At 37.4% G+C, this 144179-nt stretch overlaps 6 protein-coding genes across 8 annotated transcripts in view; 4 read left to right on the top strand and 2 right to left on the bottom strand.

Moving 5' to 3' along the window:
* The window catches only part of LOC105439957 (snaclec CTL-Eoc124-like), a 4319-nt gene extending 4234 nt beyond the window's left edge, over nucleotides 1-85 (top strand). The window contains exon 4 of the mRNA XM_030988310.1: nucleotides 1-85. This exon is cut by the window's left edge and continues 126 nt beyond it. Within this exon, the coding sequence (XP_030844170.1) occupies nucleotides 1-85 (85 nt within the window).
* Nucleotides 86-5969: 5884 nt separating this feature from the next.
* Nucleotides 5970-20283, top strand: LOC105439971. The gene is made up of 10 exons (XM_030988300.1): nucleotides 5970-6093; nucleotides 6476-6610; nucleotides 9329-9481; nucleotides 9768-9899; nucleotides 10675-10845; nucleotides 10990-11121; nucleotides 12716-13018; nucleotides 17053-17421; nucleotides 18759-18870; nucleotides 19129-20283. Exons 1-10 carry the CDS (start codon nucleotides 5970-5972, stop codon nucleotides 19379-19381), a joined length of 1884 nt encoding a protein of 627 aa, XP_030844160.1. The 3' UTR covers nucleotides 19382-20283.
* Nucleotides 20284-29197: 8914 nt separating this feature from the next.
* On the top strand, nucleotides 29198-42647 carry LOC100890370. Its single transcript, XM_030988865.1, has 7 exons — nucleotides 29198-29395; nucleotides 33086-33132; nucleotides 35367-35423; nucleotides 36602-36681; nucleotides 38718-39032; nucleotides 39765-39966; nucleotides 41325-42647. The coding sequence occupies exons 1-7, from the start codon at nucleotides 29335-29337 to the stop codon at nucleotides 41604-41606; spliced, it is 1044 nt and encodes a 347-aa protein (XP_030844725.1). The 5' UTR covers nucleotides 29198-29334; the 3' UTR covers nucleotides 41607-42647.
* Nucleotides 42648-43561: 914 nt separating this feature from the next.
* LOC105438084 (SCO-spondin) lies at nucleotides 43562-66850 on the bottom strand. 2 transcript variants are annotated; one of them, XM_030988852.1, is made up of 10 exons: nucleotides 66790-66850; nucleotides 60804-60900; nucleotides 56907-56991; nucleotides 53973-54214; nucleotides 50027-50218; nucleotides 49085-49282; nucleotides 48422-48610; nucleotides 47683-47871; nucleotides 45020-45284; nucleotides 43562-44221 (listed from the first exon to the last, which is right to left on the bottom strand). In XM_030988852.1, the coding sequence occupies exons 2-10, from the start codon at nucleotides 60868-60870 to the stop codon at nucleotides 44137-44139; spliced, it is 1512 nt and encodes a 503-aa protein (XP_030844712.1). In that variant the 5' UTR covers nucleotides 60871-60900; nucleotides 66790-66850; the 3' UTR covers nucleotides 43562-44136. The 2 variants fall into 2 exon arrangements, with proteins under 2 accessions (XP_030844712.1, XP_030844718.1); XM_030988858.1 differs by lacking the exon at nucleotides 49085-49282.
* Nucleotides 66851-69693: 2843 nt separating this feature from the next.
* Nucleotides 69694-112699, bottom strand: LOC100892925 (trafficking protein particle complex subunit 5). Its single transcript, XM_030988843.1, has 7 exons — nucleotides 112589-112699; nucleotides 109573-109661; nucleotides 108576-108702; nucleotides 107844-107901; nucleotides 101570-101629; nucleotides 75777-75841; nucleotides 69694-71520 (listed from the first exon to the last, which is right to left on the bottom strand). The coding sequence occupies exons 1-7, from the start codon at nucleotides 112652-112654 to the stop codon at nucleotides 71422-71424; spliced, it is 564 nt and encodes a 187-aa protein (XP_030844703.1). The 5' UTR covers nucleotides 112655-112699; the 3' UTR covers nucleotides 69694-71421.
* A 6820-nt stretch (nucleotides 112700-119519) lies between these two features.
* On the top strand, nucleotides 119520-134129 carry LOC115925224 (A disintegrin and metalloproteinase with thrombospondin motifs 6-like). 2 transcript variants are annotated; one of them, XM_030988834.1, is made up of 4 exons: nucleotides 119520-119565; nucleotides 120568-121704; nucleotides 126440-126867; nucleotides 133816-134129. In XM_030988834.1, exons 2-4 carry the CDS (start codon nucleotides 121608-121610, stop codon nucleotides 134047-134049), a joined length of 759 nt encoding a protein of 252 aa, XP_030844694.1. In that variant the 5' UTR covers nucleotides 119520-119565; nucleotides 120568-121607; the 3' UTR covers nucleotides 134050-134129. The 2 variants fall into 2 exon arrangements, with proteins under 2 accessions (XP_030844694.1, XP_030844688.1); XM_030988828.1 differs by having other exon boundaries at nucleotides 119527-119744.
* Nucleotides 134130-144179: the final 10050 nt, after the last annotated feature.

Below are 144179 nucleotides of genomic sequence, written 5' to 3'. Positions count from 1 at the left end.
ATGTCAACGTCCAAAAGGCAATTATATTAATATTTATTTGGCCAATGCAACGGTAACCTCAGCGGTGATCGACATCTTCTTCTAATACATTTATCATTGATGTTGCTCGGCCATTGGAAATTGTTTTGACCACCATTCTAATGCAATTATAAGGAATGAATTAATATGAAATAAATGTCTAAATGCATAAATAAATAAATGAATAAATAAATTAATTAATTAATTAATCAATGAAATATAAAATAAACCAACAGCAAAACTAAACAAGGCAAATAATTGTAGTTGTAATATATGAAATGAGAAAATTGGACTCAACCTGTGTCATTTTTACATCGTCAGATTCCCGTTGTTCGTGGCATCGTTTCGGCCAATCGTTATATCGGTTCTACGGAGAAGGAATGTCGTATGATGATTCTAGAGCACACTGCGGGAGCAATGGTGGTGACCTGGCCATTATCAAATCAGAAGAACTTAATGTAAGAGAATATAAGCTTACACTTTCACATTTATTTAAACCTATCATTCATTTGTTTCTTTGTAATGGAACATACAGTCACGACACTGGGGCACTTTCTTTAGCCGTAGGTAATACAACTCATAATATGATAATGTTTAAGTCAAGATTTTACAAATTATTTATATTGGAACTGAGCTTTTAGCCTGGATTCAAATGATTGAAAATGAATATTGAGAAGATTTTTAGAATAGAGCATATCATTTTATGATAGCCCGGAATTGTTACTCATAATTCATATGTAAAATGTAAACGGCTTTTTCAACAAAAAATCCAGTGAAGGTAAAACTAGGTGGGAAATACTGACCATTGGTAACTTGTATAATATAATTTTCAGACGAGAGGAAAAAATAAATTGTTGAGTAAGTTTAGTTTGTTTGTGTTTGTCTATTTTACCCACCCTTTTCAAGAGTTTCCTGGTAGGATTCATATCAACGTCGAACCCGTCGGGAGCTTGCTATTGGTTAGGACTTATGAGAGACAGTGATGGCAGTTTTGTATGGGTAGATGGCACTGCGGAAAGGTGATTTCATATCATTCTCTTTGAATTTTCATTCGAATTTCTCCTTTTGTGTTTTTTGTTTTTTATACTTTTTGCGTGCTAGAGATAGAAGGAAACTTAACACTGTCCAGAATCGTGCCGTTAGATAAGTTTTTGGTCTTGGGTCTAGAACTCGCCCTTACTTATGGAACTCCACTGGTTACCTCTAAATCAAAGTGCTCTGTGTGTATGCTTTCAAAATACTCAATCATTTGTTACCTAAATATCTTAATGACACTCTCCAAATATATATACCATCTCGAAGTCTTCGCTCAAAAACCGACACATCTAAACTTATCATTCCCAAATCTCGACTTTCAGCAGCTGAAAAACGTTTTGCAGTAGCCGCATCAAAGACTTGGAACAACATTCCGCTTTCTATAGGGGAAATTACATGTCTTGCCACTTTAAAAAGATTCCCTCAAAACTTACCCTTTTCCCAAATGATCCATGTGATCTTCTGTAACACTGTAGAATGGTTTTCCTTTTTTCATTTATTTGTATTTGTAAGCGCTATAGTACTTTTGCTTTTTAGCGCTCCTAAAAATCCAATATTATTAATATAGGGTTTTGAATATGAATTATAATGCATTTCCACATAGCAATGGTCCTTTCATAGATCTTTTTTGCAATATAAACCTTATTCCCGTTCATATTACGTAGAACACCAGTGTCCCGATGTGTTTAGAATAATTCCTTGTAATACTTAACGATGATTTGTTTTTTTCTCACTTTGCAAATCAACCTTTTGGTATAACAGAAGAAACGAGTCTTCCTGGGCTTCAGGAGAACCAAACGATTCCGGTGGGTGGGAAGACTGCGCCTGCATGAACTCTTTCGTGGAAGTAACAGATGAACGTCATGGGAGATGGACTGATCTCCGGTGTTGGAATGTTCAAAGACCATACATCTGTGAGAGGCCTCAGGGTAGGTGTGCTCTGTATTGTAAGATCCATGTTTTCATTGAATAATACAGTGTAATTCGATACAAATTTTCAAAAGGAGACTTGAAAGCTTTCTTCTGAATAGTGACTAGGCTATTGCATTTCCCAATCAAATATAATTTGTAGTGTGACTTTATTCAACTTTGTTGTTTGTGTAACTTTATTTGTTTCTTTTTATGTATGTATTTATTATTGTTTTGCTTTTAAATTTTGTTTTTGTATTACTGAATCAGTTATTGTTGTTTGTTTTTCTTTTCTCAAAAAATAATAATTCATAATAATTACTTTTACAGAGGGCCTACACCCTACAAGCTCTGCTTTTTAGTCGGCACTCCTAAGTTCCTTTTCAATTGCATGTTTAAAAAAAATGTATTTGTATTGTGTAAATTGATCGATATGTATAATAATATGTGAATATGTAAAAAATGTACTATCATTTTAAATATGAAAAATTGAAAGAGGAATAATAAGTTAATTGAATTGAATAATTTGTGCAATACATGCGGAGGGATATTAAGCTCACTGAATGTTTTTTTGTTTCCTAAAAATGTATACTGGTGAATGGTTTAGATGTTAATGTTTTAATTTTTGTTTTAATTTTCATGACAAAATTAATGACCTCGATGCACCCTTAAAAAGGGACGGCTTTTAATTAATATCAATGTGCAGCGTTATATGACAACTTAATTTTTTAAATAGATAATATTATTATATCTAACACATTTAAAGGCTTCCTTCAACTTCAATGGATATAGATATCGCTTTTTTCGTTTCAGTTAAGAGTGACGTGTGGATTGATTATCCAAATGTGCAGTATTATATGCCACCCTTCTCAGCAAGTTATTTTGATGCTAAGGAACACTGCCAAAAATTTGGAGGATCACTGGCTCAACTGAAGACCTCAGAAATAGACGTGAGTGTACTAAACAATCCTTCCGTGTTTGTATTTACTGGACGGTGGTATTGTGTAAATGAATATCAATGTATGATTTTCCAATTAATAAAGAGGATAGCAGTTTTAGGACTGGTTCTAGTAAAGTAAAATACAAAAATCTGTATCTTGTCATCGTGTATTAAGGCATTTATGCACTCTAACTGTTTATAATGAGGTAACTTTCTTCAAAAACTTATCTTCTTTCACATCATCCAACTCCTTGAGCGAATATCATAATTTCTCTTTTCCATATTTGTATAGCACCTTCTTACGTTCAGGTATGCTTAATCAATCCTAATGATGTACATGAGCATCATACAAGGCAAATAGACAGTGGATGTTTACGTGTGCCTAGATTTCACACCGATTGTTATAAGTGTAGCCCAATTGTTTCTTCCATATTTGAATGGAATAAGGTAGATAATTCGTTGAGAACGGCTTCCTCTGTCAATTCATTTACGAGATTGTATAAACAAAGTTGTAATTTGTGAATGGCTCAACCGAACATACACTACGTGCATGTTCTGTAATATTAACATGACTTATTCACATAATTTTGACTTAATCAATGTTTTTCCTATTGACATTACTGTTTACTAGGTTAATGATATATGTTTATTTTGCAGATGAGTATTATTTTTTAAACTGTTTTGTATAAACGTTATAAACGATGTAATTATGTTCATGTTTATTCAGGGCCCCATGGAAGACCACTACTTGTTGGTGAATGGGCTACTCTGTAAAAAGATTAGAAATAAATAAATAAATAAATAAATAGTGTGTTTTGATGATGAAATACGATTCTCAAAAAAATAATGTATCTTTATGCTTGCTCAATGCATCCGCTCACGAAATGTGAAACGGGGCAGTTTAAATTCAGGCAACAGGCATGACCCCCCCCCCTCCCACCCCTCACCCCACCCCCTTCCTGAGTGCCTATGACCCGAATGCCCATGACAAGGCTTCACTAAAAGAGTCCTCATGCTCCGTTTTGTATCTTACAAACTAGGCTACGCCAGTTTAAACGCTTAGAACAATGCTTATTTCATTTGAGAGATTAGAGGTCACCAATTAAACTGACCATTCAACCTGTCCAGCCCTCTACATAGTTGAACATATTAAAGAATATTAAAACAAAATACGTAGGCTTTCTTTGAATTTGTATGAATGTCGGGGCGGGATGCGAAGAGTTGTAGGAATATGTAATTTGTATACATTTTCTAGTGTACTTTGTTCAAGGAAATATTATTTTCAATATCAAATTGTCCTCTTACTATTCCTTTGGTCATCATGGTCATTTGCTTCACTCGCCTTTGCAGGATTTAGGAACTATAAAGTTTACATTCAGGCAAGATATCACGTGGTATGACCAATCTTATGAAGCCATGTTTCTTTTGTCACCATAATCAGCTAAATCTCACAAACAGCTTCAACGGGATCGAGTTCTGGTTCGGGCTTGATTCACTTGGCAAGGAAGGTGTCTTCCAATGGGCGGATGGAACTTTGCTCCGAAACTCAAGGTATTTACATTAAAAATGAAATAATTTTAAATGGGACGTCCCCGTACCTAGTATTAAGTCGATTTCAATAGAAGCAGAAATATGAAAGAAGCTATGATTCCTTAAATGTGAAATCAGTCAAGAACGAATTACTAACTCTGTGACGTGTCTTGCGAGCTCCCCTTTCATTTGTGCCCAGAAGATACTTTAATCATCTATATTTTCCCCAAAGAAAATGTTCAATCATGAATTCACCCTCAATATGACTTTTCCAAATAAGAGTTTTATACAACCCATATACTAAACAAATCTTTTACGTCATAAATAACTAAGAACATGAAATTCTCCATACATGGCATATTGGTGAGGAGTTCAATTTTTGTTTCATTGATGATAACTTCAATACTTCTAAAATTTCATATTTTTAATCGCATTTTGCTCAAATACTTTTTAGCTAATTTGTTTTTTTTCAATTTGCTTTTATCAAAACCAACTTATTGTTTATTTAAAAGAGATGAAGATAAAAAAAAAAAAGAGATGAATTGTGAGAAAAAGGGGGGAGAGAGTGTGAGGGGGAAGAGAGGTAGACGGGAAAGAGAGAGAGAGAGAGAGAGAGAAATATAGAGAGAAAGAGTGTGGGTGAGAGTGAGAGAGAGAGAGAGAGAGATAATTAGAGCAAGGAGTTTTAAGAGCTGGAGAGCCAACTGGCAAAAAATTATTCCAAGCAAGCAGCTGCCGTTTTCTATGGTTGCAGAATAGAATCTACTGGTGTGCTGTTACCTTTGATGTTCGAGGTTCGAAGCCGCGAATATCATTGGAAAGCTTGAGTAGTAATATTTTTTTTTACAAAGAAATATCCTTAATAGCTTTAATTTGTGAAAAATAGTAACATTTTATAGTTCTCAAACCTGCAATATGACACTTTTCCGATTACTTCCGGCTCACGAACATAATAAATGAATTTATTCATGTACAGTTCGTTATCATGTTATAATATGTCCAGGATACAGCTTCCTGATATGTCAGATTAGTGCCCACACATGCCCAGTCGTGTAATTTTGATTAATATTTCAGGAAATTTTGCTCCATTTCCTTTCGCTTGCCTCCTGTAAAGGTTAGCACTGTACTGCTCGTATCATCAGACGAGTGGTAGCAAAAAGTAATTATCATTACAAAAGCATATTTCCCTTTGAAAGTGGCCGTTAGTATGCAGCTAGGCAGGAATCTTTTGTCTACGTGTCTGCAAGGAAGATCCAGTAAACACATGCCTGACATATTTTATCCTGGCGGCATCGAAGAGGGTACAAAGGGAATGAACTAGATATGACTTCATCTCCTAAAACCCCTTGGTTAGAGGGAAATAGAGAGAGAGATAAAGAGAGAGAGAGAGAGCGAGAGGGCCGAGGGGGGCAGTGGATTGGTAAAGATGTTTTTCTTGCTCTATAAATACATCCTAGAAAATGAAAAGAAATAAATGTACATTGACCAACTATAATTAAACACACTTGCAATTCCTTTCTTTGTTTAAAGGTTTACCATGTGGATGTCGGGTAAACCGAATAACTTAGAAGGGTACCAGTTTTGTGTAGCACGCTTAATTGACGGCTGGGATGATCAGTTTTGCAATGTACTACGTAGATTTGTCTGCGAGATATCAAAGGGTTTGTATGCTATTATAATACAAATCGCGTAAAACTTTACATTAATTAACAGGAAAAAGAACCGATTGATATATCATGAGTCAAAGGAATGTTTTGAGCAATGATTTCAAGTTAAGTTCTTTAAATTGGTGTATAGAGTCACGACAAACTTAAGCAATGTCACAATTACGGTTAAGGAAAGAGGTTTTACCCCCACAGCAGTTAGAAATACATTTTTATTTTTATTTTCTAATCGACAGAACGTTGTAAAGTTTCTGAAAATAATATTATAGCATTTGTAAAAAATTGAAAGCGTCAGGTTTGTTAAAACTCCAATGAATGAATTGAAAACTTCATCGTACAAACAAATTTTGACTTTAAAATATTTCTCTGTTTCGAAAAGGGTGCCCCCCAGGAAAATGGAATGTGCCTATCTGTGATCGTCTGTGTGATAACTGTTATAACGGAGGAGTGTGTAACCCACATACAGGAGCATGCATCTGTACTCATGGGTTTACTGGTAAAAACTGCCTTACAGGTAAGTCGTTATAATTATAGATTCACTTTGATATGTTCAGGGGCATCGGGCCATGGTTTAAAGGGGGCACCAACAAAACTAAGCTTTGTTATGATACTTGTTCAGTCTTGTTCAGCGTGCTATAGTAACGCATTATACACTGTTGGTCATAATAAATTATAAATAAATCATTGCATTTTGCCCCGACCCCTAACATTAAAAAAAAATCCTCTATATGGGCATGTCTTTAACCATAATGCATGGCCCTACAGAGGAATTTTTCCTACTGGGGACCGGGGGGAAATGCAATGATTTTTTAATAATTTTTTTATACATTTTCTTTGTATTTTTGTATTTGTGGGGGCGGCGACGTACCCTAGCCCCCAATGCGTACAGTCATGATTCAGTGGCTAAGCAGTGGCCTCGTTACTGTGAGGCCCCAGAATAAAAACCGTGTCGATTAGCTTTATTAGTGCCCTTTTGTGAGGCATTAATCATCCTCATTACTGTCAATTATGACTTAAGGATGTAGGTCCCCTGGTTGATTAGCATAGTTGCACACACATGCTTTAGCAGTCACGCAAAACAAACACTCGAAAATTATTGTTCAATCAAATCTGAGAATGTTTACTATTATCTAGAGCTATTAGTTATAAATCATTGTCAAATTCATTCTATAAATTGGGGTAAAAATAATTATTCCACCTTTATGACCAACAGTGTATCTACATCTATCCGGCATCATAAATGAATAAACCTGTGTATTATCATATTGATTGGTGTTACTATTCAGCTATTTGTTGTAGATAGGAAACCAGCGTTCTTCCCTTTAACTATCTTTCTTAGTAGCAAATCACTCCCTCCCTTTTATGTTGATATTTTAGTTAACCATATTTATGTTATTAATAACATTAATAATGCATTAAAGAGAAGGTTGGGCAAAAATAATTTCCATTTTCGGTTTAACTTAATAAAATTTGGAGTGGACTTTAATTGAGATTATTATTATGATTATTATTATTAACACAAAATTGTAAGCGTTTTCATTGTTATTATACAAGTGCGGAAGAACATCAGATAAAAAATGTTTCCTGAAAAGCATGGTTCTTCAAATGCCTTCATATTCTAAATATGACATGTAACAGCTTTAAAATGTGAGCCTCATTATTGTACCACATGTTTGTGCAGTCCCATATTCATCTTTCTGTTTACAGTGCTTGTTACATTTACCAAGACTGGGCTAAATTTCTTATCATTTTGATGATTCGAAAACCTTGCAGTACACGCCAATACTTACACTGTTGCTCATAACGGTGGAATATTTTTTTTTATCCCAATTTATGGAATTATTTTAAAAATAATTTAAAAATACTAGATCTAGATAATAGTATACAGTCTCAGATTTTATTGAATAATAATTTGCCAATATGTGTTTTGCGTGACTGCTAAAGCATGTATATTATGCTACTATGTTTATCAACTAGGGGACCTATGCCCTTAAGTCATAAATGACAGTAATGAGGATTAATGCCTCACAAAAGGGCACTAATATAGCACATCGACACGGTGTTGATCCTGAGGCCTCACAGTTACGAGGCCATTGCTTTGTCACTGAACCATGACTGTACGTAGCGGGGGCTAGGGTAGGGGGCAGTTTCCATAAATTAAAAAAATAAACAGAAAATGCAATAAATATTCAATAATTTATTGCATTTTACCCCGGTCCCCAACATTAAAAAATCCTCTGGACGGCCATGCATTATGGCTCAATGCATGGGCACACAGAAGATTTTGTTATGTTGGGGACCGGGGTAGAATGCAATAAATTATTGAAAATTTATTGCATTTTCTGTTTTTTTTTTAATTTATGGAAACTGTCCCCTACCCTAGCCCCTGCTACGTACAGTCATGGTTCAGTGACAAAGCAATGGCCTCGTAACTGTGAGGCCCCAGGATCAACACCGTGTCGATGTGCTATATTAGTGCCCTTTTGTGAGGCATTAATCCTCATTACTGTCATTTATGACTTAAGGGCATAGGTCCCCTAGTTGATAAACATAGTAGCATAATATACATGCTTTAGCAGTCACGCAAAACACATATTGGCAAATTATTATTCAATAAAATCTGAGACTGTATACTATTATCTAGATCTAGTATTTTTAAATTATTTTTAAAATAATTCCATAAATTGGGATAAAAAAAAATATTCCACCGTTATGAGCAACAGTGTATATGCTAGATGATCAACTTTTTGTGATCGATTCCACACTGTTCCGTTCACAATTAAATCGCATGACCAGAATTAAACTTTATCTTTAAGTGTGTAACTTAATTTCGTTCCAATGTTACAAAATTTGCATATTTCCTATTCAAATGTCAATAGTGTAAATAGTACCATTCATCTACCATTGGTGATTATGCAAATGAGCGTCCAAAAGATTATTATTAGGTTGAATGGTATTTCACTGGTAGATGAATGGTGCCCAATGGTACGTTGCGAGCGTAATTTAAATGGTATCCGAATGGTATTTAAATGGTGTTTGTGAATGGTATCCGTATGTTATTTTCAGTGGTACTTCTGAATGGTATACCATTGGTATACCATTGAACTTTTTTTTTGTAAGGGCTATAATGCAAAAATAGTATCAAATGTAAATCACTCCAATGTAAATGTCATATTAATGCACATGAGTTTGTATGCTTCAAAGATAATCAATTTTCAATTATCAATAACAGCATGTGGCGACCAAAGGTTTGGGTCTGAGTGTGAACTTGTATGCGGTTCTGCGATAGCTGATGATTCTTCTTGCAGCGATAACAAGTTTTGCCTTCCAGGTCCAAATGATTGCAGCTGCATAGCTGGCTACACAGGAGCATTCTGTAATGAAGGTAAGGTAGCACAGTGTATTGTTTTGAAAGTAATCCAGTATGAAAGTGAGATATATTTTATATGGGTTGTTGAATAACACTATGATAACAGTCAGTAGCATTGCTACCAGGGGGGGGGGGGGTCATGATCAATTTTAAACTTTGAACATTTTATTAAAATGATATTTTATAATGAATCAAAAATAGGCCTATGTTCTGATTCATTATATAATTTCACTTTTATATAAACATCGTGAGTTTCGAAGATTTTTTGATACCTAAAATTGACATTATTCTATATTTTTAGCATGCCGCGATGGACAGTTTGGCTCTGACTGTCTCCAGGATTGTCACTGTAAAGATGGAATGCCGTGTGATGTGTTTACTGGAAGATGTGAAGAGGGCTGTGAGTCGGGGTGGTCAGGAGAAGGCTGTCAAGGTCAAGTATCATAATGGGTGTATCCAGAGAGAGGGGAGGGTTCCAATTAAAATCAATTTAAAAAGATTTATTCCAAATATCAATCTAAAAAATAAAAAATTAACAGATGATGTAATGTTGTCTATGTAAAAAATGTAAAAATGCATTGTTAAAGATACAAAATAATTAGAGGATACACCGCTAAAGGAAAAAAAAGAAGCAAAAAAGAAAACCGTTCGTATTTATCTTGGTGGGCTGCTCTTCCCATAATTGAACCAATGCTAGGAGCCTTCAAATTGGGGATGAATAATGTATCATCCCGTTGCGTTATGCCACCTAGGCCCTCGCCATGAAATGCAAAGTCCTTAAGGAAACTTCAAAGTTCAAATATGCAAACAAAAATTGCTACGATAGTATCCCACTGCTGTCATATATATCCACATGGCTCAGACAGTTTTATTGACTTTTCATTAGCCATTACAGACACGGAACTATCTGCCCATGTCGGCCGTAAAAGAAGGAACATGGGAAGAAGAAAAAACGAAGTAAAAGAAGGAGAAGAAGAAGGAGAAAGAGTTGAAAGAAAGATAGAAAGAAAGTTTGTTTTAATTTGGATTCCCTGTCTCAATTGCAACTAAGAAACCGGATAGTTATAAACAATAAATCGAGACCAATATAAATCAAATCTTATAGTGATGAAATGAATAGGCCTATTATTTGATAAAGTAACCTTTGAAAATATTTGCATAAAGCTTTTAAATACGAAAACAAATTTATTGTTGTGCTTGTTTCACAGTGCCATCCGTTTGCCCACTGGGTTATTTTGGTGTCAACTGCACTGACCATTGCAACTGTCCAGATAATGTTGGTTGTGACAAGGTCTCTGGGTTCTGCATCACAACAGAAGGTCAATGTGAAGTAGGATTCACATCAGACTCGGTGGACATGCCCAATAGCTGCAACTCATGTAAGACTCCATTCGTTGGTTTCATGCATAATTTATCATATCATTTTTCTGTCATCCGTTCTATCTGTTAAGCATACTTACATTGATAACATTCAAGTCATTTAGAAATCATTATGTGCACAATCTTTCCCTTTTGGTTTTTAGATACTGGATGTTACAACCTGTGTTCCGGTACATGTCACTGTCGAGATGGTGAAGATGATTGCGACTCGGTGACTGGTTCTTGTAGCTCAGGTAGATGCCATCCACGATGGACAGGGGAAAGCTGCCAAATAGGTATACATCGTTACACATTTATTCGTGTTTTTCTTCTTCATTTACTTCGATAGAGTTATTAATTAGTTTACACATGCGTTGACATTGTTTTGTTAAAATTAGGTTGTTATTATCATTATTATTATCACTATCTTTATTATTATTACTATATCGTTGGTGTTGTCGTGTTGTCACCATAATCCTTATCTCTAACTATGTATCGGTCTTTTCTATGAGAGCACTTTTAGCCTTTAATATTTGCTGGGAAACTACAATGAAGACCCTTCATGCCTTACCTATTTTATTCATGTCCATATTTATATAACTGCTTAATACTTCCTTGTCAAAAATGGAAAAGAAAGAATACCGTAAATTAGCAAAGATACGTCACAATTAAAAGTGGTCTCATTCGGAATGCAACCTCTAACTTTATCACTTGTATTCAAGCCTATTTAAGTAACTATGTACTAGCTACGGTGAGTTGTGAGAAACATGATAAAGGAGCTCTTATTTGGATTCCATTGTATCATTCATATCTACTTGTCTGAAAATCATCACGACTATAAGGCCAAAAAAAATCATTTGGTTGTCCTCGACCGCCCGCTCATCATTTTTTTTTTTTTTTTTTTTTTTTTTAATTCATTGTTTTTTCTTCAATTTTTTTTTTCAATTTAATTTTTTTTTGGGGGGAGCAATCTTAAATGCCAAACATACCATTTGCAAGGATCAAAATGTATCCCGTTGCCAGGTTTGGTCTTTTCAGTAGGCAATTCTGTATATATTAAACTTGTCATTTTTATTTTTCTGTGTCAAAATGCCGTTCATTCAAATCAGGTTCTGAGCATTCTTAAACTAAATTAAAAGCCCATCTGTACTAGTTTACAGGAGGGATTAGACCACCCTGCAAGGTCACTGAACAGGTGGTTATCTCGTCAAATCAGCTCTCAGTTAACATACGATAACGAGTATCATGGGGGACCAATGGTCACCGATTAGGCATTGTTTGCTATATAGGGGGCGCAAGTAGCTATAAGTAGTACAATGGATATTTAAAAGGTGCTGTATTTCAAAGCCAAAAATACTTTCTGTGTTGGTCTTGATATTCATTGTAAATTAAACTAGTCTTTTACCCATACTAAAGTGTTTTAAAGACTCTTTTTGTTTAAATGCTTGACATCCCAATGATTTTTTTTTTTTTATGGAAAAAAATTCCCCAAAATGGGGGGGGGGGAATAAAAAGACACACACAAACAAAAAAGTTTAAAAAACAAATTATAATAATCCGCCCGCCCGCCCCTACTCCAGAAAAGCAATCGAGGACAACCAAATTATTTCTTTTGTTGGCCTAAACTGAAGCAGAAAGATCTGATGAGTTAACAGATGGAGGCGCGAAAGCTCAGTCGGTAGAGCATTGGTCTCGTAATCCGGCGACCCGAGCACTAAACCGACGTGATGCGCTAGTGTAAGGCATTAATCCTCATTACTATATCTCTCGGAGAAGACTTAAAGCCGTCGGTCCTCTGGTTGCTCAACAAACATTCATTCTTTCTTAGCAGGCAAAATAACCACTACCACCAATAGATTCTTTCTCCTTATCTGTCTCCTTTATGGTTAGATCGCTTTCAACTTGCACGTGAGAAGACGAACCCGGGTATTGCTATATTTTCCTGTGCAATCATGTTAGATTCACCAACAAACGTTGAATCTGACTTTGTGAAAGCTACAACAGGGGACTTTTCAATGGACAACTGGAAAATGACCAAAGATCCTCCACAAAACATTTTTTCAACACTAATCGATTTTATGTTCAACATCCAAGATTTTCCGGTTGACAGCCCTATTTACTGTTTCATCGGGGACCCTTTCAATAAATCGTCCGAGTTTGGCTATGTCAAGTTGGCGTCTGCTGCTTTTTATGGTGCGTATGTTTGACAATACTTTATGAATAATATACATGTAGTTGCAATGACGACCTTCGTCATTGCCTTGTTTTCGTTCACATTATTAATATTCTTGGTTCTTTGCAATGACGAACCTTCGTCATTGCCTTGTTTTCGTTCACATTCTGCCCCATTAATATTCTCCTTAGTATATTCCTTATCGTCCGGAAATCACATTCGTTTTGCACGTAGTGCTTGTTATTCCCAGTTAGGTGCCTTCATCATATCCATTTCCTTTCAAATTTCGTAGGCATCATCTCTAGCATCTCATCAAGGTCACCTACTTTTTCGATTTTCGAAATCACTCATGCATGACCGTCCAGGCGCCATTTTGTCCGTTTCTGGTCCATTTTAAGGCCTTTATATCTTCCTTCCTATCTCAAATATCCTAGATCCTACAAACTTCTAACAAATTCCTCTAGATAGTCTGAGAGATGTTCTTTCATCTGCGACGCATGACTTGACCTTCAAAATGCCATCTTCATACTCGAAATTCAAATCTAAAACCGACTCCGTCAAAAATCTCTCAAGTTCTTGAAAAATGGACCCCTAAATAATCTAAAACTGCCATAACTTTCTCATATAAATTCCGTTTTGTATTTAAATCTCACAGTATCTTTATCTCATAATTGCACATGGCCATGCCAAATTTCACGCTCCAATGGCTTTGCACAACATAAATAGCGCCCTCTAAAGTTCTGGGAATTGGCTTTCTGTCTGTGGCCGTATCTCCATAATGGCTTGGCAAACCCGTACCCTTTTTTGGATTTAGATACTTGAAGATATGCCCTTTCCAGCCATATACAAAATTATATACCCTATCACTGACCAAATTTGAGAAAATTGCCCTCCAAATTCGCCATTTTCAAGAAAATTGAGAAATAACTTCAACTTGCTCTAAAATGGCGATCGTTATACCTACATCAATGAAACTTTGCAGACATATGTATTCATATACGTGACAACTGTTTACCAAGTTTGGTAAAATTCGAATATGTCAGCGCAAAGTTATCGCCAAAAATGATGAATTTACTATGGATTACGTAATAGCGCGTTCAATGCGCGCAATACATTGCGCGCAGTTAACAATAGTGTCAAACTGACCGCAATGAAGTGCCCTTTCGGATGATACCAAGTATTATATATGTTCACACAGAAAATTGTGAGTAAATCGCATTTGAACAAAGATCACTACACGAATTCCGCCGAGTTTCCGCCCGAACCTAACACGTTTCGGCTATGACGTCATTTTTTCAGACTGCTTTTCGCCCCTTAAACGTCCATTTTTTTTCCTTGAAAATTTGCAGTGACATGCCGAGTTCCAATACGCAGGGCACCTTTTGGCCGGATTTTTAAAATTGGTCAAGGGGGCCATTTAAGACGCCATTTTGTCCTATACATCTATTTTACATCACGTGTTTCGATAGGATTATCATAGAAAAAAAGAGAGTGGTTTACAATAACAACCATGAAATTCTCTTTCTAATGATACCAAATACGGCCCATAAAGAGACGTAAAGAGAGAGAGAGAAAAAACAATTTAACTCCGGCCATAATACAGATCCTGCACGTTTTCCGCCCATTCATTACACGCATTGTCTATGGGGCATATCGGGTTCACGCTTTTGGCCCCCAGAACGAACTTGATTGCAATGTCAAACATGCACCAAATCCCATTGGTTTGTGCACGCAGTGCTTGCGAGCCCTTTCTAGGTTCTTTCCCCTATCCCAATTTCTTTCAAACTTCGTAGGCATAGTACCATCCCATCAAGGTCACTGTTGATGCCTTTCTTTCGCCCTACCTATCTCCAATATCACAGAAGCTACAGACTTCGTGCAAATTGCTCTGGATAGTCCGAGAGAAGCTCTTTCGTTTGACACGTAGAAACACGGCGTCATTGCACGCACATCGTTGTGACACGATTGCATTTCTAGTCCTCTTCTTCTTCTTGTCGTCCGGAATCCCATTCGCTTTGCACGTAATGCTTGTTATTCCTACCTAGGTCCTTTTCTCTCGCTCGATTCCTTTCAAACTTCGTAGGCGTAATCTCTGATATCCAATCTAGGTCACCTACTTTTTCGTTTTCTGAAATCACTCATGCGTAAACGTCCAGGCGCCATTTGTCCGTTTCTGGTCCATTTTAAGGCCTTTCTATCTTCCTTCCTATCTCCACTATCCTAGATCCTACAAACTTCTAACAAATTCCTCTCGATAGTCTAAGAGATGTCCTTTCATCTGCGACGTATGACCTGCCCTTCAAAATGCCATCTTTATACTCAAAATTCAAATCTGAAACCGTCTCCGTCAACAATCTCTCAAATTCTTGAAAAATTGACCCTAAATAATCTAAAACTGCCATAACTTTCTCATATAAATTCCGTTTTGTATTTAAATCACACAGTATCTTTATCTCATAATTGCACATAGCCATGCCAAATGTCACGCTCCAATGGCTTCGCAAAAAATAAATAGCGCCCTCTAAAGTTCTGGGAATTGGCTTTCTTTCTGTGGCCGTATCTCCATTATGGCTTGGCAAACCCGTACCCTTTCTTGGATTTAGATACTTGAAGATATGCCCTTTCCAGCCATATACAAATTTATATACCCTAACACTGACCGACTTTCAGAAAAATGCCCTCCAAATTCGCCATTTTCAAGAAAATTCCAAAATAAATTAAACTTGCTCTAAAATAGCGATCTTTATACCTAACTCAATGAAACTTGACACACATATGTATCCGTATACGTGACGACTGTCCGCCAAGTTTAATAAAAATCGAATGTGTCAGCGCAAAGTTATCGCCAAAAATGTTTAATATACTATGCATAACGTAATAGCGCGTTCAATGCGTGCAATACATTGCGCGAAGATAACAATGGTGTCAAACTGACGGCAATGAAGTGCCCTTTCTAATAACACCAAGTATAGTATATGTTCACACAGAAAATTGTGAATAAATCGCATATGAACAAAGGTCACTACACGAATTCCGCCGAGTTTCCGCCCGAATCTAACACGTATCGGCTATGACGTCATTTTTCGCCCCCTAAACGTCCACTTTTTTCCTTGAAAATTTGCAGTGATATGCCGAGTTCCAATACGCAGGGCACCTCATGGCCGGATTTTTAAAATTGGTCAATGGGGCCATTTAAGACGCCATTTTGTCCTATAAATCTATTTTACATCACGTGTTTCGATAGGATTATCATAGAAAAAAGAGAGTGGTTTACAATAACAATCATAAAATTCTCTTTCTAATGATACCAAATACGGCCCATAAAGAGACATAAAGAGAGAGAAAAAAACAATTTAACTCCGGTCATAATACAGATCCTGTACGTTTTCCGCTCATGCATTACACGCATTGTCTATGGGGGCATATCGGGTTCACGCTTTTGACCCCCAGAACGATCTTGATTGCAATGACACACATGCACCAAATCCCCTTGGTTTTTGCACGCAGTGCTTGTGAGCCCTTTCTACGTCCTTTCCTATATCCCAATTTCTTTCAAACTTCGTAGGCATAGTCACTACTATCCCATCAAGGTCACTGTTGAGGCCTTTCTTTCGCCCTACCTATCTCCAATATCACAGAAGCTACAGACTTCGTACAAATTGCTCTGGATAGGGCGAGAGAAGCTCTTTCGTTTGACACGTAGAAACATGGCGTCATTGCACGCACATCGTTGTGACACGATTGCATTTCTAGTTATTATTATTGACATCGCTAGGCACTGTCTGATGTGCATTTTCCATGAATATACTATGTTGAGTTAATAAAGGAAACCAGGGAAACCAAACTTATCACTACATATTAAAAATATGTATGATATATCAAGGAGGGTAGCTGAATTGTGAAATAAGCCCAAATCCACATGATATAAGATCTACACATTTATTACTAATTCAGAACAGCAAATGAAACCATCATTGTTATTGCTTTTTTATGGAAACCAGATTATTTTAAATACCGATGAAAGTTTCCCTTTTGACCCATGTTCTTCAAATAGATTTGCCAACCTTACGTTCACCACCTACGTTAGTTGCATCCAGTTATTACTGGGTCATCATCTCATGGAGATCCTGGAACTGTTCCATCGATACAGGTGATGGTCCCATTACTGGCTACGTAGTTTACGTTCATACTGAAGATGGGAACGAGACACACACCGCTACATTACTACCAGATGGATCTTTGGATACTGGGTCTTCAAGAGATAGGAGGGAAGTGACTAGTGAAGGATTAGACTTGTTGGAGTACAACATCACTGGTCTCGAAGACGGGACAAACTACGAGATTCAAATTGCGGTGATTCGGGAAGGTCCGAAAGGAGAAGGAGATCGAGGACATACTTTCAGTGTAAAGACCCAGGAGCTATGTGAGTTCTTCAGTTTTATTTACTCTTTGTATCTTACAGCTTTTCCACAGAATAATCGCTCGTTTTGTCGATCGATATAATATAATGATTTAATTTAAGTAACTGAGTGGATATGAAATGTACTTACTTTCAACAAATGGGATTTAAGTCTCAATGTCGCATTTAAAAATTTATCAAACGGGAGAGTGGTTGCTTAGGAGTATTGCTTTTTTTGTTAAGTCACAGACCTCCAAACAGGATTTACACCAAGCCTTCTCTTCAAATAAATGCGTGTCTGATAAATATAAAAATGTATTTAGATAACGATTCAGCTTTTGCATATCAAAATCGGAAAAGTAAAGGTTAGTATAAATGGCATTGGCCAACAACATTTCAAGCATTTTCCTAAATATTATCTAAAAATATTATTTTGGATCCATGAGATCTGAACAACTCACCTCTCTTGTTGCCTGTTTATGATGTTTGGATACGCCATAACAGCGTGTTAAACTTATCTTCTCGTTGCTAATCATTTTTCTTGTTTTAAAAAAAAAGTAATTTCTATAATACTCATGTTTAACGAGATCGTCTCAACTGAGAGAGTTATTTCGTTTATTTTTCTTGTACAATTAGCATGTTTTAATGTCCCCTCATTTAATCCATGATTTTCAATCTTCTTTAACTTTAAGTTTGCTAATGCGTGCTTTCACGTGCTTTTTCTATTTTTGCAGTTGGAAAAAAGTATGAAATTACAAAAGCTTGTGCTCACTTTTTCAACTCATTACACATTCAACAATAATGAGAAATCATTTAAAGGAACAGCAAACATTTGCTGAGATACCATTGTTTGATGTAGGAATTCTAAATCTTGATATTTCTTGCGCACTTTCATCTCACCACCTGGTCAACAGTTGCAGACTAGCGCATAACTTTTCGGTGGCTTGGAGCATGGGGTCAAATGACAGCGGCTTGATTCCACTCCTTCTCTATTACCTCCCTGATATCAGCTAGCGACTCACACTCACACACACCCTACATCTATACGCACGCATCTATTCTCAGTGATACTCTGTTTATGCCCTGGCCTGCTCCGGCCGGGGTTTGCTCAAACACTAATGTAAATTGCAACATTTTTTAACAAGGTTATTTTTTTTTTCAAGGATATTTGATTCGATGTACAACTTTGACTATTTTATAGTATGTACGAACGAGCTGTGGGGTGGGGTAGGGTAGTAAAAAAAAGATGTACAGGCACAAGAAATATATTCGAAGTATCTATCATTTAGCTATTAATTATATGCTGCATTGATATTTCGAACTCTTATCATTTCTTTTCACTACCATCCGACTTCACACAGCATCCTCTCCACCTTCAGGTTCCATAGCAACTGTCGCAGGAAGCGCTGTTGGTGCTGTTGTTGTGATTGTTATCGTTATAATTCTCATCATCATCTTTTACAAGCGAAGAAGGTTAGAGAGATACCTTATTATTAACTTGTTCCTCTCATCAGTCCGTTCTCATCGTACTCCTCCACGCAAGATGTGCAAACCGTATTGTCAGGAAAATACAAGCTAAATTATATTGAATATTACGTATTTTAGAAGAAACTTACCAATTTCTACATGTCGTGTTGACATTTTTCTATAAACCATTAATTGGATTTTTTTGTTTTAATTATGTAATTCATCGATGCAATTTATCTATGATTATATAACATTAACTTACAGCGATGAATCAGCCACTGCTAAGTCTAAAGGGAAGGAGTCCGATTCGTCTCCGCAGTATGAGAACCCTGTATTTGATCCGTCAAAGACAGACGTTCATACCTATCAAGACCTGAATACCGACCCTCATACCTACCAAGATATCAGTACCGATGGTAATACCCATCAGGATCTGAAGGAACCTGATCAAGAAGCTAACTACGAAGCATTGAATGACGCCATAACGAGAGATTATGTCAACGTACCAGGCGTTTAAACAGTACTATAATGAAACATTAAACAAGGTCTTAATGTGCTGATTAGAAATGGAATAAATGAGGATAAGAAAGATTCAAGTTCATCACAATGATTTTTAGTTATCAAGAAAAAAAAATCAATTTTAATTTGTTGCATATATATGTCAAAGTATCAATCATTCTGTGAAGATGCCTTTAAAACTCATCGTGAAATATTAACGTTTATCTTAATAACTGAAAGAAAAGCTATGCTGATGAACTTGGGCGTTTCCTTTCATGTACCCAATCAGAATACCATGACGAAAAGTTGTCAAAATCTATCATGGCTTTTTTTCTTCTTTGTCTTGTGCTCCTCTGTTTATGTTATCATTTACCATGTCTATTCGCATTATTCCAAAATCTTTTGATATTGGGGATCAGTTGAAATGTTTCTTTTTGAAATACCATGATTAACACATGTCTGACGAATTTGGGTAAAATAGTTGTAGACATTATTTTACACCACTACATGAAAGTCAGGGTATGGGATTAGTTTCTTTAAATGGATATATATAGTTATCTTCTTTCATTGAAGTTTGTTTCCTACTGTCGTTTTCTGAATAATGTAAATGATGTATACAAAAAAAAACATGAATCTTACATCATGGAGCACCAAAATATATTTCTATTTTTAAATTGTATTTTACGATTTTATTTTGAATGATTCAATGCAGGTGCAAATTATATGGGAAAATGTATTGAGTCATGTATATACACGTATTCCAAAAAGTACGAATGCATATTCCATTATGTAAATCGTGTTTTGAGATATCAGTAGGACAATATAATATTCGACTGTACTTTTTATCGGTATTGATTACTAGTGTTATTGCCTGTTATTGCTGGTGGAAAACATAATTAACACATTCTTGTACAAGATTTAATAGATAATTAATTGTTATTATCATAGTTATTATTATTATTGTTTTTATTATTATTACTACTACTACGACTACTAAGCAGTGGAATTCAGGTTGGTTAATATGTCGACGCGAACGTGTTAGGATGTAAACGATTAAATATGAAAATATAAGTTGTGAATATAGACATAGACTATGCATAATAAAATAAACTTGTATTGTATTGTATTTATTAAACATTATTGATGTACATCAATGATCTTTTTATAGACATATAAATCATATAAACCAGTTTACAATGCAATGTAGCAAATCAATTTTCTGTTTGTACACATATTTATATCATATACATCAATTTACAATGCAATGTAGCATTGTTTTATGTAAGGCTGTATATTTAAGTAAAGATTAAATAGTAGCATTAAAAGTTAATTAAAGTTAGATAATGCAATCCAAGTGAATATATAAACATATGAGCAGAGGATTTCGGGGCACATATTAAATATGACTACTGATAGATATACTTATAAAATGCACAATATGTAAACATCAAAGTAGTATGACAATAAAGAATACCAAAAGAAAGACACGTTTATTTTGTTTTAAACTCGCCAATCAACAAAACTTTTCCGTCAGATCATTAAAGCAGTTTGGAATTTTGCAAACTGTGCTGAAAGTCTGCCAAATACCAGCCACACTACTTTGCGGTAATAATTACTACATACAAATAATAATGCATTAATCGGGTGGAGATGTTTTTTTGTAATTAATTGACTCCCCTGAGGAAATGCCATTGTTTCTAATAGTCTTGGTATACGTCTTTTCATGCTCGATGAAAGTGTTGAAAAGTAAATATCAGGCTGATTTGCATTTAGAGATGTTTTTTGATATGTTGGATAGGAGTGGACTCAATAGTTCATAACAAACAAGGAAGACACGGGGTCGGGTAGCTCTTTTGGGGGAGTTTAAACAAAAGTTTAAGACTTCTAACCGTTAAAACACATGTTTTAAACTATTTAGTTACACATTTGGAGATGGAATTCATCTTGAAATTGAAATTGGTTTGAAAACTAGAGAATATACTTTTTACGATGACATGCCTACCTTTTCAGATTACCCATCCCTTCGAGGATTTTACTGTTCCCAACGAAATAGTTATAAAAACCTTTTATCAAAATCATTTGATATTTTCTGCTCATACAAGTATTACATTTTATAGTCCACTTATAGTCACAATGTATTTTTCACTTTTAGTTGATTACATTTGTAATATATGGTTAACCTTAAAAAGAGGGTGCACAAGTCTGGGGAGCTCCTCAAATGTCTCAGCCCACCGAAGCCACTACGGTATTCGCCGACTATACATGCGTCACAGCCTGGTCAGCATGTCCAAGCGCAAGTTTCGGAAGGCAAGGTCACGCATCAACACCATACTCAGTGAGGATTGTGATGAAGAAGAACCTCCCAGAGTCCCCCCCCCCCCCCCAATTGGTCCTAGCTGCTCCTGCCTCCGTGCGTGCGACCCAGTTCAGTACCAGCTACCTACACCCTCACGGCGTCTGAGATGTTCCAGCCAACTCCCCAAATGTGAAGATCGACACAAGACACCGGCTGCGTCAGTCTGGGTTCACATACAGACAGCTGACGATGTGCAGCAGCCACTGCAGCCACACTTCCAACAGCAGCAACCTCAGTACCAGCGGATGTTGCCGGGGAGCCTCCTCCTCCTCCTCCTCAGCATTGGGTCCATGCAGCCTAGTCCAGAATCTGGCCCATTTGATTATTGTAATCTCAACCAGTACACCAACGCTACCTCTCCCTACTTACTTGTAAACCAGCCGAAGATGGCGTGATCATTAAATTAGGACGCCCGACGAAAACATAGGCTGGTGAGCATAATTATGAGTTCGTTAATAACGCCATCTTCGGCGGCTGGAATCAAGAGTGTCTACTCTAGGGAATATAGAGAACAGGCCAGATTCTGGACTAACAGAAACCAAGCTTCGCCTCTGTATCTGCTGCTCTAGGTTCGGCTGGCCAGGTATTAAACCGGAGCCCCAGCGCCCTTGACCCTTCTCAGGATTAGCAGATACATTGGGGTTTTTTTTTTTTTGCTTTTTTGTAAACATGACCACTGTTATCGTGTGCCATTATTTTTCAGATGAGCAATGAAGAAAAGTTGCTTGAAATCTTGATGTTTGTTGATGATATTTTTCGAATTTAATTCATAAACAATAATAAATTACTCATGGTCTTATGGTTTATCTTTATTAACTTTTATTTAATAGGTGTGGCCATTATCCTTGCTCATGAATAGAAAACAAAAGAACTGTTACTTGGTACTTGGTTGGGTAATCCCTTTGGCAGCTCACTCAGGAAGCTATCCTGGGATATTAATTGTTTGTATACAAACAAAGTGGTACGTTTATTCATTTAGATAATAAGAGTGTATAAGACCAATGCTCAAACGTGTTTATTTACTACTGAGTGCTTTAATGACTAGGAATGCATCTACTTGTCTATAGAATGATATCATGGGTCTTAAGTCATAATGAAGGGACATGACGTTCTAGTATAGACCCCCAAACATGGTTTTAATACTACATTATATTTCTGTTTACAAAAATCATATCACAGTATATCACAGTATACAATGCAATTTATTTTATTCTAAGGGGTCGAATTCACAAGATCTTTGAGTAGATCTTTAATCTGTCCCCACTCAATTTATGTTATTTGTGTTGTCATCTACTGATTTTGCTACGTCCATCTTTTTATATTTGTTATACATGTATGCGTTTATTCGCAATTCTATGTGTCTGTTTTTTATATTGATTGAATAAATTATAAATTATTTATTATATATATATCTGCACTTTTACACTAAACCATGCAGACCCTTTCAAAACGAAACATGATTTTCCCTTATCCCATTTACAAGATGGCCCATCTCTTCCGTGGGTGACCCAACTCTCCCTTGGGGTAGGCTCAACTCTCCTCATCCTGGCGAGACTTGAGTCATGTGACATCTTTTCTTAAATCGAGTTTTACTTTGAAATGCATTCAACTTAAATATCAAAACCCTCACTGCATTATAACACAGGAGCTAAACTTGAATGGGTACATTTTATGGTGTTCATTTCAAGAGGAACCTTGTCGTCTTTGAGGTCTTTTATTGCCTGAACAATGCAGTAATACAAATATCATAATTATAGATCATCCTGTCTTACCACGGAACTGCACCAGCTGGGGAGTTAACCCAATGCTTGAGGAGATTCCTCTGTTTCTTTCCGTTCCTGGAGGCAATATATTTGGGTCACTAGCTGTCTGTGAAAAGTGACGTCCCTCTCGCCATGCTCTTGGAACAAAGTCCCGGTTCTCATTCCCTGCCCGGTCTAGCTGCTGGTTCTGTAGTCTTAGGTCCCTGGAATTTGAATTTGAAGTAAATTACTTATACAGCGCACCTATACAACATCTTTGACAATGAGCTTGACAGCTGAGGGGTGATGCTGCATGGTACTTAGCAGAACCTGTAGTCGGCAACCACAAGCGCCATCAGAACAATGGAGTATAATCCTTTGTAGTTGAACTATTGATACCCACTCTTTCGACGACAGTGGAAGGCCACGTGCTTCCCATCAAGCGCCCCACATGTATGGGGAAAGTTCCATCTTTGGAAGAACTTGTCAGCTATGGCATGCCAACCGATTTCAGGAGCACTTGGGCAAACCAGCACCTCATCCACGTATTCGTCAATAATGGCTTTTCAGATTTCTCTGACTACTAGGAATCTGGGTGTTGTGAGGGACCCTTCATCGAGGCATACCTGTTCCCAGTGGCGCAAAGTCAAGGCCAAAATCATACCAGGCTCAAGCGGATCCCTGTAAAAGGTGTACTGCTTGGTTATCCTTGGACCCACTCTGGCTAGCAACTCTTCCAACAACACTGGGGGTATACGCAGGAATTAAGTTGGTGAAGTGAAGGATAAATAATAATAATAATAATAATAATAATAATAATAATAATAATAATAATAATAATAATAATAATAATAATGGGCATTTCTATAGCGCCGTCTATCTAGAAATTCTATTCCGAGGCGCATTCATTATTATCCCGGCTTTAGCCTAGCTGCCATTACAGCGCTCCAGCATTTCAAGAAATTAATTCCTGCCAGGAACCCATTTACATCACCTGGGTTGAGTGTGGCAAATGTAGATCAATGTCTTGCCAAAGAACATTAGTGCTGCGGCAGGACTTGATCCGTGGTCCTCGTTACGAAGTTCCAACTGGTCATACATGCCACACAGCCATCGTCTCCAGGTCCATGGTCTCACCCAGTTCCTTCTCCTTCGTTCACCTCTCCTCCTGGCTCTATTGGCACGCAACTGCTACAGTGTCAAATCGGATGACATCTCCAATTACTTCAATGTTGGTAAGGACAAACGTTGCAATATGTCATATACATAACCAATTCCCCCTGCTACCTTAAGGATTGACGCCCCTGTTTAATATCATTGTTTGTGTCTCAATACAATATTCATAACTGTGGTTTATTGAAGTGTATTGATTCATGCCATACTATTTTACTGAGACTATTTATTTTTGAAGAATGCCATTGGAAGTCCAGAAAATGCAAATGTAATTTATGCAAAATTGGTAGAATGTTTTTATGTTTTCATATCAAACGATGTATGAGTAATACACATTGTATGATTCGATGATCAGGACTACCCTTCATCTACTACCATCCTACCTCTACTTCCCCTCGACAGCCTTATCTCTACTTTCATCCTACATACTTTCATCCTACACTACCATCTCATCTCTACTACTACCCTACATCTACTACCACCCTAACACCACTACCATCCTACTTATATCAACACCCTTTATTTGGTATTAACATGTAGATAGTTTTAAATTCTTTCATATAACATCAAACAATTAAATGGTGTTTCAAGTTTTCCTTGAAATAATTGTTTACATAATACTATTTTTCGTCAAGAGGGCTAGGTTTTTCTGGACGCCCCCTCCGATTAAAGGGTGACGGCATTAAATTGGAGAAAAACAAAAATGGACACAAAAATCATCTCTGAAAGTAGTTTATGACAAAATCTTTCGAATAAATAAAGTGTGCTTACTTTAAAGAAGTAGTGGCGACCAACTCTAAAACAGAGCATGATATTTGACTTTAGCCCTACGCTCTTAACCATGAACATTGATCAGTTGATGATTAGCTAATTCCAACGGGTTAATTCTTGTCATGGCTCTGGAGCACTCGAGGAAGAACCCCCTCTTCTTACTGTTCTTTCTGTTGGTGGGATTTTTTTTTTTTTTTTTTTTTTTTTTTAGATTTGATTTATTGGTTTCTGCATCTTTTTTCTTTTTTCATCATACATTTTCATGAACATAATATGGTTTGATACAATATTTTAAGTGTATACAATTTTATACAGATAATAAACGAATTGACGTTGAAAATCAAATAAAACAGATATTATTTTTCCTATCCTATGAAGAGAGGAGATTTTTACCCTATAGGGATATTCCATTGAGGGAGAATCATTGGGTTACTCGGAAAAGGGCATTTTATTCCGAAGGAGGGGTACCTTCATTACTCAGGCGAAACTGTGACGCATGGACACTGGCTCCATTGCTGCTGCTTTTTTTACTTCCACATCCGTGATCGCCAACAAAACAAGACCTCCTCCCTCCTCAACCCCCCCCCTGCTCTCTCTCTCTCTCTCTCTCTCTCTCTCTCTATCTCCCTCTCTATATATTTCTCTCTCTCTCTCTCTATCGCACTCTATCAATATATATATATATATATATATATATATATATATATATATATATATTTCTATGTCTCATTCTCTATCTATCTTTTCATCTCTCTATTTCACTCCTTATCTTTTCTTGTTTCTGACATTACAATATTTTTCCCTTTGTCTTTCTAAATTTGTTCCATCATGCCTGATGTCTTCAAGTAGGCTTCCAATAAATTATAATTGCATCGATTAGTGTTTCTCTGATGCGAAGGTAGTTGACAAGAATCAATAGATACATATCATTCCCTACATTATTGAACTTTAATGTTTGTTTACACTCAAGTGCAGTGGGTTTGAAGTTCAATTTGAACAGGAGACTTAGTCTCCAGGCACAGACCCTGATTTGACACTAAACCACACTTCATAAAACCTTGATCAGAGCCTAGCTTTATCAGTCTCTGGCTGCGTCAAATATGAAGTAATAATAATAATAATAAATATTTGAATTTTACCAAACTTGGTAAACAGTTGTCACGTATATGGATACATATATCTGCCAAGTTTCATTGATGTAGGTATAAAGATCGCCATTTTAAAGCAAGTTGAAGTTATTTTGGAATTTTTCTCGAAAATGGCAAATTTGGAGGGCATTTTTCTCAAATTTGGTCAGTGTAAGGGTATATAATTTTGTATAAGGCTGGAAAGGGCATATCTTCAAGTATCTAAATCCAAAAAAGGGTACGGGTTTGCCAAGCCATTATGGAGATACGGCCACAGAAAGAAAGCCAATTCCCAGAACTTTAGAGGGCGCTATTTATGTTTTGCATAGTCATTGGAGCATGAAATTTGGCATGGCTATGTGCAATTATAAGATCAGGATAATGTGAGATTTAAACACAAAACGGAATTTATATGAGAAAGTTATGGCAGTTTTAGATTTTTAGGGGTCCATTTTTCAAGAATTTGAGAGATTTTTGACGGAGTCAGTTTCAGATTTGAATTTTGAGTACGAAGATGGCATTTTGAAGGTCAGGTCATACGTCGCAGATGAAAGAACATCTATTAGACTATCTAGAGGAATTTGTTAGAAGTTTGTAGAATCTAGGATAGTGGAGATAGGAAGGAAGACAGAAAGGCCTTAAAATGGACCAAAAACGGACAAAATGGCGCCTGGACGGTTATGCATGAGTGATTTCGAAAATCAAAGAATGTAGTGACCTTGATGAGATGTTAGAGACCATGCCTATGAAATTTGAAAGGAAAAGGACATGATGAAAGCACCGAACCAGGAATAACAAACACTACGTGCAAAACGAATGCGATTTCCTGACGATAAGGATAAGGAACAGGAAAAGGAGGAAAAGGAGAATATTAATGGGGCAGAATGTGAACGAAAATAATAATGTAACTTATATCGCGCCAAATCCACTCTGTGGAGTGCTCAAGGCGCGTGTGAACAGGAAAAACGATCAAGACTTGAAAAGGAAGGGCTGCTAAAATCATGGAGTAGGCCCATGCTTAAATACAAAATTTGTGAAGTATACAATCGGCGTAGTCTCAAAGTGAAGACACATTTGTCGACTGACTGGGCAACCGCGGAAAAGAATAGGTCCGATATCATGTTAATCTTTTATTATGTCTGCCTTTAATCAGTCACCAACGACATCATGATAGCAACCATCGTGTGAAGGGCTCTCGTAAAGATAAAGAAAACAAAGTGAATAATGACTAATTCAAGAAAAGATAGAAGAGATGTTCGAGTAAAATGTTGTGCTTACAGTTCTATAATCACAGAGAAATGGAAAAACGAAACTTCAATAGAAAAGAAAAAAAGGAAAATAACGAGGAGAGGCGAAATGTGACCGCGAGATCGCAAAAATAGGATCACAATTTGCGATCCTCAGTCTCATGTGAGGAATGAAAGGAGTGGCTTGGGTACAGACATGGCGAAGGCACCGCCATCACGATGAACGGGGGGGGGGGGTAGCATCATTCTAGTGGGTGCACATGGAATTTATTAGCGAAACAACAAATTTGAAGGAAGATTCCCACCTCCTCTCCCTCACTATCTTTGTCTCTCTCTCTCTTTTCTCTCTCTCTCTCTCTCTCTCTCTCTTTCTCTCTTCCTCTCCCTCTATCTAGTCATATCTTCTCAATTCTCTTTTTTTTCTTCTTTTTCTTTTTTCTTTTTTTTTTGGGGGGGGGGCAACGTGCCCCTGGACAGCCAATCGATACGCTACATGCCCTAACTATTTCTCATGCAGCAGCATGATGCACCCACTGATAATGAACATATTTATTTTCATTTCGTTTATATTTAATCAAATTTGGTAAACAGCCCTTTGATCATCATGAACAGAGGGTGTGTACACTGGTATATATACGCCACTGAGAAAGCATTATGCTTTGCTTTTGTTATGGGGAGGACTTTGATAAGAGGCGTTAACGTTGTCTGAACACTAGTCTTCACCGAAGACTACATAAATATCCCAAAGTCGACATAGTGCCTCTTGAGAAACGTCTTGTGAAACGTTTTGAGAAACGTCACAACTCGAATGAAATTCATGCTCAATAAAAATCTTCTTTGCAAAGAAAACTAATAAAATATATAAATTTATGACCAAACGGTGGAACAAATCGTACAAGTACTAGGGTGTTCTGAATCTGAAAAAGATTAACTTTCGAAAATCTTTGCACTCATAACGCCCTATTATGTCCCCGAGTTCTGATCTTTACACAAAATTGTTGATATTTTCTATAAAATAATATATTTTAGCTCTCTGAAAAGGCTGCTTTTTTCATTGGGGATGTGCGGGGTGAGGGGTCAAGGCAATGTTATCGATGAATATTCTAATAATGACGAGTGCCTACTTTGCTACTCTAAAAATAACTTATTGGAATATTATTATCATGATCATTAATCTCTTTAGTTTATATTGATATTGATATTGATATTTGGTTATAATGACTTTGTGCCTTACCTGTCTCTAAGTTGATGTTTATTTTTAATTCAATAAATGAATTATGTTGTTTGTTTTTCTTCTAATAAAGCTCGGAGAAAATTAGGGAATATTAAATGAGAAAGAATCTTGGACGAAGACTATCTAATATTGACAGAGTTGAAGCAAAGTCTGTTTAATCAGGGAGGCGTTTTAACTCACATACCCTGGTTTAATGATCGTCAACTTCAGATAGAAAAATACCTTGGTTGAGAGCGCACCGTATAGATCAATCACCTCATCGTAATACTGCTACCGAAGGGTTTTGCTGATTTCGTAAACGATCTCGACCAGGAAAACGACGATGAAGACCTTATTATTTGCAGTCATGGTCATCTTGACCATTTCGTCCATCAATGGACAAGGTAAGTTAGTAATACTAAATTTCACAATCAATACTGTTTTGTTGAGAGTACTTTTTACTGCTATTTTGGTATTCAGTTAACCTTAATTATCATACTATATACAAAAGTCAATCGACCGCAATGCTGTGTAACATTTGTATTTTGTATTTCATTTTTAATTGTTGTTTTTTTCACGGCCTCTTTGTAAACTAGCCTGGCTGCTGAATGGGCTTCTTTTACCCCGTTTAATATCAATCAATCAATCAATCAGTATTGATTCGAATTTATACATTCATGTTATCAGACAGAAATATGCCCCCTCCCGGTCCCGTAACCTGATGCAGGGTTTAAAATTGATATCATAAATGGTGTTTAATATTCACACCTCTATCTCTATCTTTTTCATAAGATTATGTCAACCACTGACAACTTTGTAAAGAGTGTTTTTTTTGTGTGTGTACACCTCTTGATTAACAATATAACTGGTTTCCTACTGGTACAGGGGTAGAGATTTTGGCCATAAAACTTTCAAAAGAGATAGTGAAAAGCCCGTTTTCGCCACTTTTCGAATATCTTTGTTCACAATCTGTACAAAGGGATACGTATCGGAAAGGTAAAAGTTGAGCAAGAATTTGCGATGAACGATGCAATGAATTGAAGATCTAATAGAAAATATTTAACAACTATGCACTCTTAACCCTTTGCTTACGGGAACCTGTGGTTCCTGTGTTAAGCTTATTGGACCTATACAATTCAGTAGTTAAAAAATTGGATTATTCCTAAAACACCGCAAGACCGACTCCACACCGATCGATTCTTTCCTATTGTGGGTAATGTATTGTTTTGTTCGGTCTGGGGTCGGTCTTGTGTCGGGCTCGTCAATGTGACTGAGTATTATATTTGCATTGAAGAAACTACAGCCCAGGCGACCTATAGCATATAGCCGGTCTCGTGAAGCTACCAGAAAAGGTTCTTAACGATCCATGAGAAGAAATCATGGTTGGTCTCATGGGCAACCGGTCTCATAGGCTGTCGTAGTCAGTCTTGCGGGCCGTCTTACCGGTCAATACCAGGTAGAACCAAGCGTTCACGTTTAAGTGTGTATAAACAGGGCCATTTTCTTTTGTTACTAAACACCCTGAATAAACAGCTCTCAGGCTCTATTTACTTGTGTCAAAGTACAGACTTCATAAAGCACGTCCTCGATGATAAAATCATAAAAAATGGAGTGTGTGGTTTGAAGAAAAGGAAAATCCTCCCCCAACGAGTCAATATTTGATCCATCATAAAGGATACGTGACATGTTTATCAAATGCCTGGTGTACCTGGGTGAGAAGGAGGAATAAGTATGAATAGAGGAACAAGACGAGAAAGAGAAGAAGAAACGCAGACAAGGACCTATATCGCCCAAGATCACGCCATCCCTGGCTGCTGCATTAAGCAATGGACTTCGGTCCTATAATGGTCTGGAAAATAAACTGGGAAAAAAGGCTTATCTTTTCAATCATCACTGATAATTAATATTCTATTCTCCGTCATTTTTTAGATAACGGTTTTGTTTTTGTCGCTCCTTCTTTCTTTATTTTCTTATTTTCTTCATCATTCTGAGCATGCGGCAGAAAGAGACTTTGCCCGTAGTATGATCCCTCATATTGACTATAATAATGATTGCTGGGCTGGGGTTGCATTGCTCGTATGTTTTCTACTCTCTTTCTTTCTCTCTCTCTCTCTCTCTCTCTCTCTCTCTCCCTCTTTCTTTCTAGCCTTTGTCTGTCCCCTGTTTTTCCCCTTAAAAACTTATTCTGTCTTCGAATTTTGAAATTCTTTCTCTCTCTCTCTTTCTCGCCCTCTCGTCAGGTACATTATATATTCGCCTTATTCTGCTCCTTCTGTTTCTTTATCATCCTTAAAGGCTGGTCCCACGTAGTTTGCAATCACATATTCTATTTCGACTTGACCAATAAAATACCCCAGCCTCCTTTGATAATATGCCACCCAAATTATAAAAAAGTGAAAAGGACATTCACAGCAAGAGATTAATATGCCTATTGATCTGCCCTTCCCCTCGTCCTCCTCAATCCGTACATTAATCTTCCGAGAAACGTGACATCACAATTAAAGATATAGACCAGTTCTAGTCATGCGATTGCATTGTGAAAGAAACGTTGTTGAATCGATCAGAAAAGGTTGATCATCTAGCATATAAGTATTGGTGTGTACTGCAAGAATCTGGAATCAGCAAAATGATAAGAAATTTGGCCCAGTCTTGGTAAAGTTACAAGCACTGTACACAGAAAGATGTATATGGGACTACTGGATATCTATCCAGTCCGGATAGATATAATAACTTACCAAATAAATCAATTAGTTGGGGGTTTCCCGGCAAAATTTGTATCATCACGTATTAGTCAAAACATATTCTTTCACATGATTGGTAACAAGAGCTTCAATTTCATTTGTTGAGAGGGGGCGTTTCCAAAACTGGTTTATACCATTAAGGGTCCCCAAAGGCACTTTTGTAAGAAACATGTACTTGGTGAAAAGACCGATGCGTCTTTTGTATCATTAAGCATGAGGTCATGGTTCCCTTTAGAAATGGCGCACCAAGCATTGAATGCCCTTTTATAATGACAAATAATTCAATTCAGTAATGCATATTACGGTCATTGATCAGTTTACGAGCTTTATGGACTTTTCCCCCTTTTGTGTTTTATCTAATTTAGCCTATCCAGCCAACTGTCCCTGGACTATGTGGGAAATATCCCTCAGACTGCAACCCCAAGAACAAGTGCCCTACGACAAGACTAGTGACCCATAGGACTTTAACTCTCTGTTGTAACTTTAACTTTAACTTTAACTTTAAATCTCTGTGTACACAAGCTCCTCCAACAATAACATTGCTCTACGTCAATTCCCACACTAGCTGCTTTCTTAACGTCAACCCTAGGCCTAATACTATATATCTAACCTTAACCTAAACCCCGACCGGAACCCTAACCCTAATAACTCTCACCCTAAAGTACATAAAACCCGTGGCTAATGTTTGCTTACCAATACCTCCCTGCCAACATTAGGGGCGTCGGGAGATTAGTTCAGGGCAGGCACGGATCTAATTTCCTAGGGGGAGGCCCAAATTTGTAATCAATCTGAAATTTAGTGTGCTGAAATTTGAAAATCGTGCCGGTCGATATTTCACTCAGGGGGGGGGGGGGGGAGGGAGGGGGGAGGGGAGGGGGGGTAGTGAACACTAAGCTTTGTTCTTCTATATTTTGACCCCAAACATTTGAAAATTGCGCTGGCCGATAGTGAGCACTTCTTTTTGTTTTACTTAACACCCCCCTCCCCCTTCCCCTTGAGCAAAAAAGAAAATTTCTGGTCACAATTTCTCTTCTTTTTTTTGTCAAGGAGGGGGGGGGGCAAGGCCAGCTCGGCCCACCCCCCGGATCCGCGCCTGGTCCAGGGCTCCGTCCTGTAAAGAGTTACGATTAATCCAAATCAATCACTAGTCATTCTATCAATGGCAGGTTTTCCGTCTCTTTTCTTTTAATATGTATTATAGTTGCGATTGATATCAATTGCAAATAAGTTGCGATTAACAATTAACAAATAGTCTGTATAATATTTTAAATAATCCAGATATATACAATACGTTCATCTGTTTTGCCTACTATCTATTTTTTATTTTTTTCAATTTCCTTTTATCACTTTCAGATCTCGAGGGTACATGTGATCCTTCTACAGGTATCTCGGACACAGACGTGAGTTTCATTGTCTCCTCCTTCTAAGTTTCAAAACTCTGTCTATACTTTATTCAAAATGTCGATATAGTGTCCTCATGATGTCCATAGAAAAGTAACAATGTTTTTTTTTTTGTTTTTTTTGTTTGTTTTTTTATATTTATGTTGAAAAGTAACAATGTTTGTGATGCTGTTTTACTATGTTACTGTAACTTTACGGTGCTTATAATGTCTGAATAACAATGTCTTTTTTCACTATACCATAATTATTATCTTAATGATTACATAGTATTTTAACAAAAACATCAATTCTTTCAGTCATTTTACGAGTCTACAGAGTGTTCACGATTTCAAGGTATTTTCATGATTCAATAATATTTGTTATGATTTCAAGAGTATACATGTATTTCATTATTATAATAATAATAATAATAACAATGATAACAGTACATTGTTTTAGTTGAGTTCTTGATTAAGATCGCAAGTGCCTTGAAAGTACATGTTATTATTGCTTTTATGCTTATTTATGACATTTCTAGTGCCTTTTTAGGACCTAAAATTGCTATGAAGGTAATTTTAGACCCCAAAATGTGTGAAATTTAGATTAAATCCGATCATACTAATTCAGCTCCATTCTCAAAAAAATACGGTGACCGTTAATTAATAAATTAATTAATAATAACAATACCCGGGCCGCGTCTTATTTGTTCGTACCACAGCGAGCCCAGATTCCAGTATGTACTCATTTGCATACATAATAACAAGCTACGAAAGCTAGCAAAGAGGTCACAAACAATTAGACTTTGATTATGTATTGCTTTGCCTCACAATTTATAAAGGCAACAAAACTGAATAAACTGATATTCGAACACTCCAGTCAATTCCAAGGTTCTGTTAGTATTACGCTGTCTTTACCGATTGAGCTAACGATGGGTTGATGAAAGGTTGATTTGTATACTTACTATCACCCTATTAACAACCCTACCGGATTCCATGTACGCATGCGCAGGTTTCATTCGCGAGCTCAAATCTTGGCTGGCTGTGGTACGAAAAAAGAAGACGCACACGGGCCGGCTGGTTGTGCGTATTATTTTTAACCAACACGAAAAAGACCAAAAAAAATCCAACCTTGGCATTGGCTGTAATAAAACGTATAAGGCGCTATTTCATTTTTTCAACGGCTGGTTTAAAATTATCGAATATTTGTAGGGCCCCACTAATATAAAAAATGCATGGTTATATTTATGGATCTTTCCGCCGTTTCTGAATCGATTTTGGTCAAACAAAGACGAATTTGTCATTTGAATTCTATGCTCTTTCAAATTTGTCACTCAGTTTTTCATTATCTGCGCCCTCTATGTGCACTTTTTTTAATTAGTATGGTATCGCATGTCAGCAGCAAACTATAATTTGAGAACAACAGACTCTCGGAGACGGAGCATGTTATACTTAACATAGTGTATCAGGGCAAGAAAGGCGTTAAACTCAATTGAGGTGCTCGTGTGCTCTGACTGGTTTCCTTGCTTTTTTAAGGCTGTCGTGTTTAATAACGGGAATGCCTCATGACATAGGTTGCAAAAAGCATCTGAGATATTTACAGTTTTCCTGAGAAATAGATTTAAATTGAATTTGAATTCAAAAGATATTTATTGTATTAAAACACTTTCGCTACACAAGGGCTAATTCGCGGTAGAATTTATAATTAAAAAACACGTAATAAGTGCACTAATAGCACATTACAACGATCATTAATAATTCATATAAATTCATTACAGTAATTAGGTAATAGCAATGAAATAGAAGAAAATGATCGGATGGTAGATTGAGGGATACAGGAATAACTTGCTGATAGAGGGGATGAGATAGGTGAACAATGATGCAGTAGATAGTAAGGTGCGTTTCTGCTGATGCATTCAATCGGTTCGTGTCTGAGTGGTACTAAGCTCTTTTATTTTATGAATAATTAGAGGGAAGGGTATTATATGAGAACCCGCCCGCGCCGGCGCAGATAATTTTGTATAGCAATTGTGGCTACTGTTAAAGAATAGTCCTGAAGAAAATCTGTCTTAATTTGATCTTTTATAATAAATCAACCGAAACAGTTGCGTACGTTCGCAAGAAACATCATTTGCCTGATAAACACCATTATGCGATTGGGATCACGTTTCTTCATCGATACTTTTTCTTTACCTTTGTTCCCCCTTAAAAAAAAACCTTTTCCCCTTTTTTTTAAACCTTTCTTGCTCTGTCTCCAGTGCGAAGAATTCATCAATATAGGTGCCATAGCTGTGATATTTGAGGGCCAAAAGGACGTAAGTACTCTCTTTATTTATTGATACTTTAACCATCGAAGGCCGCCTAGATGAATCAAAGTAGAACATGAATTTCAGAATATTTAAAAACCTCTTGACGTATGAGCCTGCATCTCTCTCTCTCTCTCTCTCTCTCTCTCTCTCTCTCTCCCTCCTCTCTCTCTCCCTCCCCCCCCCCCCCCCTCTCTCTCTCTCTCTCTCTCTCCCTTTCTTTTTTCTCCCTCTGCCACTTCATACATTATGAATTACATTGTAATAACAAAATATCTAATGATTGTAAATTTTACTCGGGCAAGAGATTTGCCTAGGTCTGCATGGACTCGAATGTATTCAATCGGTATATCCATGGAGTTATCCATGTAAGCCTGTGTGTGAGATTAAGAAACCAGTAGATGTTCCGATGTAAAAGTTCAGTTTCTAACTCATTGATTAAATTTCCGCGACACCATCATTTCCTTGTTTTAAACCAGGGATACATTTTTTGCAGAGCGAATATTGAAGTAATTCACTTTCAAAATTCATTTCTGCAAAACTATGAGGCAAATGCCACAATTCGAAACAAACGCTCAATAGTTCATTTTTGTTTACCCTCAAGCCTCTTTCAGATATGACGCGTCAAAATAGCGGCGCTTTTTTCTTCTTAATATTAATGTTGACGTCAGGAGTAATACGCTCAATAATGTTTGTCTTACACCACAGAGCTCCGTGATTAAGCGCAGGAACTTTCTTTTTTTGCGACGGTTTACCCTCTCGTATCTAAAGCAGCCTTTAGACATTAGGCCCTATTCACAAAGAAGGTTTGTCGACAAACCTAGGTTTATGTGCGTCATATGACGCGTTTCGACGCGTTTTTTTTACAAGCAAACCTGGTTTGTAAAAACGCGTCGAAACGCGTCATATGACGCACATAAACCTAGGTTGTCGACAAACCTCCCATTTGAATTCGGGCCTTAAGTTCCACCGTCACTGCACAAGAAAGACCTCAAACAATACGTTATCACCGAAAAAAGTGGTTATAACTAAATACATTACATTGTAAATTGATTTATATGATATGTTTCCAAACATGTACAACTTTTGTACATCAATGAAGTTTAATAAATACAATACAATACAATACATCTATTGCAGATGCAAGAAACATATAAATCAACTCCCCAAAAAATCATGTTTTTCAGGTTTTAACTGACGTGGAAACAGAACACTTCCAAGAGGTGATCGCCAACATGACCAACAATTATGTTTATCTAGAAGTTTTGTAAGTATATTGCGTCAATTCTATACATTATTATAATAACATTAACGTGACGTATCCAGTAACTGATAAATAAATGGGCAGCATCTCCGGGGAGGGGGCGAAATGTACCTGGGGGTGTTTCATAAAGCTGTTCGTAAAGTTACGTATGACTTTACGAACGACTTGTATATAAAAGCCAAATGGGATGCTCAATCATTATTAACTGCATCAAATAAAGTTGAACTGTGCAGATGTAGTTTGATATTCTTATTATAACAAACATTCTTAGTGCAAAGTATATTTTTTGCCATAATTTAATTGAGGTTATTGGAAATATCAGGAAAAACTTTGGGCATTCTATCTGGCACTTCATATATATACAAGTCATCTATAAAGCCATGCGTAACTTTACGAACAGCTTTATGAAACACCCCCCCCCCTGGTCTTTTAACCCTAATAAGGCCGGGGGGCATTATGGCCACCCCCCCCCCCCCCCTCCACGATTTTTCTGATTGCTCGAGAACGCATATGGATGGCGCCCCGCCACTCGCTGACTTTTTTCTTTTGAGTCTTGCGCAATTTTTAAAAGAATTTTTTTGAAAATTGGACCTACGGTTACAAGGTCACGTGACCTTTTGTCTTTGCATGTCAGCCCGAAAATCGCTCATTTTCGTGATTTGTGTACAAAACATATGGAAAAGTCATTTTTCCTAAAAACAGATCAAACATGGGTTATTGGGTCTTGTTTAAAGTTTAGGTGGTTGTTTTGGGTGTCAAAATAGTTGAATTGTAGTAAGAAAAGAAATAAAACAACAAAAACAATGAAATACATAAGTTAAAAAAACAATGAAATACATAAGAAATTATTAAAAAAACAAGGGATAACATAAGTAATAAGCTGGCTATTCCAATTTTTTTTGTTGTATTATTATTCAGAATGGTCTAATGAATACATGTAGTGAAAAAGAATGCCTAATTATGAATAATATATGATTTATGGGTAAAAATGTGAGTTTTATGACTTTATTTGCATAAATTACCTTAAATATGCAAATGAGTGAATTTTTCAAAAAATTGAAATTATCATATTATTCTATACACTTCACTTAACATGCGTGCAAATTTTCGCGGCGATCGGCCGCTTCGCGGCCGAGATCTTAAGGGGGGCCATAATGCCCCCCCGGCCATACTAAGACCTCAAATAGCCTGGCCTTATTAGGGTTAAGGTGATCCTATACAAAGAACAAACGGATAACAGTCGTTTTAGTGCAATCGGACCAAGGCGGGATCCGGCAAAAAGAGGCCAATTCGTAAATTTTAAAGTAAAAACTAAGCAATAGAAAATCCAAATAAAAACTTATGAATGTACTTCAGTTATATACTAGATTGAAAAGCAGACTAACATAAACTATTGAAATGAAGAATCCAAAAGTCCGAGGACGGCCATTCACTGATATATTCCGTCAATTTTGATCAATTTTCTCGATTGCATTGATTATGATATTTTTAATTGGGAAGATGGGATCAAAAGATGAGTTCTAAAAATGAAATTTGCAAAGTAACGGGGCGGAAAAAGTCAATTTTTCGATGTGTGCCAAACTTATTTCTAAGGAGTACAGGAGACACGTTTTATTGCGCAAACCATCCATTCATTCATTCTATTCATGTTTATCTTAAAATGATTGAAAGTATTGTCTAAGAACTAGCCTCTTCTTTCTACACTCCATTGTGTTTCGCTGTTGCATGGATGAGTGTGGTTACTTGGTTGTTGTTCCTCCAAAAGATTCCTAGTGGAATTTAAACTGGTTGTGTGTGTCCCTTCTCTCTCTCGTTCTCTCTCTCTCTCTCTCTCTCTCTCAATATCTTTCTCTCTCTCTCTCTCTCTCCCTCCCTCCCCACCCTCTCTCTCTCTCTCTCTCCTGTTATCTTTCATCTCTCTCTCTCTCTCTCTCCTTTTCTTTCTCTTTCTCTCATCTTTCTCTTCATCTTTGCTTTTTCTCTCTCTTCACTAATATCATATCGATCCATGTTTTGTTATTGTCGGTTTCCCCCATTAGGCCTGAGCACGTGATCATTGTCCAGCGTATTCGTAACACCGTTACTAATGATAAGGGATTCAACTTCTTCATCCTGAACCCATCTCGATCGGAGTACATGCCGGTAGCTCTCCGCAAACAAGAGCTATACCTCATGATCAAGATCAACAACGAGGATATCAACGACGCCATGGGTGCGGGTTGGGTCGTCACTCCCATAGAGCCTGAATCAACCTATCCACTGGCTATTCCTGCTTGGGCTATAGCTATCATCGGCTATGTGGGCCTACTCATCTTCATCTACTGCACCATGGTGTTGACCAGTGATTGGCGAAAGTAAGTTTGCAAGCATAAGGTGCAATTGAGCACAAGCATCACAATATTAAGCACAATTTCTAAAAAGCAGTTCTGGTTGAGTGTAATTGCCACTCACTAAACAAAGAAGTTATCGATATGAACTTGTTTCATTTTGTTCTTTGCTTTTACTCTCACTGCTCTCACTACAAGAAAGTCTTGAAACTGTTGGCTGTCCGCAAGAAATTCGTTTCTGCACTTTACGGGGGGAAATAGCTCTATACGAAGAATTACACTCTATCAATGGATAAGAATACTATTTTGAACTTAAATAGCCCACTACATTATTTCCCTATCTTGCCTGTAGTATCATACCATCAATGACAGCAATATTGTCATAGGGCGTTTCTGCCTGCTTATGCATTCATCATGGACTTTGTTGTACATGTATATGGATTATTTGATGAAATGCTTTCATGCTCCTGATTATAAAAAATCCTGTTTTGTGAATCCATAAGATGAACTTCACTGTGAAATCACAGAACAAGGAATTAATAACCCGCGACACAATAATAGGAACTTTTAGATTCTGCACGACGAGAACGTGAACTGCACTTTTAAGGCAATGTGACGTCCTTTCAAGGCACTGGCAGTGACGTCACATTGCCTTAAAAGGGCAGTCCACGTTCTCGTCGTGCAGAATCTAAAAGTCCCTAATGTCCTATCGGGTACCTTATTCCCCTTCATGTTTCGTATTATGTTTCATCCTTACAGGCAAAAGGCTGCAGAGTTCGAGGCAAATCTTGAGAAGGAGTACTACGCAAACACCAATGGAGTCTCGGTTGCAGACGAGATCCCCTTGAAGAAGATGGCAGTAGAGCACGACTACCAGGAGCCGGTACATGAGACCAAGAAGAACGGAGGACCATCTCAGAAGTCCATAGGGGTCCAAACACCTCGTCACGTGGCTGTCCAGGTAATACATTAAAGGCCTTAATGCCGAGACCTTACTAGGTATAGAAAACGGCCTTTCCGTGTGACTGTCAAACTAGTGAGGGACAAGGTAATTACGCCTTTCCACAAGAATGTCCGTCCAAGTAAGACAGCAGGACAGGCCTACATGGAATTATAAGAATTCTCTCCCAATCGACTGTCCAATTAAAACTATAGGGTTTCAATATAATGGGTATAGGTTTATCGCTGTGGCTGTCCAAGCGAGACAAGAGAGGGGCAATAGAGTACCGAAGCAGTGACGTCATAAAAATCTATTTTTAGAATTTCTCAATTTTGTCTTCATTTTCCGAAGGAGCATCAAAAATAATGTCCAAATGTCGAAAACCAATTGAATATGTTAAGTATTGGCTGAGATATGACCATCTGAATGAATATATTTCCTATAGGAGCTCCTAATACGTGTATCTGACGTTCCACAATCATGTTCCATGAAAGACCATATAGAGGGACAAGGTATTACGGGTATGAAGAAGTTTTTTCCATGTGGATTTTCCCATGTATGTCAACAGAGGGGCAAGATCTTCTGTGATTAAACGCCTTATCATAATCTGTTGTGATCGTGGTGGACATCAAATGCAGTGTGGTCGTAAAAAAGGCCACAGTTGTGGCTCAGACCAAATGCAAGAAACTATCCTTAGGATTCAGACGCTTCATCTGAGTATGAAGCCAAGAGCAGTTATGGATCACTTGGGGGTGTTTCACAAAGATCATAAGTTAGAATTTTCTCTAAGTTGGACTTAACAATTATGGAAAGCCGTTAGCATCTATGAAAATGTTGTGCACAAGTTATTTTAAAGGGCATAACATGTTGATTCAAATCATTCATGATTTCTTTTATCAAGAAGCTTTCATGGTCTTGATGTGGAATTTATAAAAAGTCTAAAATATTTGAATTTTCACAGTTGAATATATTTTATTTTGATACTACAAATGGCTCTCCATAATTGTTTAAAGTCCAACCTAGAGTTAAGTTCGACTTTAATAGGATCTTTGTAAAAACACCCCCTGGTCGCGAAATTGTACGAAGAACATCAAAGCAGAGAGAATGTATTGAAAGGACTTCGAAGGGGAATATCAAAGTAGGAGATATACAGAAAACATCAAAGAAAGACAGCAGAATAAAAATAAGAGTACAACAAGAAAATGATAGAGAAGGAGGAGCCGAAAAAAAACAGGAAACAAAAACGAGAAAAGACCTTACCTTACTACTAATACGTTTCATATAATTAAAAAAAGATTAAGAAATATGACAACCGGAAGCATAGAGGTGATTTTCCTGTCACGTTTTTGTATTATTCGTCACATTTATTTCCTGTCTAGGTTGACCCAGAGGATGTCGTAGCAAGACGATCTTCGCCTGCACCCAGTCAGACTAGCACCACCGAAGTCGTGATTGAAAATGGCTATTCGGCGATCGACCACGAGCCCGCATACGACTCCGCTGACGCACCAGACACCGCTCACACCGCTCCCGTGACAACCGAAGGCGACGCCGATAAGGAAGCTGATGATGCAGCGGCGGCTATAGAGGGCGCTGTTAATGAAGGTTATGCGGAGGATGAACCTGAACCTGGCGTTACTCAACCTTCCACAAACCTTTAGCTGTCGATCAATACAAGAGAAAGGTTTCTGGTGTTTAGTGATGGAAACTGACCACGGCACGACTTGACCTGAAGACACTTCTGTATTATTAGCACATTCCCACTTTTATTAATCACTATGTTGTATAACTACATGACATCAAGCAGCTTGAATACCATAAGGCAAGCTTAATTAATTAGAGTTTCAAGTTAATGTGTTTTCATATTTTTTAACGTTCAATTCTCATTGAAGCCCAGGGAGAAAATCAATACAACAGGATACGGGAATGCTAATAGATATACCCCCTTCCCCGGTTCTTATATATGCTAATAGATGCCCATTTTCCTTCGACTAAATAATTTTGGGTCCGCAAACGCCATTTGCATTTTTAGTTAGGTTAGCAGAATAATGTTGAAATCTCTCAATCGTCTCAACTCACTCTCACTCTCTCTCTCTCTCTCTCTCTCTCTCTCTCTTTCTCTCCCTTAATTATCTCCATCTAATGCGAAGGAAAATCCTTTGATGAGATCATTGTTCTAATACAAAATGAAAAAAAGTGATATTCTCTATGTTAAAGACATGATCCTAACATACAAACTTTGTATAAATTTCGTCCTGTTTTTTTTTGTTTAATGGTTGTTGTTTGAAAGTGTGAAATGTGCCAAAATAATTATTGCATTCATGGGGTAGATTTTGTTTAAATCATTAATTAAATCAGAAGCAGACATAGACCTTTGACAATAAATAACTTGATTACGTCTAACGTAAACAAAAAGAATATGATGCATTACCTGAATATAAAACAACACAATAATATTGCAAGAAAAAGCTCCGTCATCAATGAAAGTAAAACAAAATCCAATAAATTTTTGGCGGGATGTAAAATAAAATTGGGGTGGCTACCTGAAATTAAAACCCTCGCTGTATACGTTTTGTGATAACTTCCTAATTTCAAAGATGGGCTTACCCATTTTTTTCTTCTAATTTCTATTTCAAGAACTTATTCAGTCTATGTAATATTTCCCCTAGATTCGGTGGGTATATCGATTAAGTGATCCATTCCTGATCATAAACCTTTGGATACCAGACCGATCACCCTGATGCCAAACCTAATAGAGTAGTACTCAAAGATTAATGAATAAAAAAATAATGCCCAGCTATATTAAGAATATACGAATGAGTTCCCTTGAAAGTGATCATTAAAATGGAATAAAAATGAAGCTTAATGATTTAGTCGTTTGTGTATTTGTAATCGTGAATAGTTGAGTTGTATAATAGTTCCCGATGTGCAATGTGAATGTTATCAGTTTAAAGGCGCGTTGGAAAGCGTAACCAATCACCCTACCCCTTTTTGTTTTGTTCTTTCTCTCTCTCTCTTTACCTATTTTGTCTTATTTTGTCTTTCTCTGCCCGTCTGTCAATCTACTCCTTTCTTTTCACCTTTTCTTTCTTTCTTTCTTTCTTTCTCTCTCTCTCTCTCTCTTTCTCTCTCTCTCTCTCTCTCACACACACACACACACACACACACTTACTCTGAGATACTCCTCTTTAGTTCTCTCACACAGTTTTTCTCCATCTCTCTCCATTATATTTCATTCTCTCTCTCTCTCTCTCTCTCTCTCTCTCTCTTTACATATTTTATTTTATTTGTCTTTCTCTGCCCGTTTGTCAATCTACTCCTTTTTTCATCTTTTCTTTCTTTCTTTCTTTCTTTCTCTCTCTCTCTCTCTCTCTCTTCCTCTCTCTCTCTCTCTCTCTCTCCCTTTCTCTCTCTCTCTCTTTCTCTCTCTCTCTCTCACACACACACACACACACACTTACTCTGAGATAGTCCTCTTTAGTTCTCTCACACAGTTTTTCTCCATCTCCCTCCATTATCTTTCATTATAATTTGATGTCCCTTTTCCCGGCTCTATCGTTTATTTTTCTGAAGAGCTAGAGGTACATAGTAAACATTCAAAACAAAACCATATAGATTAATTTTAGGCCTACCGTGCGACTGATGTCATTTAATTTCATTCATTTCAAAGTGCAGGATATAGATACTTCTTAAACTGTTTAAAAAGGAGTGATGATTTCGTTAGTTTGTAATTGAAATGAAGACGTAGAGCAATATGTTTGCCCAACGACCACAAATTATTCATTCATAAATGGCAACAGAAAATTCGTTTGAAAATGTTTACTTATGATAGCAACGATGAAAGTCGAAATAATGAAAATTAAATGTTTCAATGACATTTATATCCAAATAAGTGCTTTGGAAGTATCATGATGTCTTTTTTTCATAGTGTTTTACGTGAACTCGTGTTTATCACGCCTAAAAGATCAAGTAAATTTAATTTATAAACAACAGAAATACAGGCAGTTACAATCATTATACAGACATTATGTTTAGTTAATATCTTTGTTTAACCAAAAACCTCCGATCCCGTAAACCATTGCCAACGCGAACCGGTTAGTTCCTGTCACACAGTGGAGTGGAGGGGAATGACAGGATTCAGAAACCATCGCGTAACGTGTAGATCTTGATACCACGGTATATAATGGTTGTTTAATAAGTTGGCTTTCCGTCACACTGGACTTCACGACATTGAGAGTCGTAGAAGGTGAAATTGCATCCTCCGCAGTAGTTGGACCTGTAATGGGAAAATAGAATAAAATAGCTAACATTCGGATGTATTATTGATTAGAGGAGAGGAGGTTGAGAATACAGGTATAATAATGCTGGTCATGAGGTAGTCACGCAGTGAGAATTACGATTGCGTTGTTTATGTTTTAGGTTGCTATATAATGAGGCCATACGGCTGTAATTTAAAGCGTTGTTTGTACCCCTTTTTGCTCTTTCGGTTATTTCTTCTTCTTCTTCTTCTCCTTCTTCTTCTTCTTCTTCTTCTTCTTCTTCTCCTTCTCCTTCTCCTTCTTCTTCTTCTTCTTCTTCTTCTTCTTCTTCTTCTTCTTCTTCTTCTTCTCCTTCTTCTTCTTCTTCTTCTTCTTCTTCTTCTTCTTCGTATCCTTCTTCTTCTCCTTCTCCTTCTCCTTCCTGTTCTTGTTCGTCTTCTTAAAAGGTGAAATCCATGATCAATTAAATAAGAGAGAATCTTCTATGTATATACTTATCAGTAGCCCTAAATTTGCCCCCCCCCCCCCTCATTTGTTTCAAGCAATTCGCACTATGTAGACACACCTCCTCCATGTGCTCGACCCTATCCTAGCGAGTTCTACAGGATATAAGGCTCGTATCCGGACACCTACTCCCTGGACATCCACCCCCGGATAACCACCCCAGTCAACTACCCCCTGGGGGTAGTCGTCCTAGAGGGTGGTTGCCCTAGGGGGCAGCTGTCCGAGGGGGTAGTTGACTGGGGGTGGTTATCGGAGGGGTTTAATGTCCAGGGGTGGGTGTCGATCCTAGAACCTATAAGGCTATGACTTACATGCATCGAGCATTAGGAGAGGCTCCGCAAGTCGCCAACAGACATGGATCCACCTTGCAACTGACCACATTACAGGGCGGGCAATCAACAGGTGAAATACACTGGCCATTGTGACGTAACAATCCTTCACTGCAGAAACACCCAGCGATTGGTGGTCCGCCGGGGCGATAGGGCGGTTCCGGATAACCAGGACACAGGGACTCCTCTAAGTCACACGGATGACGAAATACAGAATAGGTCTCGTCTTGTTGGCAGTTCTCTGCCTCTGGAAAGACAAAAAAAAAACACACCCAGAAATTGCAGGTTAAAGTGACATGTGGCATGACCATGACTGAATGGACAGTGACATCACGGGATAGAGATCAACATATTCGTCTACACCTTTAAAAAAAACTTACAAAAAAGTACCATGGTACCCATTTTTTTTTTTGTCCAAATTAGCATCCACCATGGTAACCATGGTTATCATGGTACCAAAACAATGAAAAACATCATATAAACAATGTATTCCATTGTTTTGGTACCATGATAACCATGGTTACCATGGTGGATGGTAATTTGGACAAAAAAAAACACGGTTACCATGGTACTTTTTTGTAAGGGATTGTCCTTGTGAGTATCAGACAAACTAACCTCTTAATGCGCGACATGATGGACCGACAGCCCAAACGAGGATTTGTGCCTGCCACCGACTATACTAATATTGGTAGCTGTGTAGCAGTAATAGTATAAATAGTAGTGATGTTGTAGTAGCAGTGATGGTGGTGGTGGTGGTGGTGGTGGTTCAAGACATAGTATTATAAGTAGTCGTAAAATAATGGTTAAGGTAGTCTAGTGGATACATCGTCAGACTGACGATCACAGGGTTCACGGTTCGAGTCCCGACGCGGCATTAATGTCCGTTGGCAAGACATAAATCTACATTGACCACTTAAAGATAAACTTGAGTTCTGGTAAAAAAAGAAAATTAATTCTCACAGAATCTAACGAAACTTACACTGAATGTTCAAGATTACAAATAAATGACATGTGCCAAACAATTTTGGAAGAAAATGTATACTGGCTGAGTAAGGAGCATAGAAAGATAAGGAAATCAGGGTAGTACTAGCCCCGACATCATGTCTGTTTTCCCATATACATCTTTCTGTGTAAGTGATTGTTACTTTACCAAGACTCTGCCAAATTTATGATGATTTTGATGACTCCAGAACCTTGCATTACACACCATTACTTACATGCTATATGATCAACTTTTCTGATCCATTCCACACCTTTTCTTTCACAATGCAATCGCATTACCAGAACTCAAGTTTATCTTTAAATAGGTACCGGCAGGAAGGAAATCGTTGAATGTGTGAGCAGTGGCGGATCCAGCGGGCGGGAAGAGGGGGGGGGGCCAATCCGTGAGAAAATATTAGTTGCGACTCAGCAACCGGTGAATAAGCGGGAGGGGGGGTGTAGGAGGCACTTTTTTTTTTTGGTCCAATTTTTCAGGAAATATTTTGCGCCGACTCAGTCAGCCGGTGAATAAGCGGGGGGGGGGTTGACCTGTCAGCCGCCCCCCCCCCCCTCCCCCATCGTGGATCCGCGCCTGCAGAGGATCCAGACGGCGTCAAGGGGGGGGGGGGTAGCCAAATCTTAATACAAAATTTAGTACCGACTCAGCCGGCCGGCGAATAAGCGGGAGGGGGGGGGCCGGGCCGGAATAATCGCTACGTGGATCCGCCCCTGTGTGTGAGCACTGATACAGTAGCCTAACAGAGCCGGGGGGGGGGATATAGAAGCGCCTTGAGGACCTAACGAGGTGGCGTGGTGGATATATGCGCTATACAAATATCAAATATTATATACCCCTTTTTAGAAATCTAGCCATCTGATTGGTCAAAATTGGAGTCGTGTTTTAGCCATTCCCATAAAGAAACGAACAATGCCAGTGACGGTCAATAGTTCATGAGTGAGATTCCCTAAAGATTCCGAGTACGGAAAAATAGTAGATTTTGATGAGATCCCCATTGGTTAACGTGTTAACATTTTCTTTGTGCTAGCGCGGACACCATACAGTGCTCTTTGTCTGCGATTCCCAAATGATTCAGTCATCTTTCAAGCGAAGATTAACAGACAGTGTCTCAAATTTTCCCTGATGTTTTAACCAATCTTTAATCAAGAAAAAGATAAATAAGAATTCTTGATAGAGTTTTGTGTCAATTCGGTAAATAACAAACATATCGACTGCTTTAATATTCCAGGCCTGGCTGTTGGTTCTCGGGGACCTGCCATGAACCCGATGCGCGCCTGGACAGCCAGACCTCTCAAAGCAGTCGATATATCTGTATTGTTATTTTCATCTAGATATTGTAATGTTAAATTAAAGTGGAACCTGGTTATAACAAACTCCTTGGAACCTGGTTATAACAAACTCCTTGGAACCAGTGGAATTACCTTGTTTTATAACTTTCTTATTTTAATAATAATAATTATTATTAGTTATGTTAAATTAAAGTGGAACCTGGTTATAACAAACTCCTTGGAAGTAGGGAAATTACCTTGTTTTATAAGTTTCTTATACCAATGTTTCTTTATAACGAGGTTCCTCTGTAATCATAAATCATTGGCCTAATTGATCTAAACAATTTTATAATATAAAATATTAAAAGAGTGATTACGTTGACAGTTGCTTAGAAGGATACAGTCACCGTTTGGTCCTCTGACGTAACCGTTATCGTTGTCGCAGAGACACAGTGATAGGCACAGATTCGCACAGCGAACTTGTGGAACGCCCGCACATGTTGCTTCTCCGCAATGAGAACTGCATACCCTATACACTTCTCCTTCGTTGATACATTGGCCAGGAACTACAATAAGGGAGGAAAACGGCATTTCAAGGTTATGTTATGTCATTTTGTTTAAATCAATAATATTCACATCCATCGAGATTTCAACACATATAAGGGACTTTTAGATTTGCACGTCGACATAGTGGACTGCTACGTGTGACGTAACATTGCCTTAAAAGGACGTCACACAATCTAAAAGTCCCTGTAATCCAGCTAACAGTGGAAGTTACGAACTGACTTCAGCCGAGGACGCAGGTTCGAAACTGAGTCACGTATTTCGGATGGTGACGTTAAAAGTCGGTCCCAAGCCGTAAATAATCATACCTGATTGATACACGTCTGTAAATACCCAACTTTACACACACACTGTGACACACCCATAAAAGTCCCTATTTCCCAGTAGAGGGAGGCAATAGAGAGGTGGCCACTAAGGCATGTTCTACTGTATGTGTATGTGTATGTAAATATATGAAGAATGGTTACTCTTCATAACATAAATAAACCCAATAAATGTGAGCTGAAGTTCGAGCAGGCTTATATTATTTTCGGTACACAATAAACTACTTACGTGTACATTGCTCTTCTTGAATACATCGATTGCTCTGATCGCGGATGAATCCATTGGCGCTGTCACAGAAGCATCCAGGTTGACACCTCTTAATGCAGACTCCTTTTCCTCTGTCTCTCTCGTCACATGAAGGCTCACCACAAGGCGAGCCACATGCATTGAAGAACTCGCCTTCACCATCACATCTTGCTAAGGAAGCCGATCCAATAAAGGAACGAAAAGTTTCAGAAAGAAGAGAAGGACGAGAATGAAAAAAATATATAATCAGGAATTGAAGATGTACTAAAAGAATAAGAAGGTTAATTGGAGATTCATACAATACCTACAATTTACTGAGGTTTTCATCTTTTATAGTAAGGTGATAAAGGAATTTAACCAAATTTGAATAATACACAAAGCATAAATGAAAATATATGAAGAATGGTAATAAACCCACTAATAATTATGTGAGCGAATGTTCGAGCAGGCCTATACAGGCACGTAGCCAGAGTTTGGTGTTTAGGGGGGGGGGGGGAGGCACATACATGTAATCGATCGAGGTAAAAAAAAAAAAGGGGTCTAAAAAAGGTTCAATCGATCTTTTATATTTAGGGGGGCACCCCCCCCCCCCCCAAGGCTACATGCCTGGGACTATATTAGTTTGGTACACAATGAACTACTTACGTGGTGGACATTCATTTTCTTGAATACATCGATTGTTCTCATCGCGGATGAATCCATTGGCGCGGTCACAGAAGCATCCAGGTTGACAAACCGTAATGCAGATTAATTGTACTCCCCCGTTTCTCTTGTCACACGAAGGCTCCGCACCACAAGCTGAACCACATGCATTGAAGAACTCGCCTTCACCATCACATCTTGCTAAGGAAGCCGATCCAATAAAGGAACGAAAAGTTTCAGAAAGAAGAGAAGGATGAGAATGAAAAAAATATATAATCAGGAATTGAAGATGTACTAAAAGTTAAGAAGGTTAATTGGAGATGCATACAATACTTACAATTTACTGAGGTTTTTATTTAACACTTGTTGGATGGAATATCCTTATCAGCACAAGTGCTGTTTATTATAGGGGTCCACGGTTAAAATTCGATATTCGACTCACTATCATTAGTAAGGTTATAAAGGATTTTTTTAAAGCCTAATATTCACACCCATCAAGAATATAGTCAAAGCTATCTATTAACGCCACCCAAGGAAACAACAAAACGAAACAACTGTACTAACATGTGGCCGTTCTAGCAAAGTTTTTCAACACATATAAGAGACTTTTAGATTTGCACGTCGACATAGTTGACTGCTACGTGTGGCGTAACATTGCCTTAAAAAGGACGTCACACGTAGCAGTCAACTATGTCGACGTGCAAATCTAAAAGTCCCTATTTCCTTCTAGAGGGAGGCAATAGAGATGTGGCCACTAAGGCATGTTTTACTGTATGTGTTCATGGTGTAGGATGAATCAGATGTTATAGGGTGAACAAAAATTGAGCATTAATAAATGTAAATATATGAAGAATGGTTACTCTTCATAACAATAATAAACCCAATAAATGTGAGCTGAAGTTCGAGCAGGCATATATTATTATCGGTACACAATGAACTACTTACGTGGTGGACATTCATTTTCTTGAATACATCGATTGTTCTCATCGCGGATGAATCCATTGGCGCTGTCACAGAAGCATCCAGGTTGACAACTCTCTATGCATTCTCCTTTTCCTCTGTCTCTCTCGTCACATGAAGGCTCACCACAAGGCGAGCCACAGTCATTGAAGAACTCGCCTTCATCCTCACAACTTTCTAAGAAAGCCGGACCAATACAGAAGGGTAAAGTTTTAGAGAGAAGAAGAGGATGAGGATGGGGAAAATGGGAAATTAAGACTTATTACATGTTTAGAAGGTTAATGGGCAGGGGCGTCGATTTGTATCCGTGGATACAAATATTGATGATAGGTGCCAAGATATTTTCGGCAATGGATCAAGGCAACCGAGAGGTAGAAGCGTGTGGCAGGTTGCACCCCCTCCCTTCCAAGTTATCAACTTTTTCAAGTCACCCTTAATAAAGATAACATTTCATAGAATATAAGAGTAGTAATAAAATTAACAACATGCTAAATGTTAGTCCTGACTCTTGCCTGCAGTGTAGGCCTACCAGACTGATATCATCTATTTTTTAAACGAAATTTAGACATAACCACAAACAAATCCAATGGTGAGGGATATCAACTTGTGAAAGTATTTTGTTACCAGTGGGCAAATGCATTAATAAGCAACCAGGAAAGGTTCATGTAGACGGAAAATTCTTTATTTCCTGGTGAAAGAAACATACATTTTATGAATATTGATGTCTCCAAACAACATTCATCGTGAAAAACCCATTCCAATATTCTGTGTAAGGAGTATGAAAAACATATTGCTTTTGGTTCTTCATTTGACTCTATCTTCCTTCTTTAATTAAACCAACTGAATCCTCTCTGCGGGAAACTCAATTCAATGAAAAAGAATATCACTGATGCCAAATTTGGTTCTAAAAATGACAGAAAATTTCCACTCCTGATCTCATACAAACTGTCTGTTTCTTAAAAGTATAATATAAAACTTACGTTCCAACTACCAAACAACAAACTTCCATTAACTCCTTCTTCACCCAGATATACTTATCATACCAGATACGCTCTAAAATATAAGCATATCATTTCCCTAAGGCCCTGACCAGAGCACTGTTTTTTCCCCCAAAAAACACCTTAACTATCTTATGCCTGTTACGTTTGAATACAATACATATGCCTATATCAGCTTTTCAATAAAACAAAAATAAGTTGTGACATAACAATCTTTCTCCAAAATATCGAACTGGAGTATTCTGTTGTATTGCTTGTTTATGTACATACAAAGAACTTATTTTCAAGAGGCACTAGATCCATGTGTGTTACTTAAGAAAACACTCTTTGTTTACCCAGCTTTGTTCAGGTGTCTATGGAAAATTGGTATTAAAAGATGCATGTGTTCATAATTTCTCTCGTAATTTAGGTTAATAAATTTGTTCAAGGTAAATAGAGAAAAATGTATCTCCATTTGCTATCAAAATATTTTGCTCCTTTCGGAAAATAGCTCTTCAAATGCTTTACATGTAAAGATATAAATAAACAGAAAAATGGATGAAATCAATAAAACAAAATAGATACTGAGTATGAATCAGGGAACAAACTACATGCTGCCATTTGGACAAAAACCGTCTTTCTCTTTTTTTTCCTTTTCTCTTCCCCCTTCCTTTTTTCTTCTGCCCGTTTCTTCCCCTTTTCCCTTTTCCCAGGTAGCAAGCCCATATGGGGCCATATGGGGATGATCTCGGTCACTTAATTGTGCCATCTGGGCTATTAATGGAAGCCATTTGTGTATCCCATATGGTGCCAACATTTAGTAACCCATATGGGATTTATCTGGGCCAGCCCTTATGGGTCCCAGATGGGAATGAGCTGGACGTACACATATGGGTAGAATATGAATATGCCCATATGGGTAATAAACACATGGGGAAAATCTGGGTTAACCCACATGGGTACCAGATGGGATAAAGCTGGGCATACCCATTTGGGCCCGGTTTGGTATGTCTTATATGGGGTTACCAATATGGGTCCCATATGCTTCTTGGGTGCAGATGCCTTAGGGCCCCAGATGGTTTTCTATATGGGGCCCATGTTTCAGAGAATATGGGACCCATGTGGGTCCCACATGGGCTTGCTACATGGGTTATTATCCTCTCTGTCGCTCATTATCTCTCTCTCCCGCTCTCTACTTCTTTTTTGCACTTTTGCGCTTCGCGCTTAACATTTAGCTCATTGCTTTTTAACGCTGCGGCTTTGCATTTGGCGCACTGCATTTCTATGATGCTGTTGATTGAATAAATTGAATAAATTCATCATTCCTGATGAAGTAGTATGGGAGATTATTCAATTTATTCTTGTCTCATATACGGTTGTCTCATTTACTTCGTTTTCTATTTATATGTGTATGTATTGTGAAAATACATCTATAATGATGTTCATCTTGCGAGTAATAACCATTAACTACTCTCATCAGGCTCTCATCATTAATTTTTCTCTCCATTTTTCATTTTTGATGATGAATTATCGGGGGGATGATTGTACAGGCCATCCCCCCACATGAAATATTGGGGGTGGGGGAGATTGAATTGGGCTCTGGGTCATTGTTGACTACTTAGAAGTGCGACGTTAAATATCTTTCGACCGGATTCCTTACCTTAGTTTTAAAAGTAAAGCCAGTCAAAAGGAAAAGATCTGGTATGCATTAATGTATTTCAGTGGGAAAATTGGCACTGTTTCTCCGCAATAAGCTGCTTAAACCAGTTAACATTGCCACACAAATGGAGTGGTTGGAAGGGCAATTGAGGCTTGTTTAAAACTTTCTGGTCTATATCTGATCTAAGGAGAATTGTAACAGTTTAACCCTAAAAAGGCCGGGTTAGTTTGGTACTCTCTCAGCCGAGGGGAAGGATGGGGGGGGGGGGGAGCGGTACTCCTTTGGAAAACTCCGTTATCATTAATACAAATAATGACAAATAATAAACATAGGATTTTCACAAGAACAAAATCATGAATATTTTGCATCCACACTGTAAAAAAGAATTTGTTCATTGGTAATTTTTACGTATTTTTTCCATGTAGAATTTACTTGAAAACATTAGTTTTGCCACTTACGCACTAAATTTAAGTCTTGCTAACTCAAACTTTCAATTTAGTAGAACATACGTGGAATATTTAAGTAAAATCAAATACATAAGAACTTTAAGTAATTTCAGCTTGTATTAATTTAGTAATTTTAACTCAAAATCAGAAATTATACGTATTACTCAAACAATTTATGTTGATTATTCTTATCTTTTTAAAGTAAGGACCGATGCAGTGCGTAATAGAAATATTTACATAATTTATGAATATTCATTATGACCAAAATTAAACTCTTTTTTAAATAAAACAATTCTTTTTTTGTGGTTGAATGAAAATTTAAGGACTTTAAAACATTTACTAATTCATTTAATATGGCTAAGCAAAGACAAGACAATTTTTAATTGATACCCAGTTCAAAACAAATCAAAACTTAATATTTAAGGAAATTGTCAACCAATTTTCCTTTTAAGATGCTACGATCAAGTATATATAACATTTGGAGCCTTTCAATATGTGTCGAATTGAATCGTATGTAATAGTTTGTGATGGTGGTAGGTATATATAAACGGTTAAATCTTAAATAGAAGCAGTGAATGATTAGGGGATGTTACTTGTTAGATTAGATGGGTATCAAATCGTACAATATGTAATCCTATCATAGCTTTTTTTAATTATCTAAAATGATTACAATACTTAAATTATTTACGTTAATGTAACTCGATTTAATTGAGTAAAAATTTATTCAGCAAAATAAGTAAAATCCTACTTAAGATGCCGTAGGTAATATTTACTTAATAAAAATAAGGCAATTCTTTTCCTCAATTTTATTGAGTTATTTCGACTATTATTTTTTTTACAGTGCATACCTTGGCACTGATCCAAGGGTATGCAGTGGTCTCCGCCATCTCGATCCTTGACCAGTCCTTCTGGACAGAAGCACCCAGCAAAACAGAACAGAGGACAGATATCATTGGAAAGGTTATCACAGCTGGACGGACCACAACCTGAGCCACACTCGTTAAAGGTCATACCCTCGGGGCATGCAGAACAGTTCACTTGGACGTCATCAACGTAAAAATCAGCGTTACATCCGCCGCAGTAGTTTGATCTGTAAAATGGGAAGCAAATTTAAAGGTATAAAGACCGGTTCTGGTCATGCCATTGTATTGTGAAATAAACGTTGTGAAATCGATCAGAAAAGGTTGATCATCTACCATATTACTGCAAAGTTCTAGAATCATCAAAATGATAAGAAATTTGGACCACTCTTGGTAAAGTTACAAGCACTGTACACAAAAAGATCTATAGTGGACTACGCGACACGTGCGCGCTTTCTATCCGGTCCGGATAGATATAATAATTTACCAAGTATCGTCGGCCTTATGCCAAAGGAGCCTTAACTGCTTTTGGCCATTCCGAGATAATCGCGTTTGAAGTTTTGACCCAGGCGCGGATCTACGGGGGGGGGGGGGGGTTAGGGGGTTCAAACCCCCCCCCCCCCCCCCTTGGGCGGCCAAAAAAAAAAAAAAAAAAAAGAACGCACGCTGGAGAGAAACCCTTTCAAGTGCAAATATTGTGAGAAGATATTCAACTCATCTGGTAACTTAACCAAACACATGATAAAAAGGCTGGATATAACTGTGTATTAAGCTGTTACTTGATTTTAAAAAGACGTTATCATGCACTGCTTTTTATGGTCTCCATTGTGTTAATAGATGCCAGGAAAACATCACTTACGGGGTTCAAATAAACACCCCAAAAAAAAATCGGCTCGCCGCTACGCGGCTCGTGGACGATGCTCTGCATCGTCATTATTTTGGTCAAACCCCCCCCCCCCCCTTAGCAAAAAGCTAGATCCGCCCCTGCTGACCTCTCTAATAATCAAAAATTTGTGGTCGTTTTTTGTTGTTTTTGAAGTCAATTTTGATAAATAAGTTTTACATGAAATGTGTTAAATTTGTTTTAAAATATTCAGAAGTTTTCATGCTATGTGCAAAAAACACGTTAGGGGCTTTTGGGAATATGGCTTTAATGTAGCGTATTTATGCCAGAAGGGCCGTAACCTATACGTGGCATTATGCCAAAAGGGCAGTAACCTACTTAACCTGCCGTTACCGTACGCGCGCTTAGTTAGCGCACTTCTGGCATAACGACATTTTCTTGTTTCGCAACACCTTTGGTTTGCCAGAAAGCCCCTGCTACGGCTACTGGATCACGAAAGCTGATAAAACAGATTAATCAAAATGTTAGAAATAGTATTTTTGATATCTGAATATTTTTATTAATATAATGCAGCTTTCGGTAAAGTTATTTTTAGAGATCGTACATTTAGGACACCTTTTTCGTTGTTTATTTTCATTACAGTCCCATACGTTGACATCTACGTTCATGATCTAAATTCATGACATATACGTTCAGTGATTATTGTTAGTACATTGTGTCTGTTGTAACGGACCAGTCCGTTACAATTAGTTATCTTGCAGAAAACGTAGAGGGCGTAGTAAGCTTTTGGGGCGTAAGAGTTCAGAGCGCGATTACGGACGCACCATGCGTAAAGCAGCTCTCGGAGACTATAAATAGCGGTGTTATACCGTGATTTCGTCACCTCTACGCTGGCTCTCGTCGTAGTTAGATAGCGAACTCTCCGCTCCGCTCCAACTTAGCGAAAATAAGGAAGATGATTGGAAACGAGAAATAGAGTTCCTACAAAAGGAAATCCCTGCTTTTTTACTACTTCAGAGATTAATCCAGGTTATTGGTGTCGGTGTTAACTGTGATAACGTGTTGGAGATGTTGACTCATGTTTGTATTATTATAGTATACAGTTAAACAATCCATCGTTTCATAACGTGTAATTAGTTGATTCTCCATAGACTGACGTAATATAACCCTCTCATAGAGAATACACATCCAGCTATCCAAAACACCTCTCATCTCCACACCCATATACTTTGGGAAAACGGAGCCACGTCCGGGCCTCTAAACTACTAGCCAAATAGAAACCGCTCGCATTATTCAGGATGGCAAACTCTTCGTCAGATGACGGCGATAGAGGCAAGGGACAGGCCAGCCCTCCAGCATCCAGGACCCGTTCTAAGATGGAGGGCCGTTACACTATTGTAGACGAAGCATGTTTTGTAATGGTATTTCTACTGATATGTATAATTGAATTAAATGGAAATTACGAAATAATCTGTCATTGATAAAAAAAAAAAAATATAAAAAAAATTGCCGTGTGGTTAAGGCCCTTTTGGCGTAAGGAAGAAGATGAGGTACGCGTTAAGGGCTTTTTGAAATTCATAATTATCTTAATAAATAAATCGAATTTGAAATGAAGCACATCATTTTAAAGAGAATGTTGAAATTTAAAAGGTGATGTTAATAACTCAATAACCCCAAAATCAGGTCAAGGCCTTTTCGGCTTGAGGCCGACGATATGTCAATTAGTAGACGGTTTCCCGGCAAAATATGTATCATCACGTATTAGTCAAAACATATTCTTTCACATGATTGGTAATAAGAGCTTCCATTTCATTTTTTGAGAGGGGGCGTTTCCAAAACTAGTTTATACCTTTAAAGGAAAATAAAATCTTAATGAAAACAGCTCTTAAAATCATGTTTAGATTAAAGCAGAAGAATTAGAAAAGCAGACTAGATTTAGTCCGAATGACAGCGAAAAAAAGAGAGAAAGTTATGCAATTTGAAAGTTGAAATCACTATACAACATACATTGGTAGTTAACTGCGTGATATCTAAAATTAATACAGAACATACTTTAATGCGAAACAGTGTATGCTTACCGGCACTCAGCATCAGGGTTAGCGGAACACACGGAATAATCACAAGGGTTTACGAAACAATTCACGATAACGTCATCGCAATCGTCTACAAAAAATGAAGCCAAATAAAAAAAATATTGGTAAAAACAACAACAACTACAGCAAAATCCCGGTTTGGGGTTTTGGGGGCGACGGTCGCTGTTTTGAGTTGGAAAAAAAAGTAAACAAATTTTTTTAAATCCGACCAATCGACCCATGATCTGGCACCTAAATGGCAATACAACATTTTTACTTTGTTTAGGCCTTATGTTTGAATTTCAAATCCGATACGTTAACCTGACATTTTCTCCTGCGACGATTGTTCTGCGTTTGGTTTTCGTGAGAGTACGTAGGCCTATATGTTTAGGGAAAGGGGCTGATGTAGAGTGTTGGGGCCAGGGTTGCAGAAATTGTTTCTTGTAGGAAATCGAAGCAGGACAAGTTTAAGAAGACATGTGGTACAACACTCCGACATAATGTAGATTGAACTTGAAATAGGCTTTGGGTCATTGTTGACAAGTTGGAAGCTCGACGCTAAATATCTTTCGACCGGATTCCTTACCTTAGTTTTAAGCCAGTCAAAAGGAAAAGTTCTGGTGTGCATAAAGGTATTTCAGTGGGGAAAGTGGCACTGTTTCTCGGCAATAAGCTGCTTAAACCAGTTAACATTGCCACACATTAATGGATTGATTGGAAAACTATGGCATTTGTGAAAATGTTCGGGGATGACAATCTATTCCTAAAGTTTACAGCAATGGCACATGTATACTGAGGCAAATGAGACTTGTTTAGAACTTTTTGGTCTATGTCTGATCTAAGGGGAATTGTAACAGTTTAACCCTAGAAAGCCGGGTTAGTTTGCTACTCTCTCAGCCGAGAGGAATTGTTGGGGGGGGGGGGGGTCTCCTTTGGAAAACAGAGTTATTATTAATATTATTGCATTTCACATACATAAAAATAATAGACATAGGATTTCCACATGAACAAAATCATGAATATTTTGCATCCATACCTTGGCACTGATCCAAGGGTATGCAGCCGTAGACGAGAGTCTTCATGCATGGCTGATTGTCAACGAAACGGAGTTAAGTCTTTTGTCAAATCTGCTTTTTTTTTCTACGGCAGGCACCCAGTGAAAACGAATTCGTTTGTTAAAATTATGAAAATGTAAGGGCTACTTTAAACAAACAGAACTTTGTTATTCCTCGCTCATTTTTCCTGATTGAGGTGCCATATGAAAGGGCAGGAACTCAACTTTCTAGAAATGTGAATTTTTCTTCGAAATTCAGATACCGCCCGCCAATGTCTTTTTGGTTTCCTTCCTTCAAATTGCTTTTAATCACTCATGCGTGAAATATGCATCATCTGAGTAGCATCAACTGAAAGAAGATACTCTAAGCTTTCCAAAATAATATGTATCATTCATTAATTATGGTTGTGATTAGGTTATGATAAAACATCGATACTTCTCGGTTTCGTTTTTTCTGGGACGCACTGTATATGCTATGGTCACATTAGCCAAAAGTTGCCTGCTCGGCGGCCGAGCGGCGAGTTTTTAACCAATTCTGCCCGGCGGCTGCCCGGGCACCGAGCGGCGGCCGACCAGGCACCGCTCGTTTTTAGGGCATCGCCCGGTCGCCGCTGAAGTTTTAGCGCGGAGTTAAAATTTGGGCGGCGCCTGCTCACTTTTCACTCGCCGCCCAAAATACGCCCGGTGCCTGGGCGGTCGCCGCCCTGGCACCGACCTAATCGCTGGGCGATGCCTAATTCCAGCAGCGACCGAGCAGGCTACTGATCGGTCGGTCGCTGCTCTGATTTGTGACCATAGCTATAGAGGGCGCAAGTAGCTAAAAGTTGTGCAGTTGGGCTTAACCTAAACAAACAATGACAAAAATACGCACCTTCTATTTAAAGATACTATGTCCCATTTGCAGGCCAAAAAAATGAAAAAGTTAAATTCCAACTGCATTTGAAAGATAATACTAATTTAGAACTTCCCTAAAAAAGGTGGGGCTTGAAAAGGTCTTCAAGTGGGAAAATAACGACTATTAGTTGTCAAATCGACTTTAGGGCTATAGAGCCCAAAAGTAATAGTCTTGATTTTCAGACAATTGTACCGAATGGTCATACGTTTTATGCTGCGCAAAGATTCAATCAGATTAATCTTGGCCATCACAAGAAGTGGGTTATTGATGTAGACAAATGCTCATGTATCCTTTACAACTCTTTTCATGTATGTTATTACCAAAGAAGAAAAAGCCAGTCAGTCACTCAATAGTGTCGGACAGTGAAGTCTAGCAAGTAAACGGGTTTCCTTGCATAATTTGAATATGAGGACACTGCTAACGTTTAAATTTCACAGATGGGACATACATGACATATTCATAATTCCTGCAAAGTTCTACAGCATTTGAGGTTGGCTGCAAAAGGGACATAGTACCTTTAACACAAAGTGAATATGAAATATGTATTTTGCGGTAGCTTGTTTTGAATTGTCATATTCTTTTTTTTTTTAATTAATTTGTTGTTTTGACTTGTTTTGGGGTTGTTTTCTACACTAGAGAGCCTGGATACTATATTTGCGAATAGTTACATGTAATCGGAATGAGGAAAACAAATTAAAGAATATCCATAACATCAACAGTTTTAAAGATGAGCAAAGAGGGAGTCATAGATTTACAGAGACTACTTTTCAGTTCTTAACAGAGTGCGATTCAAAATTTCATTGATTAGATATGAAATAATTAATTATTTATAATAACAACAAAAAACAGTGATAACGATCAATAATTTAAAACGTGCAATTCTCATGGAAGCCCAAGGAGAAAATCAATACAACTTGCAATGGGTGTACAGGACACGGGGATGTTGATAGATATACCCCTTCCCCGGTTGGGCATATATTTCGCCCCCTTACTAACCAATTTGATTAAAATCAACTGATCTACTGGTTTACAGTATAGTTGAAATGTCTATTTAGTTAGTATGTAAATTGAAAATTTCTAATCAGAAGGTTGCAAGCGAACAAGGGAGGATAACAAAATGTGCTTATTTGCATGATGCAATTGCCTGTCTTATTATTATGACTTCATGAAAAGATTTATTTTACAAAAGGGCAAATCCTAAGTATTTGATCATTTGGTGTCCCCTACATCACAGAGTATTGTAGAGTTCTGGGCCCCGTCTTACAAAGAGTTGATATCAATCGTAACTTAATTGCGATTGATATCAATCGTAACTATGTACATAAGAGATAGGAGACTCACAGACTTGCGATTGATTGGAGGACTTACGATTGATTTGGATCGATCGTAACTCTTTGTAAGACGGGGCCCTGTTCTACCGACATCAAACGAGTCTCATATTTTCACATATTTTCACATGTTGGTATGATGAAAAGAATTTCCATTTTCGGTTTAACTAAATAAAAATTTGGAGTGGACTTTAACAAATTATTATTATTATTATTATTATTATTATTATTATTATTATTATTATTATTATTATTATTATTATTATTATTATTATTATTAAAGCTCTAATACTAATGGAATGCTCCCCAGGGAGTGGAAAATGTACATAAATTATATTGTGTTGCGGGTAAGCCTGAATCCGATGGCCTGGGTAATGATAATATGTGCTGCGCCTAGAAACAAAGTATTAGACGCATTATAAATGTGAACTATTATTATTATTATTATTATTAATAGGGCTATTAACCTGACACAACCATCAAGTGTATACTAAATCTTAGATGTAGTTTGTGACGTATGGAACAATAGCCTGGATTAACCCAATATCGTTATCTAATAGAACTATCTCTGAATAAGTAATCATTTCCCTTTTTGAGCATGCTGAAAAAAAGAAAATGAAACTTACCGTTTGCTTCTGTTGATAGGGCTAGTAGCCCCACCAAGACAAATTGAAAGAAAATTGTGGCTACCATCTTAAAGTCACGCCAGGCAATTCATTCACTCTGAAACGATTTGAGTTAAACCTACATTGTTAAAGAATGCATACATGGGGCGGTATTTATTGCTCAATTTCTCAACTTTCAGAGTTTTTGTTGTTGTCATGTTTAAAAAATGTACAATTATATACTTAAAGAGATAGTTGAGTTTTTGTTTCAGACCGCAAATGCCTTCAAAGTGCATGGTTATTGGTCTTTTTCTTATTTATGACATTTCTAGTCCCCTTTTAGGACCTAAAATTGCTATGAAGGTAATTTTAGACCCAAAATGTGTGAAATTTAGCCAATACGATCACACCAATTCAGCTCTACTTTTTAAAAAATACGGTGACCGTTAATCAATTAATAAATTAATTAATAAAAATACATGGGCCGGATGGTTGTGCGTATTATTACCTACATTTAAAAGCCAACAAAAAGCCAACATCGGTATTGGCTGGAATAAAACGTATAAGGCGCTTTTTCATTTTTTCAACGGCTGGTTCAAATTATTTAATATATTTTGTGGTGGTACACAAATATTAGAAATGGTTATATTTATGGATATTTCAGCCGTCTCTGAACCGATTTTGATCAAACATAGATGATTTTGTCATTTAAATTGTATGTTCTTTCAAATTTGACACTCAGTTTTTCATTATCTCACCCAAAAAAATATTTTGTGTAGCACCCTCTGCAACAGAACGCAACTATCCCTTTGAGAAGATCTTAAAACTTAAACAAGTTATAACAATTACCTGTATTAATAAGTTCATATTTTAGGGCAAAAAGCGAAAGTAAAATGCAGTCTATTCCCTTCGCATTATGTATTATAAACAATGTCTTGACTGGCTGTCTTAAAGATAAAGGTGAGTTCTGGTCATGCGATTGCATTGTGAAAGAAAAGGTGTGGAATGGATCAGAAAAGGTAGATCAGGGGCGGATCCAGCCGGCGTCGAGGGGGGGGGGCCCAATTTGTGAGAAAATATTGAGCGGCGCGTCAGAGCCGCGTTCCGCGCTTGCGCGGACAGGGAAAGCCTGAGGGGGGATGTGTCCCCCTAAAAAGCTGAAGAAAAGTCGAATTTGTGAACTCAATTTGTGCGATTTTGTGTATACTTTTTGCCAGGATATCATTTAAAATTTGTGACTTTTTCCAGCATAAATTTATGATAGGAGGAAAAGACTGTAAACACAAGAAGTGGGACTATGTGTGCAGTCCGCCCGTTGTGACAAAAAGTCTTTAGGACACTGGTATTCATGGCACCGGTACCTCTAGGCAGGCGCGTACGCAGGGGGGAGGGGGGGGGGAAGGAGGGGTTTGGGGGTTAAACCCCCCTTTAGTTTTTTTTTTAATGTGAGTATTTTAGAACAACTCCCCCCCCCCCCCCTTCGGCGATTTTTTTTTTTTTTTTTTTTTTTTTTTTTTTTTTTTGCCCGATTTCAAAATGTTAAATGTTAAATGTTAAACACTGCCTCTAGGTGTAAGTGTTTAATATTGATATATGAATAACTAAACACAACAATGATTCCCTCATCAAGATCAGGAGTCCATAAAGTATATCTTTTATCCTTTTTATTTCATTTCTAAACAAGATCTTCAATTGCAACAATGTTGACAACCACAATTGACACGGTACAGATTCCTAATACCTCGGGTATCACTTGATTGTCAAAATCAGTCAGTACAAGACTAGTGCAGCAGTTGTGATGGGCAGACAGCAATAACTTGATTCGGGCTGCAGCTTTAAACACCTCACATCAGGCCCCGGTGAACGTTTTTCAAAGTAGGGGGGGGCTAAAGTAGGTAGAGCGTAGCGTAAACTGGCGTAGGGTCCAGGGGGCGGCGCCCCTGGAAGCTCGGAGGTTTGAGCAGGCCAGGGGCAAATGAGGTCATTCAAAGGGTGTGGGGGGCATCAACAATAAAGGGCACTTTCCGGGAGAAAGGGGCACCTACCTCAAAGCGAAAATTTACAGTTTTTTTTAGACATTGGTATATACCCCTACAATGTGATTACAGGGATGGTTTCAATGTCTGTTTCTCTCTTAACATGGTTCATACTGTTCAAGCATCACAAAGTTACTTTGTAGTTGGTTTGTGATGGTAAGAATAATTATTGCGAGCGAGCGAAGCGAGCGAGCAAAAAATTTGGATTTGTGAGGTCGCAGTGAAAAAAATTACATCTTATAAAGGTGTCGTGGACGAGTGGATATGTCACCGGACTGTGGATCACAAGGTTCGCGGTTCAAGTCCCACCGCGGCACTAATGTCCTTTGGCAAGACATTGATCTACATTTGCCACTCTCCACCCAGGTGTTAAATGGGTACCCGGTTGGATGCGAAAGCTAATGTGGTTAGATTAGCAAGTGTGCGCTTGTAAAAAGGACGCCTGGCTAGAATGCTCCCCAGGGAGTGGAGAATGTGCATACATTGTGTGCGGGTAAGCCTGAAACCTATGACCGGGGTAATAATATAAATATCTGTAAAGCGCTTTGAGAGGGCCTTCGGTCCTGAAAAGCGCTATATAAGAACTAGCTATTATTATTATTATTATTTTAAAAAAATCCTGATGGGGTTTTAAGCACAATCTAATCATGAAAGACTGAAAAGATCTTTAATATGAGCCATAATCATATCAACTTTAAATACGAGCGAGCGTAGCGAGCCACACTTGGGTGAAATTAAAAAAAAGTTCCTCTTAATCCCTTTAAATTAGGAGCACTTTTTATAGGGAAAGGAAAAGGGGGCACATATCCAAAGGGGAAAATAACACTTATTTGAAATGAAAAAGAGCACAAGTCAAAGTAAAAAGGGGAATTACCAGAGGTGAAAATGGGGCACTCCTCGCACTTAATAAGGGGCACTCACCAGAGATGAAAATAGGCACTTATGACAACGGAAAAGGTGCAATTTTCAGAAGGAAAATGGCACTAATCAGAGATGAAAAGGGGCACTTATTACAGACTTAAAAGGGGCACCTCTCAAAATTTAATAAGGGCATGCACTCATCGGAGATGAAAAGGGGCAGAAGGGGCAAAGAACCAAATCTCACGCACACATTATGCAAAAGAGGTGGGTAATTACGTCCTGCAGGACACAACACAAATCCCACGCATCTATCCAATCTGTCCATATAGTGTAACAGTAACAACCCATCTGTGACACTAGTAAACAATGTGCATGAGACTAATTTTATTCGGTATAATTTACATATAATAAATATTATGGGCAGATTGAAAAAGAAAAATTTAGACTGACAGGTCGTCTTCTGTGCACCTGTTCAACTGAATGCAGTGTTTTTACCCAGATTCTGGCGATAAAAATGGGTAATTTTCTGAATAAATCAGGCTTTTACGACCACTTTTACGGATCTAATTTTATGAATCCGCGAACTGCCGAATTTGGAAGCTTTGCCGACATGCTTCATGCCTCCGTGTTTTTAATTTTCGCATTTGCTATTTTTTCGTGCTTTTTTCCTTAATTACGTTTGCTAAGTCGCGCTTTATGTAGATAAAATATGTGGTCTCGCATTTTGCAGGAAAAAAAACTTTTTTCCGGGGCCTTGCCCTTGGTTGGTTTCTTTCTATTTCTCTTTAAAATACTTTTTCAAATAAGATGGGTGGGGCTCGAGCCCCGCCATACCGCGGACCCTGTACACTGTGTAACAGCATGATGATTTGACAGATGGACCTGAAGTTAACCGAGTCCTTAAATACTTTTGAACGTTGTAACTTGTACGCCCTAGTGTAGAGAGTTCATCGGCATTTTGTTTCTATCATAATATATAGGCCTAAAACACGAATTATGGCTGTTTTGACCTTAAAACAATCCAAAGCTCGGCGCATGTCCAGCTGAACCGCGGGAGCTTAGCCTATATACGGATAGGTGAGGGCCCTGGGTCCACTCCTAACTCGTGTTTTAGCCCTTCTTTCTTCCCTTTTCCTTTCCTTTCCTTTCCTTTTCTTTCCTTTCCTTTCCTTTTTTTTCGGGGGGGGGGGCCGGGCCCGTCGGGCCCCCCCCCCCCCGTGGATCTGCGCCTGAGGTAGATTATGTAATATGTTTCATAGTATTGGTGTGTACTGCAAAGTTCTGGAGTCATCAAAATCATGATAAACTTGGCCCAGTCTTGGTAAAGTAACAAGCACTGCATGTACACAAAAAAATGTATATGGGACTACACAAATGATGTCGGGGCTACTAACCTTGATTTTCTAATCTTTCTTTGCTCATTACTCAGCCAGTATACATTTTTTTTACCAAAATTGTTTGGCAATTAATTTGTAATCTTGAACATTCAATGTAAGTTTCGTTTGATTCTGTGAAAATTCATTTTCTTTTCTTTTTTTTACCAGAACTCACCTTTATCTTTAAGTCGATCCTATTTTACCTAGCAATAATTGCTAATATTGCTTATAAAATACCACCTGACCAACATTATTCTATTCAATAATGTTACAAGAAATCCAAATTGTACTTTTGAAGGGGGAAATGTTGAATATAGTTTCGAAATTCTCTCTGTTATTTGACTAATTCATTCTGTGAAATACGGAATTGGAAATCGATTTTCTGAGGAAGTTTTCTTTGCAATATTCTCATCATTTCTATTTATCTGATACCATTTCAAAAGGCTAATTATTTTTCTTTACAATAGTGTCCTTTCATATGTGAACTATTGTGTAAAAAACTTGAAAAGGAGGACGAGTCCAAAAATTTATTTTTTCCTCGACAGTGATTCCTTTTTCGAGTTTGATATTACCATAAGGACTGTTAAAAAATTACTATAATTGCATCTGTTAATTTTGTGAAATTAAAAGTGTATTTTTGAAAATTATCGTCGCTGTTTTCACGAAGTGACGGTAGTGAAAAAAAATTGCATTCACTTTGCGTTACGATTTTCCTCACTACCGTCACTTCGTGAAAACAAGGACGTTATGTCTGAATTGAAACAATCTGTATAACAGAAAATCGACAGTTTTACGGCTTCTCGTTCTTCTTTGTAAGTCAACAAAATTATTGATTTTTAAGGAGACACAGGAAATGAATGAATGGAAGTATCTCAGACCTCAATAGATTTCACTCGAGTCATGGAAATGCACTGATTTGTACTGGAAACAAATGGATTAAGGATATAAAATAAATAACTACATGTATTTTGCTTTTGCTGTAGATGAACAGATTTCCAAAACAATACAAATCATTCTCAGAAATATAGTTGATTTTCATCTTGACATTGATAATTCAATTCATTTTCAATACATATACAAAAAGAGATCAGTTGTAACATAAAACAAATAACCCCATCAAACCAAACACACTACTACCCCCTCCCCCTCCATGCGACAAACGACACACACACACACGCACACACGCATACACGCACCCACACCATCTCCTATTCATCCCCATCAACTTGAACTTGAACTTGCAATTTGTTATCCAATATCAAACACATATACAATAGCGTAAAAGGATATAAAATAAGAAAACGAATCAGGTACCTTCGAATCAAGATCCAGTACTGTAATTATAACAAGAAAGCTTTATAGTAATAAGTTTCTAATATCCATTAGATTATTATAAGCCAGATGGACTTCATTTATAAAATTTCCAAATATATTGTGTAACAAAATGAATATAACACTCTGAATACCAATGTCTATATCAGAATGGTCTTAAACAAACAAAACGGCTAATATATGAAAAGGCACTGTTACCCATGAAATTTTTCTGACCATTTTTCATGAAGTCATTGTCGATAAGGTTCTGAGAACATGAACATGCTATTTATCGAGATTAAATCATATTCTCTCAATCAATTCATGAATAATGGTGATTAATATAACAACTATATGGGCAGCAATGCATATTTTCATCGCGACATTACAGGCTAAGACCATAATAAAATACGTTTCTCCTACCTTAGTCTTGGTTGTTAGTAGAAACAAGTTGCCTCCTATGTCTACCCAAGTTCAAACGAACAATGAAATCCAACGTATTCAAACCAACAATCTGGCAAGGATTTGGGGGTGCTAAAGGGGGTCCGCAGGGTGTGCCCCCCCCCCCCTCCCCCACCACCACCACCAACAACTCATTTACAATATGACCACACGCTGGGAAAACAGTGCTCAGATGTATTAATACAGAAGCACCGACAACCTGTACACCCTCAGCGCCGTCTTATAAGCAGTGCTGATGGACATCTGGAGCGCCATGACTCAAAAGCGAAGACGTCATCGCCATGGTTAAGAAGTATCTTCGGTCATCGGGGGCAACTGAGAAGCACCACCCTTCACCCCCTCCAATCACAGATAATGGCTCCGCCAGTATTTACATCACCTGTGACAGTTGTGCGCATGTCAACCTTGCACCAATCCGGTACATCATTGATCCACATTTCACAAGCATTGTTACAGTAGTTCTTTTCATCATAACATGTTTTTAAAAGCAAATAGCAGAAAACACACTATTTAACAATAAAGATATTGTTATGACACTCAACAAGGTTTGTTATTCATGTATATGGGAAGATAAACACGTGTTGAACTCCGAGACTGGAGTAAGCATAACCTAGATTTAGCAGATGGATTGTTTGTGGTTAATGAAAACAGAGTTCCACGGTTTGAAAAAGGCGGTGTGCTTTCTTCATCTCCTAAGATTATCTCATTCCAATTGTTGTTTTTTCCTCTTTTTTGTTCACTTTCTTTCTCTCTCTATCCCCATTACGCTCTCTGATCCACCATCTCTCTCTCTCTCTCTCTCTCTCTTGCTCTCTCTCATAATCTCCATCATTCTTAACCCACTATGGGTTGTCTATCTGCTCTTCATCTCGATTTCCAAACTATCATCACCTTCCTTCCTTTTTTTTACCATGTATCACACATCATGTATGAAATTAGAATCATCATCATCACTATCATCATCATCATCATCATCATCACTATCACTATCATCATTCTCATCATCATTCTCATCATCATCATCATCATCATCATCATCACTACCACTATCATCATCATCATCATCACTACCACTATCATCATCATCATCATCATCATCACTATCACTATCATCATCATCATCATCATCACTACCACTATCATCATCATCATCATCATCACTATCACTATCATCATCATCATTGTCATCATCATCATCATCATCATCATCATCACTACCACTATCATCATCATCATCATCATCATCATTATAACTATCATCATTATCATTCTCATCATCATCACTATCATCATCATTCTCATCATCATCATTATTCTCATCATCACTATCATCATCATCATCATCATCATCATCATCATCATCATTCTCATCATCACTTTCACTATCATCATCATCACCATCATCTCGTCATAATCATCATTACCATCTAATCATAAATTGCCATTGCACTATTTTCATCACCAACATCACAATCATCATCACTGTCATCATCATCACTATCACTATCATCATCATCATCATCATCACTGGCACTATCCTCATCATTATCATCACCATCATCACTATCACTCTCATCATCATCATCATCATTCTCATCATCATCATCATCATCATTCTCATCATCACTTTCACTGTCATCATCACCACGGCTCGTCATAAATATCATTACCATCATCATTCTCATCATCATCACCATCATCATCTTATCATTCCCATCGTCAAAATTATGATTGTCATAATCATCATTACCATCTGATCAAAAATTGCCAATGCACTATTTTCATCATCATTGTCATCATTGTCATCATCATCATCATCATTCTCTTCATCATCATCATCATCATCATCATCATCATCACTATCATCATCTTATCATTCTCATCATCAAAATTATGATTGTCATAATCATCATTACCATCTGATCATAAATTGCCATTGCACTATTTTCATCACCAACATCACAATCATCTTTACCTCACCATCCTCATCAACATCATCACCACCACACAATCATCATTACCATCATCACACAATCATCGCCATCACTATCACCATCATCACCATCCTCACCACCATCATCATCTTCTTTGTCATCATCACCATCATTATACCATCATCACCACCAACATCTTCATCATCATCATTATCACCATCATCATCATCATCACCACCACCATCATCTTATCATTCTCATCATCAAAATTATGATTGTCATAATCATCATTACCATCTGATCATAAATTGCCATTGCACTATTTTCATCATCATTCTCATCATTGTCATCATCATCATCATCATCATCATCATTCTCTTCATCATCATCATCATCATCATCATCATCACTATCATTATACCATCATCACCACCAACACCTTCATCATCATCATTATCACCATCATCATCATCATCACCACCGCCATCATCTTATCATTCTTATCATCAAAATTACGATTGTCATAATCATCATTACCATCTGATCATAAATTGCCATTGCACTATTTTCATCACCAACATCACAATCATCATTACCTCACCATCCTCATCATCATCATCACCACCACACAATAATCATTATCATCATCACACAATCATCGCCATCACTATCACCATCATCACCATCCTCACCACCATCATCATCTTCTTTGTCATCATCACCACCAACATCTTCATCATCATCATTATCACCATCATCATCATCATCACCACCATCATCATCATCATCATCATCTCCTTTGTCATCATCACCATCATCACCACCAACATCTTCATCATCATCATTATCATCATCTTCACCATCATCATTACCATCATCATCATCTTGTTACTAAGTACAAGTGGCAACCAACTACGTTAACAACATTGTGTTCTGTTTTGTATAGTCATTTATTAAAGCATAAAAGTTATACATTCATGTTTCAACGTCACAGACATAAATACATGACATTTATTGACATTATATTTTCAATAAAACAAACATTACAAAAATCCTCTAACTAAAGCTGGTAGCCTCTTCTAAGAGTCATAAGGGTGTAAGCTCTATCTTAGTAAATACAAGAGTTAACATCCTTCCGGCTCTAAACAGACAACATGACACTAATAAAGCCATAGCCAATTCTAACTTTTAAAGTGAACTTGACCACCTACCATCAATTACTAACAAATATTGTCTATCATAATATTCAACTAATTACATAGGGATTATCAACATCATAAATTCCCCAAAACATCACAATCATTCAAACAAACAAGAGCTTTATATCATTTTTTGTATAGCCATCTGATTACAGTGTCAAATCTACAATAAATTATTTGCATGTTATGGCAGATTTTATAATCATGCAATCACAATGTGGTACATGTTGATAAAAGAAACATGTTTTTTTTTTCATGTAGTATGGATTAACTATGCTATAATTATAATTTCAAACATGAAATGGCATCTTAAACAAAGTGCACTTACATTTACATAAAAAGTTTAAGCTCTACAATAACATGGGGACTTATATTGCACTTTATTATATCGCTAGGTCACTTACAATCATGATAATGATGATAATAATGATAGCAGCAATCATAATGTGCTTTAGATCTAATCACCAGTAACTGTTCCGAGAAGCAGAAGAAATCGAAAGGACCTCATTTTTGTTTAAATTTTGTAAAATTACATTATATCCTATTTGTATGTAATCCAAATATAAATGTTCTCCCAATTGTCTATAACTAGAATTATTCATTAAACATGGTATTTTCCATAACACCATTTACAAAATCTTTACTGCAAAATATATTTCCAATATGCATTGTAGATATATCATAAGCTAAGTCTCTTCCCCCTCACAAGCTCAAACTTTTCAATAGCATTTCCTCAACATAATTAATAAACAAAATAGTTCCACAAATAACTAGTAATAGTGTAAAATTAGAAGCTTAGAAAACTTTTGTGAGTGGATCAAATTGATAGTTTTATACCTTGAAAATGTATCTTTCTACAGAACAAAACCTGAAATAAACCTCTCTCTCATTTTCTCAGTCAGTTATCTGATGCCATACCCTCCTACCATTATTTTTTTGTTATATCGCTTTTGTATTTTGATGATGGTATTACTATAATGTAAATATCTGCTTACTTTGGAAAACATACAATATCAGCTTTGAGCTGCATGTGATGTTCTCTTTTTAATAAAAGAATTTAATTCAATTCAATCAATTCAATATGCTTTGATAAAAAACCTGGCATTTTCCATATACCCTTTATGCATGTCCATTGAATAGAGATGGCTACTGCTGCTGCTGCTGCTGCCAATATCCTAACTTAATCTGTCTTATGATGCATACAACCACTCAATACCATAGATGTTGAGTTCCTCTTCGTCTATCATTTGTATCCGTTCTTGGTAAATCATCATTGTCTATCATTAATCCTTTCCTTGCACCCAAAGACAACTGTCAAAAGAGCCAATTAATTGTTGTCTGAAATATACTGCAACCACCATCAAGGAGAGGAGTAGTCTGTGAATGTTGAATAGCTCCACTTTATAGCATGCTCCTGGAAAGTTCATGGTAAATACTTGTAGTTCTCGTTCTTGGATGGACTAGCGTTGTTCCAGTGATTTGTCTCTAGCAATGACAGAGTCTTCAAACTTGATCATATATGTGGTTCCTTTATGCCAATGAGCTGTCACCTTTGCAGGCTGTAGCAGAAGACAATGAAAAACAGATAAAGAAAGAGGAGAGCAGAGAGAGGGGAGAGATAGGTGAGGTGAGAGGGGGAGAGAGAAGGGTGGGGGTGAGAGGAGACAGGGAGAGGAAGAGGGGAGGCATAGAGGGGGAAGGAGGGGTAAAGAGGGGAAGAATGAGGGTAGAGAAGAAAGTGAGAGAGGGAGGGAAAGAGAATGAAATTAACTTCTTGCTGTCTCACCTAACAACACATAATATGGCTCAATCTGCATATCTCACCATTGAAAGATATGACTCTCTACAGGTGCCTGTATATTATACATCATCACTTTGTATTTGACGAAAGAAAAGATATTACATTTTGAATATATTAACAAATGGCCTCTCCATATCTGTTCCATATTATCTCACAGTGGTATACGTGTATATTCTTTTCATATAATCTACCACTTTGGGGGCTAAACTTTTGGTATATTGTTTGGACTATTTTAACATGTTTAAAACAGAGAAGGTCAGATAAATATTCATAAGCACCTTTTGATTTTCAATGGTAACATGATTGAAACGTAATGTCACCTATAAAACATAGAGGCAATTAACTTAAGTCTAGTCCCTGCACTGGCAGACTGCCTGATGTTTGTAGGCTTGAATACCAAGATCCTCCTACACAATAGGCCTGTCTTCATCTATCTTAATTATCCTGATCGCAAATTAATTCATCAGCATGCAGTTACAATTAGCAGGATATTTGGTGGAGAAAATATCCCAAGAAATCTTGGTCTTGTTTCCAAAATATCCTGCTATTTTGGAAGTAGTAGGCTAATTTGCGCCCGTCCGAGCTAGTTCGTGATGAGCGTATCGGTCTGGTGAAGACGCAGTTTCGAGCTGCGCTTATTTGGCAAACTCGAGCTGATGAAGACAGGCCTATAATGAATCTACCGGTAATATAAACTATTGGGAGAGCCTGAGGGAAAGGGTTTCATTATTCCAAAGTGTTATGATTAGTCAGCTCTACTGCAATACATGAATGTCACAATTTGACACAAAAATGTTTTAAGAAAATATGACTTTGAAGTATGATCCGTTTTGCCTGCGAGCAGTGTTAACCTTTTTGACCTTGTATATTAGAATGTTATTCAGGTATGTACATTCAATCACAATCGGACAATAAAGTAATATAAATTGGTATTATTTTCAAGTTGTTTTTACAAATATCGCTATACAGAGCATCTCCCTCGGAGTGAGATTCATACATGTAAAATGATATCATTACAATGGTCAGTATTATTTTATCATGATATATATCAAAAAAAATTAATTGAATCAATTTCTATAAAATAAATGAAGCAAGTACATGTACCAATATTTTTTTTTTTTTTTTTTTTTTGCATAGAAGCAATCATACTCTCTGTTGAAATCATCTCTATGGGCTGTCCTGTGCACAGAGCACATTTCAAGAAATAAATCCTCAAAGGTACCAACTTCACATCACCTAGATCAAAAGAAATGCAGATTAATATTTTGTAAAATACCACTAGCACTGCTGGTGTGCTTGGGCTTTTGAATCCACTACCTTCTCACCTCCAGCTCATTGTTCTCAGATTTCAACTAAAACACCTATAGGCCTACATGTCAGTGGTCCTAGTACCCATTCAATTATCTGGTAATTTCTAAATAAATGGTAAATTACAGTCATGCAAATATTGCTGCTATTTTTCTTTCTAAGCAGACACTTAAATTCATCAGCTTTGATTACTAAGTACATGTTGATCTTACTAGGGCCATTACAGGCCTAACAGCAATTCACATGTAATGATAACTTACTTCAATTTTGGAAAAGACAGTATTTGAATAGCGCCATCTTGCATCCAGATAAATGACAGTGTAAAGTTAACCTAGTCATGGTCATTGACTTTTCTCAATCACATTCCAGCTTAAAACAAGCAATTTAAATTACTGTTTTTAATCTGTCAACTAGGGAATTTTTTTTCCTTCACCTAGGCTTATATAGAAACCATTCAGTTCCTGGGCAATGGGTTTGATTTCTGCACCTACAAGTAGATATTATAATTTCAAATGAAAGTACATGTACACATTTAATAATGTTTGCCTTTTTAGCTAGCCATAGGGGGCATTTCTTTGCCAAATCTAGTAAATTAATCTTCAACACTTAACCCCACAATTTTCTAAACATTCAATGTGAAACGACAATTGCTTGATTAAGTTTTGGCAAAATCTCAATGATGGAAAAGGGGATGAGGAAAGTTGAAAATATTTTATTGAGTTCAAAAAACAAAATGACGTGTCAAATTGGACCACTGAGATAGGAATGTTTATCAAAATAAATATAGAGCCTGGGGGGGGGGGGGTGTTTCACAAAGATTCAAAGTCGAACTTAACTCTAACATGGACTTAAATATTATGGAGAGCCATTTGTAGCCTAATAATGAAATATTTACAAAAGCAAAAATTCAAGTATTTTAGACTTTCATAAATTCCACATCAAGAACATGAAATCTCCCATGCTAATAGAAAAGATGAATGATTTGAATCAACATTTTATGCCTTTTAAATAATGTTTACATGATATTTTCAAGGATGCTAATGGCTTTCCATAATTGTTAAGAGATAAGTTCAACTAAGGATATTTGTGAAACATCCCCCCCAGAATGAATGATAGTGAAAGATTGTCCTTCATCCACAGGTGTTAATTTATGTGTCACATCAGATTCCTTCAAATGAAATCATAAATGTCAAAACTAAACGATTCAGTAATGTTTCAAATCACATAGTCTATCAAGACCATTTCATCGTTTCAAAAGAAAATGCATGTTGCAAGGTTTAGAACTCCCCTGATAGTCCTTATGAGTTTCTACATTATGAAAGTAAAAGATAAATGTCTGAGCTCCTGTGATATGGCACTTCATGTCTTTTACACTTAAAGGGAATATTGAGGTCTGGAAAAAACGGACAAATATTTTTGAGCTTTTTCGTTCTTTATATGTCAGTGTGGAGGAGTATCATGGAAAAAGTGTACCCTGAAAAGGATTGGTCTTCAAATGCCCTCATATTAGGAATATGACAAGTAGCAGCTAACGGTTGTGGAACACACTTTCATGCCACATGTTTGTGTAGTCCCATATATATACACATTTAGGTGTACAGTGCACATGACTTTTAGCAAGTCTGGGTCAATTTCTTCTTGTTTTGATGATTCCAAAATGCTCACAATATACACAGATATTTATCTGCTACATGAGCAACCTTCCCAATTGCTTTTAGACAATTTCTTTCACAATGCAGTCGCATGACCAGAACTCAACTTTATCTTGAAGTCATATATCATATCAGTTTTTACTATTCTTTTTGTTTATTAACGTACTCAAATGTTTTGCTATGGTCAAGGTTAACATGTGTTAGCTCCTCCCTCTACAGACATTTAGTTAGAAGTAAATATTTCAAAATAGTAGAACTATTTCCTATTTGTGAGAAAGTGAATTTATGTCAGAAAGAATTGCACTTTAGTAGCACTGTTTTATAGCTCTGTGGGTGTTGTGTGGGTTGTAAATCAATGCTTTAATCACTTGTGGTGAGAATTGATGACTTCAGCTTAGTTCATATCTACTTTTGTGCTTTACCTTACTTTTAAGTTACATAATTGGCTCCTAGTTAAATTGTGCCTATTCTACTTGTTCTGACGAAACATTCTGAAAAATCGCAATTTATTGTGGACAATTGGCAATCTATGTGCATAGCTTTTATCCAAAAGGCCGAAATAATAGTGGCTTGTCCAGATTTTTTTGTAAACACTGGTAGCCATGTTCATACATAACGTCCCCAAACTAAGCTCAAACTTTTCATAAAACTTTTCAGTTGTAGGAATATACTGTAGGATCCCCCCCCCCCCCCTTTCAAATCTTGTATGAACTATTCCTAAGCTAGTAGGGGTGTCTTGGTTGAGTGGATATGTCACCAGACTTTGTGGATCACAAGGTCAAGTCCCGCCGCGGCACTAATGTTCTTCGGCAAGAGATTAATCTACATTTGCCACACTCAACCCAGGTGAGGTAAATGGGTACCTGGTAGGATTATTCCTTGAAATGCACTGTCTGCTGATAATGGCTGCCAGAGCTAAAGCTAGGGTAATCATTTTCAAAGCTCTTTGACAGCGCATAGGGACATTATATAATGTGATATGCACTATACAAGAACAGAATGTTATTATTATTAAATCATGCTCTGCTCAACTGTATTTTTCTTTCATACTTACAAAGTTACATCCGTTGAGTATAGCCTCTATGATACCAGCTGTAAAGGCAGCACAATTCAGACTACCTGCATGGTGAGAAACAAACAATCTAAACTTTATCATTGTACAGGGTAACCTTCATGAAGATGTAGGACTACATCGAACATAGTCCAGAATCTGGCCGGTTCTTTATATTATATTCCCTACAATTGATTCAACCCGCCGAATATGGATAATCAACAAAACCCATATATACGCTCACAAGCCCAGCCTATAAGCGCCAGGCGTCCTAATATAATGATCACGCCATCTTCGGCTGGCAGCAAGTAAGTGGGGGAGGTTGCGTTGCTTTGGTGTAGTGGAGATCAAAATTAAATAGGCCAGACCCTGGACTACATCGAACATCTTGACTTTTTTTGCTCACCAACTCATGCTCCAAGTTTTATTTTAAATAAATGGTCACTTGTACATTGACAAACACTGTGAAGAAAAGAAGAAAGAAAGAAAAGATACATGTTGCTTTATTAATTAAGCACTTAGGAATACAAGATTTTACAAAAAAGGGAAAGAAGAAAAGAAGATGGTGCAGGAAACAATTTTGCTAAAAGAAAGTTATAGAATATAAAATATGGGGGGGAGCCAACAGCATCAGAAAATGAAAACGATTTTAATTTACTACATAATAATTTGTCTCCTCCCCCCCCCCCCGCCCCCATTGGTACGCAGAATTCTGAAATTATAAATGCATTACAACACCTCCTTCTCTGACCCCCCTCAACCCGTCTCTTCCCTTTCACCCCTCCCTCCCTCCCCATCCCCCTCTTCCCCTCCCTCCCCCTCCCCCCCCCCCCCCCCCCCCCCCCCCCCCTCCATCCCCTCCTCTCTCATCAATTACAATTCTGTCTGAGAGGATCATTTCTAGTTCTAAAAAAACTGCGACAATACACAAATATCTGGAAGCAATTGCACATTTTTAACTTGACCCCATATCATAAATGTTCTGCTTAGTTCTTTCAGTGACAACATTCATCTTCGGTGACATCGGGGGCATCTGAGATACACAACATGCAGCTTTCAAAAACCTATCAAATAACATTTGGATATATCCTTGGTCTACTACTACGACTTCAAGATGATATGAAGCAAACGCTGCAAAATTCTTGATAGATTAGAAAGAGTTTGGATACATGAGCCTTTAAAGGTTACTGGAATTCTAATGTTGAACAAGTAATTAATCAACATAGAATGACCCACCTTTGTTTTCACTATTTCTCAAATAATCCCTATTGTTGTGAGGAAAGAACAAAATATTACAGAAAATTACACCAAAGTATCTATCTCCTTGTACAGAATTGCAAGGCTTTAAACCACTTTGTCAGACTACTAGGACACTCCACCAATATCAACCAGAGGAAGGCTTTCATCTATTTCTGTGAATGAACAGATGGAGTTTATATCTAGAGGTTACAATCGAAAAGCGGATAGAGGATTTGATCAACAGGTTGATTAGAGTTTCAATGGGTAGATAGCAGGCAGGGCTGATCAGCAATCTCATCAAGGTGCTGATCAAACAGTAGAAGATGTAGAAGTAGAAAGAGTTGATTAAGGAGTCGATCAAGGATTCTAATAAAGGGGTTGATCAAAGAGACAATGAAGAAACATTGATCAAAGTATTAACAATGGACTCAATTAAGTAGTTGATTGGGATGCTTGAGGGGGAACAGAGAGGTGATGAAGTTGTTGACTGAGGGAGTTTTAAGGAGTCAATCACAGAGCAGGTCGAGGAGTTGACCAACGAAAAAATTGATCAATGACTCAATCAAGAAGTGAACAAAAGAATCAATTAGGGAATTGATCAAGGAGTGGAAAAAGAAGTCACTCAAGGAGTTGATCAAGTGTAATTGTTTAAAGAGTCCATCACGGAATTGATCAAAGAGTCTATCTAGGAATTGATCAATAACTTGATTTTATGAGCTGATAAAGAATTGATTAAAGAGCACCAGAGAATACCCAAGGGCAATCCTTTAACCTTACTAAAAGGTATCACAGAGCTTTCGTTTGACTGTGTGTTCCACAATCATTTTGAAGCCTTACCACCTCCTCATTATCCCTGCTTTACAAGTCTGAAGAGAAAGGACAAATAAATTACTCAATGAAGAGTGTATCTCATTCATCAACTCACACAATACAAATACAAAGCCGTAGAAACCTTTCTAATCATTGCATTCAACTAAATTACACAGTGCTGCCTTTAAGTATCCATTCAATGTGTGATTTTTTTGGTTTACACTCAAGCAACTCAAAAGCCTCTTTTCTTCTCATCTTCATTGTTACTCCACAAAGACAACGATTGTCCTCAAATCTGGTGGATCTTGTCTGTTCTATTTGCAAACTGATGACTTCAATAGGTCAATAAGATTTCTATCCCAAGTTGCTTCATCCATTATTGACACAGTGGAGTGTGATATCAAGGGTTCAGTCACACAAAGACGTAACTCCATAGTTTGCCAAAATGAGTATTTGATATAAAAAAGTTCAGAAAAATGCAGGCTTTCCAGAAAACACAAAGACTTAACTCCTCCCAACACCCTATTGAAGTCAATGGCTAGTGAAACACAGACTGAACTCATTAAGGCCCGCTCAGTGACACTTAAACCACTTTTTCTCAAAATGGCCAAAATGGAGTTACGTCTTTGTGTCACTGACCCCTCAATATGTGATTTGGAGGTATTCTTCAAAGTCCCTTTCTCCTGTAAGAGGTAAGAAAGGAAGGTGTACCAAAATACCCCCCTTCTGATACGTCACAGGAAAGATGAAAAGCCGTCTCAAACATCTATTCAAAGCTTTGTCTTCTCTTATTCTTCAAAGAAGAAAAGCCATCTCAAACATCTATTCAAAGCTTTATCTTCTCTCATTGTCCATTATTCAATGAACATTATAATGGGTGGAATAGCCTTTCATTCCAAAAAAAGAGGACCTACCACAAACTTCTGACTTCTGATCTACGAGTTAAGAAAAGGGCATTGCAAAGCATTCAACATCTTTTTCGCCCTAAGATATTGTATTGGAAGGAATATAATATGTATTTAATATATTTCAATATTCTGTTACAATAGGGAAAAGGATATTATAATGAATAAAAAGAGTCACTTGAATGAGAAAAACAGAGATGTAACAAAAATTTGAAAGGTTGGCCCATGATTTCTGATTTTAAATACCCATATGAAATATTGAGGTGATATTTCTCAAATCAGCCTCTGTGAAACTTATTTGCACGACTGATACATAGGGGTTTAAATTAGCATACATGTACATCACTTAAACATTTGGTTTTTACATATGCCTATAACTTGTATAAATTTATATCCCTGGCCACGATTTCATTCACTGTCTCCTGTAAAATATGTTGAATTTCCATTATAATACAGACAAGAAAAAAGAAAAACAGCTTGCCATTATATGTACATGTATCTTGCTATACTCTATATCAGCAAAATCTAAGGAAATTCAAAGAGGGAAAAAAAGGGAAAATGGGTGATGGGGGGGGGGTTCCAAAGTATACACTTATGATTTAGTAAACTTAAGACTTATCTGTTTAATATGTAATGTAATGTAATCATATTTTGTTTGTTTAACTATAAAGCGTTATGTAAATATTAACTATTATTATTGTACGATTGTTATTAGGAATTTGTTATTATAATTATGTATCATGTATTATATTCTTGTAATTTGTAGGTTAACATTACTTTAATTTAATTTTTTGTTAAGCGCTTAGAAACTTTGTATTAAGCGCTATATAAATGTAATTTATTATTTATTATTATTATTATAATGACGTCCAATGGAGAGGGAAAAACTTGATAACAATGTCTGGCCAACATTATCCTGAGCAGCTCTAAAGATGCAAGTAATCTAAGAGAAGGAATGTAATTAGAAGAAGTCTAAGTGAATAAGAACATTTTCAATCGTCAATTTATTAGCCAATTCAACTGAAATACAGAGAGAAGCATAGTTACCCATCACATAAAGGAAATAATACAAAGAGAAGGAAAATTGATGACATATAATTTACATGCTCAAAAGGAGATCCATTGTATTCCAGAATAAGACAGCAAAAGAAAAGTTAATATATTAACCTTTTAAACACAACTGAGCCATTCTTAAGACATGGAACCTCTATTGATCAGTCTTAAAGGTCATTTTATATCTTATCAATGTCTTATTTATTCATCTTCTATTCTCCTCTTCTCTTCTTGCTTGACTCTTTCTCCAGGATGAGAATAAGAGGCCATAGAGCTCACAAGAACCTATTCTATCCAAGGAGGGAGACAGTGCACATGTTTGTTCTACTCCCCATACAACTTGAACACTTTACAGGCTTCATACCTCCAAGACTTTAAATTGAAATAAAAACTTCAATCTTTCCTAAAAGGTTTCTTTTGTTAATTCTTCATCCTTGCCTATCTTTCTGATTAGAATAAGCGAGGGATTGGTGTGTTAGACTGGCAATGAAGAGAAGTCATCCTTTCTTAGTTTCTTGACCTTACATAGTTTAATGACCCACACAGTACCAGACAGAGCAACAAGGAGAGTGTGAGTGTGAGTGTGTGTGGGTGTGGGTGTGGGTGTGTGTGTGGGAGGAGCTATTTGATTAAGAGGCTAGGCAAACAGGGTAGGATAGGATGGGGAAGGGGTGGAGAAGAGTCCATCTGCACCACACCTACCACCAGACCTAAACCGGTCCACAGACTAGGAAGGAGGGAGGGAGGGAGGGTAAAGCAGGGGAAACCACCTACTTCTAGACCTGCAGGGTGTTGTAGTGGAGTTGAGTGGTTTAAACATTCGGTAATGGGTGTGAAGGTTGTGGGTTCCAGCCCAGGCATGACACTAAAAGTATGTCTTCATTAGCTCTAGATTGCCAAATAGCTCGCTATTTCTAATTTGGTAAATTAGCCCAAAGTTACAAATCACGTCTTCATCAGCTGGAGACTCGACCTCGAGAAATTAGCTGAGATATATTTTGCTCAGTGTTTGCGCATAGCGCGAGTCTTCGGGCTGGTGAAGACGCACCGGACAAATAGTGGGATATTTTGCAAACTATAGCCCAAATATACACTAATTGCAACTGCAGGCTGATGAAGACGTTAATTAGCTGTATAATTTGCGATCGGGATAGTTAAAATAGCGGGGTTATTTGTCGAGCCGATGACGACAGGCCTTTATATCTCATGGCTACATGCTAATCTGCTTTTTCCAATTTTGACCCAGGTGTAGTTGACTTTTGACTTCATACTTTTAATTACCATGTTACCCCAACAAAGAACTTAGGGGAGTCTCGTTCAGTAGTAGATGCAAATTTGAGTATATTTTGAGCATTCGGCCCTTTCCATTATAATCGGTCATGTATTGGAATTTAAGCAAGGGGATTTAGTTTAGAATGTGAGAGAGATGAAAAGTGCTATCTGTACTTTTCAGCTCCCATTTCCTAGAAATAAGGATCACTGGAGGGGGTGTCTGGTAGAGACACAACCATCAAAACTTTGGCTCTCATGCTTGTTTCAGTGCACATCACATGATGCAGGTAAATAGAAGTTGGGGACAGGAGATGAGACAGGATTGTCATGTAGTTGAAGCTGCCTTTTAAAGGGATCCGGTAACTTTGTCTCAGATTCTGAAACAAAATTCTGGATTTAGCTCATGATGCAATGATAATTATAAACCTTTGGGTCAGTCAGGAACCCCATGACTTTTACAAGCCGATCGCCTGTCTGATTATCAAGATATTTATGATTGGAATTACAAATTTTGAAAACCGTTCGCCTGACGGTTTTCATAACACTACAGTCTATTGTGGAAAACGAGTGTGGTAAAACCGGTCACTCAAAGATTTTTACTTTTTTGAGGCACTTCTTGATCATTTTGAAGCGCAATTTTTTTAGGGCTTTAATATTACACCATATCACAGACACTGATAATACGTAGGGCCGTGTATCTCAGATTTAACATTGTTAAACGATCCCTTTAACAAGATTGAAATAAACATCTACCGGTACTGATAGTGATACTTTTTATTTTAAACACATTCTGTTGAGCCAAACTCTCTGATTTGTGATTACCCCTCTCCCCCCCCCCCAAAAAAAAACAACAACAGTTCTATGTATTTGTCCGGAAAATAAGTAGGACCTATATGTATTTTTTCCAATCTGAACATCTCAAACATAACATATTGCTCGATAAATTTGCAAGTGCAATAGAAATAGACAACACAGTGTAAGGTTCTTAATTTTGAAATTCCACTTCACGAAACATCAAAGAAAAATACTGTAACATTTTAATGGAACTGATTTCTTAACCTCTCTTTAAGAGTTAGTACCTTTAAGGTCTACTTAAATAATTCAACAGAAAATCAGATTACGATTGATAAGTGGACTGGTCTGTTTAATCGGAAACAGTTTTTAGTAATCCTTATTTGCTGTAGTGATAACCTTTTGTACCAACGTACAAATCAAAGGTCTGCAATGTGTTACTATACTTACATGTATGATACATTGATGATCTAGGGGCAGGGCATGATCTAATGCCTCAGTCATGTCTTTGGCTTGCGTATTGCTGCGTATTTACAGTATGGCAAACCGTTTTAAAATTTGTTCTTATTTCTTGATATCCAAAATTGATTTTCTGTTGTAAAGCAATAGTAATTCTTGATATCAAGAATTCAATTACTTTACATCAAGCATTTGATTTCTTTATATTAAGAGTTTATTTCTTGATTTCAAGAATTAATTTCTTGATATCAAGAAATAGGAATATATGTTAAAACAGCTTGCCATAAATATGCAGCAATACGCAAGCCAAATACGCAAAAGTGTGACTGAGGCATTAAAGCCCCACTACACTAGTTTGGCCAGGAGGGATTAGACCTCCCTGCATGGTCACTGACAGGTGGTTATCTCATCAAATCAGCTCTCAATTAACATAAGAAAAATGGGATCATACATGTAGGGGACCAATGGTCACCGATAAAGCATTGTTTGCTATATAGAGGGCGCAAGTAGCTGTAAGTATCGCAGTGGGGCTTTAAACACCTCTCACAACAAAAGGGTTCTTTAATCCTCCACAAGCTTTACATATTTGTCAAAATTAGCAAAAAGTAGCAAAAATGATAATCATACAAAAATAAAAAATAAAAAATAATTGGATACATGAATGAATGAATGAATGAATGATTAAATTAATTGATTGATTTAATAAATAAATAAATAAATAAAAAAAAATTAAAAAAATACATAGACACACCATATAATTTTCTTACAGGCAATTTTGTTTTTAAAGTTATATCCGTACTAAAAATGTATTCTTCTAACCATGGACGTGGGAGGGAATGTGGAATAAAAAGCAGTTGTTTCATTACACAGACAGAAGTACTAATTCTGCATTTGGCTTTCAACACTTCATTTTTCAGACATTGGTCTGGTATATCCATTGTATAATCCTGTGAAACAGTAAAATTAACTATTTCTCTATTCTTAGCAATCCATGAAACATGGGAAAGCAATAACAGAAAGATATAGAGCTCTTTGTGGTTGCTATAATTTTACTTGCATGGATTAATATCACATTATATGGTTATGGTATGAAAAATGTGTATACAGTGTATATGAAAATGTATGAAACTAAATAACTGTCTCTACGAAATATATCATATATGAATTCAGGATCAAAATTATTATGGGGTTAGAGAAAATGGGGTACATTTTGTCCTTGTTTTAATAATTATTTAGAACTTAAGAATTTGAAGGAAAATGCAGTTTCACTAAAAATATAAAATGTTGGTATATATATGTATAGGTTTTCTGAGCTTTTTCTCTATGTAGTTCTACCGTCTCTTATTACTACTGTTCTTTACTTAACCTTAAATTATTCATAGAGGAGGGTATTACTGACAAATTAACATCATAAAATGACTTCTTTTTTTTTTATTGTCAGAAAAAGACATCCTCCAAAGAAAGGTAAAGTGAACCTGATTATGATGTATTACCATGGTTACCAAGGTCTGGTTCTCTGAAAACCCTTGAAACTAGTTCAAAGGCAATATTATGACTGGCATGCCACTCCATTGCATACATAGCTTCCAGATATAACAGTCTGGACATGTTTACCACACCAATGTGGGGGTGTGGGACTGACACTCAGTTATAACAAGAATGAATGAATATGATGACAGATATGACATCGACATGTGTTGATTCTGGAGTATAGAGTGTTGGAACAGACAAAAAATGAGACAAAATACTTTTCCTACTTGACCCAGACCCATTTTTAGGGGTAAAGGTTTCAAAAGAATTTTACTCCTATTTTACACTTTTTTCCAGTTACAAGGTTAATACTATTTGTATCCTTGATTGAACTGCCATATCTTGTTATTTTTCTTTCCGGATCTCATTTACTCTGAAGAAAATGTGTCAAAAATGTATCCATTTTAGGAAGAAAAGTCATAGTCTGCCCTACTTCTCACACTCCTAGTAGTGTATAAGCTCAGATTCACGGAAATCTGGGCTGTAATGTCAAATATAGCTTACATAATTTGAGATCGCTGGCAGTGAGAAGAATTGAATAGAAAATATGTTGGTGGTGAGAAGAATTGAATAGAAAATATGTTGGTATGAAAATGCAATATTTGCTTTTAAAAAAAAACACCTGGAAGAGCAAGTCAATAAAACAAGCATTTCCAGGAATTATAAACAATTCATGTACCATTTACTGCACCTGAATCTCTGTAAAGAACATTTCCCATAGTTCATATCATGCATGATCATTTCCTTATATGGTAGAAACTTGAAAGCAAAAAGAAGAAGAAAAAAAATTATCGCCAGAACAGTCTAATAGAATCTCATTGTGGTTGGTAGAATATGACGATACTGCCTATCACAATTTCCAACTTACATTACGGTACATCATTTCATACCAATTTTGTTTACATTAATGATTCTTTGAGCTTGTCTTGTTTAACAGGTATTCATAGTACTTTGCACAGGCATGATGGCTCAGTGGTAGAGCAGTGGCCTCATCACTAGGGAGGGGGGATTCCCGGTTCGAAACCAAGTCGATGCGCTAGTGTCATTTGGAAAGGTGTTGCGCCTCATTACAGAGTCCCTCAGATAGAACGTATAGTCTTTAATCCCCTGGCTGCCGACACATTTGCTTTCTTAGCAGTCAGATAAAAACAAACCATCAACAGAACAAAGAACAGTGATGCAAATTTGGCTGTGGGAATTGATCAATAATGTAGGAAGGAACAAATTAATCTCAACATATATGTCTGTTTATAATAAACTTACATGGTAAATGAGGAAGGAACTTATTTCCAGTGGTAAGTTGCCTGTGGGTCTGGCTTCCTATGAATGGTATTTGTCTTGCATATGTTATCAGTCATTGTGAAATACATGTATGACAGTAGCTGTGTTTTCATTAGCCTTCAATAGGATTAAATTTATTTTGGATATTTTAGAAAAGTTTAAAATGGCCAATAACTGATTTCATGATGGTACAAACAATTTTTTAAACAAAATTTCAGGCAATCTGGGGACATACAACAGCAAGGGGTGGAGAATGAGACAAATCTTGCTGATGATATTACCATGATTAGTTGATCATCCTATTGCTGTAGATCTATAATCACTGTTTATCTGAAGTCCAAGATATTAAGAATTTTTACTGATAATGACAAATGCTCCGGGCTTTATTTTGTCAAAGATATAGGGTTAGGGTTGCATTTGGGTTCTAAGTTAGGTTTAGGCTTAGGGTAGGGCTAGGGTTGCAATTGGGTTCTAAGTTAGGTTTAGGCTTAGGGTAGGGTTAGGGTTGCAATTGAGTTTTAAGTTATGGTTAGGGTGAGGTTAAGGTACAGTTCTATGACCAGGGTTGAAGTCAGGAATTTGGTTAACTAGTGCAGGAAAATAATGAGGAGCAATTGCTGCAGTAGCAAGTATCCTACAACCCTCATCATCACTCCATCTGATCATACGTTGACAACCAGTAATGAAAGGAATATAATACTCATTTAATACAAAATCTAATTCTCCGACTTGCATTTCAGAGGATAGTGGAAACAGGGGTGTCAATATTAAAGTTGTATAATGAAAACACACCAACATAGCATGTGACAGCCGGAAATTAACAGTCACAAGAATTAATTAAAACAGAGACATATAAAACAAAATCATTAGGTTCCTAGAATAGATCTGAATGTATTCTTAAAAACATGTTGGCTTGGTTGGACATCATGGTGTTAATTGAGTTTCCACAGGGGTTAGTTGTAAAGCAGGATACATCCAAATGACTGGAGGGTGGTCAAGCTGCCTCTTTTTGTTTCATTGCTTAAAGGTAATGCAAAGTTTTGTGAAATTTTGAAGATTGGATGGATAGTAATTCTTTACAATTTTGATATATTTTGATAACCCTGTGGGTGTATTATAAGCACTAGAAAATTTAGCCCCTAAAACACTTCTGCTTTCGAGAAATTAAATAATCAAAAATTTACCAGTGCCCCTGCTAAATTTCAAATATTTCAAATAGTGCCTAAGACCATTCCATGGTAGCTACGACCATGAAAATCTCAGAATATGCAGTTCTGATATATAATTTCCAAATGGGAATAGCAAATCAGTTGATTGTAGTCAAGAAACATTGAGCTAAAGTAATATCAGTCTTGAGAGGGCGCTATACAACATAAATAGTTTATTATTTACAATTTCATCCCTTTAGAATCGATTTCAACCACGACAACGATCACTGAAGTATTGTAGAATCGTATGCTTCCAATATGTTCATCTGAACCAAATTCATGACCCCATACCAAAACTTTGTATTACCTTTAACCCCAGATGGATCAGAGAATCAAAGATAGCTCTTAAATGATAATTGTCTGCTGAGAGCAAGAAGGGTGTTAGCTAAGACGTACCGGTAATGACCTTTTTGCTCTGAGCAGACAATCTGATGGACAAAGACTAAAAAACATAAGATTTCATGTCAAATAATGCAAAGGGTCACCATCGTTAAGAAGTACTGTGTGATCACATTCATCTTCTGGACACACATGTAGATAAATTCCAAAAACACTTTCCGAAACAATGTAGATAATTGACATAGAAAAGGAAATGAAAGGTAGCTTTAATACATGTATTATATAGTCAATTAGTCATGACCATGATCTAAACTACTTTTTAACTATTTTTAAATATTATTCTGCTCGGGGAGAAAATTTAGGGCCAGGGTGTAACTAATGATTACTACCATGCATTTATTGTGTGAGAGAGGAGAAAGAGAGATTGGAAAGATGGGAGAGAATAAAATAGAGGGGGAGATGGGAAACAAGAAAAAGAAAGAAAGAAATAAAAAGAGAGAGAGGGGTAGATGGGGGAAGAAGGTGGAAACAAGAAACTATGAGAGAATTTTTGTTTATTTTTTTTTGGGGGGGGAGGGGTGGGGGAAGATTACCAAAAGTGCACATCACTTATAAGTTTATAACAAATTACTAAAATCCACCCCCACCAACACCCCCAGCCCGAAATAAAAATAGAAAAGGAACAATTATCATCAACTGAAACCATGTATTTTATCAAAATACCTCTGTTTTCAATCATTTCATGAGACAATCCAGTGACAACACTAATTACAATAGTGAGAGGTTCACATGACAGTGTGTTAAATAACATTTTTTAGGGTTGTTGTTTTAAACTTAAAAGTTATTTTGTTGTTAGGGATCGCGTGGACGTACTCCTGGTTATGAAACTTTAAATTAATTGGAAATTGCAAACCACGACAGATTTTAAGGTTAACGCTTTATTAAGCAACAAGGGGTCCTCACTCAAAGTTATGAGCAATGTAGTGTAAACATAATCAACTATGAGATTACACCAGCTTGTAGGTAATATGACTGCTTTTTCTGGCTTGTAGTTCATTTTGAACGCTCATATCAGTAATGTGTGAACTCTCATTGTTGTCAGTGGATAGTTGTTTATAACTTCAAAGTTTTACAAACTTAAAGTTTAAAACTATGACAGATCTGAGTGAACATAGCCTATGTTATTCAATCTTTCTTCTATTGATGTATATGATTCATGACAGGAACAAAGCCACATACTTCACACCAAAAAATCCTTCACAGAACTAATATGTTTTGAGTATATCTTGATTCCTTTCCAATTATAAGGAGTCTTAAACTCTTAATCTTAAAGTTCCGGCAACTGTCATGAACTGAAAAGACTATTAATGAGGGGGATGGAGGAAACTTTTAGAAAAATCAAAATAGCTAGTCCTTATGGAATAGAGGAGACAAAGGAGACAAACAAACAAAATAAGAAAGAAAAAAGAGCATAATGTGCGTGCAAATGACAGACACAGAGACATAGAAATATATTTGGTGAGACATAAAAAGAAAGATAGAGAGATAGAGGGGGCAACCTCCCTTGAGGGGGAGAGGGGGAAGGAGAAAGACAAAGAGTTTGAGAGAAGGAAGAAGATAGAAAGACAGATGCCATAGGGCAGAGAGTCAAATGTGTACAAAGATTTTGAAGGGATTTAGAGAGAAATTAATATATCATCAAATGTAGAAAAATATTAGTGAATCTTTAGCCCATTCTTTTATCAAAATATTGGGATGTGCACTTGTGACTATTATTGTGTATTTGTTTATTAGAAAAAATAGCCATGTTAGGTGACATAAACAGACACAAAAATGTTCAGAAATACATGAACATTAAATGTATTCATACTTTTATTACGTTCCCAACTTCACACTTGCTATTCCTCATAACCAATTGGATGCTAACATTTGCTGCATGCCAGGGGGGGGGGGGGGGGGGGGGTAGACTTGATGTGAAACAACTACTCAGAAAGTTTATAATCTGGAAATAAAGCCTGATTTAAAAAAATTATGAATATAGATTGTGCAGCCAGAAAATGCATGAAGGAGAGAGGAAGGGAAGGGGAGGGATAGTACGTGCAGAGAGGGAGAGAGAGAAAGAGAGAGAGGAAAAGGAGAGAAGAGAAAGAGATTGGGAAGATGGGAGAGAATAAAAGAGAGGGGGAGATGGGAGATGGGAGAGAAAAAAAAAGAAAGAAAGAAAGAGATAGAGAGAGGGGGTAGAGGGGGAAAGAAGGAGAAAACAAGAAAACTGTGAGAGAATAAAAAAGGCAAAAACTACCTGGGTGGTCACTGGTCAAGCAGAATCTCAAAATGTAGGAGAAAAGAAGACACTGGGAGCACAGGAAAATGAATACAAATTGATCAATTCATCATGAGGTATTAAGAGTATTGTACCAAAAGAGCCTCTGTTGACATCCATTCTTCCTCTTACATTCAATACATTCTATAGCTTTCTAATGATGTTCATTTATGGTTTAAATTTGGGTATTTAACCCCCCACCCATCTCCCCCAGTAATATTTGGCCACCAGAGGTGCATGTAATGTCCAAATGGTTCTAAACAAGCAATTAATCCCTAAAACTGCTTGTTGTGAGCTATTTGGACATTATGAGTTAATCTCCCTCTGTCTCTCAATACAACAAACATTCATATTCTCAAAGCATATTCATGGCTCAATGGGTTGAATTGCTATTTGAAATCTTGCCAATTGAGGTACAAAATTGAGGTTTTCTAGCTGATGCTTTCTTAAATGGATCTACCTGTATGGGGGCAAAACAAATTCATTCATGACACCATAAACGTACAAGTGATAATCATTTCATCAAACTTTTTTTCTTCTCCTATCCATCAAAATTCTAGAAATAAAAAAATCATGCAGACGTGCCACCCACTGCTATCTGTATCTTTCTCAGACCTATACATCCTTCTGTTGGTATTTAGATAATACTGTATGCCATTCTGCATCTATTCAAAGCCAGGACTCATAAAGAGGCTCCCAAAGGTATGCCCACCATGATTTTTTTAACACAGGGATGTTCTCGCTTTTCTCATGAATTATCCTTCTGTTTACTTTTCTTGCTGTGAATCGTGAATGAGTCTGCCAACAATGAAAGTAATGTTACTAAATGATTCTCTTGTCTCTGTTTAGCTTTGTCTGTCTTTGTTCCATATAGCTGTGAGGCATGTTCGCTGGAAGGCACATTTGACGTGTTCATCACAATTCAATTTTATCCTCAATGGTCCTTCGTGCAACTGTTTGGTTTCTCTGTAAATATTGGAACTGGAAACAAAAGATTGAATAATTTCTTAACCCCAATAGGTGTCATTTGAATTCTCCACAACCATCTATGTCACATTAAGAGTACCGGTAATGGAAGTACGTGGTTGGAGAGCTCAACCCATGAAATTTCATAGGCCGTTTTATACAATCATGCCACCAGAGTTTTTTCCACTGTTTTGTGCTATCTTTGAACAAAACTCTGTCTTTCTTCTTTATGTGCAAACACACTCACAAAAAGAAATTATGAATCTTGAAATCCTGGAGTAATCCATGATTAACAGAATCATATTTCTTTGTCAACACGGTGGCACATGAAAGTCATGAAGGTTAAACATACACAAGACATTCGTGGCTCCCTGAAAGAGGCAAAGATCATCTAGTTACACCTCACTGCATCAGAGACATGGCTAGAGGCAGGGGATAACCCAAACTCAAAATGAATGTCAGGAAGTAAACTATTATAGATCTGCATATTAGAAACTCAACTTCAAAACGGGTTTCTATCCTCAATTTAAAAAAAACTACTGATCAATTTTATTGGTATACAAAAATTAAACCTTTTTAAAATCTAGTCAGCAAACACTCCTTCCTTCAAAATCGTCAGAACTTGTAGTTGCAAATCGTCAGCTGAGAGCCAGAAGGTTGTTAACTCAGTCATATACTTTAAAGGCCATCTGCACTAGTTTGGCCAGGAGGGATTAGACCTCAGTGCAAGGTCACTTGCAGGTGGTTCTCTCATCGAATCAGCTCTCAATTAACATAAGAAAAAGGGGACCATTGGGATCAACAGGTACCGCTTAGGCATTGTTGGCTGTATAGAGGGCGCAAGTAAAGTACATGAAGTGCAGGGGGGCTTTAACAAAGAGCTAATGCCCTTCTGGATCCAAATAGAGGAACTCCACATAGGACAGTCCATTTCAATGAGCATGCATCTATGAGTATTGACTTAGAAGTCAATGGCATACAGTTTGTTTACACCTCAAATATTCATATGCTGGTTAATTCTTTCTAATTCTAACCTCAATGTTGATTCCATGTAAGTAATACGAGGAAGGTGTGTTTCATGGTGAGCGATGGGAAAGGAAGACCAAAACCACATCTAAGGGATTGATAGCTACCACACTACCACTACCACAAACATCATGATATTCACACTTATACATATATACACACACACGTACCCACCCACACAACGACTCATACACACACACACAAACACAATGACACACAGACGAAAGGGCTGTTCACATGAATAGCAATGTAACTAAAATTCAGAATATTTTTATATTTCACATCGGAATCAGGTGTATAAAACGACAACAAAATCTCACTTATCGCTAAGATTCTGGACGCTATTAAAACCTTACTAATACATGTACTAGTGTTGGTTTTAAATTGCTAGTGTTTATTAGATGAGTGCTTTTGTCAAGCTTCGGAATGGAAGTTATAAAAAAAGGTAAAAATGAAATTTTACACATCCCACATGTGACCAAAACAGTTAGATTTGAACTGCAATTCTAAACTTGTTTGTTCTTGAGTGTGAAAAGACGCAAGGTCCTGTTTCAGGGGGGGGGGCCAAATCCAGTAGATATTCTTGCTGAAAATTCTGTGCATTCTCCTAAATAGTAACAGTCAGTGAGGTACAGCCAACAATAGTAGAAAAGGGAGAGTGCTAAAATCATCATGGAAAACGAAGTTTTGTCATATTTTGTTTTCGTTCAAATAAAAAGGAAACATAATGATAGAAACTATGCAAATATGTAAAATATAAAAGAGGATTCCTATAGCATAGATTTTTTAGCATGCATATACACTGTACATGTATAACTAGAACACTGTGAAAGTGTGAACTGGTTTCCTCCAGAAAGATGTTACCGGTATGTGAATAACTCCAAACTAAATATTAACACACTTTAGTTGAACAGATGACCTGTTTTTCCCCAGTCAATCCCAAAGAGGTAAAAAAAAAAGTGAGTAATATTGAGTCTGCGCCTTACCTGACCATAACCAACCCTCTTGAGGAATTCATCACAGGCTTGTGGCTTTCTTTCTGTGAATCATGCCTAAATCCAATATTATATCATTTTGCCGCTCTTTTCATCTTCACCACTTAATATAATGCAACCTTTTTATCTTGGTATGACACAGGATGTATGTGGAGTGATTTCAAAGCATGTGATTCCCTGATGAAAGTTGATTCATTTTAATCTACCATAAGATGACTTTCAATGACTTTTACAACTGCCATTGAACTTTTCACCTCCATAAAAAACTTGCTATTATGACTGATTTTAATTCCTATGCAAACACACAGAAGAGACACTGACTGAAGTTAGCGACTAATGCCAGTCATCATCAGAAATCCTTTGAAAAGCTCCTATACATGGTACACACAAACAAGATACACAATATATATAGACATGCATATATTTGTTTAAAAGACATATGTTACGCCAGAGTGGAATGAGACATTACTTATAATTTAGAGCCAGAAGGGCATTAACTCACACACATTAACACTAGGTAAGCACCCTTCTCGCTCTGAACAGATAATATGCATCAGAGCAAGAATGATTTTGATGATAGCAAGTCAGTTAATTATGGGATGATTTGAAAGAGGACATATCCTCTGCCAGCTGCTGAGAGCCAAAGGTAAAACAATGTTTTACATAAAGTTAACGCCCTTTCTGGATCTCTACTTAAAAAATAATGGCCTAATGATGCCTGTCATGATTGCCAAAGCGTGTGGCAGGGGGGGGGGCAGATTATTCAAAGGGGGTAAAGGAGGTGTGAATAATAACCATGAAGATGCAAAAGACATATCTCTATGTTGCAACTGAGGTGAGAAACAGATGAAAAGCAAAGGATCGCAAGGCACCTTGACCTGTAACAACTGGCCAGATACTAGATGAATCATTCCACTGCTTTGATATCATAACAGGAGCATGCTCTATCAAAGTGGATACAGCCAGGTAAAAAGCGCATGCTCTAGAATTTACATTAGATCAAAGTGATTTGCTATCAGACATGACGCCACATTGTGTCTCCCAGTCACAATAAATAAACAGTAACCTGTGATTCAATGAGCCTGACCCTATACTCCAACTTCGGGAGTGTTTCACAAAGACTGAGATCGAAAAAATGAAAAATGTAAATGCTGTAGATTTGTGACATCCCTTGAGAGACCAATGGTGAGAGCAACAAGCGGCATGAATGGCCTGCTATAGTTCAAGCCCAACTTAATTCGATCTTAGTCTTTGTGAAACACCCCCAGGACTCTTTAATTTATATGACACATGTACATACAAGAAACCTAGTGATGTCAAGAAAAAACAATATGGTGGGTGGAGAGAGAACAGCAAAATTAGCACTCAAAATATGGGGTAACAGTAATGTTACTCTAAGAGCTACACAGCTATTCCTGCAGGACATTACAGGATCCCTCTTCTAATTGTATGCAGGGTAGGAGGGGCCACTTTGGAATGTGACATACCACTGGCACTGGATCATCTATTGCATCCTTGTTGTATGGATTCTAAAGAGGGGCAGAGGTAGAGCAGCAGTCTTGTAACCGTCAGGTCATGGGTCCACAACATAGTCAATATGTTTACTGAAGTGCACTGAAGTATACAGGCATTCATAGTCACTAACCAAATCTGTGGGATAGGACTTGAAGCTATATGTTGGACTATGTCCACTGGTTTGTTTCTCTGTTAGTCCCTACCGGTACTTGCTTTCTTACCAGTCAGGTACGATAAATCATCAATCTACCTAAATCAAAATTCCAATTGAGATGATAAACTCATGTCATTTTTGGCCATGTCACATATTTCAGTGGACCGTTTTCACTAGGAAAATATATTTTGCTGATGAGTAGCTGATGAAGTCCCTGGGAAGCCTGAGGAGCACCCACCCTAGACTAGAGGGCCCCTGGATAAGACACCCCTGGACTGGTAAAAGGAGGGGTGTGAAGAGAGGAAGCTGACCCACTTAAAACCAGCCAGATTTGACGGCTACCGATGGTGTGATAAAGGTTGGCCGAGTTGGGATACCCCCGACCTCGCCTTGCCACCTTTCTTTCTTGTCTGGTTCTAACCCCATGAAGGTCAATGATACACCCACGCTCACTGTATGGCTTTAGTCATGATGCTGTTCAGTTGCAAATTTATTGTACTGAATGTCCCCAATAGGGTTTAACTACCTGTATCATCAAATCACAAATTGTGTGTGTTTTTTCTGTAAAGAATACATTGTATGAAGATGATGATTTATGGAATAAATGCATAATTGTATGTCCATACTTCAGGTTAGATTTCCCTCCAAATGCAGCCTACAGATCAAGGCATATGAGTTTGTTAAAGTGCATTTTGATCCTTGAGATGAGAGTTTGTAAATCTTAGAAACTTTGCAGAGAAAGGGCAGATGCATCCTCCGAATCAAATAAAGACAACAACAAAAAATGGAAAAGAGGTAACGGTATTGAGAAAGGCTAGGAGAAGAGGAGGCAATGGGGAAAAAAAGACAACAAGATAATGGCCTTTTTCTCTTTCATGCAACGATAACTTGTTGCCAATCCCTGACATGACTAAAGAAGCCCTTCAAAGGCTGGATTAACAAGATGACATTTTATACATGTATAACATTACACAGTACAATTTTAAGAGAATTTAAGATACATAGTTCAAAGGATTTAGATATAATTTAATAGCTTTAGCTATGGCAACCATGCATAGCGCTCATTGCATTCAAGGAATAGATCCTACCAGGTTCTCACTACCTATACCTGGGTCAAGTGTGGCAAATGTGGATTAATGTCTTGTCAAAGTGCTGCGGTAAGGATTTGACCTCAAACCTTTTGGTTCACAGTCCAGAGACTTATTCACTAGATCACAACGTCTCTACAAACATGTATTTCATGGCCTCAGATCATTCATGCCCATCCAAGAAAATAATAATTGAACAATGATACTATATTTATAGATAATAAGAGGATAATCCCATTCCTTACTTACCAAAACCAACAGTGATCAAAATGGCAATGGCCTTCCCCTTGGTGTGAATAACCATGCTTTATGTGCCAATAAACCTCTTCAGTCAAGCATGGACCCTTTGTGGTATGGTCCATGATTCATGGGTAGTGGGGTATGAAGTCTATGACTGGATGCCCCTTTTTTTCCTACAGGTGTCATTCACAAGGTCAAGCAATGAGTATCTCTAAATTAAAGTCTTACCGGTTATTACAATTTAGTAGCTTGGAGTAGAACCTTCGTAATAATTAACAGGATATAGATGTTCAACTCCAATGAAGACTATTAAATTTGTAACAAAATGAAATTTGGGGATTCAAATGAATAAGCACAATACAATATCTAAGTCAAAATGGATCCAACAGGTTCTACTGAACTAATTACCCTCACCATATGACAACTACATGTACAACTACTGTATGCAAGTGTGACTTTTGATCGAAGCCTCCCCAGGACCATGCTATACTGTGCTTGGTCTGCATGGTCTGGTCTTGTCTTGTGAGTGATCCAAATGTATTATAACTTGACATTAATAGCAAACACAACTCTTAAAGGCCGTCTGTACTTGTTTGGCTAGGAGGTATTAGACCACCCAGGATGGTCACTGACAGGTGGCTATCTCATCAACTCAGCTCTCAATTGACATATAGAATAAGAGGATCATGGGGGACCATGCATGCAATGGTCACTGATTAGGCATTGTTTTGTATAGAGGGAGCAAGTAGCTATAAATGTACATGTACAAGTAGTACAGTGGGGCTTAACAAGTTGGCGATCGTAACTTCACGATCCATCGACAGACTTGCAATTGATGATGATCAAAAGCAATAAGACTGGCCCTTAACCTGCTAACTACCGTACTGAATTCTCTCATTCACATAGGATTAATGCAGGGACCATCTGGTTCCAAAAGGCAATGGCTCTTCCAATGACCAATCATCCCTTGAAACTATTTGATACAAAGACACCAATTAAGGATCAAGCATCAGGGGATACCAACTCATCAGTATGCACATTCTGTATGACGGCCCGAATGCCCAAGGACTGTCTTCGCCAAACTAAACATGTGCTATTCTGCAAGAGTGACAGTTCTGTCACCTCGTGTCGTCGGAGCAACCTCTTTAATCTTGCCGGGAGACAACATGAAGGATGAATCATAGTGTATGCTGACAAGCAGGTTGCGTCCTAATAAAGAAAAGGAATACCCCATACATCTGCTAGATGATTCATAATTGAGCAACAGACCATGGCGTGTGAACTTCCCTTCTAATCAATTCCGCTTTTTTTTTTCCTTCATTATTCCTGGCTTTTCACCTTGAAGAACAGAAAGAGAGAAGTGATGTAAAGTTTCCACAGTATGTGAAGTAGAGTGGAAATATTGGATTCAGTTCATTTAATTACCAGTGAAATGCTCAGGGTCAATGTCTGTTACAAGTAATACATTATCAATTCTATTGCTAATATTTAGTGTACAGTGAGCTTGAAACTGGAGCATGGATCGACCCCTACAACATGTATGTAGACCTACTTGTACATGACAACTTTTTGTGGAATAGGGCAGATTCTTTTCAAACACCATTGAAACTATCTTAATGTGGAAATATGACTAAAAAAGCTGCTCTATACTCCAGTCACACTGACGAGACAGACATGTACCAAACTAAACAAGACAGAACATGAAATTACCTGAAGGGCCAAGTTTGCTTTAGCAGTGCGACTCGGTTTGAGTGCTGCATCCCTACAATTAATTAGAATTAGTCACCTCTTAAAAAATAAGACGGTATAGTACCAGTGTAATCCTGGAATTAGATGCTATCGCTGTGTATGGGCATACATTTTAATCCGTGCTATGGGGTTTTCCCCCTTCACAATGCATGAAAGAGCATTCAGATTCGAACCATACTTTCCAAGGTGAGTGTTGGACCTCTGTCAACCATCATTCAGTCTCTTGATTTGATCAAAGGACCAAAGAGTATTAGACCAAAAACAAGATTGCTTAACAAAATCAGAGATCAAGATAATCCCTCTCTAAAGTGTAGTTGTGCTGCTGCAGATACATGTATATGTTGACTATTGATGCCCAAAATTGCCAGTCATGACAGGAAAGCCAACGCACCAAATCTTCTATTCCACAGTGTGCAGGACCATTTCTGTGACTAGATGATCTACATTTGGGTGGGGCAGGCCCCTCCTCATTCATAATGTGCACAACAATCCTTTTGAGGCAAAGGATGGCATGGAGGTTGCAATTTTTCCCCTAACAGACCTCTAATGTCAATGCTTCAAGTGATCTATGTGATGAAGTTAGTGCAATTGAGATTAGAATATACTTTTTTTGGTGGACAGTTGCTGAATTCGATTTTGATTTATCATTATTGATTTACCAATAGAAGCCATTGGACTGTCCAGGCCACTTTGGCCAGAAAGAAGTGGTCATAAAGAAGTGACCAAAGGCCCAAACAAATGTATATGATTGCACAACAGGAATACGTTGAGTCACAAGTTTGGGTGAGACGCATTGAGGCCTTTAAGAAGGGAATTTTGGCAAAATGTTGCATACCAGCTTGGTTGTGTGGTAGCTAGGTTGTTGAGGAATTATTTCAGAAAAGTTTTAAATTTTCAGAGTGCAACAACATGGCCTCAGAACACTTCTAGAGTAGGCTAGACGTGACCACTGGACTCCATAGAGTACCGAAGTGCTATAACGTCATATTCCAGGTTATTGGTTCCAAACAATAGAGCCTGTGCGTGAGGTTCACCATGAAATCATTCAAGCAACAGGCTGGAGCAGGGCAAATTCAGTGTTTGGCGCTGGTGTTATCACCATGCCACTGCTTAGTACAAAATGGTTAGGAACCAGTAACCTTGGAAATTTGGCCAGTATTGTCACATCTCCATAATCTATAGGAACTAGGCAATGGTACATTATACATAGCAAACTCAACACCTGATACATTGTAGATGAGGAATTACTCCCTACTGATAATCATCTACGTAAGGCCTTCTCAACTAGTTTATTAGAAGTGCCAAAACGAAAATGTTTTGAGGTTGAAGTACCAACCTGTATGTTTGGTGACTGTGTTGCGAGGGAGCGTAGAGGCCGAGCCGACAATGGGTGAAGTCCAGGGGGCAAAGCCCCCTGAAGCAGGTGGATTTTAGGGCTTTTTAAAGGCCCAGATGAGGTATTTTTAACACCTTTTTATTCCAAAATATATAAATCATCATTTCATATTGATGTGAAATAATAAGTACAGTTTCTGGGTACGATCTACACTGGAAGTAAATTTATATGTAGTTATTTTGGTGCAATAAACACAGAAAATGTCAAAATTAAGTGAAAATCAAACACAAAATGGCTTGCTCACACTTTAGGCTCAACTTCGACTGCAACTTTTTGATTTTGCTGAGTTTTTAAAGTTTAAAATATAGTTTTTTAATTTTTTCTTTCTTTCTTTTTTAAAATTTATTCATTTATTTTTTATTAAATTTTTGGAACAGCCGCGCCCCACTCCGACTGACCCCAAGCGCCACAAGTGCCAGTTGAGAAGGCCTGATCTACATTGTACATGTACATCACCTGGATAAGTGTTGCAAATGTAAATTCATGTCTTTCAAGGCGTTTGATACTGTAGGTGAAATATTCTACCAATGAATTTTCAAACAGCCATTGCACCTCACTCCGAACCCTTGGATATGGGTCTCCGCCTTCTTTTTATTGTAAGTGACTGTTATGAAATGCTAGATGATTCTGCCAATTATTTTCCTATCATAACTCATTTACAACTATTCTAAGGTTGTAAAGGTATTGTATCAGTAATCTTCCATGTGTATTAACCTGTAACCATGCGTATCATGTTTCACTACCAACAGGTACATGGAATAATAGCTATGTTCATATGGGCCCATTGAACTTTCAGTTTGCGGAATCTCAAAGTTATAAATACAATCCGCTAAGCGCGACGTGGGTGCATGGCCCCCAAAAAATAAGAATTCAAAGTTGAACTATGTGCTAGAGAAAGCATTCATTTCAACTACAAGCTACAAGCTAGGGTAACCTGGAAGTTAATTGCATCTCCACAGCACATGCATTCATTTTGAGCGAAGAACTCCACTGCACGTACATGTAGTTATCGTGCTGTCATGATTTGTAGCTCGGAGTTAACTTTAAGTATTGTAACCACGAATGCATCCGCACAGTCGCTACCTACCATAACTTCAACAAACTTATTCTAAAGTTAACAAACTGTTGTATGAACCTCACTGATATTCTCACAGTAGTAAAGATACATGTCGAGGGGTCAGTGACACAAAGACGTCACTCCATTTTTGCCATTTTGAGAAAAAGTGATTTGTGTGTTACTGAGCACTTGGGCCTTCAAGAGTTAAGTCCATGTTTCACTTCATTGAGGTGTTGGGTGGAGTTAGGTCTTTGTGTTTCCTGGAAAGCCCACATTTTTCTGAACATTTTGATATCAAATACTCATTTTGGCAAAATATGGAGTTACATCTTTGTGTCACTGAACCCTTGATGTATGCTTTCAGCCTGACAGCATCAGTGGCCCAACCAAGACCATGCATGACATGCATTGAATAAATTCAAAGAATCAAATCAGCCCACCATTAAAGGGGAACAAGCCTTGTATATTTGCTACCAAGATGATGAACATGAGATGAGGACCTTGGTTTGCTGTCCTCACAGTCAACCTTACCATGTATTCAACGCTAACCTGCTTTCTTATAGTAATGATCACCACCAAGGTCAAAGTCAGAGCTCTGTCACTTTCAGTCTCAGCATCATTTTTCAACTCCCTCTCCGATTGGAAACAAATTTAATCACAAGATCAAAGATTGTTTTCTCCATCGGGGTATTGCAATGAAATGGAGATTGAGAGAAAGTGTCGAACCGGATTTGCAGATGGGTTTGCCAACAGAAAACAAAAAATCCAAATAAGCAAGGAACAACGAAACATAACAAACAAGACCTCTGGATATTACAATTGGCTTACAAATTGTCAAAAGGAAATGTTAAATGTTATTAATCTAAAAATACAAATACCACCCCGCCCCCTTCCCCCGCAGCTCTCATGTATGCTTGTATGATCTTGAAACTTGAAACTCACGACAATCAGAATCCAAGTTATAATATATTATTCAGTAGTGAAAGAATTACTGTTTTTGTTTATACATGTATATGTAAGAGTCACAAATGTTGGTCTCACTGTTACATATCCATGTAGTGTTTTCATAACAAACATCTCACTCTTTCTCCCTGAATAAGACATTGTGTAAAGATACAGTACATCGGAACTGAGTCTTTATTGAAGTAGGCCAGCATGGTTTGCCAAAGTTCCAGAAACTATGTTTCAAATGATATGTAATGATGGTAGAACAGCAAATTTCCCCTGAAATTTTGCAGTACCGGTATGTGTCCTTTATTACGGTTGGTATTCTTTTAAACTTCCAAAGAACAATCACATGACAACTAGTGCATAAACTAAAATACACAACTTTGTGGTCACAGTAGAATCTTCCAGTAAATGTATAACCTCTGCAAAAGATTAAAATTGTGAGAGCTTACAAACAGAAACGCGCTCTCGAGACTCTATAATTCCATAGGTGTTTGGAAATATTCTGAGGCTTGAAATCGCAGTGATATTAAGATCTATCTACCGGTTCTACCACTGCGTTGGTCCACTGATTACAGGGTTGACGAAAACAAGAATATTATATAAACATTCATTCATCATGAGATAACTATGTGTCAAAGTTTCTCATCATTGTATACTACTGAACCATGCAAGCAATCCAAGTTTTCTTTGAAAGAAAAAAAACAAAAGTACATGTATAAGACATACATGTATGAAGTGAAGATGAAAAATATATACCGACGGTACATGAAAAGAATGAGGATAAAACACAATGAAGTTCTCTATAATCAAATCTATTAAATCAATAATGGTTTATTATTACAATACAACACATGTTTTGCACATACATGTATGTTCACATGAATAGCTGGATCATTTTTAAACGTTAAAAGAACATGCTTTTTTGGTAAACATGTTCTTATCTATTCTTTTCATATACATATTTGTCATATTTAATCCATAGATAAAGGTCTAAATGACATTCTCAGGTAGGAGTTTATTTGGTTAAAATAATATTATATTGCACAGAGATCTGCTTGAGAATAAATTGTATTTGCACTAGTTAATATTAAGATTGTCATAAAAGTGTAAACAGTGTACATAAATATATGCAACTTGCTTGAATCGTATATTTAAAACAGAAGCGCACACATACTACAGAACAAAATAAACAAAAACAAAGCAAGCAATTATGACATTTCATACCTTTTAATATTCAAGAAGGAATTTACTCCAACACAACATGCAATCCAATCCAACACTCAATTTGATCAAGAGTATATATTTCAAATCATTATCTTGTCTTTTGTGAACTAGAACATTAACTCTAGATGCAAAAGTAGAGTTAACACCTTTCTGGCTCAGGAGACAATCCAAATGTATAAACAGAAAATTAAAACAAATCAAAATATACAAAGATGGATACATACCTTTATCCTTTGGCACTGAAATAAACCTGTTGATAACAGACTCCTTCTCTATGATATAATCTGGTCAATTAAACAGTCAAGGAGTATATCGAAATTGCTGTGATAAATTCATATGTATGCATAATATCAGTGTATATACATTGAAAAAACAAATTAATCAAAGTACATGTACATTTACATGTACTGTAGTCACTTTCATCTTCATAGTCCTTATTAAATTTGTCCAACAGCCCTACACTACAGCCTAAAAGGTCTTATGTCCTATTGGTATTCATACATGTAGGTATTACAGCAACAACCTCCTATAACCCCTAGCTAAACTAACCCCAACAAACCATTACATGACACAAGACCCATGAGAATTAAAAACCATGATCAACTTATCGGTCTTCTGACTCATTCCCTAAATTCAATTGTCAGATTAAAGATAAAGTTGAGTTCTGGCCATGCCATTGCATCGTGCAGACTCATACTTCTCCCTTGATTAAGGAACACCAGTGGTTACCTCTACACTACAGTTTTGCATTCTGCTTTAGGTCTGCTAGTATGTTTTCAAAGTTCTAAATCTATGGCAACGAAATATCTTAATGACACCCTAAAAATACAAACACCAGCTCATAATCTTTGATCCAGAATGTAAACTTATTATTCCCAAATCCAGACTCTCATCCACCAAATAGCGTTTTATACAGTGGCTGCTTTGAAAACATGGAACAATTAATATCCCACCTTCAATTATAGAATTAGACTGTCTCGCCTCTTTCAAAAGATCTCTTAAAACTTACTTCTTCCCTCAGTAACTTAATGCAATTTACCTATGTTTATAAGTCTACCAGTATGTATAGCCCTCATGTCTGTCAGACTTGACACTCCTGGCACTCCCGATTATTACCCTGGCTTTAGCACGGCTGCCAATACGGCGCTCTAGCATTTCAAGGAATTAATTCCTGCCAGATACACATTTACATCACCTGGGTTGAGAGTGGCAAATGGAGATCAATGTTTTGCCAAAGGACATTACTGCTGCGGCGGGAATCGAACCGCGGACCTTGTGATCCACAGTCCGGTGACATATCCACTCGACCATGACACCTCTGTCATGTTTCTCCTTCATGCTCTATAATTTTGTAAGTGATATTACACTCTTTGTTTTTAGAGCTCCTTAATGATCAATAATATTATCATGATTATTATTAAAGAAACTGTCTAAAAGAAATAGGAAAAAGGTTTATCATGTAGCACATAAGTATTGGTGAATATATACTGTGAGGTTTTTTAATCATCAAAATGATAAGAAATTGGTCCACTCTTAAACATTTACATGCACTGTTGTGACTGTACACATAGCTTTGTATACAGGACTACAAGAACGTGAAAATGTGGTCCACAACCTTTAGCTGCTACTTGTATTCAGAACATGAGAGCATTTGAAGAGCCATCCTTTTCATTGGATCCTTCTTTCTATAATGCCTACTTGTTCACTTTTTACAAATTATGAAAATCACTTCATACACTGTAACTATGAAAAAAGGTCAGTGGAACTTAGTGTAGACATCATGAAAAAAATCACACTAAGATGCTGCCAGATGATCCAGACATTTTTCAAAGTAATGATCATCTAATTAATGATTTTACCTCTGTATCAGAATGGTGATCAGTTCTTGGGAATAATTTAATCAGAATAGTGGCTATTATTTCTTCTTAAGAACCAAATCAGGAGGCGGCCTCCAATAAATACTTCAGATGTTGAGATCCTGATCACAAATAGAATTATGACTATGCAAAATTAATGAGTTCAAATACAAACTAATGAAGTCATGAACTTCTTTAACAAGTTTTCAATGGATCAGAAGGTTGCAGCAACCATTCTTGTAATGATTTTGCCAGTCTGTCAGTGTCACAAGTGTAAATAATTAAACAGAAGATTGTGCTTTAACAAGTCATATAATCATTATCACTAAACATTCCTGACAAGCTTTAACTTATTTCTCAGCTTACCCACTCTGTACTTCCTAATCATGTACACTTTCAAACCACACTGATCATTCTCAGAAGAACTATAAAGATGGGCCCTCCTAGAATATTTTAAAAACACTTGGCAAGAGATGCAATATATACTGATACTGTGTAGGTGAAGCTACAGTACAGTGTACATGTACTACTATGGACATGGATCATTGATTGTATCTTGTCTCATTGTTTCGAACAACACTTTTACAAATATATGGATAACAAATTCTCTCTTGATTAGTGATATCAAATAACATCTATTCAAATGAACCTCTTCAAGAGTTCCATGTCTAATATATATTCATTTGCGCCCTTAAAATGTTTCTTATCAAGATTTTCTCTCACTGTTGAATGTATGGATATTTCCTCCCATCATATGTTGTTTACTTTTCGTTACCAACTGTCAGACATCCCAGCATGTGAAGTAAAACTGTCACAATTCCAAAATCTATTTAATTTTAATATGAAACATTCACAGCTACATGTTACGTTAAGATTAGCACATGGGAATCTACTGCTCGAGACTCCTTTTCATACCAAAACACATAAAGATCATCTGATGATTATCTTCTAAATTTGGCTATTAAATTGGCTACTCATCACCTATGGTCTAAAGTAATCTTGACTTAGTCTTGAAATTATGCCAATTTGCAAGAAAACAGTCTTAAAAATCTTCACCACAATGACAAGGTGGTTTCTTTTTTATAAAGACATCGAAACAAACATGCTTGTTAGGCATTGAGTAGACATGTCCGATAAACACTTTCTAATTACATTTCAAGGAAACTGCTTAAATCTCTCTTATGATTTACCCAGTAAAAAAGAAAGAGCTATAGCACAAGGTAAACTGGATAATTAGAGCATTAAACCAAGAATATTCATGATTGGATTAACGATCTCTGTGAAATCTAATGTGATCAATGGTTCCCTGAATCTGCTTGCATTGTATGTGAAAAGGTTGATTGAGTCATACTTGGGGGATGACACCACTTGACCAGTTACTCAGAAAAAGTGCTCTAAAAGTTGGCAGGTTTTACCGGAAGTATTGAATTCCCCAATTAGTACCGGAAAGCCAGGTAGACATTAATCTCCTGTTTGGACAATCATAATGAAGATGGTCAAGTAACAAGGATAAACATCATGTCAATGTCATCTAAAAATGGACATGAACCACTTAATGTATGGTCACACGTCAATATGTGGTGCACTTTTCACATGCTCAAACAAAGCCCTACTAAATATTTGAGAGGCGACTTCTGTTATAGATAAAACATCACTTCAGCCAAGAAAATGCAGCATCCTTTAATTATCTGATCACACTTTGTAGGTAGTGTGGGCTTCAAGCGTGGGACTGTGGGCTAGACTGTGGGGGTAGACCACACTATCTCCCACACATCTCCCCAAAGTGATATGCTCAAATGGTACTCAAGAGTCAAGCTCCTTGGAAAACCATTCACACTCCTTTAGACATATATGCAGCACCCCCCCCCCTACCCCCTCTCCTCCACCTCTACCCCTTAACAAATATTGCTGTGGGTTTGTTTTGTTCCAATGTTAAAAAAAATAAGGGGAAATGGCTCTTCATTAATGTGAAAAAGTTCCTGTCTTCATGACATTGTACTTTTTAGACCTTTTAGACCTTTTAGACAGTTTATTGCATGCCTAAACAAGGTTTTACAGTGAGAACAGACTTGACTTCATACTGAAAGTAAAGTCTGGTTGATCTTCCATCTTCTATGGCTTGGAGTCAGAGATCATCCAAGATTTCATTGAGGTGACTCAGGTTTCCATGGAAAAAACCTTGTTATCTAATTGATTGGAAGCTACACTGCCAAGCCATAACCTTGCTATGGGATATACTGTACAGTGTACATGTACACTTCACGTTGATACCAGTCAATGCTGAGCCAAAGTATGATGAAAGGCGAATCTTTTAAAATCTGGGCACTGTTTCACAACTACAGTTTTCACTTCATTTTGTTTAAATTGCTCACAGCCAATCAAATACAGTGACTTCAATAAATTTAAAACTTTTGTAACTTGTTTTGATAACAAGTCTTCTAAAATAGGGTCCTGAACTTGATTTCTTAAAAGAACAGGCCCCATTCAAAAAAAGATTAGCATTATTCCAGACTAAATCTTGGACATGGTATTACAGAAAATGTTATATTGTTCATACCGGTAATTCTTTTTTTTAATAAGAACATTTTTTTAAACAGCTACCCGGTACATGTATGTGGAACTTTAAAGATTTGGGTACATGTACATGTGTAACAATCCAGCAGAACAAATTAAATGTATAAAGTGTATGAAATTGCAGACTTGCTCAATAAAGTGATTGTCAAACCAGAAGTGTTTTCGGAAGCTGTTTCAATTCCTTGAATACAAAAATACTAAAATCCCCTGAGGGGCCCCATCTCAGACTGTGCTAGTCCATTCCACTAGCCAAGTCTTCATTATCTTACCTGTACAATGTATAGCAACCACAGGTCATTAGTGGGAACAGTCAAGTGCCTCTTGACATTTCAAGAAAAATAGAGCCTCCTTTTATCATTCAAGGCACTTCATTCTAGCTCTACATCTTTGAATGCTTGCTTTATACTCTCATGACTTATGATCGGTTAAAGGCATCATTTAACAATGTTAAATCTGAGATGCATGGCCCTACATGTTATAAGTGTCTGTGATATGGTGTAATATTGAAGCCCTAAAAAATTGCGCTTCAAATTGATCAAGAAGTGCCTCAAAAAAGTACAAAATCTTTGAGTTTTCGGTTTTACCAAACTTGTTTTGCCCAATAGACTGTAGTGTTATGAAAACCATAAGGAAAACGCAAAATTTGGTTTCGATTTTTCGATCATAAATATCTTGATAAACAGACAGGCGATCGGCTTGTAAAACTAAAAGTCATGGGGTCCCTGACTGACCAAAAGGTTTATAATTATGATTGCAGCATGAGCTTAATCCAGGATTTTGTTTCAGAATCTGAGACAAAGTTACCGGATCCCTTTAACACCATGTCAGGAATCGTCCCCACCACCAATCACCACATCCTTTTCCTTTTGTCCTCTGCCCCTTTGAAACTTATCAAATTTTTCTTTCAAACTGGACAGTCGTAAATTGTTCACATTTAGGACCAAATCATTATCCAGAAAAAGAGAGGTACATAAATCTACTCTGACGAATACAATGAACCAAAATAAATCAAGTCAAATCACATTCTCACAGGTACCAGTACATGTACACTGTATACTATGTCCCATTTACTAATTTATTTGTTAGTGTTGATTTTGTTGTTGTTGTTTCTTTTTATTGTCTTCATTAAAAGTCATTCCCGTGTATTGGAGTATGAGAGCTTTGCACGAAGTCACATCATGGAGTTAGGACCAAATCATCATCCAGAAAAATTCAACGTAAATGACTCTACTGACAAATACAATGAACCAAATAAATCACATTCTTACAGGTTCAAATACGTGTATACTGTAGTCCCATATACCAGTTACTTTGTTGTTTCTTCTTTTTATTGTCTTCATTAAAAGCCATTCCCATGTATTGGAGTACAGTGTATGAGAGCTTTGCACAAAGTCACATTAAACAGGATGTGTTTGTTTTATGGCTTGCAAAAGACAGGTATGCACTTCTCCTATCCTAAAAGTTTACCATTGCTGAGGCAAACAACACTTAATTACAAGCTAAAGTTATCTTCTGGACTGCATATAAAACAAGTAATCAAGGAACAATTCAATGGAAATCAAGCATCATCAAATGTAATCCCAAATTGGTGCAAATTTTGCTCATTGTTTCTTATCTTTGAGAGATTTAGACAACTTTTTTTTCATTTAATACTTTTCAGCTAAATGTGCTAAAAGGAATCACAAATGATTTCATACGTACTTCATCATTTACAGACAAAAATCAATTTATCCAGCTTTCAAACCATCATTCTCTCACTTAAGTCTACATCATGCAAGCACAACAGTATCTTAAAAAGAGTAAGTCCAAGGTATACTATTGCTTTTTTAGTGCAATCTATGTTGCCAACAATAATGACAATGCAGAACATCAACCATGTAAGTATCAATTCCTTAATGGTGTTTGGTCTGATACAAGAACCAGTAAAGCCAAGTTAATAAAATCATCAGATAAACTGTTCACATAACATCTTTCATACAAGGTGACAAATATGCCTTGGACTGGCCGAACTAAAGTGTATGCAGAATTATGCAGAATTATGCAGAATTAAAATACATCTAAAGGATACAAGTTCTTTCATCATCATTTGCATGTTCCAATTTATCTGCCTCTTTTCCAAAGAGAACCTGTAATGAAGAAAAAATGTTGGGAATATTCATCCTAAATGGCCCACTGGTGAAAGGAGCTGAAATACATACTACATCTAACATACTGTTCATGTTCAAAATTGTATACACAGTGGCCCAAATTCACAAAGGAGGTTTGTCGACAAACCTAGGTTTGTGTGCGTCATATGACGCGTTTCAATGCATTTCAGACCAAGGTTCAGACAAACCTTGGTCTAAAACATAAACCTATATTTGTCTACTACAACCTTTGTGAATTCAGGCCATGAAGTTCAACAATGCAATCTGAATTTTGATTTTGATATTACAATATATTGAGATCCATAACTACCACCTTTAAATGAAGTAAACTCCTCATACACAGTGCTTAAAGATAGCATCAGATAGGCCTACTTTATTCAGAACCTATTACCCATTTTTAATCTACATGTAGTCTAATACTTGCCCAATAAAGTATGATACATGATTACTTTGCCACTCTCAGAATTTCAAAGAGATAAAATGAAGAGAGTTAGATGCAAGCTACACATTTATGGCTGCAAAATGAGCTTACAAAAAAATAATAATCACTTGATAAATACACCTTATGGATCTTGTACTACTTCATTATTTTATATCTTTACATTCTATTCTGCAAACACTGATCAATAAACACTACTTCTGGGTGTCCTTACCTTCCAAACATTAGATTTGATAAAGAGCAAGATGTTGAGCAGTTTGGTTTCCCTTTTCAATCCTCTCTCTCGGATGAAAAGCAAGTCCAGAATTCGAACTCCTACGTGCTGCCCCAAATCAGACAGCCTGTTATTTTGAGGAGAATAGGATCAAATCATGAAGGCATATTCATGTACAGATGTGTATTCTTTTAAGAGCATCATATATTTATGTGTGGGTTTTATGTTGGTGTGGTTTGTGTGTAAGGATTATGTTTCTGTTTTTTTTTAGCTAGCTCCAACTTTTATAGTTTAAATGTACATGCCTTTGTATGTTTGTATTTGTGTGTGTTTGTGTGTGGGGGTTTTGTTTATGTTTTTGTTGAGCTAGCTCCAACTTATATCATTTACATGTACATGTAGTTTGCACGGTATTGATAAAAGGATAAGGAGTGTTGCACCTTTGAAAATTAACAAGTGTGTTAATCCTAAGAGTACTTCAAGTCCATAATGGAAGTTCCTTAGTCATCTGGACTCTTTATCAATCGATGAGGTGTTTTTTTTTTTGCCCTTGGATTTGATAGAAAATATACATCGAGAAGCACTACATGGAAATAAGATTATACATTCACCATTGCTTCTTTCAACAGATTCATCAAAACTCATACAAATTCGGATATTTTCTGTTCAAAATGAATCAAAACATGGATAGCCAACCTGTTTGGAAAACAATGTATGGGTTAACATCTTATTGCTCAATAACATTTCAATCTGAGGATGCATACATGTATGGGCAAGTTTTTTATAAGTCCTGCTGCCAAACCACACTTCCCTATTTTAAGATTGTAGATTTTGATCATGATTTACAATGCAATTAACAAACATGCTCCATACAAACTTATGCTGTCTTTGATAATGTACTGTATGTACATTTTTTCCATTTGCCCCCTTGCTATGGTCTTTAGGCAGTAGGCTACTGCATGTAAATTGTATGATAGCATAATAGATGGTTACTCACTTGCTCTGTAGTTCTGGCACCGACGAAACTCTGTTCTGACAGTATTGAACCATTTCAGAGAATAGCAAGGCAAAGGTGCTAATGTTAATCTGTGGGAAAGATTGAAACAAGCAAAACATGGACTAACTGTCACATAAGCCTTGTGCAACACCAGTGAACCAATAAAGTCTACTACTACTACTACTACTACTACATGTACATGTACTAACTACTATTACCACAGCAAATTTTGAAATATGAACTATATAATATAAAATATAATAATAATAAATACTTATAAAGCGCACTTATCTATTACTCAAAGCGATACACAAAACAAAATACACAAATCTCTCTCCAGAATTTTAATAACATAATATCACTGATAACTCTGAGAAAATTAAACCATTTGAAGTAGCCTAGAGTATTGGAGGTATGGCTCCACCGCTTCACACCAACTTTCTTTTAAGAAGGTCTGGATCGAACCAAATTCAACATGTCCACTTTTCACTCTTGAATTACAATTAACGCAAAATAACATCAAATCAACACTGTAGGGGTATGAATAATTTAGTTGTTAACTATCAAACAGATGACTACAGGACCATGTGCACCTTGCTGGTTAGCAAGAACACAAATCAGTGATCAATGTGGGGAAGGGACCACTACACAGTACTATGCAGAGTTAATGAGTTGTAGCAAAAGAAAAATTTGAAACTTATACAAGGTGCACTCATGAGTAACCTACCGATACCCATAAATTAAAAAACAAAGTAGAAAAAATCCCATATTTTCCATTACAAAAAACTTGACATTTGCCTCAAAATATGATAACTAACGCAAAGTTTAGGTGCAGCCTGTGCGCAAACATAGACGATAGCCTATGAAAACCCTGAATAAAGGGTTACAAACAAAACCCATATAATTATGTACATGTACATAATCCCATCCATATGCACAGGACTACATAATGTGTGTGCATTCTATACAGATCCAATTACGGTATCATTTTAATATTTGGAGACATCACTTAAAGTGAGATCCAGCCTCAATAGAAAACTACTCTAAAAGCCAATCAGATAAGCAGACTCGTGAAGTTTGAACGAAATCAGACAAAAGATGACAAATCTATGATTTTTTAAAGGTTGTAATCTAATACGTATGAGCACTTCAAACTGGTTGAATTGACAGTGTCACTATCGTGAAGTGCTTGACAACTTTCCTATTTGTTCCAATACACAAAATGACAAGTTTTGAATAGGGCCCCAATGGAGAAGGCCCTTTGGATAAATACAGAAATTTATGATATATTTGTACACCAAATATGTGACACAACCTCTGCAATATTCTAGCGCCTCTGTATTTAGGTATGTGACTAAAAAAATAAAAATTGTGGGATTACATTGTATCTTATATCATTGGAAAGGGCTTGAAAAACCATTTAAAATGGTATACATGTATAAACCATAGCTCTAGGACAAATATTTAGCGAGTTATGATTTTTTTAAGATTAAAAATCTGATTTAATTATCGCCATTGTTTTACCATTGAGACCTCTCAAAATCTGTGACCGACCATGACCAATATAAAGGATGGTCTTATCAAAAATGTAAAAATTATTCATTTTTCTAGATAAAACCTTAAGGAAAGAACATGTGATAGGGGAAGAAAACCAATATTGTATTATTTGATGTACTATAGACCCTTCTATAATTAATTAGTAATTAGCAATTAGCAAATTAATTAGCTAATTAGTCGTTAATGAACTCACTGCCACAAAAAGACAGACGAATTTCCGTAATTTCCTGACAATCAATTTTGAGGAAGTAAAAAAACAATGATCGTATGTTCCGATTTGATTTATATTCATCAAGTAACGAGAAAAATGTATAAATAAACAAATTAAATTAGTTTTAGAACTATTAAAACTTATCTTCAGGGAAGATTACGATGGTAAAGATGACAATGAACTTTGACTTGAACAAAAATGCACTTTCACATGTCCGTTTCTGAAAATTCGAAGTCGAGGCGAAAGGAAATTTTTCCAATAACGTCATCAGACAAGCAAGCCAAATCTGGCGAGAAACCGCCGTTTCCACACGCAATCAAAGAGGAACCCTGCAGAGTAACTCGTATTGGGCGTGAGACCGCTGCCGGGTGCGCTGAAACCAAGCCAATGTGCGCGATAGTCACATACCTACTGTATTGAGTGATCTGTCTGGGAGATGCATGCACTTTGTGAAGTGGGTGGACTATTAATTGTATCACAGAGGGACGCTGTAGCACACAACACTGCGTTTTGTAAGCGTGGTGCTCATCACACGCACTGAATACGTAAATGTTTCTCAATTTTTGCAAATCCAACTAGGGACATTTTGAAGGAATAATTAATCACACACATTGTATTATAGTCTATCTAGAGTCTACTGTTCATTTTTACGACTTTGTTTTTCTTCTTCTTCTTCACCTCCTCCTGCTCCAACTTCTTCCTCTTCTTCTTCTTCTTGAACTTTTTCCTGTTCTTTGTCTTCTTCTTCTTGTTCTTTGTCTTCTTCATGCATGTCAACAGTCATGACAGTTTTAACAAACTCCCCGATTTGCAACTCTACTAAAATCACATCATGGGCATGGGCGCGGCGTGGCCAATGAATTAGAAAACAAGCTCTCTTGTCTTGACTTCTTGTCAAATTATTTTAGTCTTGATGAATGCAAACAGAATTAGCTGTGCTTGGGCTTGGCCTCTATCCACAGACTGAGAGTGAGATCGCCATGGAGGACAGATGCAAAGGACAGTCACAAGCATGACTCATTATAGTCGAATAGACATACCGACTGCCGAGGCCGAGGCCAGCGCCAGGGGAGAAAATAGACCTAGATTTAGTCTACGTGCAAGTTAATCCAATACAATACAGCACACACACATACATCCTGGTATGTGGGACTTGACATTGTAAACGCCACGCAAAATAACCTATATAATGCACTATAGAAAGTAAAATGTTACTAAATTAGATAATAATAAGGGTCTAAAACGAACCTCGCCTTTCCCTTTGCTCAAGGGCCGGTCTACTAAGCCTGTCTTCTGCAATTTTCGGTCAGCCATTCTGTCAGGTTACCAAAAGATTGACGATACTCAAACGATACCACGTCCTGGATATCGCGATATAAAAGACATTCACTTTTGAGGGATGTACAATTTTATTTATATTTTTATATGTTATGTAAATCAATGAAGCTGTATGTTTGTTTTTTTGTACTAAATGAATACAATAAAAATGCTACATAACTAAAAAAATCCTCAAGTTTTTAAGAAAACAACTACAACAACAATTAACAAGCAAACAACAACAAATAATAATTTCTTCTCTGAACACACGTTTTTAATGTAAAATTTATATGTCTTGCCATGAAAAATATTTCTTAAGCTTTCAATCAAATTGATGAACTTATATGGGCAAATGAATGGATGAGCACTAGTAGTAGGTAAATCAAATTACCACAAAATGGCTGAAAATCATTGTAAATGCAGGCAATAACGTCATCAAGCTGGATCAAGAGGGGAAAATATGGAACAAACACCAAGCGAGGATCGAGCCCAGGATCTCTCAAGAGCCTTCGACATAATAGTAGTAAGAACTAAGAAGTGAGGAGATAAAAGTCCACTTATAGTAAGCCTGAAACACCAGTGCTAGCTCTCTCTCTCTTTCTTGTCTCTACCTTTCTTTCCCTTTCTCTCTCTCTCTCTCTCTCTCTCTCTCTCTCTCTCTCTCTCTCTCTCTCTCTCTATCTCTCTCCCTCTCCCTGCTTATAATATAATATATTATGATTTTGTTTATCTGTCAATCATTCAAATCGTTTTTCTACATAATTTTTGTCTTATTTTTTAAAAATGAAGACGCATATTTCTGCCTTCACTGCTGACGGTTTCTGCACGTGTGTCTTCAATCAGTCGTGTCCCACTGATACAGGCGCGTATGCAAGATTTCTTCAAGGGGGGGGGGGGGGGGGGGTTAACAATTTCAAATCGGGCCGAAAATTTCGCAACGCCTCAGCCAGCCGCTGAATAAGTGGGGGAGGAGGGGGGGGGGGGTAAGAGGACATATTTTTTTATATTTTTTTTTGGTCCCGAAATTTGAAAATTTGACCGATCAACATTTTTGTGCCGTTTGGGGAAGGGGGTAAGGTCACCTTTTTTAGGTCACCGATAAGCATTAAAAAAAACGAGGGGGGGGGTTCCTCCCAAACACACAGTGCAAACACACACATTAAAAAAATGAGGGGGGTTAACCCCCCCCCCCCCCCTTCCCCCCTGCGTCCGCACCTGATAGCACGTATGTGACTAGCTTCTTTGAGAAGATTAATTTCACCGAGACATCAATGAAAAAAGCATGAAGTGTAATTTTTTTTCCCAAATATTTGTACATGACAACAAAAGAGTCTGTATTCGGATAGTTTTGTTTGACGTTTGCATACGTCATTTGGGTCAGAGACATTGTCATTGTATGGATTTGGATTAATTGGAAATGCGCTTCATTTTCTATCGGATATGACGAGACAATGCACAAAAGTCATAATGGATACAGAAGTAAGTACCTTATAAATGTAAAGGAGGATATACCTGACAAATTAAATGAAATACATAGAACGAGTCAGAACGATTGTTCAGCAGCCAGGCAACAATGACGTCATGAATCCTTTTCACCGAATCATTATAAATTAAAGTCGATTATTTGAGAGTGAAAAGTTTCAGCAATTTCTAGACAATTATTTGGGCTAAAGGATGAAATCTCCGCCCCAGGCAGAGAAGCTTCTGCGAGGAAAGAAGAAACTGAAAACTAGTAGAGAAGAGGGAACAAATAGGAGGGAGAGAATGAGAGAAACGTGGATACGAAAAGGAATATACCCGGGGCGGATTACCATCAACAAAGCATCAATTCATAAATAAAACATTGAGTGCAATGATATCAGTCAGGTTTCCTCTTTTTCCAAAAGAAATGAGAAACAAGCAAATCTTTATTTTAGCGTTATCAAAATGATATATCGAGCATTTGGCATTATTATACGAAAGTCTACTACTTGTTTGGAGGAGTCACAAGAATAATACGCATTATAATGGATATATAATTCAAAATACACTAATTAATTTACCCAAATGGATTTCGACAAAAGACGCGTTCTTGTTAATTGACATGAAGAAGAAAAGCCTTTCAAATTAATTCCTTTAATAGACTTCTGTTTACCATTGTTCCTTTTGAATTGAATGGTCTCTGAGAAACAAGGATGTAGTTTCATTTCGTTTATCAAAATTCATGGAATATAAGGGGAACCAAGTAAAATAAATATGACTAATAAATGATGATTGATTATAACAATCCCCTTCTATTTACAGGTAGTTGGTTTCAAAATCAAAGGCTTTATGTTGCGAAATGTTCTGCATAACGTCGCCAGGCAACCTTAGTTCTTTGCCCCCCAAAAGAAGAAATATTGCGTAACAGTCCTACACACATTTCTTTGTCGCTTGGGAAAATGTGTGGTTCTTTCTAATTTTAGATGAAGCGGATCCATACTTAACCACAACAAATAAAGTATGTTGTTAATTGAAGTGGGCTATTTGGAGACCGTGTAGAGTAAATGAGGAAACACATACCTTGTAACAAAGGAATTTATGTTGTATGATTTTGGTTACCCTGTCGCAGGAAGACAACTGAGATCTGAAGCAAATCTATGAATAAAACATCAAAATATAAAGATGTTCGAGGTACGAAATAAAAGTGTGAAAACTTGAAATGCAGCTTATTCAGCAATAATGATCCCCATGTGCCCCTAAATTACTGTCCCTCGTCTAACTGGTCCTATACGGTCATTAGTCCCTATAGGACCAATGGTCCTACGTTATAATAATCCTATACGTACCATAGAGGTCTTATGTCCCATAGGGAACTGGGCCCGATGTCCCATTGGTCCTACTACATAGGGGGAAAAGACGGAAAGAAGATAAGAGAGAGAAAGAGAGAGAGAGGGGGGAGAGGGGAGAAGGGGAGGGGGAGAGGGGAGAGAGGGGCCGATTTAAAGGGGGAGGTGGTGGGTCAGGATATGATCCCAAGGGCAGTTGTTCTGTAAGAAATGAAGAAGAGAATGAAGATGGAAATTTCGTGAAAAAGGTATCAATGTTTTGATTTGTATGATCAACCAAGCGGGCAAGGGGCCGTTTTCACCACTGGAATATAAGGGCATTAGTATTCTTCCTTTCACATGTCATTTATTTTATAATCTTGAACATTCAGTGTAAGTTTCGTTGGATTCTGTGAGAATTTATTTTCTATAATATTTTACCAGAACTCAAGTCTATCTTAAATGACCTATGCAGAGAGTCTAAAGGGAAAAAGGGGCGTATCTACATCATTTTGAATTGGGTGTAGCCGACCAAATTTTATATGGATCCAAATGGTCAAATTTGTTTTGTTTTTTAATAAGCAAGAATAAATAGGAAATAAATTCTGTCATATGCCGATAGCCCATATAATTATAATGAATATGATAAATTGAAAATTAACCAGCAGATATATTTCAATGGGGGCGTCACTCCCCCAAGCCCCCACCTCCTAGGCGCCAGTGAGAGGAAGCTGAATCTTAAGCTACTATGTAATCCTTGTTTACCTGATGACTTTGCAACAATTACAACAAGGAGGATAACGTCACGAAGCTGGCGTGTCAAATTCTCTGAAGAAAGATTCTCGCCCATCTTATTGTTAAAAGTAACTGCTTTGTTACATCCTAATAAGATCTGAAACCATTGCGAGTCACAACTTAGCCTTGCAAGCCGACACCAACAAAGATACTAAGCCTGATTTGTGAGGGCTCCTTGTTTGCAACATAAAGACAATCCCTCGCTCACCCAGTCCCTTCGACAATTTTGAGGGTGTTCATTTTGTTCCTACGTATTCTCCATGTAGAAGGTTCTGTTCAGGGACAAGAAATGGTTTAATAAGAGCCAGAAGCTTTCACTTTCCTTTCTTCTACAACCAGTAATTAATTATGTGCTCCAACTCGACATAATCTGGGATTATGCATTTGTAGATATAGGCTTTTTTTTGTTTTTTTGTTAAGTATGTGTGTGTGGGGGGGGGGGGTGGCAGCCGGGGGCAGTCAGTTAAATTACTAAAATCGAATCCATTGGTCAACATTCTACATAGTACTGTATATGGTAACTTCTATTGCTCTAATAATGTCCTGCAATATCTGGATATAATAATTGCAAATGATAGTAAATCTAGCGGTACCGTCACTCATCAGTGTGGTCAGCTCGATCTCTGTCTTCACCTTGCCTTCACCTAGAAACTGAAGGACCCCGGTTCAAAGCAAGTCACTTCTTTCAGACTGTGACGTAAGAGCTTGGACCAAATAAATAAATCATTAAAGTAATTACATCCGATTGATGTATGTCGGTCATGTCGCTAAAACCCCAATTACGCACAGACAAACACAGAAACACAAACAAACAACAACACTTAAGAAAAGGGAGATGACGTATATAATATGTGTTCATAATTTCTTCTAAGTAGACAACATAAAGCCTACAAGAGATTCATCGAGAATGATAACTGTTTATCTTTTCCTTGAAATATTTCAATCATTGACAGAAAGCCATAGTCTTTCTATGTCATGTATATAGGAATTATACAAAGTCACATTACCAAATCGGAACATCAAAAGGAGAATGATTTCCGATATCACGTGGGTCTTTGTTTCCTGTCAATATCCTTTTTTTCTCGAGAAAAAAAATCATGTGAGTACAACATTATCATACTAATCTTCCCATATAGGAGCATTAGAAAGGAACATTTTAAAAATATTGCTGAAACAGTCCTTTTGGGAGACGAGTTGAGGAAGGAAGTATGATGCATGATTCTGTTGGCACCTTCTTCATCTTTCATTTTGTGGCGAGATGGGGGCGGTAAAGAACCACTCCAGTTTTCCGCAATCCTTGTGGGGTCGTCTGCCTGGAAACTTGAAGGTATAAAGATTAGAAGCCTTCATTTCAGGACCAACCTCAACAAATTGAAAGTTCGAGAGTCCTATATGACCCTCGATTGTAAAACATGGAAATCAAATATTAGACAATGAGCTATAAATGGTACTGACCAGTCTCACAAACCCACAAACAAAATAATGTCGGGATATCAAGCGCGGTTGTCTTCAACGGAGAGGGGATCGTCTTCGGTTAACCGCAGTCATCGACGTCGGACTTTCAGCCTCAATATGGTGGCGCCTATATCACCTTGGTCCGGTTTCCACAACAAACAGGAAGATTTATGCCATACCACAGTAAAGACCCCCACCCCAAAGGAAAAAAGCCTCAAATAGAGCACCTAGCAGACTACCAAGAAATATATGTCATAGGTACCATTAGAAAAATCATCGACAATTATTAATTACTATGATTATTCATTCGACATTCATAAATTACAATACAATGACATATGATATAAAGACATGAGATAGCGAGCATTAATTTTTCCCCTCGAAAATCTTAAAATCGCACCCCCCCCCCCACCCCTTGAGCACCAGGGGAGGGGGTCCGTCTAAAAAAAAGGTACCATTAACTTGTTTTTAGAGGCCCGGGCCCCCCGCCCCCCCCCCCCCCCTTGATCCGCCGCTGTTAGTACCCTGATCACTGGATTCAATTCATATGCCTCACATTTTAGTGCACTTTCTCCACTCCCTGGGGAGCTTTTCAGCTAATCGCCTGTGTAATGGTGTGCATATGCTAATCCAACCACAATAACGTTCGCACCCTGAACACCTGGGTGGGGAGGAGCAATATAGATATAAATGCCTTGCTCAGGACTAAAGTGCCGTATCGGGGCTCGAACCCCTGGCCTTTGCATTTCCATTCAAGGGGTAAAAACCACTCAGCCACGATACTTCTGCATTGTTTTGAACTCCCTGGATGGAGAAACGAAAATGATTGAAAGTTATAGAACAAGAAGCCCTCATGACAATAGCTGTATGAATGATGTGCTTATTTCGATATACCTATAATTTTGTCTCTCTCTACTTTATCGTTGCCATTGTACGTTGCCGTGACTTCGTAACGATTCAAACGTGTCTAATAGGTTGGATGGATGTGATATGTTATCGTCTACGAGTATTTATTGTTTAGTCTATCACATTCATGGTTCATGAAAGTCACATACTTCTCTCGATGATGCGGGTCCTACACACGACTGTCGATCATTAAATACAACGGGATGCATGATTAACGACGATAATCTCAAGTTCTGCTGGCCAACTTACATTTCATCTCTATCTTATACTATTCAAAGTTTTGGAAGCTGTATAGAAATGTTCATTTCAACTATCTGGGACAGCCAGAAACTCCAGACAACAATGAAAAAAAAAATGAACAAACCTTCATTTTTTTTCTAAAAAATAGTTCCAATGTATATACCTTTCGGTTTTAGGATCCAATATCAACAGCATCTTGAAAGCGGGTGAAATAAGTACCAGTTAATCAAACTAACAGTAATATCTAAGTTTTCAACAGTAGTAGTAGGAGTATACATGTATAATTTTGCCAGTGCGAGCTCTTAATCTTATATGTATATTTGATATGAGGATATAACCTTGTTATTGTCAGTCAAATTTTGCAAAACCTGAAGAGCGATTTTTTTTTAAATCGACAACATACGACAATTCTCCCGCCACTAGAAGATATTTGCCTATGTGATGGATTCGGATGCATGCTCTGTCCAGAAAAATATGAACGATTCGTATATAACTTTCCATACTGCACGGATAATGTATGATGACGTACATGTAGAAATTTAGGTTCCAAGCAGCGAGCGCCCTTTGCGGCCAACTCGATCAAATCTGGCGGATTACTGCCGATGTTTCGTATTTCAACCCTCATTCAGTGTGTTGAATCTACTAGGGGGTGGACGTGGCAAGTTGGTGCTCACTTACCATACAGGGGAGACGAACACAAATAGGAGTATATTTACTATCTACCGGGTGAGCACACATAGTTACTCTTTGTACTAACAGGTGTATTTTTGCGAGGCACAGGATTGAAAAAAGTGGGATCAATCTTTCGGCGCTATTACGTGGTGAACTTGGACTTTGGATTGCAGTAAATTCATTTGCAACACATTAACAGAAACAACCAGACAGAGTAAACATTATTTTTTAACGTAAGTGAACGATCGAAGTACTAATTAGTAAAACGCCGAAGTGACAGAAACACAATTTATCATTGCATTTTCGTTTTTGCGAAAACTCCTGGGAGACTCAGAAAATTGTAATAATAATGTTACGAAGCTTTTTCATTTTACTTCCTAAGAATTGCTCATTTTATAGTAGTATGTCATGTATCCTCATTATACTTTGTAATGGCTTGAACTTATCCTAACCTGCCTAAGCGCGGATCAAGCTAACCTTCAACGGTTCAGAAGTTTACTCTCTGACTAAACACAATAATTACCTGTAATCATTATTATATTCTGTTTGTTTAGTGTAAGAATAAGAAAGGGTTGACAATGCATCAAAGATCGGAAACTGGTCGACCGCCTGTAACACAATAGTCATTCTGGTGGAGTAGATGATATTATTATGATTTTCCCAAAGCGTAATTTGCCAACGGCTCTACGGGTTCATTTCATTTCCACTGTAATGACATTTATGAGCATTGTATTGTGACCTTTAATCACCATCAATTGAACACACGAGTGATCAAAGACTTGCGAATTGTTCCCTGAAGCTCCCTAGCCTTGCCTTCTCATAGAAGCCATAAAGGCTAAAATATGATATCGATGAATGCATGTCTTCAAATTACCACTCCGATAAATATAACCCGACATACCGAGGAACGGAGCATGTAATTGTCGTTTGTGTTATTTGTAGTAGTTCAGCGATATTTGAAAAACCTCTCACTCCCTCTCTATCTCTATCTCTCTCTTTCTCTACTCAATCTTATCCTCTGTTATACTCCATCCTCTATATTCTTCTATGTTACAGATACAGGGAGGCGTACATAGAAATCAGGACCAAAGTAAGCGGTTGTTTTACCTAGGATAAGACAAGAGAAGACGGCACGAAATTTATTCATTGCGATATGAACTTGTTACAGTGAGTTACTCGAGTGGTGCATACAAGTTCAACAGGTGTATTTGTATCTATTTCCAGTTGATGTGTTTCTTCGTGTATCGCTTGAATCATAATTGCTCTGATCAGAATCATCAGTGAGAGACCTAAGCCAAGCACGCTCAGGATTAAAATGTGGAAATAAGCGAGACAAATTACTCCGGCAACAAATTGGAAAATCGGAACATCAAATTTCCTCCTACATTAGAAAGGAAAGAGGCACACGATAAGGCTAAGGGGATCGAATCATCTCGGTGTGTTTTCGCTTGTGGATCATAGAGCGAAGAGAGTTTGCACAAAATATTACTTTTACCAAGTCGAAGGAGGATCATTCGCGCCGTGTATTTAGAGTATTCAGAAGAAGTATATCAGGAGTGCGATTGTGGGTCAATTTGTTGACCGTTTGTACCTATACCAGGCCTGCCTGCAAGGTGAGAAGATGTACGGCAAAGTCTAGCGAGGGTGAGCTGAGTGGTCTGAGGGTAACCGAGCAAGACAAGTGACCTTACGACCGAGGACTGCCTGCTGTGGCACTCAGTTCCGGGAGCAGTCTACCCAACACACCAACATCCAGGATGGATTTATGAAACAAAAGAAGATATGATAGATTTATAGAATATGATCAAACATCTAGCCCGCTGCCTCTTGCAGTTAACTAACGAAAATTCACATGAATCGAATGTACTCCGATTTACATGTATGGAACGTATACGACCCGCAAAAAATAAGCTACGGAACAATCCCTGCACCACTGCCCATACCCTCTCGCATAGTACATGTGAGCCGAGAGAGACGTGAGCACAAGTAAGAAGAAGAGAGGGGACTGTACCGTTTACGTACAATTCAAACAGGAATATATGCCGATATAATAATACATGTGACTTTACCGATGGTGTGCACATAGACACATCGCAATGGATATAACGGACTTTGCCTTTATACTGGTGTGCCTTCTAGGGATCCTGACTCAATGTCTGGGTGGACGGATAATCCCACCCGCTCATTACCACGGTAAGAAACTATTCATGAAGGAAACTATTGGGTCAACCATGGTCCCCAAGTACTCGGTCCATGGGTAAACTGACTTTTTGATATGTTTTATAACAGTTAGGGTATTATCGATATTATACTCCCCCACTGCAGAGGAGTTGAAATCAACTTTGTTTAGGAGTCATTAATATTTTAGGGGATCAATTATACTACGATCTGTTCCAAACTTAGTGATTGAATTTCTCTTTGGAGAGTGGTTTCCATTCCATTCCAAAAACAAAATATCCCTTATAATACTCCCCAACGAAGATTTCCACTCATGTGCAGGTGATTTACAATTAGGATATGATACCAAACAAGTGTCAAATTCAAAACAAAACGAACGTGGAATCAAACTGATATAATTCCATCGCTATCTCACCCAAAAGTGTTTCAACGCCACCAACATGGACACTAAAATGTTGGAATTAGAGGAGTTTAATACTTTAATTAATTCCATGTAATACTGGTGTTGTTCTATTATTAAGCAGCGGCATTTTTGGTGTTGTCATTTGTAGATACCGAGGTAATGATAATTTTAAACCCTGGCTTTACCGTTCAATGTAAAAACTAAATCACGGCGACATGGGAATTCTTCCTAAGAACGGAACAAAAAATGGTTTCACATTTAACTTGTCTGGATACCTGTATATAGTCTCTTTTTGCTACCCTCCCGAGAAATGTCATCGTGATTTACGTCCTACGATTACATCGTGAACTTTGGTAAGCGTGCCCACTGCCTGACCTCTGTAATAAGAGCACATTTCCAACCACCTTTTCTTGAAGTGTTTATTTTGGTTATAATGCGTCAAAAGTATCTAAAAATATACAAGTCGATACACTGTAACAATGAAATTGACGATCTTGCTTATTTTGTCGCCGAAAGATAACCTTCCAACCTATCTTGAATCTTCCAATATATCAATTGAATTATCTAGTGTTTTGTTTTCTTAAGTTAACAACATTGGTTTCACGTCATGGCTCCATAATGCACAGTAACTGCATAACGTTTTGTAGGATGACAGTTTCAACACCATCATCAGGATGACGGTATATTGATTACGTAACAATTAGACAAACATTTCATGACGGACAATAAATACATCGTCATTTGTTTGGGGCGAGGTAAAAAGAAGCTAACTGAACTCCCTGCATTCAGTTTAGAACAAATTGAGCATGTTCTCACGTTGTCAAAGTTCGATGAGGTAATGTTAATAACAGTTACACCATTGCTTAAAGATAAAGTTGAGTTCTGGTCATGCGATTGCAATGTGAAAGACACAGTGTGAAATCGATCAGATGAAGTTGATTATATAAGTATTGGTATATGTACTGCAAGGTTATGGGTTCATCAAAATGATTAGAAATTTGGCCTAGTCTAGGTAAAGTAACAAGCACTATACACATACAGATGTATATCGGGCTACACAATCATGTGGCATAAAAATCGGGCTTCATTTGTATGCTATTATTTGTCATATTTAGAACATGAAAGCATTATGAAGAGCCATGCTTTTCAGGGAACATTTCTTTCTCTGATGTTCCTCCATACTTGCATAATAACAATGATAACGCTCACAAATTATTTTCACCTCCCCCCATAACTCAACCTTCTCTTTAACTCAATAAGATATCTGTAAATTTCAACTGAATTGTAAACCCGTCTGTAGCGCCGTATATATATACTCATGATTATCACCGTCTACTGCACTCAACCTTTTCACCTCTCATCTCTATTCATAGGCCTCTCTTTTTACCCTCTTTCTTCCTTCCTTAGTCATAGGGCTTGCACATTATCAATAGCCTGCATCACTCATCTATACTCTGAGGCGTTTATTTCTGTTTTGAAAAAGGGTAAAGGGATAAAGGAGACAAGGGGTGGATGGGAAAGAGGGGGGGGGGAGGGGTGTTTGTATAACAGAACGTGCTTTCAAGTATCCTCATCCCTTCTAAACGACGATCATAAAACCAAAACTTCTAAGGTTTTCGCCTCTTTTTAATCGGGTGTAAAATAATGATGAAGGGGGTCAGGTAAAGAGGTTTCCTGGTGCGTAAAAAGGTAAATTGCCCTGTCAAGCCTTTCTTTGAAAGGTACCACAGATAATGTACAGGCAGAAATATAGAGGAATACAGAAGAGATTCTGTTCTTTAAACTCAATTACTCGGGAGGTGGGCTTTCGTTTGCTGGACATCTGCAAGCTTTTGTGTGACAAAATTTGGTCATAAGAAGCTTGCAGAGCCTAGGCAAGCGAAAGTATACTCATGATCATCCAATGCAGTCGAGCCCTAATGCTGACAGTAAGAAGTGTTTATTCGACTGATATAGTAGTGAAAAGGTCTTTCCCCCTTCCTCTTTTGAGCTGAATTTCCTCATTCCTGTGGAAATGCGGGGTTCGTCTATGATCCGACATTAATAATACAGGAAGTTTTTCAATATTTGATAATAAATTTATGAATTTTAAATTCATCAACAAATATTTGGGAACCTAACAAATTTATATTTCGACCTATTCATTTATTGTTTCGTACACGCAAGGAGTACAGACATTTGTTACTAGACAAGAATTGAGAGCCCCTACCAAGGGCCACGCCCACCCTATGCACCGTTTACTACCATCACCATGCCTGTATATTGTCTGGTCCGTCTATACATTCTCATAATGCTTGGATCGCTCGGGGGAATATAATATTATAATAACATTGCGGTCATACTCTTACTGACCTGGAAATACTTTGGAAAGGGATTTAGGGTCGAGTGTTGGACAACAACGTAAACGAAGACGACCTTAGGTTGCTCCTTGGTTGCATAGATGACACTCATGCCGTGAGGATTCGAAATCTGATATCCAAGCATCGATAATGATGGGATGTTTATACAAATATGTATGTAATTGTATTATCAATCTGTTTATTTGGGGAGTGGGACCAATGGCAGAGGGACAGGAGTATACTTGGGCAAGACAGGGCTGATAAATATTACTGTTCACTGCAAGGAGGATTGGCAAGGTTGTATCTACGGGCGCTTGTCCGAGAACGATACGCAGAGAAAAGAAGAAATGAAAAGGGGAGACGAAAAACGAGAGAGGATGGGAGGAAGGTGATAGGATCCCCTCCCGCAAACTATCTCTTTTCACTTTCTTTCTTCTTCTTTTGCATTTCATTCACCGCAGAAAACCAATTTCCTTACCCCCCCCCCCCCCCCCCCCCCCCACCCACCCCCTCATTGATGTCACTTTCACCTTACTCACCTACGCTACTCCGTTGGCACATGGTACGATAGCATCCGTTGCTACGGGAGCACAGGTGCTGCACGCAATGAACATGAACAAGACAAAATCGAGCGGTATCTTGCTCTTGCAAAATTGCAGCCATGTGAAAAAATTGATCTTGCACCAGTTGCTTACCTTTAAATCAGATAATATTCATCGGAGACCGCTATGAATATCAAAGCGATTTTCTGTCATTGTACTCAACCCTGTCTCCGTGAAATTTCTTGTCAATAGAGAGCATTGTTGTCACACGCATTGTGAAAAGCCGACTGAAGTCTGTTATCCCCCAAACACCTTCATAGCCGATACCGATACCCGACAAATCATAGCAAATGTCTGGCTACAACAATGCTCACACAAAACATATCCATGGAATAAGGTTACATGAGAGGACAAGTTACCGCTTTAAAAAAAGACCCGTTCCCTCTGATTTAGAAGCAATTTAAAGCTTAAATGTGCATTGTAAAGCTTCGATGTGTATTGTAGACGCCGTCAAAACGACTGCGATGTTTCCTTGCATAAATTGATTTGTGAATACAATGTAATATAAAAGTGAATACATATTGAACATTGGGAACATTGTTACTGCCCTCTCCATAACCTTTTCGTTGTTTAACCTCTCACCATACATAGCCTGCCACCTTACTCTAATACTCTTATTTTCTCTAAGTTTAATGAAATCGATGTTCATGCTCGCAAGTTGTAGCAAAATTTGCACGGCTTGCAATTATTGATTTCATATTTCTTAAAACCTAATTTACTGTAGTAAACTGTTACTCAAGATTTTTAGGGCCATCGGTGTTTTCAATTGAATAACATTGGTACATTGTATGGAATCCCCATCCACGAATGTAATTATGTTCACGATTACGAGAAGAGTATAAGTATGTATAACTTTTAATAATGAAGTACAGTAATGTCTTTCCAAAAGAAACAAAGTAATGAATCTCAAGTGTAAATGCAAATCAACATGTCTTAGATTTGAAGTGTATTATACAGTGATATGATATTTAGTATTTCTAACCAATTTTTTTTATTAGAATTGCTAATATGAACAGGGCCCGCAAAGGCACAAACTATGTATCATTTATGTATTTATAATGATTGTATGCGTGTGTCTTTTAACCTAATTTTCTCTTTTTTCCTCTCTTATTTTCGTTTTCTCCCACTTTTATGAAATCGACGGATGTGGATCGCACGAATATGATGCCTGACCTCGACCTACCAAATTGATTTTGATCCATTTATGATGCGGATATGGAAAATGGTCATCGTGCTCGTCATGCTTGTGCGAATCAATGGATGCTGACTTCAATGTCGTCGTCCTGGACGATGTCACCGCGTTACGATATTGATTTCGACCTCGGGCTCTGCTGGTTGGTTGAATAATTTGCCGTGAATCTTTTCTGGATGTATTATTATATGGGATTAACGTCAAATAATAACAGACGAACTACAAAGACGTGTGGGCGATCACGAAATCATCATCCCAACACTTGTTGATCACAGGGGTGACTTCTTATCTTTCGATGTCATAAACAGCAGGAAAAGGACTCGAAGGCATGCTCCTAGCGAGAATGATGTCGAGCAAGAACACTCCTCGCCGTCATCGTCAGGCGTGGTCGGTGAAGATGGTCGACCACATCGCTATGTTCCGCACCATGGTCGAATGAACTACAAACTCTCTGCATACGGGAATGAATTTCATTTGAACCTTACGCTAAACCATAGACTCACTTCCAAAGCATTCGTTGTCGAATATTTGAACTCGACGGGGGTTGAGAGACGGCATCGAAACGTCGACGTGTGTCATTATCATGGCCATATCGTGGGTCATAGGAAATCAAGTGTAGCTATCAGTAATTGCCGTGGATTAGTAAGTATTGACTATTTTATATATAAGGAAGCATACAAGTGCCGGCGAGATGACGAGATAATTTATGACAAGAATAAGAGAAGACGAGTTGTTGAAACTCGCCAACTTCGACTTATTTAGGACGAGAAGACGAGAAGATGAGATGACTTCTCGTCCTAAATTATCTTGTCATCTCGTCGATATATTTATTTATACCTCAATCACACCGCTAAACTTACTCCACACCGACTCATCTCACTGAGCGTCGTATGCTTGCCAGGGTTTGTAACAGGTCGTAAAAGGTTGCAAGAAAGTTCGCCAACAGTGTTAATTGTCGCAAACGGTTTTCTTGTCGCTTTACCGCATACAGTTGCAAGCCTTTGCAAACGATTGTAAGACTGTGTCGCTGAAGTTCTTTTAGATTCGCTAATGCTAGACCACGTGACCATATGGTTCCTATATAAAAACCGATTGAGTACAACCAGGAGTTAGACGAGAAGACGAGAAGATGAGATGACTTCTCGTCCTAAATTATCTTGTCATCTCGTCGATATATTTATTTATACCTCAATCACACCGCTAAACTTACTCCACACCGACTCATCTCACTGAGCGTCGTATGCTTGCCAGGGTTTGTAACAGGTCGTAAAAGGTTGCAAGAAAGTTCGCCAACAGTGTTAATTGTCGCAAACGGTTTTCTTGTCGCTTTACCGCATACAGTTGCAAGCCTTTGCAAACGATTGTAAGACGGTGTCGCTGAAGTTCTTTTAGATTCGCTAATGCTAGACCACGTGACCATATGGTTCCTATATAAAAACCGATTGAGTACAACCAGGAGTTAGTAAAACATTCACAAATAGTGGTAAAGGATTGGCAAATAGTTGCTAGTTTTGAGAAAAGAAACTGTCGCAAACACTCGCTCAAATGTTACTAATTGTTGCTAAACATCGCTAAAAGTCGCGAAATGTCGCAGAGGCAAACCCTGATTTTCGCCAACATTCGTCAGAGAAGTTGGCGAATCCACAATTCGCAACGTTCATAAGCATTCGCCGCTCATTGAGATCCTTGCCATGAGGGGGTAATGCAATGTTGTGACGTCAGTCAGGTGAGGGTCTCGTCTGTGTGACTGGGGTATCACAATGGAAATATTGAGATATGAAGTAAGAATATTGGCGTAGCCAGGGTTATGTATCAGGGAGGGTAGGTCAGGGGGGGGGGGGGTAGCAAACATCATGATATTAAGTGTGTACAATTATTTACCTGATAATCAAACATTTTGATTTTTGTATGTAGACCGCCTACCCGTTTCTTGTTATTATATATTTTTTTTAATTATATATATAGTACCGGAGGGTGGGGCCCATCAACGTTGGCACTCCTTTGGCTGACATTACCTTTATGACAAGAGGAAACAAATAATCCTTGATTGCGAACGAATTTGTGTCTGACTCTTCAAGTTTGTACCTAAAAATCGAGACGATCAGCCAGAAGCAAAAGCGTACATTATTTTGAGGGGGAAAGGTAGAGGCATACAGAGTTCCATATGGGGACCGTGTGTCGGCTTATGAGTTTCAAGCCGGTCAGAGACCTCGAGCTGTAAATACGCTCGAATAAACAAAACTGGTCTTTCTCAAATATGAACAGTCCGATATACTGTGTGCTACGCGTCAACATGATACATTCCAACAGCAATTCAGGCAGACCCCAATCATTCAGTCCGCTTTGATTTAAATCCACCGGTAAATCACAAAAATATTTTCATTTCATTTTCATTCATTCTCGAGATAAAGTGGCTGAGTTAGAGCCACGAAGCTTATGAAATGCACCGAAACTGCCGAAAAGAAAGTGATTAAGGAGACGTACAGCCTTCAGTTCAGGTTGTGACAGAATTTAATTCCATGTTTCACAGCTCACACACAGATACTGCATACCGCAATCAATCACAATATTCGGTTATTCAGTGAACAAAAGTGAAACCTTGGCTATGGCAGCCAAAATACCAAACCAAAAGGAAATGTGTTAGTTTGAAGAAATAATCAGGGTCTTTACACGTCTCTACATAGACGTAGGTCTCAGCCACCTGAAATGGGGGGGGGGGGGAAGGATTACTATGAGGACACAATATTTAATGTGCGAATGCCCTAACAAGATCTGAAAAGCCATTATTCGGATGAGGGTGTGAGAGGCGTGATAGTTCAATGGTAGAGCAGTGGTCTCATAACCCGGATGTCCCGGTTCGAAACCAAGTCGATGCGCTAGTGCCCTTTCGTAAGGCATTAATATGCATTACCAAGTCTCTTAGAGAGGAGTTAAAGCCGTAGGTCCCCTGGTTGGTTACTTACAAACATACACATATTTGTTAGTAGTCAGATAAAAAAAAAATGCCCCCATCGGGCTTCGCTTTAAAAAAAACCCCTCTCTTTCTCCTGTGAGGGGAACAACTTTCTTGGCTGCTTGAACCATACCCTAAAACCAGGTCATATTGAGAATCGAGATTCAACGGTTTGTGAAGGTACACTTGAGAAAATACTTACATTCTACAGTTAACTGAATGGCCACGTAAACATGCTTTATTTGCCAAAGACTTGAGTAAAATTCACTTCTATTGAAACGAAATTTAAAGAAGAATGTGGTTATGTGATATGTCCCCTTCTCGTGATTCGTGAATATAATTATGTATTCTTTGTCATACATCTATCATACCAAATCGCTTTCCGCTCAGGACTGCTATCATGCTATCGCCATTATGATTTAGTAGGATTGGAAGGCTTGTGCGTGTATTGATAATTTTTTTATCCCTGTGTAGACTAAAATAAGTAGAATAACACATCGCATAATAGTCTCGTAGTTTTGCTATACAATTATGTCAGTACATCAGAGAAACAATCGACAACACGAAACTTTTTTGGAATCCCGTTTTAACCATAGTAAACATGGTTTCCATCACCTGACAGCATAGACAACACAATAACAGCAACGCAAAGATAATGCCTAACAGGACGATAACAACCGTAATTTACTGACATTTATTCTCATCATGGGATTACTATGAGGACACATTTGAAGTTTATGATTTCCTAATAATATTTTCCAATCGAATGGCAGTAATAATTATGTGCCGAAGAGGAAATTGAATGAAACAGAGGAGGGTAAGACGGAAAATACACGGGGTGGTCATGAAGACGTAGCTTCAGTTCATCGGAGTAGCCGTCCTTTTCCATGTTAGGGGCACCGACTTTTTTATTGAAGAGGAATAAAGGCTCGATATATGCTGTTAGATTGTTGTAAAATGAACCGTTTGTTAACCCAAGGGATGGGGTGGTAACCTCCGACCCCCCCCCCCCCCTCCTCCTTGCTTACGTCAGCAAGTATGAGGACTCTATCGTGAACTAGATAAATACAATGGATTAACAAAATCTCTGTATGGGCTTACATTCTTCCTAATAGTATATGGCAAAGAAAATACATCATTCTCGATATGGCAATATTCTTGTTACAACTGTATCTTAAAGGCCGTATGTACTAGTTTGGCTTGAAGGAATTAGATCACCCAGGAAGGTCACTGACAGGTGGCTATCTCATCAATTCAGCTCTCACTTAACGTTTTAAAAAAGAGGATCATGGGGGACCAATGGTCACCGATTAGGCATTGTTTTCTATATAGAGGGAGCAAGTAGCTACACGTATAGTACAGTGGGCCTTTGATATACGATTTACAGTCACAAAGCAAAACACCATTTTGAAAGTAGATTCTGGATTGGTCTGTGGAGAGGTGAAAGCTCGTACCTGTACCTCTCTATAACCCCAGTCCCAGCCATCACATACCTTCAAACAGAGGAAGGTGATTGGTTTGAAAGTGATATGCAATCAGGATGTCATACGTGAACATTGACAGAAAATAGATTTATTACCATCATCCCACGGGATGATTTTAATTGGCTGTCTGCCGTCACGTGCCTCCAATAAGTTTTGGACAATTCAATTTCCAGGGGTGGAAACTTAAACCTTACAATTTCCCCTTCACGTCGGGGTATGTTGATTGCCTTTTGCTTGACTCTGTTCCAATGAGCGTAATAAATCATAGTGATTTTATATTTCCATTACGCGAGAAGAAAAAAAGGAGAAGTTTAATGAACGGACGGTTTAATGGCGGCTGATACAGAGTAAATATCGTTTGCATCTTGACATTCACGTTATAAATATAGGTTTCAAATTAGCGGAACGGTGGAGCGACAATTGAAGATCAAAGTACACATATTCAAATTTAGATTAATTGTTTGAACATTGTTCACTGTTCTTATTATATTTAGTGAGCGTGTTTTGTGCAGTAGGCCTGATGCTTTGGGGTGAGACGAAGGCGATGAATTACAAATCATTTTCTTGAAGTACAGTTTATCGAACTTGACGTTGAGAATGATATTGAAATCCAAACCGGAGACTAAACTCAAGGTATGGCAACAAAATTGTCAAGAATATCTGTCATTGCGTAGGAATCACTTCACTGAACTTACGTCGGGAAAATGTCGAGCGGGGCTGAAACTTGAGGCAAGGTTTGTGCTTAATGCTTTGATCATGTGATAAACATCATGACAGACTGGTAACTGAGAAAGACATGCGATTCCTTACCTGCCTGCCTGCAGGAGGGTATCTGGCATATAATCAAACTCAACTGATTGGACTAAATGACGCAAACGGGACTTGAATTATCTCTATTTCCGAACCTCAGGTCCCACGTTTCCATGAAAGACAATACTGTAGGTCTTAATACTTAAAGGATATCCAATATTTGGGGAAAGGGAATTGGTCAAATTATTAGAAAATCAATCTTCGAAAAATAAAAGAGGAGGACATATTTTAATGCAAATTGCAAAATGTATAGAATATCACAGTTTATAACACACGAAGTCGATATAACCAACATACACGTCAACAAAAATAAAAGGCTAATATTATTATAAGCAAACGCAATAATAACAAAAACAAAACAAGAACAACACAATAGATGCCGTTGTCGCCTTTGTCGTCTAGCAAGATATTGTTCAGATAAGAGGTTAAGAAAATGATGAATATCTCCAATTAATTCCGGGAGAAATCTTTTGTTGTGCACTCGACAGTGACTCCATAAATCAGACACCTGAAGTCATCACAATAAAATCACCATTTCATACATCGTCATCCGTTACATCCTCTATTGTGACGTCATGATTTTTTCGTAGAATATGAAGAGAGACCGCCCTTCCATTGTGGGTTGATGAAATAATTGAAAAGAGCCACACAGGCCCCTCCTACTTTGCTGAAGAAGATAGAAATAGCGCTCCTTATATATCATATACAAATAATAATGATGTCAATAAAAGGTTTACCCAAGTCCCAAGTGAAGGCCGAAAACATCATTAAAACAAAGAAATTGTGGAAGTTTGAGAAAAATTCAGACACAGAATATTTATTCATTTGTTTCTGATTCGAGGCCCGGCCCCCCACTCAGTGTTATTTAGAGTACGCATATGCTCGTACCCTCTTTTTGAAAGCACCCCCTATCTGAGGACTGCCAACATTTCCGAACCCCCCTTTCGCGGGCTTTTCGCGGGCTTTTCGCGGGCTTTTCGCGGGCTTTTCGCGGGCTTTTCCTGCCTTGGAGCATAGACGTAATAGCTTGGAGACCCCCCTAAATCAGGAAAAATGCTCAATGTACCCCCCTAAATTCGGAATAATTTCTCAGGAGTCCACAGAGATGAGAGGAAAAAAAAGAAAAACACTCCTTTTTAAAGAAATTTCCGGGTGAAAAGTCAAATACACCCCTTTTTTTTAATTCTCTGGCCGGACTTTGTCGCACGAAAATTACCCCTTTACCGGACATTTTGGCAACACGCATGCGGTCATTCCGACCTCTGAGTAGGGGGGCCGGGATTCGAGGCCACTTATATTATGGATGTGGAAAAGGGGAAACAAACTGTTAGCAGACATTTTACCGTTAAAAATATAGGCCTAATTGAACATTTTTTGGGCGTGAGGAAGTGTCACCGCTATGAGCTATGATTACAGGGAATGATTACAAGACTGCGATACACACAACCCATGTACGAAGTGTAAAAATAACCCTTTAGCAGTACAGCTTTTCTTATTGGTCTATAGTTTTTCACCATGCCAACAGAGAACTGAAAACCCCACGCTGATTGGCTCACATTTTAACCTGTTGCATAGTCGCGATCGTATCGCAAAACTGGTATTGCTACCTGCACTGACAGATGTCGGTGGATGGGACTTGTTGACAAATCTGTCCATTCTCAGTTCTTGCGACCAAACTTGCGACTATCTACTGTAGATGTAAACCTACTTCACATTTTAGATAAGGGATATCAGGTAATCCTCTCCCGTAATCGTGTTAGAATGGTCTTATAAAATTACTGCATACAACTTGCGATGTAGCCATGACTGACTGAGTGGAGACCGAAGGCGAAGCTTGAGGCTGCACTTGTTATGTTCAGTCCCATGTGTTGTTTTTTGTGTAGAATTCAATGGGGCTGTAATGCGTAGTTTGCGTTCTCATGTTATGGTACAGAGCTGGGTGATCGTTGTTAGAGTTTAGGCCTAGAAATCTACTCCTTTAGCGATACAAAGATTTTGTTTCCCCGTTATTTACCTTACTAAACAAGTTCGCATAGCCATTTGGGATTAAGCTGTACAAGTTAGAAGCCTTATGGTGAAATAAAAAGAAGATAAAAGAAACTGATTTAACTTTTCAATTTAACTGACGTTTTTTTTTTGCAGTCTAAGCCTTGGAAGTTGAGGAGTTTTTTAAATACGGTATATCCCCGAGCAAAATAGAACAATTTTTTTGTATGTAAGTCTAAGTAAGATTAGGTATTAAAGTTATTGCAGCTACATGTAGTAACATTACTGAATGATTTGATTGCATTTTCTCATTCATTTAATTGTTTATTATTTTCATTTTTTTCCTTCCGTTTATAGCATGGATATATCAGATCACATGATGGAGAGGAGTATATGTTGGAACCTGTGGACCATTATAAAAAGTTTGTGCGGGAGGGACATCCTCATATTATTTACAAGCGTTCATCACCCCCTCACCAAGAGGAACCTGAAGAAGAAAAGGTGGCATGCTCAGTTAAAAGTAAGTCTTCATCTCTTTTTTGTTTCTTTAGTATAATGAAGATGAACTTGATATATTGCATTTGTTCATAGTGAGACAAGGACAGCAGTTCACTGAGATGATTTCATTTAATGTTCAGTTCGGTTTTAAAAGAGTCAGAAAGAGAGAGAGAGAAAGAGAGAGTTGAAAGACATACAGGGGCACAGAAATACTGATTGCAGAAAACTAGTTACAAGAAAGAAAGAGAGAGAGAGAGAGAGAGAGAGAGAGAGAGAGAGAAGGGGAGGGGGGGGGGGAGATGATATCGCCATAGTCCATGGAGAGAACACATGTATCAAACTTTCCTTATCTGATAAACTCATTCCCATCATCTATATGTGTCATCCATTTAAAAAGCAATTTCACCAGTTTCTGAATTCATGTTTTGCCATGCATGTGTAGATACTTCCTCAGAACATCTATGACAAAATGTAGTTCTGTATTTCCGTTCCTCATTTGATGGCAGTTACTATGAATCACTCCCTTCCCACACGCTGCTGCCGCTCACATGAGGTTTCAGTTTTCCTAATAATCAGAACCACGAGACTGAGGCACATGGCCAGGAGTATGTTTTAGATATTAAGACTGTCATGTTTACAGGATATACAGTGTGAACATGTTGTCTCGTCAGCAGAATACTTATCCACTGTGGACCACTTGGGCTTAGCCTAACCTCCTTCCACTAGGGACTTTGCACTGTGATGTTACCGTTGATGTTCAGTCTGTGGGCAGAAATATATTGTCTGTATTGAGGCTACAAATTTACATTGGACATGCTTTATTTGAACAACATTGGGGCAGTTACAACTAGAATTTGAAGTATGACTAAAATAATATGTTTTCAATTCACATGAATAGTCCATTTAGGAAAATGATACAGATTTTAATGCAATATGTCATCACATTTTATTTTACATTTTAGGGGAATGATGGTTCTATTCCAAAGTCTTTTGATGCTAAATGAGATTTCGTTATGATTTGAAAATTTATAACAACATTAATTTCACTTTTATAAACATATGTGTATACTCAAAGGCACAATCTCCTATTCTGAGGAAAGAGGTATTTATGTACTGTACACGGAGGATGATTTTAAAATACAGCTGAAAAAATCTTTAAAAGAGGGAAAGACAGAGTTGCTGAGAACGGTTGATATATTATTTACACTCGTTCGCTATGGGAACCAGGTCGTTCATATTCTAAGTCTGTTTGTATGATAAAATTCAGTCATCAGTTGTTCATATTTTGAGAACACATAGAACAAAAATCTTCATTTAGGTACAAGTATATTACAGGGGAAAATACTCTCAGTAATGCAGATGGTGTGATCGATAAGCAAGCATACATAATCTTCTTTAGCAAGTTGTAAAAGGCTTTGCGTAACTGCAAGTAAAAGGCATGATGCTAAAATAGACTCTACATTGTGAATCAGATTGGGCTGAAGGAACATGATTAAAGCACGAAACAGGATTGACTGTGATTGTGAAGAGGAGCATGGAAAAAGATTTCTAAGGGCAAGGATTTAGTCATTCATGTCTGTTTTTAAACCACTTGAGTCTTACGCTGAACTGTTGGTCCCTTCCTGGTACAAGTCACAGGGAAGATAGACCCCAGCTAGCTCTCAAGTGCCTTTCACTTTTAATCCTCAGTAAACATGAAGAACGATAATTACACAGGCTGGCTCCATGACTCCTATCTAAAGACTCTGACTGCTGTAAGAAGCAATGAGAAACAGACTAGTCAGTGTAGAGCTCATCACTGTAGTTATTAGGCCTGCTTCATCTGCTCGAGATTGCCAAATATCCCGCTATTTCACCTATCCAGATCGCATATTATCCAGTTAGTTTGCATCTTCATCAGCCCGACATTGCAATGAGCGGGATATTTGGTCGGGATAATCATCCCAAGATATCTTGGGATAATTTGCAAAATATCCCACCATTTGGCAAAACATCCAGCTATTTGTCCGGTGCGTCTTCACCAACCCGAAGACTCGCACTATGCGCGAACACTTAGCAAAATATCTCGAGCTAATTTCTCATGGTCGAGTTTCAAGTTTCGAGGTCGAATCTTGAGCTGATGAAGACGCGATTTGTAACTTCCGGATTATTTCCCAAATCAGAAATAGCAGGCTGTTTGGCAATCTCAAGCTGATGGAGACATGCCTATTGAGTGTGCTAATCCACAAGGCTTCCTAACATTACAAGAGCACCTAGGGCTAGGATAAGCCACTCTCATCCCTCTTTACTTTCACTTGATTTTAATGCACATAAACTGCACCTGCTCAAAAAACTACATTAACACTTTTAAGTCCAGGTAGATACCTACTGTACATAGAGTGGTAGCACAAAATGTTCATCCACCTTCATCTATAGAAATCTACCTTGCTTAGACTTAGAGTCAGTACATTAATTAGTCTTGATTGTTAAATGGATCTTATTGCTCTCTAGGGATAGGTAAACAAAGTTTTGGGTTGTAAATTGGTGACTGACTTGATAGTGGCTTGTGTTTATGTAGACGAGTGAAGGGTTTCTTTGGGCTTGGGTTTTTGTGGATTTGGAGGTCTATGTGTAATGGACGTCATGGCATGTCATTCCCCTTGGTTAAAAGTGCATTCATTCATTGTGGCAAACTCGGTTGTCATTCACAACAATCATCCATGGTGTGAACAGAATAAATCATCCCTCTGGAGCCAGAAGGGCTTTATCCCTGTTTACAATGATATGAGTTAATGCCCTTTTGGCTCTAAACAGACAAATCTTAATCCCAGAATGATTAATTCCTTGTCAGCCGTAGGCTTCAGAGTATCACTGTCATTGAATCTCATTCATCAGAGATGAAAAAGTCTAGTCATTTCAGTATTAATTCAGAGTATCATCTTCACAATGTAAATCACTGTACACTCTTTCACCCAGATAGTCACATGACATTGCCACCTGACATGTTTGATAAAACCAGCCTCATTTCCCTCCTACGATGATTTACTGAGAATCTTTGTTCAGTACATTCATACAACAATAACATAGCTCCAGGTTATATCTTCAAGTTATAAGCCACACAATTGACACAATATCCTTGGGTACAATATCTTAATTCCATTCAACTTTATCACCAATTTCAAAAGGATTGTTCATCACTAGCATCTACAATTCCTGCTGTGCAGCACCAGTGTGTTGTGTTTTATTTCTTGTTGTTAATATTTGTATGTCTTTGGTTGTAAATGACATGAACTTTGAAGCCAAAATGATAGCAACAACAAAAACAACAACAGTGTAGTAAGGCAGCTTTATATCAAAATGTAGTGGCACAAAAAAAGGCATCAAATCAAAAACGTAAAACGCGCATACATGTACACTGTAATAGTTACTATTTAGTGATGTTTGTTGATAAGAAGTTCTTTTTTTAAATATGTCCAAGTAAAATTTTAGCTAACATTAAGCTTTGAGATGGTACATGTATATTTATTTACAAACTCCATATCCTAACATTGCGATTCTACCTCTGTGTGTTGAACTTATGATTTTCATCAATGAGGGGGTTAGCATTCCGCTTCATTTCCACTACTTCATTTTGCTACTGACATAACAACGATAGTGCACTGTACGTGCAGCAGTAATCAAATCATGTGAGAACACCTACAACTTGAAGATTTTCACTTATGTAGATCAAAGTTCAAACTGGCGATAATAGAATCAAATTCACTTTAAATTCAAACAGATCTTCGTTTCGATTTTTGCATTTCCAACCAGTCCGAAACTTGGAGCAGTACACATCTTGTCTTGATTAATTTTCATATTATAAATAGTAGCAAGATCGAGCTACTTTCAGACTTGGACAATGGTTTTTAGGCATTGCTCCAACCTGTCAGTTTGATCAATTTTCCGCATGCATTAAGTGTTTCCAGATTTATGGTTTTGGCTGCTTGTACTAGTGTTATTTCCCCTATTTCTTCCTTCCCCCTAATCCTTTTTCCTGCCAAATCAGTCTCCTCTGCAGAAATGTAAATCCTGCTGTTGAGAGTCAAGTCATTTGGTCAAATTTGCAGAGATTTCCTGGGCTTTGACAGATGTAGAGGCCTAACTGCGCAAGTAGCGTTGGAAATAAAAGATGTAGAAGGGGCTAGGAAGAGAGGGACAAGGAGAGAGAGAGAGAGAGAGAGAGAGAGAGAGAGAGAGTGTGTGTGTGTGGGAGAGAAAGAGGGAGGGGGGGGGGACATATGAAGATATCTAGATTCAGACCCCCACCTCATCCACTATGGATATTGCTCTTTATACTCTTTCGCAGCATATACTCCAAGTAAGAAAACAGCAAAAAGTTTTGACTGATTTCTCTTTTTTGAAGAGTTGTTGACTACATATGTTCATGCTCATAATCAATACTAATAAATACATAATAATAATAAAAAACGTTGCTTATAAAGTGCTTACCACTGAAGTCTCTAAGCGCTATTATTGACGATATATGATTTGTTGATTTAGAACAATTTCGATTTGAGAAGAAAGAGGATAGAAATGAGAGGGAAAAAAATCCCCTCTGATCCTACCACCAAGTTTATTAGATATAACATTCCCCAAGGTTATAATTTGTTTTGATCAGACAGTGGGAGTTTGTCTGGTAGACCCATAAATGAAAATCCTTTTTGTAAGTCTGTCAGCAGAAGATTGGGCTTGGGCAGATTGATGGAAGGTCGAAGGTCAAAACCATTATTTATGTATGTTTCTTTTACAGAGAAAAGAATAGGGTCACTGACAACAAACTTGAATTCAAACTGAGAGAAAAAAAGAGGTATATATGGTTTGTTGAGATCTTTGATCCAACATTCTTGTCAGCAGAATTATCTTGTTTCTGTTTTTCTTCTTTGATAGATGAGAAGTTAGCAGTGGAGTCTGCATTAATTGTAAGAAATCAGCAGTATTACACAGCAGAAGAATGAAATAATATGTCAGAGCTTGGTTCATAGTGTTTGATGGATGAAGTAGAAAATATAATTCAAGTTTAATCAACATTTACTCGGTAGATGGACTTTAATAAAACATCATCAGCTTGCTTGAAATACAAGCCTGCATCACCATTCGATCAAATCTCCAATCTCCAATATTCAAATAAAGAAAAAAAAGAGACATTGTGAATTGTGTTACTTCTGCCAGCAGAAATATTCCACCTTCAAAGTTGGTTTGATTCTTAATGGTTTTGCTAAGGGTGCGTTTAAGCTCAATTATGAAGGCAGAATGAGCGATTTAAAACGCTCATCGTAAACGCTCATCGTAAACGCTCATCGTAATCGCAGTTCCACTGTGTACTGTTTATGCTCACTTCTCTGGCTCCTCCAGGCAATTCTCGCTGGGTGGTCTTAACCCTTGCAGCTGGATTCGCAAACCTGCGTTGCGCATGCTACATAGACCCACTAGAGGTCAGTGCGTTGACCCCATTTAAACGCGTTTACAAATTGTAAACGCACCTTTTTGTGAGTTTATGATCAGTGATCGTGATCGCCGTTTTTGGGGGATTCTACAGAAGTGAGAAAGGACGCAACCGTGTTTTGAACTAAACGCGTAACAGATGCCTGATTCTGGCCAGAAAAAGTTGAGCATAAACATACCCTTAGAATCGCGAGATTTGCAAATGTCCACTACATGTACATGTAGGCCTAGATATACCACCTGCAGTATGAAGGGAGAATGTGAAAAGTAACACTGCTTGGCTATAACAATACTGATGCTGTCCATTCCTCTTTGTAGAAGATAATAAAAGAGGAGTTGACTGTAGTTTCCCTTTCTCTCAGAGTTTGGTGTGATTGTGCCGATGTGTGATCAGTATTGTGTGAATTGATCACACATTTCATTAAGTGTCCACTTCAAGCTGCAAAGTTTGCCTCCATTTCTTTGCTTTGCTTTTGTACTCTTTTGGAGTATGGTTAAACCTGTAGATTGCGAGTGTGAGCTTTACTGGTCTGAAGTGGAGTTCTTTACACTGAATAGTCCAAAGAGAAATAGGTTTATAATGGAGTGGAGCAGCTATACCAATTTATTTGGATTGTCAATGACAACTGAATTTTCCTTTTTGGTTCCGGTGAATGAACCACATGAAAGCTCAAAAGCTCAAAAGCTTTTTACAGATTTGAATGACTCCAACTTCTCATTTTCTTTTTCTAAATCTTAAGGCTTATGAAACCTCTCCAGAGATTTGTTTCACCCGCCTCCCTCCCACCCCACCCTGTACCGGTGTCATAATCCTTTGAAAATCAAATCAATTGATTAGGTCTAATCTCTCTTTAAACCGTAGGTCTACAGCCAAAATAAGGAAAATTAAACCAATGTTTATTTAAATCTTGTACCACCTGAAGCCTTTGAAGAAAGGCATTTAATTTTAATCATTAATTTAATGGATATTAAAATTGGGGGGGGGGGGGGGGAGTGATAAGTTTACCATACAATTCTTCACATTTGTTGTTGTTGTGAGTTTTTTGTTACCACTTACCATGCAAGCTCACATGTTAAGATAGAAACTTGACAAAGTTGGTGAAGTTTTTTTCTGTGTCACCGTGCCAATGCATAGTGTCAGGAAGGATACAGACATGAAAGTCATTTCTTACACACCACATTCCTCAACATCTTGGATCTTCAAGAAGATTTCAGCTTGAACCCTACATGACCATTGCTTGACGTCAAAGAATAATAATGCCATTGGCACACTGACAATCTATTCACTTTCCAATCTAACTCTTTGTCTGTAACACTCTTTACTCCTTCTCTGTCTGGTGTAAGACGAGATATACCTTATCTGTCAGCTTTGCAAGATGGATTCTGTCATGAGCATTTAGAATCAAGCAATCTGAAATGTTACATTAATGCTTGGGCAGGACTGTCACAAACCTTAAAGTTATTTATATGTTTTGTCCATTGTTCATTGTGCCATCGAACTGGATCGACCAAATCAATTGATTCATAATATATATGTGCAATATTTTTTCCCGTAACATGAGAGTAATTTTAATAGTTTCATACTATTAATTAAATGTAATGTTAACTGTTATTGTATAATTGTTTTAAATGGGGGCACGCTACAAGAGTCCTATCTCGCACCCCGGGGCAACGTGTCTGACACGGCCGGTTGTAGTAACTACTCCGAAGATCAAGATTACATTAATCTTGATCTAAGGAGACACGAAGGAATGATTGTGTTACTGTATCTTGGTAAGAAAGGCAGACTTTCCCATATAAACAAAGATTTATTTTCGTTGTCATCCTGGGCTTCTTGGCTTTTCTGAAATTATGTAGTTTAATACTTTTGTATAATTAAACTTCATTGAATTGCAACGTCTGTTTGGGTTACACCAACAAACATAACATTGATGAATAACCAAAATATAATGTTAAATATGAGATTGCACTTAATTTTGTCAAGGTTTGATTAATGGGTCAATAGAAATTAAAAGCACAAGACCTAATAAGTATATGAAACTGAATGCTCAGGCCAAGCCTATTGAATAGTTACTTTGTGCAAGAAGATCTAGGCCTACAATGAAAAAGTAAATATTTAGCCAGTTTTAATGTTAATTATCTAGCTCTTAAAGTCCCTCTATTAGTTTTGAGAGCTATGAAGATAAATCCGTTGAAATTGAGACATCGATCGAGACAAAAGTCACGAGAATCCTCCAACAACCCGCCCCCTTTAATGAACATTTCTTAAAAATGAGTTGGGAGTGTTGACTTATGGTTGCAAGCACCTCATCTCATATCTTCAATAGATTGAATTATTATCACTTAAAGTGATTTGAAGAATTAGTATGTTTTTACCAGTATTCAGCACATGATGAAATGCTGCAGTTTTGTACTGCATTTTGTTCAGAATGTGTTAACTACTAACAGCCTTGTCAGTGCCTCGTCAGTGATTCATAGAAAGGGTGCGTCCTCTCTCTCCTCTGCAAGGTCTCTGTATACTCCTATTCAATGCACTTCTATCATACCATAGGCTGCATGCCTACATACTGTATGTGCTCACATATTATACAGGGGTACATGAAATCATATGCTACACCTATGTATGTACAGCATCATGGTCTTTGAGTGTATATTCCTGTATCTTTCCATTTTGTCTCACTTATTTCAAGAAAGTGCATTCCTTGAAAAGTCATATATTTCTAATTCCGACTATTAAGTTTGTTCTTACAAAGTGGCAAATTGCCTCATTTGCTCTATAAAGCAATCGTTCTTTAATACAATTAATATCGACAAATGGGGTTTTGTAATTTGATATCTTGATCAATATTTCTTTATGAAATACTACATGATTAATCAACCATGTAAAGTATAATCATTCTGAAATGAGGTCTTAGAGATGGGGTTTGAATGCTTTATATGCTTCGTGTGTTACATTGTAATTCATATAACATACATGGTCCTGTGTAAATGTCATTTATACAGCCACTTAAAGTGTAGTGTGTTTGAGGGTATACACCAAGCGTAGTTTCTGCAGTATCTTGGATTGAGGCTCCTTAAGTACATGACCACATGTCTCTGCAGATTCGCATTTAGCGACGGAACCCTGTACACTGCAGTATAATGCCGGTAGTATGTGGTCTTATATTGAGTCAGACTGTCATTAGATCAGAGAGAGAGAGAGAGAGAGAGAGAGAGGGGGGAAGAGTCTGCTAACGGAAGAAGACTGACCGACTCGCAACAGGTGATGAAAGTCTCTCAGCGCTCAAGAGGAAAGTTTTAATCATCACATTTCACTCTCAAGGACACCATAAGACTGCTCTTGCTCATCTTCAGTACATGTAGTATCTCTGTATACTTGGCTGAGACATGTATGCCAGAACGAAATGATAGGATTTTGTAGTGAGGGTAATATTTCTTGTAAACTAAACAGGAAATGCTTCCAAAGCAAGACCCTTTGATAGTACCTAAGCTAAAGCTGTAGAGCTTTAGCCTGTTTTTGAGATTTGACAATAGGCATTTTATCAACCTCATCATTCCCTACTCTGTAATAAAATATACACAAATGTGGATATGATTTTTAAAAAGCTTTGTAATCTAACTTACCTTCTGGTACTGCAGTTCAATATTCTAAGATCATAAAACAATGCAAGCAAAAGCAAATACAAATTGAAAGTAGAATAAGAGAGAGTCTTTAAACTTCACTTTACAACTTTTCTTTTAAATTATGATTTGTGAAATAAATCAATATGATTTGATTTGTTCATTTAAAATATAAATATATATTATTTTTAAATACTGAGATTTCAATCAAAAGAAAGTCTTTGTCAGGAGAATTAGCTAATAAGTACCGGGTATCATATGATTACCAAAATATAACATTAATGATGAAAATTCCCATTTGCTTTTTGTGTATACTAGTATTTATTTCTTGGCAAAATAAAGAGACATATGTAATGGCTTTGATAATGGAGAGAGATCATGGGTACTGTTTGTAAGTTCAGATTACCCCTTTGCAAATGACCTATTTGTTCTAGAGGGAGCTAACATCTGATTCTAATACCCAAACCATCTGTGACGATATTAGCCGATTAGGCTTACTTCTAGATGAAATATCAAACCTCTTCCTGCCAGATTGAAGCACATCTAACTCTGAAATTCTAAATAATGATAGAGCTTGTGTAAGATTATACTCATACCTACTTTAACTCTTTTGACTCAAAACCATCTGTTTCTATCTGGATGTAAGTCGATACGTGAAAGCTGATATATTGAAAGTAAATTTTCTATTTTTCCTTTTAACAAATTAGGTTAATAGAAAATAAATAGTATTACCCAAGAGTCATTTCTATTTTAGCTTGTAGTCAGTATCATGTGTCTTAAAGTTGCCTATTTATCCCAAAACTTTTTAAGTAGGCTTATTTAACATATTCTGAAAGACAAGTGATATCACTGCTATTCCAGCAAGTTTTCTTCTGTATTTAGAAAGAAAAACAAAAGATTTGGTACTTTCTAGGATGACTGTTATAAGTCCCCATTTAGAAGCCCTACATGTGATTATCTGACTTATTTGTCAAGGAATTGCACTTTTTTGCAACAAATGCTTTAATTTATTTCTATTATATATTTTGTCTCGTTCCTTTTAAAATGTCCTTGTTTACATAATATCAGATGCCTGGGTAGATTCTATAACATCAAAATAAATGAAATGAAATTAAATGAAAATGAAATAAACATTACAAATA

This window comes from Strongylocentrotus purpuratus, unplaced genomic scaffold (genome assembly GCF_000002235.5).
Source record: "Strongylocentrotus purpuratus isolate Spur 01 unplaced genomic scaffold, Spur_5.0 spur5_contig_840, whole genome shotgun sequence".
Taxonomy (NCBI): Eukaryota; Metazoa; Echinodermata; class Echinoidea; order Camarodonta; family Strongylocentrotidae; genus Strongylocentrotus; species Strongylocentrotus purpuratus.
This window is presented reverse-complemented; position numbering and strand designations above follow the sequence as displayed.

What these genes read in the sequence shown, in the direction of transcription:
- LOC105439971 (XM_030988300.1), top strand. Translation starts at nt 5,970, where the DNA reads ATGTGGATGTCGGGTAAACCGAATAACTTAGAAGGGTACCAGTTTTGT. An exon ending in AGGAGCATTCTGTAATGAAG is followed by an intron (nt 9,482 to 9,767) that starts GTAAGGTAGCAC and finishes CTATATTTTTAG; the next exon opens with CATGCCGCGATGGACAGTTT. An exon ending in GTCAGGAGAAGGCTGTCAAG is followed by an intron (nt 9,900 to 10,674) that starts GTCAAGTATCAT and finishes CTTGTTTCACAG; the next exon opens with TGCCATCCGTTTGCCCACTG.
- LOC100890370 (XM_030988865.1), top strand. Translation starts at nt 29,335, where the DNA reads ATGAAGACCTTATTATTTGCAGTCATGGTCATCTTGACCATTTCGTCC. An exon ending in TATTTGAGGGCCAAAAGGAC is followed by an intron (nt 35,424 to 36,601) that starts GTAAGTACTCTC and finishes CATGTTTTTCAG; the next exon opens with GTTTTAACTGACGTGGAAAC. An exon ending in TATGTTTATCTAGAAGTTTT is followed by an intron (nt 36,682 to 38,717) that starts GTAAGTATATTG and finishes TTCCCCCATTAG; the next exon opens with GCCTGAGCACGTGATCATTG.
- LOC105438084 (XM_030988852.1), bottom strand. Translation starts at nt 60,870, where the DNA reads ATGGTAGCCACAATTTTCTTTCAATTTGTCTTGGTGGGGCTACTAGCC. An exon ending in AGAAAATGAATGTCCACCAC is followed by an intron (nt 49,283 to 50,026) that starts GTAAGTAGTTCA and finishes CGGCTTCCTTAG; the next exon opens with CAAGATGTGATGGTGAAGGC. An exon ending in TCTCCTAATGCTCGATGCAT is followed by an intron (nt 44,222 to 45,019) that starts GTAAGTCATAGC and finishes TTCCCATTACAG; the next exon opens with GTCCAACTACTGCGGAGGAT.
- LOC100892925 (XM_030988843.1), bottom strand. Translation starts at nt 112,654, where the DNA reads ATGGCTGACCGAAAATTGCAGAAGACAGGCTTAGTAGACCGGCCCTTG. An exon ending in TCAAATCTAATGTTTGGAAG is followed by an intron (nt 107,902 to 108,575) that starts GTAAGGACACCC and finishes TCTTCATTACAG; the next exon opens with GTTCTCTTTGGAAAAGAGGC. An exon ending in TACTCAACGGATGTAACTTT is followed by an intron (nt 71,521 to 75,776) that starts GTAAGTATGAAA and finishes CTTCTGCTACAG; the next exon opens with CCTGCAAAGGTGACAGCTCA.
- LOC115925224 (XM_030988834.1), top strand. Translation starts at nt 121,608, where the DNA reads ATGGATATAACGGACTTTGCCTTTATACTGGTGTGCCTTCTAGGGATC. An exon ending in CCCACCCGCTCATTACCACG is followed by an intron (nt 121,705 to 126,439) that starts GTAAGAAACTAT and finishes AAATAATAACAG; the next exon opens with ACGAACTACAAAGACGTGTG. An exon ending in TCAGTAATTGCCGTGGATTA is followed by an intron (nt 126,868 to 133,815) that starts GTAAGTATTGAC and finishes TTCCGTTTATAG; the next exon opens with CATGGATATATCAGATCACA.